The sequence below is a fragment of the Prosopis cineraria genome, unplaced genomic scaffold, assembly GCF_029017545.1.
Source record: "Prosopis cineraria cultivar Desert tree isolate PC_DT_omini unplaced genomic scaffold, ASM2901754v1 PC4, whole genome shotgun sequence".
Taxonomy (NCBI): Eukaryota; Viridiplantae; Streptophyta; class Magnoliopsida; order Fabales; family Fabaceae; genus Prosopis; species Prosopis cineraria.
The window spans coordinates 43,323,692-43,467,870 of NW_026555335.1; the positions used below are offsets into that span (position 1 = coordinate 43,323,692).

Genomic DNA, 144,179 nt, shown 5'->3' on the forward strand with positions numbered 1-144,179 from the left:
GTCCAAGTTTTTGGACTTCTTATCATGGTCTCCTATAAAAATAATGTAATGTCAACAAATGTAACAGTCACACCCCCCGAGCCCACTGCTGCGAGTGGTGGACTGGGCCGTAACTACCTCACGGCAACCCAGCCGGCTTTTCTCCTGATAGTTCAGGAGTTATTCCCCGCACCCACTGTGCTAAGGGAGCCTTCCCAGGTTCGATCCTCCAACCTCTCCTGCATAGCGAAGTTGAGGCTGAACCTGGTACCAAGTTTCAAAATATAAAACACTCCTATTATTTTCACATAGTTACTTGTCAATGTAGTAAAGAGACTTGTCAGAAGATTTATCATTATATATGACCCATCAGTTGTCAATAATCAAAGGTTTCTTGTTAATTCACTAATTGAACTTGTCAAAATACTAAAGGGACTTGTTAGAACATTTATCCTTATGTACTACCCTGCTTTTGTCAATAATATAAGGGATCTTGTTAATTCATGAATTGAAGTTGTTACTCAGTGATACACTTGTCAAAACATTAAAGATTATTCTTATTTTCCCATGGCTACTTGTCCATATACTAAAGGGACTTGTTACTTAACAATTGTAATTTTTTATAAAATTATATGCTTGTTAATATACTAAAGGGACTTGTTAATCATCTCAAGGCTCATATTATTTTAACATGGTTGCTTGTGAATGTTCTAAAAAGACTTGTTCGAGTCTAAGTTTTCATTTTTATACCCTCATCTTGTCAATACAATAAGGAAGCTTGTTAATTCACCAATGGAAGTTGTTATCATGCATACAAAGTAACGGTCAGCAAACACATAAATGACAACTCAGCACGCGGACTAAAATAATGCCAACAAATCACTCAACTACATTGTTTTAACTAAGATGGAGATAAATGACAATGAATGCCTCCACAAGAATGAAATATGTCTTACAATTTACCAAGCACCTTTATTCACCTCCAATAATACTGAGAACAACCACCTTAATAGTTCAAAATGATCCACTGCCAAACCTTTGATGACCAATAATGCTGTCAAAGGATCACCCTTATAATGTCATGCAAAGAGAAGAACAACAATTTCGTCCTTGGAAGTTGGAGAAGAAAATGCTTCTAACAGTTACCGTGGTAAGGGTATCATGGGTGCAATGGTAGGGGTGATGGTGGGGGTGACTCTTTCAATATATAGGGCAGTGTGACCTTCATCAGGGTTCCACGTAAGTTTTTTCTTGTTATTTTAAATTAAGGGGCATTTTAGTTTTTTTCCTTATGCAATTGATGTGTAAGAAGGGCCAGAGGACTTAGTGAGAATATGAAATTATTTGATCCTTATATGATATAAATATTGTATGGTAGTCCTTGGATGCTACTTTCCCTTGATATATTTGAATTTGGATTTTATATTTAAAATTCATGTATTTAAAATATTGAATAAAGTATATATTTAGTCCTTTAACTTTACACAATATTTTATTTTAGTCCGTTAATTTTATAAAGTATATTTTTAGTCCTTTAAACCTAACTCTATTTGTTTTATCTCAACAAATTTTTACATTGAACTATCAAATATTGACAAAATATTCTTAGATGTTGACATATTAAATTTAATTTTTTTAAAATAATAATAATTGATACAAAAAGTAATCATTTAAAAATAACGATGTGAGGTTAAAGGATAAAAAATATACTTTACAAAATTAAAAGACTACATTAAAACCTTACATAAAGTTAGAGGAGTAAAAGTATAGTTTAGCCTAAAATATTTTACTTGGATAATTTAAAAAAATTTCAAATGAAAAAAACATGTGAATTGAGATTTAAAATAAAAATAAAAAATAAAAAATATGAATTTGTTTTTATTTTTTAATCGATGAGAGTTGAGAAAAGATGCAAGAATCGTAGAGGTATTAATAATAAAAATATGAAGAGAAAAAGATGCTTGAAGTAATTAGAATTTTAAATAATTAATGTGTAGAGGGAATTTGAAAGGATAAAGGAATTATAATTTGAAATGAATTTAGATTTAAACCAGATTTAAATTCATAAATTTTTGTGTATCAAAATAAAAGATTTAGTTTAAATTTAAATTCAAATTTAAATCATTGTTAATCTAAACACACTATTAATGTAATCCATGTTTTTAGGCTATAATTTATGCAATTCAACGTCTAATGAGCGTTGAAAAGAATAATAATAAATAAATAAGCAAGAAATATGTGTACGTATTAAAATTATAAATTATGAAATAATTATATTTATTTTTAAATTAATTCTACAAAGTATTGATGAATGTTATTTTTGTACTACATTCTACATATTACCTTACTTTGAATTTAAATATTCATTTTCATAATTAAGTTTCAAAAGCTTGTAAGTAAAATTCAAGGGAGAATTATACAAAAGTCCCATACAAGAAAATTAATTATTACAAAATTTATTGACAATTGAACTAAAGTTATTGTTGTAGTAATTAATTTTTTAACATAAAAGTAAATAAGATTTAAGTAATGATTACTTTTCTTCTATCAATAACCAAAATGGAACAAGCAATTTACCTCAAACTAATGATATGAGATGTGAATACGCGATTTATTATTTAAATAGGTGTTTAACTTTCACAGAGGTCCAATTCTCACCTATCGAGATATCATGTTTGGCTTTATATTACATGTACTAAGTTGAGGGATTACATAATAAATGTAGCTGTGTATGCAATTTTGCATTTTAATTTAATTAAATATATGCTAAATCAATCAATTATGATGGGCCATATAGGAAAATGAAGCTTGGCCATGGCAAACTTTTCAATAATATTTTTATCTTAAAAATTAGTGAAGGGCCAAGCATTAACATACTTCTTGGCTAACCATCCTTTAGCCGAAATCATGGAAGATGATAAAGAACTACCAAAATCATAAAAAGGAAGCTAAATGAAATGACATGCCCAATATTCGAGTGGAAACAAAGCCTAATTTTTTTTTAGAAGAAGAGTCATGCCACACACATACTCAATATGACCCTTAAGACTGGGAATGATTGAACGTTAAGGATCGTTGAGTAGACATGATATCATTATCTAACATGCCACGAATCTCATAGGGCCATGCTGAATGGTCATTGATATTTTGTGCACTGGATCTAGATCTTGCAAGCATAATGATCTCAGATAAGCGCTTATAAAAGACTTCAAACTAACGATCAGAGGCATCATCATCAACATCAACAACATCTTTATCAATATTCACCAAAACCATTTTTTTACTTTCCAAGTTATTTATTTTATAGTCCCAATTTAGGCTTAGAATTATTTTTAATTTTCAAGTTGTAATTAATGTAATTTTGTACTTTGCATTCCCATTATCCAAAACACCTTCTATTCTAATCTTTTTACATCTTTAGATTTGGTAAATTAAGTTAAGAAAACTCAAGAACTCTATTATTATTTTTGAGACTTGACGTTTCTAATATGTTTGGTATTTATTGTCTTGTGAATAACACTGAAACCAATTTCTTGTTTCAACAAGCAATAAGTACGCACTAGACATGGAAGACTACATATCCTCAAGTAGAACCCCTAAGCGTCCCTTCCCTATGCAGCCCTGTGCAACCCTAAGCAGCCTTTTTTTATCTTCATCCTGTCCCCAACCCTATATTAGATAAAAAATGCCCAAAATAATCCAAACTTTTGCTTTGTGAAATCGTTATTATTAGCAACAATCTCACAAATATCCTAAGAATCACTTTGCTATATTTATTTAACTTAAGTGCATATTTTAAAACTCAAATTTAAAATTATAAAAATAAATTGATTTAACTCAACTGAATGAATCAAGCAGCCCCTAGTAAAATAAACAAATAATTTTAAATTGTCAAAATTCAACTTACATAATGTATAACTGCAATAAAATAAATAAAAAATTAACAATTATGAACCGTGTGCAAGTCAAACCTTAAGTCTTTAACAGATTAAATTTATTTATTTATTTTCTGATAATTATTTTATAAAACAATTAAATTTTTTGGGTAAAAAATAATTAAATTTAAACCATTTATTTAATTATTTAAAAGTGTAAATGAGATGACGAAAAGAAAAGAAAAGAAAAAAGAGAACGGAGAGGACCTGGACCCTCGCGCATCTTCCCAAACTGCCAGGGAAGGCAACAAAATATTTCAGTCTGCAAATTAAACTTCACAGTGCATAGAAAATTATCATTCATTAATCAAAAGAAGAATAACAACCCAGAATTTAATTAGACACTTGAATGTCAAATAAGAACCTAGTCACTTCCTAAGCCTTAAATTTTTACAGCTCAAACTTGGAATTTTTATAACTTTTCACAATTAATATATTCTTATTTGACATAAACTTTTTAATAAGGCCTTCAATTGTCATTCTCCCTTAAAATCATTTCAGTCATGGCCTTCTTTATATCAACGAGTATTCTCTTCCATATTCACGTACAATAGCGGGGACACTTGTAGGAGGAACCTGCAGCAGGAAGAATAAATATAAAAAGAAGAGATATTAGCCTCCAACAAGAGGAAAATAAGACTTCTTTCAAAGGAAAACAAACTTTAGAATCAGATCTAATATGATAAGGGGCACTCCTAATCCCTATTACAAGTCACATTCTATAAGAATTTCTTGGTCCTTGACACGCGTTATTTTGCACTTTTTTTTTTTAATGAGAATATGATTCATTCATAGCAAAAGATTACAAACCCAAGGTACATCAAATAGACCATTTCTCTCCCCTACCTCCTCTTCCTGGATAAGGAGGATCGTTAAAGAAATATTCCTCCAAGGTTAAAGCCTGAGTAAACTTAGCAAGAGCATCAACATGTTTGACAAGATCCCTAGGCTTAAAGCTAACAATCCAATCTCTACCTAGAATCATTCTAGCTTCCTGAATAATATCTCAATAGAGATCATTCTGCAGGGGATCCCTCAAAATCATACCTAAAGCATTGACACAGTTTGAGATAACATTAACTTTCCTGATTCCGAGTTTCCAACTATAATGTAACCCAATGGTAATAGCTTTTATCTGTTATATTGCAAATTTTACAAAGCATTAAATATTTTTCTAATAATGACATTCATCAGGAATTGAAATATTCTATAATTAATGATTGCATCCATTGTATTGGAAACATATTATAATGGCTCTCATGCAGAGAAAGAATTTACTTGGGTAATATTTGGATCAATAAATTTAAAATTTAAAATCTCACATTTAAAATCCATATTTTTAAAATACTTTGTTTGCATAGCACAAAAACTTTTAAGGGTGAAAGAGAGATAAACTGGAATTCAAAGCAGAAACAGAAAATTGAAAATGACAAGCATACCTCTATTTTTCAGTCGATGAGAAATGAAAATGAGAAATAAAAGAATTGGCAAGACTAACAAAGGTATCAATAATAAATATGTGAAGAAAGTGAGAGTGTTGATGTAGGTAAAATTTCAAATAACTCTAGTCTAAATAAAATTTGAAATTACAAAGAAATTATAATAAAATATAGATTTCCAAAAACTTTAATGTATCCAAATAGAAAATTTGATTCAAATCCAAATTCAAATTCTCATATATCCAAATGCACCATTATTGTAATTTTGGAAAACTACTAAAATTTTTGATAAAATTAATCCTATAGTACATAGGCCTTGTAAACAGAGTGCTCGCCCAAAATATACCATTGTCGAAGTTTAAGCACAAACCAACTTACCATGCCATAATCCGTAACAATCAAAGAGACATAATCTGAAGGGGTAGCATCATACCTGTCAATAAAAATCAAAGTCAACACCAGCCTTTTTACGGACAGAGAAGGGTGTTTTCATAAATAGAATACCGAAGACCTTACATTAAATTCAGAATCTGCATATCGTCTTTACTTGTCCAATTGTCCAAATAACTTAAATCCATTCTCCCAGGAACCCTGGCAACAGCTTCCTTGTTACCTGCAAGCAATTTAAAACTAGCTCAAATCCAGTTTCTAATTCTTTTTCAAGCATTGATCGTGGATTGCAGAGCAGAAAGTAAATGAACAAGAAAATGTCCAACTTTTACAACTTCATACTCCCTCTGCACAAAATCATAAAGCATTTTTAACTAACTTTCACCCTCAAGAAAATAGTTAACATCATTAAAAACTAGCTACTCTTTCTATGTCCACCTTTATTTAATAAAGTCACTTAATCAGAAATAAAATAAAAACCTCATTAATTTCAAATATTCATTAAAGAGCATTTTTGAAAAAGCCTCATTAGTTGCTACTTGGAAACACCAAAATACCTTATATTTTTAAACATGATATCTTTCAAAAAGTGCCTCATAATTTTGAATAGAGGGAGTATTAGTTTCGATTGTTCTGAACTACCTAGTTCGTTGGAACATATTGAGTCAAGTAGCACTCTTTCATGAAACTTGTATGCTTCGCAACATATCAAAACAGGAACACGAAATGCATGAGCCATCATTGCAACACAAGCAGTTCCAACCCTTGAATATACAGTTCCATTAGAAAGAACTCCTGAGGCTCCCACAAAAACACGAGTAACTTCATGCATGATATAAGAAATAGCATTTATATGAGTATATGTGCAAGTGAGCCCCTTAGCCACCAATCTATGAAGTAAGGACTGGCCTTCAAGCTTTGGTTGTGAGTCTACCAACACAACACGGAATTGTTTTCCAAGCTCATAGGCATGTAAAAGAGTCATCTCAACAACACATGATGATCCATACGTAAGAACAACATCTCCATCTCGAATCTTCATAGCAGCATGCCCAACAATCACCTTATCAGCAAGAACAATCTTTTCATTGATAAACCGATCAATATCAGAACAAAGAGTTGCTTTTGCCTCAGATTCAGGAAAACTTGAAGGCAACTTGGCAATTCGGCTCTTTACAACCCTAATCGCATTTCCCATGCTAATGGAAAGAGGTCTACACTGAGGAAAAAGGAAACATAACTGCTGATTTTTGCAGTTAAATCCCTATCAAGGGTCTTATCACATGGTGTTCTGTAGTCCTTAATGGCTCCCTGAAATGCTCTTAGCATTGCAATACAACGAGCATTACCCCCAAATATATCTCCCGCCAAATAATGTGATCCAACCTGAAGATAAAACTAGCAGATCAGCACTATTTGTCATATGATTATTGGCATACGTCTAACGTACATTTGAGATTAAAGAACTCCCTCAGCAGTTCAAAGTTCTAAAAAACTTTCATGTCAAAACCACAAATATTGATGCTGGAGCTCATAACAGTATCCAAACAAACAAAAACAACTTGAGAAAAAAGGGTACACTTAGATAGTCAGAAAGAGATTCCAGAGCACCAGATGTCATACCAGAACATGTACCCTACTTTTTTCCCTTTATGCATGGTCGGTAATATATGTACTAATTCATGATAAACAAGCATGAATTCTCATTAAAAATCCCTTCTAGGCATAAAAAATCATAATAATGTGAAACAACAATAATAAGCATAAAATAAAATAAATAATCAACATGAAATAGCTATAATTAATTTAAGCACAACAATGCAAAGTAAAAATAGCACAAACTGTGGACTATTAAACAAGCAAAATAAATTTTAACCCTCACCTTTCACGTTTGTATTCATCATCAAATAAATGACCCAGTTTACTAACAGATCTAGGTAAAATAATTTTTGAACCAACCTTGAGAATTTCCCAAAATCATACCTTGAACACAGCTGGATGCACTGAATCAAGTTGGAAAAGCTTTAATTGAAGATTATGAAGTTGATTCTCATATTCATATTGCGGCAAGTGCCGAAATAACTCAACTCTGTTTCTAGCCTCAGTTTGATAGACTACTGCATGTCTTTTAGCCTTCTCCACTCGGTTTTTGTCATCAAATTGCATTCGTGGAGGAGGCAAATCTTTCTTCTTTTCTTTCTCAATGGGATGATTACTTGCTTTCCTGTTAGTAGACATAGGCGATGCAGCTGGAGGTCCATCTTTCTTTTGTAAAGACTCCTTTGAATATTTGGCAGGGGCTGCTCTGTTGGATTTAGCAACCACTTTACCTCCCTCAGCTGAAAACATATCACCAATCAAAAGCATAAATCATGAGCACAGGCTATTGGAAACATATGAAGGGCAGTCAAGTACAAAGACTTTCTGCGTCAAAAAAAAAAAAAAAAAAAAAAGACAACCGATGATAAAAACAAAGCAATGAAATTACCCATGTACTATATCAGAATATCTGTGCTTAAAAACAAATGTTAGATATCCAAGACCTTAAAAACCATCTACTAGCAGACTCAAACTGATATTTGTTATTTCATGGCCAAAATGATAGGACTATAATGAATTCATAACATCTTCACTCGATTTCATCATGTTTCAGTATTTAAGAAAGAAAGATACAGACTGCTAGCATATATCCAATTCCAAAAAGCCAATAGGTGCCCAGGACAGCATAGAAGTAGGCAGAGTAAGTTGTATCATCTTGATACCAATTACAAATTGCATATCAGAACATTCATCCAAAGGTAGAAAGTTTCACATTTGAACCTTTGGAAGCAGCTTTGGCGGCTCGCTGTGCCTCCTGTAAGGCCCGTCTCTCAGCCTTTGTAGTTTTAGTTTTCAACGGCTCTAAAAGTGATGACGGATCATGCAGTACTTCTTTGGCAACCTCTTCCCCCTTTTCTGCAGAAGTTTTTTCCGTTACAATGCAAATGGAAAAGACAGAATGACACAGGAAGTACTTTTCAGGGTAAAATCAGTTATCAATCAGAAATAAAGCATATATACAGGAAATAGCAACCAGCACTGCAATTATACGAAGAAAATCGTGCAAATCATTACTAGTGTCGGCCTTCAAAGCCAACATCTTCATAGTCCCAATAATGAACTTGAAAATCAGGTTACAATATACTATATTTTGACAATTCATATTTACTCTGTAAACTCTATAGAGGTTAACCTCGCCCTCTACTACTGAGTAGAAGAAGTGGATCATACGAAGTCAGATAATGATTATAAAATACAATATTTAACACTACCAACTTGTACTCAGCTTCAGTCTAGCCACGCTTCAGCAGTCACCAGCAACGAGATGCAGTTATGCCCCATCGCAACGTTGTCAACAAGCATGTAAACTCGTAAATTATGCGTATGTGTAATAAATCGTTACCAGGGCCACCGGCGGATTTTTCCAGTTTCCCTCCCATAGTGAAGTTATCCCCCACTAAATTTTCCCGGTGCTTAAAGGAGGACATATCAAACCCTCCTCTCGGGAAACTCGAAGCAAACTTTCCTGAACTGCTGCGACGAAACCAACCTACGTTAGAGGAGTCCTCAGAGAATTCTCCATCGCCAAATACGACCCGACTTGAAGGTGAGCCTGCCGGCAAAGTTCCAAGCAGGGACAAAGAGGGATTATAGCTTCCAATCTGTATAAAGTCTCCGGATGCCTGCCGGCGAAACCCTGCTCAGGAACTGGCACGGCCGCAGTTCTATCGGAAAGATGACGCGGAGGCAGTATCATCACCGGAGAGAGCGAGTTACTGACCGGAGAGTCTAAGAGTGGCGGTGAATCCGAATCAACCGGGTCGGGCTCGACGCGCGATGGTTGTGGGGCGGTGGGAGCAAAAAAAACCCACCTGCCTGACTTTTGGGCCGATCACCGTCCGGGGGACACGTCGTCCTTCCATGGGATCAATGTGTCGATCACCATCCTTTAGACAACGCAGAATTTTGGATGCGGCAGCATGAACAGGATTCCGATGCCATTTTCGATTCCAATGTTAGGGTTTCTTCATTGCATCCCCAATAACATATCCATTACCCTATTATTCGCTCAGTCCCGGTGCTTGCTGTGGGCGCAAGTAATCGAGATTGAACCGAGGGTAGTCTTCTTGCCATAATATCATATAATCAGCCATGATTAACAATACTGTTTCACGTACCGTACGGTATCTTATTTGATACATGATGTTCACCAATATTTTATATATATATATATCCTTGAAATATTAAAATATTATTTTTTATAATTTTAAAAAATATTTTCAAGGTGTATTCGGTATTCTTAAATTGCAAAAATTATATTTTCCTTTTAAAAAATAAATTTTAAATGTAATAAAAGAATAAAAATTATATTTTTAATTATAAAAATGTAAGAATGTAATCTTATGATGTGTAAAGTCATAAATCTCTTCACAAAAAAAAAAAGTTATAAATCTTAAGAAAGTTATAAGTAGGGTTTGAAGAGCAAAATGAACTCGATACAAAAGCTTTTTTTTTTTTAAGATGATGGTTGTAATATCAAAATTTAATTCAAGAGTTAAATTAATTAATTGAATAGTTTAATTAATTAATTAAGTTAACTAGGGGTTGATGAGGGAGTTAGAATGACCAATTGAATTCATTGAGCCGTCTATGGGATTTAGAAAAGAGCTTAGTTAAAGTTGGAGAATGAGTGAGAGAAATAAGGAGGCTCTACCAAATTTTGGTGTAAATATGCATTCAAGATGTCCAAAAACTTTCAAATCACCAAGTAAACTTCTTCTATGTTCTCCTTTCTCTTTTTATGTGTTTTCTCATGAGTTTTTGGGGGTGTGGTGTTGCTATCCAATTATTGCAGCCTTGTTTCATCACTCTAATGTTTTCAATGAATTCTGATAAAGATTTTCTATACTTCTAGCCATTAGGTTTTGTTAATAGCAATAGTTAAACTTGCTAATGATGGGTTTAAACTTTAAAGTTAACCCCAATACTAATTAAATAAGTTTAAGCTAATAAAATTAGCTAATAATATTTATTAAGCTTAATATGAGTTAAATAAATAGAAGTGAGTTTTGGGATTGGTTTTAGTTAAGTATGTTTAATGAGTCTTTAAGGCCTGAACTATGATTAAAATTAATTAATGATAATTAATTATTAATGCTATTTGTTAATCTTAATATGTAGATTAAATGCTTCAAAGCTTATTAGGCTAATTGGGAAGCTCCTTTGGAATGTAAAATATATCTTAGGGTAATAACCCAGTGGCAGAGGTAATTAGAGTTAAATTCTTATAGATAATTGCTATTGCAATTATATGAATTATATAATATTGATTGTCATGAATCTGATGATATGAATATGTAAGCATGTTAGTATTAATTATTAAGAATTATGTGATATTTAGTTTGTAACAACTTAAATTTTCAAACTTATTTTTTGCAAATTAATAATTTAATAAAAAAATTTATTAACTTAAAACTTTTATCATGATAGAAAAAAGAATTGTTACTCAAATTGTACTTAATAAACATTTCATTTTTTAAAGAATTAATCATAGGGATCCCCTTTCCAAATCCAATATTTGAAAATTATTGAGATTTCTGAAATCACAAACAAGTAAGAAACATGGCACTTAGGATGACAAATTTCAAAACAACAAATTATCATTTTATAAAGAAAATACTTACTAAATACTATAAGTATACACTTTTGTTACAATTTCAATACCATAGTTGGGTATCCAATACTTTACAAACATATATTTTTATTATCAATACCTCACTTGAGTCTAAATACCATTTTTCCAAATACTAGTTACCACCCAAACAAAACTACTACATAGGGGTACACTTGATCATAATATTACTTTACAAATAGCAAAACCATGAGGGACAAATAAAATACTCATGGCATAAAGATGTAATAATATATATATATATATATATATCCATCACAGGTTGCCAAAATATACATCATCAAATTAAAATAAAGATGCTAAGTTAAAAAATAGTGTCTTATATACTGATTCACGCATCATCAAATTAAAATAAAGATGCTAAATTAAAAAATAGTGTCTCATATACTAAATCACACCTCATGTACTTCTCCGACCAAACTTGTTCTTATAAAATTTAATAACCATAAAGAATAAGACTTAAAAATCCTAGTAACTAAAATTAATATGCAACAATGCACATGAGGCGGTTAATCATGCAATTACTAAGTGAGCAAATAAAACACTTATCTAAACAATTATTTTCAAATAAACGAAACAAATATTTAATTTTCATGATTACACCTTATATCCCTTCTTATGACATGCCAAATCACTCAGTTAAGAGTGAGTTGGATCAAGTTACAAGCTACTTATTGAATTCAATAAGGACTTACCATGTTATAATTCAATAAAACAAAATCCCTACCAAATAATTTTCAATACATTCTAACAAGTTATCCACTTACAACAACAGAACAAAAATCATTTGACATATTCTTTATATCAATCATACAATTTATCTCATGTTTTTAGCAATGTTAATATTCACAAAAAATTTATAAATATAAATCTTACCCGACAATTATTTTTGAATAAAAATATACATATGTATATTATTTCTCAACAAAAAAAAAATAAAGGTTTTCCAAACAACAAAATAAACATACAATTAACCTCATACACATACACCACCATATATTAATAATGGTTACCTTATATCTTAGACAACGTGTTTTCCTTTACAACACCATGTCCTCCACTCATTTGGTCAACACAATCTATACATCAATTTAATAATACATTTATAATATTAATTTCATAATTATTAACAACAATTAACTCTAAAGAAGAATGATATAGAGGTCGTAAAGGGATCAATTAATTCAAATTAAGTCCTAAGTATGAAATTTCAGGAATTTGCAAGTTTGGCTCTCAATTTTACAACTTTATTGTAATGAATTTACAACTTGTATTTCAAATTAAGAAAAATAAATTTATTTATTCTTCAACCATGTTAAAATTTAAAAAATAAATTATAAATTTATCATAATAAAGTTATAAAATTAAGAGACAACATTGTAAATTCTTAAAATTTAGCACTTGTAACCTAATTTAAATTAATAGATCCTCTTGAAACCTCTCTGTCATTCTCCTTTAACTCTACTTATAGAGTCAGAAAGTTTAGACATAACCCACACTAAATGACAAATCAAGGTTAGTACCTACTTTAACTTTTTCCAAAAAAAAAAATTCTCATATCCTTATAAACTCTATTTAAGCCTCAAATTACTCATAAGATCAAAATTTTCATCAATCTATTTTTAAAAAATTCATCTAAAAATAAATTAAAAATTTACAAATTATCCTCAAGCCTTTAATCATCATTCCATAGCCTTAAAAATATTTATTTATATTCAAATAAATATTTAATACTTAAAGAAATATTCTATAGCATTTATTACAACTCCAACAATCTTAACATTTATTTTTAAATTATCATAACTTCATATTAACTATCCTTTAAAAAATTCTTAATCCTTAGATTTTCTCTACTCCATAAAACATTTCTATCATTAAAAAGCTATTGTTATTTAAGAAATATTTAGGAAGAAAATTTTGGGAATATGAGTGATTATAAGTATCAAAATGAGCTCAAATGTTAAAACCTTACCTAGACGACGCTGGGGAAGAAGAGAATGCTGTGCTGCACGAAAATGAAATAGGAGGAAGGGAGGAGGGTTTATTTATAGAGAGAATTTTAAATAAGAATTAGGGATGTGGCATAATTACTATTTTAAAAAAGTTTAAAATTTTAATTCAGTTCAAGGAGATAAAAATGAAAAAAGTTGTAAATGTGAAAAGATAAAAGCATCCTTCATTTATTATGTAGAATCATTAGTTGTTAATTTTTTTACTTCACTCGTTAATTCATCAATATCACTTATAAATTACATCTGTTTGTTAAACAAGTAGTGGCATTAGTTGTTAATTTGCTAATTTCACTTGTTAATTTATTAACATCAGCTGTAAATTACAAGACCTATCAATAATTTATAACTAATGTTAGTAAATTAACAAGTGAAATTAGCAACTTAACAACTGATGTGGTTGCTTATGATTAAACAACTGATGTCAAGTGTTATATACTTATTAACATGCTAACTCATGTAATTTGTAACTCATATTAATAAATTAATAAGTGAAATAAAAAAATTAATAATTAGTGATTCTGCAAAATAAATAAAGAGTATTTTAATCTTTTTATAGTTGAAATTATTTTTACAAAGATTTAACAGAAGCAATACCTTCTATGCTTTTGCAGTAGGTTGAATAATAGTGCGTCATATCTTTGGCAATTCTTCAGCTAAATGGGACTATCTCTTGGAACCATAAGGTGTTCACATAGCGAGAAGTGTCAACGTTGTCAACTTAATAATGATCTAAAGTTTAAACGATGTTGCTAAGATGAGGATGCAATAATCTGTTTTATCAAAAATTCTAATCTATTATCTCCGCCACTCCGTGAATGACCTCGACTTCTCATGATCTGTTGGTGACCATGTACTGTTTATCAAAAATTTTGTTGTTGATTTCTTTTCACTGCACAAAAGAAAAAGTCATCTCGAGGACAGAACTGAGCAGGAACAAATAAGCTCCCTTCCTATGCTATTCATTTTGGTAAGGTTTTGAATTCCTGATAAAAGGATGATCCGATTTTTGTTTGCAGTGTGATTTTAATTATGGGGCAGAATTCCAAATAGTGCTCAAACCATTTTGGCTTTGTTGTGATTTATTCTTTGCCTGATTGAATTGAGCTTTAAAATGGAGTTCTGGAAGCTCCTAAGCCAAGATGCAAAAATCTAGACAGGCATATACTGTTAAAGGGCTTGTTTTTGTTCTGGTGTTTACTTCTCAAATTGGGTTGTTTTCTGTAGTTGAACAAGCTACACAATCAGGCCCTTGTTAAAGTTATCACTGTGCATAGATTATCTCACAAAAAACTGATTTGTTAGGAACCTGAAGTCTGTGAGTTTATGGGAAGACTCAGGTATTCCATGCCATCCAATGTGAGACAACAACATAAATGGCACGATGTCGTTTTGCTCTGCTATCAACCAACTCTTCAAATAATAAATCCCCTTTATTCTATGGCATGGGGCCTTCCATTTCTAAATTTATGTTACTGTCGTCAAAACCAACCTGTATTCTGTGTGCTATATTTCTAACTGCTTTTATGCTTTGATAAAATCACTTTGATTTAGTTTCTTTGTTAGTTGTTTAGGCAATCTTGCAGAACTTGGGATTCAGGGAACCAGATCCTATCTAACGGCAGGCTATTCCTGTTCTTCTGTATGTATAGATTTCTGTCAGTTCTTGTGCTTTCAGGGAACTTGTATTCCCAACTTCTTGTTCTCCTGATATAAAATATGTAAATATGATTTTCTGTGCACTTGATGTGATACCGAAGTTACTTGTATACATGAGATAGAGATATATTCCATTCCTTGATGTTCTTTTGGATCCAGCTTGATTGAAGAGCATTATCAATGAGCATCCGTAGCACTATTGTCCAATACTCATCCTCATATTCAGGTTAAGTGCCTGTTAATTCATGTCCCTGAAATTGAATCTTGAAGGAAATTTCCTGTTAGTCTAAGCCTTTCTCATTACGTGCGCATGCGCGCATTTTTAATAGTCCTATCGGTTGGTTTTTTTTGAGCTCGGCAAATAAGTCATGCTCGAATTCATTTTATTAAAACAACTGGAAAAGTTATCCATTGCTTGAGTTTGAGGATGTTTAGATTAGTTTTTTAGGAGAAATTTGTAGCTTAAAAAATATATGACGTTCGTGTGTTCAAGAATCAGACACGTATCATTTTGTTAATAATTTATCAATATTTACATTATAAAAGAAAATGTTTTTTATTTTAATTTACGTGTCTAAAATTAATTTTTCTTAAAATTATCTAAATATCTTTAATTTTATTAAAATTAATTTTAAAAAATAACATTCAAACATACACAATCTATTATAATCAAAATTAACTATATCAATTACTTTTACCATAATCAATTTTATTTAGTTGAAATCCAAAAACACCATAATATAAGATGGAGCCAATAATTCAAGCTTGCTTGAATAAATTTTAAAAAAAAATTAAAGCAGGATTCTGTAAAATAATCATTTTAATATTGGGGAATATTTGGGCTACTTTAAATGGACTTAACAAAATTCAGAGCACAAATACTTGAATGAAAAATTATTTTTTAAAAAAATATATAACATATTAAATATTACATTAGATATGATATATACTAATATAAAGGTATTATAATCATTATGATATTTATTCATTTATTTTCTTTTTTATTTTCTCTTTTTCATTCAAAGACAATGAGTAATAATATTTTCTTTTCAGTTTTCTCTTTTCTCCATTTTATTTTTTCATTTTTTTTTCAACTTTTCTTTCTATCCAAACGGAGGGTTATTCTCATTTGAAATTCTCCCACATTTATAAAATGACATGGGTTCCACAGTCATGATTATTATTATTTTATTATGTTATTATTTATTTATTATTGTATTATTTTTGTAAAAAAAAAGGCACAGTTTTGGTGGTTGGTCCACAACCAAAATTTGTCCCATTTTTTATTTAAATTATATATATATATATATATATATACTATTTTTGAAATATATACAATTATTTTTTATCCTTAAATTATATCATAATAAACATATCTTATATGACTTTAAACCTAATTTGATCCACAACTAAATTCTTAAACATGTAATTAACCTCAAATAATCTTGAATACAAACTCATTTCTTAGTTTAAAACCTCAAAACAATATAAAATCTTAATTCTAAATCCTCAATAAAAACCCAAATTTAACAATTTATTTGTTATCTAAAGATCAAGATATTGCATAATCATGAGCTTGTTCAATGATGAAATGGAATGGTTGATTTGATTTGGGTTATGTGATTGTACCATGCTAAAATGTGATGAGAGCATGAGTTGTATTGTATGATTGAATGCATTTTAATGTGGTTATTAAACATGATGTGATGATAGATTTGTGTGAGCATGTAGGTATGTGAATAAATGAATGCTTGATATTAAAGTAAATGTGAATATATGATTTTTGGCATGAGATAATTATTGATTATATATTCTTTACTTAATAACATACACTTGATTATGAGATAAGTTAGTTAAGTTTGTATTTATTACATGCCATTGAGTAACATGAACATGATACATAATCATGGATGGGTAAGAGTTCACTCAAGTGAGTAAGGGTGATATAGAAATTCCACATGGTGTAGCTTCTGTTGATATATGCACATGGTGGTTAGCATATTTAATTGCAGTACATTTATGTTCATTATCCCTTAGAAATGACAAGTGAGCAAGCTACCTTTGATCACCGATTTCTTATAGGGGATGGTGTGAGTTAGGCAATTATGACATCTTGGTAGTTCAAGAAGGGAGAATTCATGGTCTGAGAGCAAGGAGTAGGTTCCTTGCCTAGGTAACCCTCACAATTAAAAAGTGGGTCTAATCTAGTCATATAGATTAGTATTATACGATCTAATAACCCATGGATTCAAATCAAAAGATACAAGTAGAAGACTAAGGATGGAATATATTTGATCATGCATAATGGTCATCATTGAATTATATGTCATGTGATTAGTGATTAATAATGTTATGTTTTATGTTAAGTGTTAATAGAATGTTAAATGATAGAGCACAATAACATCTTGCAATCCATATAATCGATCACACCTAGTGGGATAAAGGCTTGTTGTTATTGTTGTTGTTAATGGAATGTTAAATATGAATCTTTGCCTTATGTACTTGTATTTGCCACACTTTTATATACCTAAATTTATGTGCTTTGGTTATTGAAGTTGTATGATCTCACTCTCATTTGTTAACATTTTTCTAGTTGACGCTAAGTGTATGGCTAAGGAAGAAGTACCAGAGACTAGAGATGTGTAACTTTTAAAGTGAAGTCTCTAGTTATTTTATTTGTGTATTTGAATACTTATTATTGCTAGTATTAAAGATTGTACTATTAGACTACATTTATTACTAGCATGCAACCCTATTTGTAAACTTGGCAGTTTAGGTGTTGACCTTTTATACTTTTAAAGGATGTCATATCACATCCCAAAAATGTAACCCCTAATTAATTAAGCTAAATGAGGATAATTAAGTAAATTATTAATGATTTAAATTTAATTAATGATTATAGAGGGCTAATGGGCCTATTAGATTATGGTTACAGCTTGAGGATTGGGTTTAGAGCGAAGTTATAATATCCTAGATTTCAAACTTTAAAACTTCAAGTATCTAGGAGGGCAAATTAGTCAAAATGAGTGATTTGTAAATTAATAGTTTTTGAGACACTAATAAGGTTTTTAAACCTTTAGACAGTCTTGAAAATGAGCTAAAATAGTGTACGGATCCACTGGGTTTGAGTGAGAGGTCAAAATGGCAGATAGCACTTGTTGTGCCATATGCCATGGTGCACAGCCAAATTTTGGCTTAAACTAGATGTGGAACGCATCTGATTTGAGAGAGGAAAAAGAAAAAAATCGAGAGGAGCGACAAAGGAAGAACTTGTGGGTGCTAGGGCATGACCTTGAGAGCATTTCAAGGGTATTTTGAGCAAGAATCATCATTTGATAACCTTCCTATTCCTCCCCTTCCTCTTTTATAATTTTTGATGAATTTAGGTACGGGATGGGGCTTGGTTTTGTCTCTTTTTAGGTTGTAACCTAACCCATTGCCTTAGTTAAAGTTTTGAAGAATTAAATCAAGCTTTTAAACTTAGGATATTGGATTGTATAGTGATTTGGAGTTTTTGGTTAGGATTTGAATGAACCCTAAGTAGAATTTGAGAGTTTAAGAGCAATGTGGATAGAAGATTGGTGTTATTAGAGTGTTTGGGTGCTAATTGAGATTAATGGAATGTGTTGGGAGAGTTGGTGATGTTAAATTAAGGGGTTAATTAGTGTGTGAATTGATGATTAAATGTTTAATCTTGTAAATTGAATATTAATCAGGCGTTATTACACTAGTGGACATATGTGGGGTCATTGATTGACTACGATAACCCTTTTAATGACAAAAGGGTTGAGGTAACTAGATTTTTTAAACTTTTTATTTGTATGTTTGGATGGTTGTTTGATAATTATTAAAGTTAATACTCTTGTTTGTACTAGCATAGTATTAATATGAAATAATTATAATTTAGAAACTTCATGTGAAGTGAAATGGAAAATCATGTTTTCAACATTATGGTTTTGAAGACTAAATCCTATATTCAAGTATAAGTATTTATAAAATTCTATGGTTTATGGTGGAATGATTATTATAGTGAAAATTCTAGGTTATGGTTATGTGTGGAATTATTAAGCACGTGTTTGGCATAATTATTGTAAGAGGGTGGGAGTTCACCTTAGTGTGGTGTTGGGGACATTGTTTGAAAATTCATATAGTATACTAGTACCATGGAAGCCTCAGTGCACAATTATATATTTGTTTAGAAGTCCTAGTACTATGTGAGATAAATTAGGCATTGACACCCTGAGTATTCGTGGATAGGGAGAATTTGTGGTCCATAATGGGTGAAGGTGCTCTTGACCGAGGCTGCCTCTCATGATTGGTAAGTTTGAACCAATCAAATCATATGGATTTAATTCTATTGAGTAGTCAGTCCACAGATTTAGTATGAAGATATAAGGAAGGTATAAGACGGTGTGTTGATAAAACATATCATTTTATAGCTATATATATATATATGTGTGTGTGTGTGTGTGTGTGTGTGTAATTTGTTATATGTGTTTTAAATGTCACCTCACATACCCATTAACTATTCTCAACATGAGTAGTTTGTTTAGACTATTTGGTTACTGAGTCGTCAACTCACCTTGTGGTTATATTTTACAGGTGAAAGCTTCGATAGAAGTATAAGGAAGGAAGGTACTATTGAACATTGAGGGGACTTGTAATTATATAATCCTTCCTCTATCTTTTGGTTTGTGATAATTTATTTATACATATGCCAACTCAGGACCACGGGTCATTTTTAGATCACTTGCATGAAATTCTGTTGTAAACTGTGGGTATCTCGATCTAGAATATTATAGTTGTGATGTAATGGTTGTGAGGGATCGAGATATTAGAGCAAGTGTTGTTTTAGTGTTAATTATGTATTTGAATAATCTTAGTGATGATTATTGTGAATTGTTGTTACTCCTTGGAATTATGTTAAATTTAGAGTTTTGATGGCTAAATCTTGTGTGGAATGTTATTGTTGTGATTTAACTGTATAATCAAGTTGTTCATGATCCATTTGAGTTAGTTCAAGTAGTTCACGGGTATTGGCACTTGGTATGTGAGTTTGGACATTTTGGTTGTTGTTTTAGAAGGAAAATGGACCATGTTATATTTAGGCATCTAACTTTCAATTGGTTTAATGTTTGATTATAAGATCAGTGCCAATAGTTAGGTGGCTCTAAAAGCTATATGTGGATACTTGAGTCGCTTAAATCGAATGTTAGGTAGCGAAACAACATGTTCTGAAAGTTAGTCTTGGAGTGCTAGGATGACAGTTGTTGGCAGGCATACCGTGGCGCAATGCACAAAGAAGGATGTAATCCCTCTATGCCATTTGCTATGGCGGGTGATGCTTGCGCCATGGCAAACGAAACAAAATCTAAAATTTGCCAAACTATTCCATTGGCATTTTTTAAGGTTGTTATGAGTTTCTATGCTTTCATTATCTTATGTAATTTGTTTTAAACTATAATTTGAGCTCAAACAGCTTTTTAAAAGGGTTTTTTTTAGGATCCCAATTTCTTAAAGTTCTTCTTAACCCTTGTGATATGGTAAGTATATATAAGGGATTTAATTAATCTCGGTTATTATTCATGTTTTGTGTCTTGTTTCTTGTATGTTTGGTAATGGTTAGTATTATTATGGCCTTGCATATTATGATATCTTATTGTCACACGGTTGCTATTATTGTGGCATGTTGCATTTTTATTATTTTCGGTCACATGATTGTTAGTATTGTGGTTGTAAAAAATGGATGATTATTATAATTATATGATGTTATGTTATAAGTTCATGCCTAGATATAATTAATTGACATGCATTTACATAAGCTAGATTAACGTTGATTATTGAGTGATTGTACTTATTCTTTTCTCTTCAATATTTTTAAGAGCTACCTGAAGTTAGGATTGAGGAAAAGCATCAGAGGCTTAGAAATGTTACTTGCTAACTACTGGCCTCTGTTATTTTGATTAATGATATGTATATGAGATTGATAATTGCAAAATAGGGAATCATAATTTAAGAATTATTTACATTATTGTTGTTGATATTAATTTGTGTATTTTGGGCCATGTGTTTGTTCTTGATAATATCAAAACCTCAATATTTCCCTAAGTTTGTCATTCCTTGCATTTTTTTTAAGGAATTTATTATAGAGCAGAGCTCTATAAGATACATGATCAGATTATTAGGTGTTAATGTGTTAAAGTGTCGGTTCTTCGATAAAGATGAAAAACAGATCAACTATACTCAGATTATTATTACAATATTTTTCTCTTATTAAAATTTCCACTCTACATTGATCTTCATTTAATTTGACAGAGAAAATTATTGAAGAAATAAAACCTAGTCATGATAGCCTGATACTCCCTCCTCTGCTCTTTATTATAAGGAAATCTAAAATACACTTTTTCCTAAAAGAAAAAAATAACTGAATGTTAGATATATTTAAGACATATTTTAAAATTCGTCCCTTTTGAAATGAATATAATTAAGTTAGAAATAAGATTAAGCATTTATAACAAGGATATATTTATAGGGAAAAACTTATATACTTAACTTTATATATTTATAGTACTTATTTTTAATTAAATTAAGATATGTATATCTTTTATAAATTATTTATTCTATACTAAATTATTGTTATTCATATTATTAACACATTAAAATTCACATGTTTTAATTTAAATGAATAAAAACATATTAAATATATAATAATAAGTATATATAAGTTTTGGTCTTGTTTATATTTAAACACCAAGTGAGAACATAGAATGAGATGAATTCCAATGAGACTACTTGATTGAATCTATCATATGATTTATTTTGACCACGAATCCATCGTGACATGAAATTATGCTTATGAAAAAACAAGATAAGGGATGGAGGGCATCTTTGTTATGGTTAAAGTACAATGTTTTTCCTTGTATACTTTTTTTTGATGAGTGCTGAGTATTTTATATTAATAAGTGGAATTTTTTTTTTCTAAACAATTTTTTAAAGGAGCAACCATTTTCCTCCATTATGATTTGTTAATGGAGGAAAATTTTTATTCTTCTAAAAAATGATTTAGGAAAAAAATGACATACTTATTAATATATGGGCCCAACGTTCCTTGAAAGAAATAAGGGGAGAAATGCACTTTAACCCTAACAACAACAACAACAGCAACAGCATAAAAGTAACTATTTTAAGGGATATTATAATCTTTTTACAATTTATATTTAATTGTAAAATAAAATAAAAATAAATATTTCTTATAAATATTACTCCATCTCAAATATAATTTTAAAAAATCATTCTTACTCCTATACTTACTATCAATCCCAATTCTTTTGAAGTGAAGTTTGCTGTTGCTCACCGCAAGTGTACGGATTGTAGCAAGTAATATAATGAAAGTAAAGTATTGTTTCCTCGAGGATTTGTTCAAAAACAATGATCAAGCAAGAGACTAAGTAAATTTGATCAAGTTGAGCTACACAAAGTTAAGTGAAATGGTTTTGCAAATGAAACTAACACGAGAAAATTAAGAAAGTGAGTGATTCACAAACTTTCAACACAAATTGAGACCTAGGATTAATTGTCCCTCTTGCATTTCATAATACCAAAATTACCTCTTCTCATAAATGCTTTTAATGAAAATAAGTGCTAACCTAGGGTTCTAAAAATACTTGGACAAGCTCTCTCAAGTCATAAACAAGTGTTTAGTTAAATTAATTGCCCAATCTCTTGTTACAATTAATAAAACTCAATTTTAAATACCAACCCTAATGTGGCTATGCAAGGCTAGCAAGTATATCTCTATCATACTAACAAAACCATCCATTCAACATGCAAATATCAAGTTCTTACACAATTTTACCCAAGTTCTACACTCAACCTAACCCTCTCAAGCATCAATTAAGTGAACCCAACATCTAAATGGTGGCCAATCAAGTAGAAGCATTAAGGAAAGAGTAAAATAAACACATATATATCATTAATCATAAAAAGAGAGGAGAAATATGGTGTTAATCCATACAAGGGTTCCAAATAATCCTAGAACAAAGGGTTTAGCTATTCATAATCATCCACAAGCTATAAATATACAAAATAAGTGGACCCATTTCAGATTACAAGAGAGGAAATGGAAGAGGAATAGAAAAACCAAAGAAAATGAGCTCCAAATGTCTTCAAAGCTTCAATCTCTTGATCCTAACTCTTCCAATGCCCAAACCCTAGCACAACCAAGCTCTAAAAGTGTCAAAAAGTCTGAAGAATGCGTTCTGGGTCGAGCTCTCAGCTTATATGTATTCTAGCCAACTAATTTCTGATAAATGAAACGCAGCGTTTTTCTGACAGCGGTGAAAGTCGTGAACGAAAGTCACGACTTTGGGACGACTTTGACAGTTTTGCACTGTTTTTATAGCTAACGAAAATCATTCAATTAGCTCTTGATTTCTTCATCCAAACGCCTTCCAAAAATATCCACAAAGCTCCAGAAACGCTTCTAATCAAAATAACATGAAATTAGGCTAAAAATATCAAATTAAAGCCAAGAACACAAACCCAAAACAAAATGCACATTTTCCTAACTTGGGCAATAAAAATATATACAATTGAACTAAAATGGATTAGAATCTAAGAAAAATGTGATGAAATAACATGAACTTCTAGAGGTTAACATTTGCCTATCAAACAAGGCCTTAGTTATTGAGCCTAAAGTTGTGTAAATGGGTTGCAGGCCAGCTCGCATAGGTTAGCGCATTAGCGGGTTAGGTTGGGCTAGCCCGCTAAGATAAACGAGTTAAAAAAATTCAATCCAACCTGCACATTGACGGGCTAGCGAGCTCGCGGGCCAACCCACAAAATGTGATTTTATTTTTTACAATTATTTAAAAATTATAATCAACATATCATATATATAGATAATGATTTTTCTCATATTATTTTTAAAAATAAAATTTGAATATAAATCTAAATTATTTTTATCAATGAATTTATATTTATAATTTCAATCAATATATCTTATGAGATTAATAAATAATATATATTCAAAATATTTCTATAAAAATTAATAAATAATTAATTTACAAATTATAATAAAAATTTTATTTATAAATTGTAAAAAATATTTACATTATCTTTTAAATGTAAAGAACATGATTGAGATTCATAAATTATAAATTTGAGAAATATAATCATTATTATAGATTTATAAAGAGATATATTATGATTAAAAAAATAAATTATTTTTTTTAAAATAGGCTAACCTGCGAGTCAGCTTATTTTAACTCATCATTTTATTTTAAAAAATGATCTAATTTTTTCAACTCAATTTATCAAAATTTATGAGTTAAACAGGTTAGTTTGCATATTCAACCCGTTTCTTCAGCTGTAATTGAGCCTATGTTTCGTACCTAGAAACTCTGAACTCTCCAAAACCAAAGTTCCAAAATCAAGCGTAGGAAGCTTTCACATGAACAGTACCTATGGCTGGATCAAATTGCTGGGCTACCATCCTTGACTACGCCACAGCACAGCTGATCCCCGCACCAATCCCTCCTTGATGAAAGAACGAGTCTCGGTGTCAAACCTAGGAATTCCCTCCTCCACGTGTACCCTTGCGTGTCCCCAATACAGGGCCCTTCCTTCCCCATCCGTTTCTCTTAACACATTCTCTCTCTCTCTCTCTGTTTTTTTTTTTGACTTTAACCACTCTCTTTTTCCTTTCTCCATAGACCTTCAGCTCTCCCCATCATGGCTGACACTTCTGCAAGTTCAGTCCACAATCAGAGAGCCACAGTTCCTTCCCATAACTCATCCACATTTCTTCAAAGACTTCATGAGCATGCCCCGAACTCCATCCAGCTGATAGGACTCTTGACGCTTTTAATCACCGGAACCGTCTTGCTCCTCCTTACGGGCCTAACCGTCGCCGGTGCCGTTCTGGGTTTGATGTTCTTTGCGCCTTTGATCATCGTATCGAGTCCAATATGGGTCCCGGTCGGAACCGTTCTGTTCATCGTCGCCGCGGGTTTCTTGTCCATGTGTGGATTTGGGGTGGTCGTTGTCGCTGTACTCTCATGGATGTACCGATACTTCCGGGGGCTTAACCCCCCCGGTTCGGGCCGGATCGACTATGCTAGGACCCGGATTTTTGACACGGCGAGCCATGTGAAGGACTGCGCTAGGGAATACGGCGGGTATTTGCAAGGCAAGGTGAAGGACGCGGCTCCGGGCGCTTGATTCAGGAAAGACCGGACCGCAGTTTATCGGTTCGGTTTTGTCAATTGCATTTCATTTCATGGGCCAAACCAGATATTTTAGCTCGCTTTTGTTTTTATATTTTGGGGCCAACCACCACAGGGATCATGCCATTGTGGTTTGTGTGTTTTTTTGGGCCAAGACGTCGCGTTTTGTGTTTAATCCTTCATTTTCTTGGACTGACACTCTGTTTAAGTGGGAAAAAAAGGAAAGTTTATCTATGGGTTTTTCGCTTGATGCGTTAAGTGTGTTCCTTCTCCATGAGAAAGATTCTTTTCTTTTTATTTGAAATATTAGATAGAATTGATTATTAATAAAATTTATTTATATTCAATTATAAACTCAAAATTATTTTTTAAAAATATTTAAATATTTTTACACATTTTAAAATTAATTATAAACTCAAAATTATGTCACTAAAAATAGGGAAAATATCACATAAGAACTCCTATAGTTTTTTAATAGAAAAGAAAGACCTTATAATTTTAAAATATCATTACATCTTAACACTTGACTAAAAATAAAATTTAGGAGGGAAAGATCTAATTATCCCTATTAAGTTAATCAAAAACATAGCTAAACGGGAAATACAACTAAATGAATATTCATCTCACTTGTTACTAACATGTGATTACTTGTTAATGTTTAAATAGTTGCTTATTTATTTGTGACTAATACTTATACAATTATTATTAATAAAATTACTATTAAGTCCCTACAACCATCCTAAATTTCAAAAAGTCTCACCAACACTTGTCATGACAAATGCCAAACACGTGCCATAACACGTGACATTACGTGCAATGGATGTGCATAGTATTGATGTTTTGACTTCATTCGACCTTATTTTAATTTGTTTTTAAGCTCAATTGATTCCCATACTTTTATGCTTTTATGGACTCATTGGCCGTGGCAAACCTTCTTTATGTCACATGTCATAACATGTGACATTAGGTGTAATAGATGTGCATAGTATTGATGTTTTGACTTCATTCGACCTCATTTTAATTTGTTTTTTAGCTCAATTGATTCCCATGCTTTTCAAACATGTTTATGTTTTTATACTCTATTTTTAGGGGTTGAATGACCCTTCAAACTTGGTTCTGACTTTAAATAAATTTGAGATCCTAATTTTTAACAGAATAATTTGCACTTCACCATGTTTCTTAGATTCTTTGTCTAATGTCAACTCTTTCTATCATGGTAAATATTTTTAAATGATTAGTTTGATTTTAGTTACCAGTATTTATTTATGGTTAAGTACATGATTAGTTATGAAGTTAAAGTTGAGGGATTATATTTTAGTATCAAATTCTCGAATTTTGAGATTTGTGTTTGGTTAGGAGGCACAATGAAAGATTAAAAATTTTAAATCCTAATTACGATCACAGACCAATCGAATTTGTTTAAGTCAAAATGAATAGAAAAGTTACTTTTTATTTTGAACTTTTCACATGTTATTTTCAAGTAGTTGGATCTCAAGAGTTGACAATATAGATCTGCTCTCTTTATTGGTATTCACACAAACAGCTTTCTAACACGAATAGCGTGTTAGCGCTCTCTGTATCTAATGTCTGTCTGTTCATTAATCAAACATCTTTTTGTTTTTTAGGGAATTTTCATGGCTCTCAGAGTTTTGCCGCCAACAGACTCTCTCTATTTTTTTTTCACTTCCATAAAGCACGTCCCCTTCTCTATATTATATATAGATTAAGGTTTTTGTCTTCTTTTTTAAATTTTTTAAAAATAATCATAATTATTTCAAAAATCATATCTTGAGCTAGTAAAAATAAAATTAAATTTATCTCATGAATTTAATTTATGATATGATATCTAATTTAAATTTATCTCATAAATTCAAATTATAGAACTGATATAATATCTTCTAATATCATGTTAGTTATTAAATTTAAAATTTTATCATATAAAACTAAATTTAAAACTAACATGATAATATAATATAATATAATATATATATACATAAGATATACATATATATATACACATGGATATACATATACATATATATATATTTCAAATATATATTATATTATATTTTGAATTTTATATATTACATACATACATATATACATATATACACACATCATACACACACACACGAATACATACATATACATATATATATATATATATATATTTTAAATATATATATATATATATTTATATATAATTATATTTTAAATTTTATATTATATATATATTTATCAAATAAATATTCAAATACATACATACATACATATATATAGATACATACATACATACATATATATATATATATATATAATTCATTCATTCTAGATAAAGTATTCATTGAATTTAGATATATTTCAAATTTAATGAATTTGGACATTACAACTTGAGTTGGTATTCTTGTGTGTAACTTTATAGGCCCATATGAAGTTGGTAGTAGGTTAATTATGCTACTAGCCTATAAGTCACAAGTGGCCTCTAGCAAAACATTACAACTACCTAATTTATATAAGGATCAATAATTCAATGTAACCTATTACATAACCGTATTACATCCCTTTTGTCATGTGATATTTCGGTTAAGTGTGAGACATAGAATTGTCATTCTTCTTTACCTAACCATTACTTTTTTGATCTTTGAGTGAACTAACTATAACAATAAAAAAACCCTTTTCATTGTAGTATAGCTATAAATTTTTTCAATCTTACTCATCGAGGGGCCTAGTAATATCTCTTAATTAATGCAAAAGAAAAATTTTATCTTGACTGCTCATATTCCTCTACATGAATATCACTAAATTTAATCATAACCTTTATGATCACTCGATTAAAGGTGACTTTTAATTAGGTTAAAATTTAGTAGTCATCATGTAGGAATCCATGATGATCTCAGGTCAAAGGACTTAGTGGCATGGTTACATATGAGATAATCTTATGACTTGTACCATGCAGCTTCTTTTATAGCAGGTTGGTCTAATACCTCAAATCTTTTCAAGTGCCTATGACTTTGATTTATATCTCTCTAATTAATTAAAGTCATACTAGTCTTGTTTCATCTATAATCCCTCATAGATGATCGATTAAAAATATTTAGAATAATCATTATGGCTTATCTAAGTATACAGTTATTATAGTGAACGTGAAATTAATATGATAATAACAAAAAAATTCATTAAATAATAATGTTTATAGTACAATAATTAGCTATAAAGTACAATTTTCAACAATTTGATGATTGTGTCTGTGCATTTAGTATGTAGTTGTTAGCAATATATATTCATTACACAATTAATTCTCTTTCATATAGATGTTTGTCTAACTTATGTACCTATTTCTTCTAAGGTGGGTCGCATTCTTGGGAAGAAAAAATGTAAAACTTAGCGTGATTTTTTTAATGGAATTGTGCCTTAAAATAATGTAATTATGTTGCAAATAAGAGAGATAAAGTTAAATGTTAACGAAGAGTACGGAATAGGAGGAGGAAATAGTTAGTTGAAGGTAAAAAAATGTGTTTTTCTTATGAAGTTTGATTTTTTTTTTCCCTGATGAGTAATGAACAAACCCATCTATTTAGTTGGTACGCCTTGTGTCCCCAACCGACTATGTCAATATGAAAGTGAGTTGAATAATTTGCCCAATTTTTTTCTCTCCTGAAGAAGGAGGTCTAGAGTTGAAGCTTGGCAAACAAAAGAAAGCCAGGAAATGAAGAAAGAGAATTATAATATAACTATTGAATTGTGTTATCGACTGGTTTAAAGGTATAGATGCGATCATAAATATGAAGACAATAGGTAGTAGACTAAACCTTGTTGGATTGTCACTAGAAAATAAGCATGTCCTCTATGTAAGGGTAAATTTATTGAATTGTGTCGCCATTGTTGAAAAGTAGGGGAGAGATGGGAGATAGTATTAAGAGGATAATCGAGCACTAGAATGAATAGGAACAACTAGGGGATTATAATGTGGAAATGAATGACGATATGCATTGAATTCAAGTATGTTGTACTATATGGACCATGGCAAATCACATGAGAAATATGATTTGTTAGAATTAGAGTGTACCAAGAATTAATGTATGAATAATGAATGAAGTGTGTTGTAATTATTGTGTGATTGTGTCAAAAAAAAAAAGTCTTACATTGCCTACACGAAAGCTCCAAGTGTATATATGCTAAAAAGTGAAAGCAAGCTATTAAATGGGTTTAGAGTAAAAATAAAATTGTGTGCGCGAGACTTGCCAATGCAATGCAATAGTAGTTCAAAATAGCTGATTTGCCTGCCTATGCACGAGCAAAAGATGCACTAAGTTCTTTATACTGGATTAATTTTTGCAATTTTATTAAATTAATTTTGCACAATGGACTTCCCGAAAATATTCAATTTTATTGCGGTTGAGTTTCAAGTCCTTGGAGTTACAATATTAATTAAGAGTTTCAAATACCATTTAGCAAGTTTAATGAGGAGTTTCGATTGTCATTTAACAAGTTTTAATAACATTAAATGATTTTTTTTATTGTCATAACTCCTCGACTTTTAGAAACATTAGCATAAAATGCCTTCATGTGATTATATTAATTTTAAAACTGGTCATTGAATGGCATTTAGGGCTGTCCATTTGGATGTCTACATATAGTACAGGAAGTGCATTTTATCCTAAATATAAATTGATTTTAATATTAATGATAGTAAAAAGGAAAATGATAATAAATCAAATATATATTCTATTATAAAAATAAAATCAATTAAAAAAATATCACACAAAATTTTATTTAAATAACTTAAAATATTTTAATTGAACAATCTATAAATAATGTGGTGAACTTGATTTACCAACATATTTTTTCTAGTGACACTATGAAAAGCATGGATTGTGGGATAATGAGGCAGGTGATTTCAAACATTCAGGTATGGTAATAATGGCTCAAAATCGAGTTCAGATATCTGTAGTTCCTAAACGACAAATTTCAAGGCAAAAATAACATTTAATCTTTTAAAAATTGGCCTGACTGCTAATTCGGTCGTGGTGCTAATTTAATGATCAATAATTGGATTACGGTTGAATTGTGATCGTAATTAAATTAATATATTTTAAATCCCATATATGTAAACTTTAAAAGTATAAAATAATAATTATTAAAAATATATATTCATAATTATAAAAATTATTCTATTTAAGATTCATTTAAGTATATCAATAGGGTTGAGTTTAATAGAAAGGACTAATTTCTTACAATCTAACAAACTAATGTTTGAATCTTCATTAGAAGAGATGTTCATATTTAATATCTGACTGTGCCTTAAACATGATTGCCTTAAATAAGAGGATATTTGTGAGCAACAAAAAATACATTTAAGTATGTACTTCCTTTCATCCTATTTATAAGTTATTTTCAGCATGCTTCACCAGAACTTAAAAAACCCCTTAAATCTCATTAACTTTGCTTTAAAATTTAACAAGTTTTCACCTTTACTTTTAATAAATATTCTTAAATCTCATTAATAGTAAATATTGAAAATTGACAAGTACTTTATAAATAGGATTAATTTTTTCTTCTCTCTATCCTATTAATAGGATCAAAGGAGTATACCAATTATTTATTTATAATTTTATATCAATATTTTAGATAAAAATAAGAATAAGAATGTAATTGGAATAAATCATAGCTTTGAAAATTATATTAGACGGGTTGGTTGACTAATTGAACTGAAAAGCAATATAATATTCAATCCAGGGATGACAAAAAAGCTAGATGTCTAGAGAAACAATGAAGAATCACCCGAGTCAAAACCAACTAAATTGATCATGCATTTTTGGGGGTATACAATGTGGCGTATAGATTAAAATTCTAAGGGTGTGTTTGGATTTGAATTAGAAAAAATTAATTATAAAAAAATTGATTATTAGAATATGATAATGTTTTGATAAATTTTTAAAAATTGATTTTGATAAATTGAATATGTTTAGATGATTTCTTAAGAATGAATTTTGAATGTGCAAATAAATGATACAAAGAAAAGGAGCCAAATGGAGTTTTGCAAATGGAGGAAATTTTAACTTTTCTAAAATGGAGTTTCTCAAGCCAGATGGAGTTTTGTAAAATGAGGGTATTTGGATAAATGTTTGTAAAACCATGATTTTGGTCCCAGAATTAATTCCTAACGAGTATCCAAACAAGCCCTAAAAGATAGACCAAACGTGATTCTTAACACGAGAAATGCGAGAAGCCCCTCCAAGTCTCCATCCGTAGCAAACTCTTCAATAACCCAAGGATGAATCACATTCCAGAGGCAAAAATACTCACAAAGTGATAAGCCAGGGGCACCTAATATCTTAAAGTAAGAAAAAGGATAAAAATACACATAACATTACATGAGTGGGTACAAAAATAACAAAACTGTTTATTTTGACCATTAAATGTTGACTGTGTATGCCACATGTCAGTTTTTGCTGACGTAGACTAATAAAGGGGCACAAATACAAATATCCACAAAATTGTTGGCTAGGAGCGAAAATACTCATAAAGTTACTAAAGTTGGTGCAAAAGTGATTAATCTATCAAATTTCTTAAATGTTGACTGTTTAGCTGACACCTAAGTAGAAGTTGATCATTTTTTCACTGATATGGACAAAAAATATTTTTAGATGAAATTTTCTAGAGGTTAATCAATCATTATATGAATATCATCATATGAGAAAATGCCATTTTCACTGAATATCAAATTAAATTGCTTGTTTCTTTATAGCAGTAACACAAATGATTTGAAAATTTTGAAACTATCACGAATAAAATTGCTTAAAATTATGACAATGTTCTTAATGTAGGGCGCGTAAGAGGTGTACTTAGTCTTGATATTCGATTGTGTACAATTTATCTCACTATGTTGAATATCAGGTTTTGCAGACAAGAAAAATGAGTGGAGAGGGAGGAATGAAGAGGGTGAGATACATGATGATAGAAAGAAATCATGTGGCATGGATCTTGATGGATTGGTCACTATTATATCTACTAAAGTAACATTATAGGTACTCATATGGTGATCGATCAACATCTGTAAAAATTTATTTGAGAATATTTTTTGTCTACATCAGCGAAAAAATAGTCAACTTCTACTTAGATGTCATCTAAATGATTAACATTTAAGAGATTTGATAGATTGCTCACTTTTGCACCAACTCTGGTAACGCTATGGGTATTTTTGCTCATGGTCGATGATTTTGTGGGTATTTTTGCCCCTTTATTAGTCCACGTTAGCAAAGGCTGACACGTGACATGCACAGTCAACATTTAAGGGTCAAAGCTAATGGTGTTAGGTCAAAGTTAATAATTTAGTTACTTTGACACCAACTTATGCAACATTATGAATATTTTTATCTTTTTTCTTACTTTAGGATACTGAGTGCTCCTAACTGACTACTTTGTAGGTATTTTTTCCCCTTTACCCTTATATTTAATACCATCCAAATGTCATATTTTTATTGAATAAACCATAAATGATATAGTGCATCCGCTCTACCTATAAATTTCTCATGTCACTAGTTGGTCTCACCATTTATATAGCTGACACGTCCTTCTCCCTTTCCCCTATCTTGCCTCTATTCTACTCACATTGACTCTTTGACTCATCATGACTCTTTCTCTCTCTATCTCATCGCTCTTTGTCATCACTGCCACCCCTTTGATGCTCACATTATCTCCGTTATCTAACTCTCTCTCCCTCCCTCCTCCTCACTCTCTCTCTGTCTCCCTCTCTCCTCTCTCTACTCGTTAACAGGGCTTGGTGCAGAAGGAGCAATGACAAAAGCCATAGTAGTGCCCATCGACAAATCCCTCAGTATAGAAAATGTTGGCACAATTAGATTTGCTCACATAGGTCTCCTTGAAGTGGTGGCTGTAAGACTCACACGTCTTTGCTTCTACTACTAGTGGCTACGACAAGAAGGAGGAGGACGAGAATGGTGGAAACTAGAGGCATAAGTCTTACCATATTTGAGAACGTGAAGTTGCAAATCGATGAAGCAGTGTTATACCTGTGGCATTACATTGTCAGGTCGTGATGGTGTAATGAAACAATAGGATCCTGTGAAGCTAGAATTACCTATTCTTAAAGCATTTGGAGTTCAAGAGATATGGTGTCAAGGATGAAAATGTGTGAGAATTGTTTGGACTTGTGCCTTTTCAGGATATCACTAATAAGGGGGCAATAATGGTGAGGAAGACGGGGCATGAGAGAGAGAGAGAGAGAGAGACTTATAAGTTAGAGAGTCAACATGGAGTAGAATAGAGGGGAGAGGGGAGAGGGGAGAGGAAAAAGGATATGTCAACCAGCTGTGCAAATGGTAAGACCCATTAATAACATTGTTAAGCGAGTAGACAGTATGAGGAACAAAGCAAACTATTTCAAACATTTAGAAATAATAACTCCTTAAAGTTAAATGGGAAAATTGGTGATAAGGGCCTTGTTGGAAGGAAAATTAGTCCCAAGGACCAAATAAAATTGAAGGACCAAGGCTAATATTTTATTCATTAAATAATTTAAGCAAATGACCAGAATGCCCCTATGTGAAAAGGTATATAATCTTATCGCCAAAGCTCTAGTAGGTGAAGTATCGCTGAAAAAAGTTAACACCCCTTGATTACATGTAATCATCAAGGATTACATTTAAACTCAACAACTAGAGGGTGCAAGGATTTTGACTTAAGATGCAAGGGTTCTAGCTTGGGTGTAAGACTTCTGGCTTGAGGTGCAAGGGTTATGACTTGGGTGCAAGGCTTCTGGCTTGGGTATAAGGGGTCTAGCTTGGGGTGCAAGGCTTCTTACTTAGGTACAAGGGTCTGGCTTGGTGTAAGGCTTCTACCTTAGGGTGCAAGGCTTCTAGCTTAGGGTGTAAAGCTTTTGGCTTCAGGTGTAATATTCTTCTCCTTCTAATCCCATAATTAAATCCAAGTCCTAAGTAATTAGAAAATAAGATTATAATAATTATCAAAATACAAAATTTTTATTGGTTAATAAAATGGGGATCCCAAGTTTATAAAATAAAAATCATTTTCAAGTCTTGTAATCAGACAAATCAAAGTTCATAATTACGCGAAAGCAAAGGATTATTGCATAAGTGAGACCATTTATTTAAGAATTTAAAACAAAAGAAATTTTGAAAAATTTTGAGGCATGCACCGCGGATCGTTGAACATGCGCCGTGGCATGTTCCCCTCTATGACACGCACCGTAGCTCGTGACACCATGCATCGCGGCGCAATTGCATGAATTTTGACAGTGAATTCTGTTGTCAATTTTGACAGCAATAAGGCTAACTTCTGACGTGCCCCAAATCTCCGTCCGATGTTCGAATGATGCGAACTAGGTGTCAATAGAAAGTTTTTTTTTGGACTCTAACTATTGGCATTGGTCTTAAATTCAAATTCTTCTTAAAACAATAGACACCCTTTTCAAAACTTATACTTTTACAACAAATTTCATAATTTCAAGTGTCCAAACTAAATAACAAGGACCAATAGCCACCAACACCAATATGACCACATACAAATCATCAAAACTAACTCGTGCTATGCACCATAATACAAGGAATATTTTCATATCAAATTTTCACTACTTAACCCCTTAAACTCCAAAACATAGAGAGGGAAAATTTATCACAATTTTCATCAAGTTTTCTTAGATTATTGCATAATATTCTCTACCCTTACTTGCATTAGTATTTTGGCTCTATCACCATAACACATAATCATCAACTACTTCTTTAGGGCCCAAAATATCATTACAATTTACATTTCACATAACATAAGTAAGTAACAAAAGAGAAATCCTAGTTGGCAATTGAAATTGTCATACACATAAGTTTACTCAAAATAAGATGGCATACTACAAAGGATTGCGATCCTAAACCTCTAGTTATTTTTCTCTATCCACACCTCTTGAGCTATTCCCTGTAATATTGAAGATGATGGGATAAGTACAACTACTCAGTAACTAAGATCCGACTAACCCATACTAATGCATGTTAATTAGTTTAAATGCAAGTGGCAGTTAATATTAATACTTTAACCCATATGAAATAATTGAAATTAGGTAGTCGTAATTCTGCTCACATAATAGCATTTACTTGGGAAATAATGCTTTTTAGCATTTTTAAAATAAAGAAGGTGGTCACAAAAATTATTGACAAACATATTGGCAGAAATTAAGTCTCAACTCAAAATGTCATCATCATGGACTCAATATAAACAACAACTGCCTTTACTTACTATATGTATGATCACACCTCCCTTATATCCTCCTTATTCCTCTAACACAAAACCGTGGGCTAAAGCTCAATAGGATAGTCTATATTCCTTGACTTCCCTAGTCTAAACACTTGTGAGGGGACTACCCGACCAAGAGGCACCCAACTCACTTATGGATCACAGTTTTTCCCATTTCTCAGACCATAGAGTATCATACACCCTAGACTAACCTCCTTATTGAACTGGCAAATAGCTAGCTAGGTTTGAGTCCCTTGTTGAACAAGTGGGACAATATGGATAGAATTAATCCAGGAAAATCATTACACGGATGGGCCTTACCACGTGGATTTCAGTATCTACTCCATTTCCTAGGCGAACTCTCGCCTTTTAAGATCATGCCATGCACATTCATGCCATAACTCGCACATATATAGTTCATAGAACTTCATATATCAATTTTCATTGAACTTCATCATTATATAATCATTGAACTTCTTAATCACATTTCATGAAACTTCAAAACAAATAAGTTGTTGAACTCTAACTTTACAATCATTGTACTTTACACTTTCAAAATCATTGAACTCTACTATTTTAAAACATCGTTGAACTTCTCTTAAACAAAGATTCATATTACTTCTCAATTTGTAAAATCATTGAACTCCTAATAAACATTAATATGAAAATTTACCATTATTGTTCTCAAGGAAATTTTACATCACAAGGCATAAAACTCACAGATTTGATCTAGTGAATTTCCTAACAAATTAAGCCACACTTGCATTTCTTTTTATTTTACACATTTTAATGATAAATCATAAATCAATAAACTAATAACACACACAAGCATAAGATAGAATTTCCTCGGTTACCTCAAATCTTTGAGAGGTTAAAGATTTCACCCATTAACTACTCACTTTCGAAGCTTTCAAGAAGCTTGAATGGTGCCAATGGTAATTACACTGCAAGCATTTACCATTGCAAAATATCAATATCCATTTTTGAGCTATTTTTCACTAACATTTCATCATTTCTTAACACTCAAGATTTATTCTTGACTCATATAAAATTATTCATAAGGCTTCTTAGCTTCCTTTAACTCTCATTAGTAACATTGAGCTCTTAAATGGGTATTAATGCAACTATATTATTCCCAACTACTTAATTTATGAGAATTTCAGACACTTAATGTCCTCCAACTATCAATTATCATAAAACCATAATTACTAAGTTTACTTAGCTCAATCTACTCCCATTAACTCTATTTAAGTCAATGGGTTCGGACTCATAACTTCTATAAACTGAAAATCACTATTAACAATCAAACCTTAACCTCTACCATCAAGAAAATGGAAGAAGAGAGGGAGATTTAAGCAAGAAAGCTTACCTTTGGTGTTTATGAACTCCAATTTACTCCCAATAATTAGTTTTTTGAAGCTTTAGCTTAGCTCTTTCATCTCTCTCTCGGTTCCCTTTACTTCCTCTTCTCTTCTACTTCAGGTTCGAGACTTAATACTATAAAATTTTGACCATGCACTGTGGGGAACATATAATGTGCCGCAGCACATGGCACAGAGAGCCTCTTCCAAGCGTGTTGTCATGCATGCACCATAGTGGACCAACCACAGGCTGCAACGCATGGCACAGAATCGGTTCCTTTAGAAATTCTCCTTCTTCCATTCTTGGGTGACCTGATTCTCCTTCAAACTCCCATTTAAAAATGAAATGGAGACCAAACATGCCCGTTAGGCCTTTCTAGCCACACACCTCACAAATCCATTTAATTAGTCTATCTAAACTTAATTAATCTTGATTTAAAGTTAAGGATGTTACATAAGGTGCAAGGATTATGGCTTGGGTACAACAAATTTGAATTAGGTGTAAGGTTTCTGGTGTGGGTGTAAGAGATCTGGCTTATGGTGCAAGAGATCTGGCTTAAGGTACAAGACTTCTAGCTTGAACAATTACACGTAATATCTTGTGGATTACATGTAAATCAAATACATAAAAAGCACACTCCTTTCTATCTTCTAGAATTACATGAAAATGACTATGGATTATATGTAAATCAATATGGGAAAAAAATTTGGGAGCATGCTTGAGGAATAATTTAATGTAATCTCTTGCAAATTACATGTAAATCAAATACATAAAGAGTACGCCCCTGTTTGTGCCTTGAATTTACATGTAAACTACCATTGATTACATTTAAATCAATGTTGGGAAAAATTCACAAGCATGCCTAAGGAATAGTTTACACATAATCTCTAGCAAATTACATGTATATCAATCACATAGAGAAGATGCCCCTGTTAATGCCTTGGATTCACATGTAAACTATCATTGATTACATGTAAATCAACGTAGGAAAAAATTTGCAACCATATCTGAGGAATAATTTACATGTAATCTCTACAAGATTACATGTAAATCAAACACATAGAGAGCACACCCTTGTTAATCACCTAAAATTACATAAAAACAACTATGGATTACATGTAAATTAATATGTGAAAAAACTCACGAGTATGACTAAGGAATGATTTACATGTAATATCTAGCAAATTTCATATAAATCGAACATAGAGAGAGCATACCACTATCAGTGCCTTTGAATTACATGAAAATGACTAAGCCCAAAGCTTTGCACCCTAAACTAAATCCCTTGCACCTAAGCCAAAACCTTTATATCCTAAGTCAAAATCCTTGCATCCTCTAGTTTTGGTACCCCAAATCAAAAAATATATTATAGGGAGTAAAAACAATATCATGCCTATGTTAAATTATATCATACTCTATACAAAAAATAAATAAGGGAACACTCATAATAAGTTCTCTCTTTTTTAAGTATTATACATCATATAGCAAGCTATGTTAACCAGAAAAAGATGCAGATTCAATAACGTAACATTGAGAACAAATGAATTATTCCGAAAAAACAAGTGAATGTAAAGAGTGAGAATGAACAACAATAACTTCAATGAAAGAATATTAATTCCATTAGGTTTGATTTATCTTTCTATCAAATACAATGAAAATGATAAATAAAGACCATAGGATACTCTATATTAAAAAATATACTATAGGGGTTAAGAATAACATTATGCCCATGTTAAACTACATCCTAACCTATGCAAAAAAAAAAAAAACAAATAAGGGAGATGGTTATAAGTACACTTCAAAGTACAATCACAATTTCATGCAATCTTTTAAGGCAATCCCTTAATTAGCATTTCCTTATAGCTTACTTGATTTATGATATGCATGAGTTGAATTTGCAAGAGTTTCTTGACTTAAACTTATTTTTTCTCATCTTCAAACAAAACCTTATGCCTCAGTGCATCTAAAATATTATGCTTGAAATAAAAATTAGTAGCCATCAGAAATAAGCCATTCATGCCATGCTATATTTAGGTATATAATGTTTATCCAAAATAAAATGAATAACCAAAAGCCAAGCTTGCTATCTAAGTCAATACATAGTGCATGCTCATGATAGTGACTCTAGATTTCATGATGATTATAAACAATTATATGAAAACTTTATTAACACAACAATTACCATACATTGTGTCTACCATCATATATAATGCTACATCTGTTAAATCTATCACATACAATGTTGCAACCATTTTTGTTGAATCTTTTAGGAGATTATTTGGAAATTGAGAAATTAATAAAGGAAAATATCTATAGTTGATAAAATTCCAGCAATCATCCCTACCTTCCTTGCTCTATCTACATAAATAATCATTGAATAACTAAACTCAGTCTTTAACAGATTACATAATGGCCAAACTCCTATAAACTTTGAATTATACTTATATCACTTCCATTTTTGGCACCAAAATGACAAATTGTATAACAGCTATTATATAATAAGTACCATCTTTAATTCATTAGTTAGCAAATTTTAGAATATGCCATGACCATTTGTATGTTGTCTTATTATTGGTTCTCATAATGTACTCAACCAAAAATTCTGCATTACCATAATTTTATTTAGCCACTGAACCTTATTCAAAAGGCTTTTATGTCAATTACAAACATGAGCATATGATGATTGAATACCAACAAAAATGATTATGACACAAAACAATAAGATAATGATCTCAAAATGAAAGAGGATGAACTAATATGCTAGAAAAAAATTAAAAATATAACCATCAAGAAGGTACACAAGAACCTAATAAAAAGGAAAATGAAATGAAAAATTCACACCGCATGATATTATACTCACCTTCATTGCTATACTTCGATTGGGATCACAAGTATTAGGCATTCCTTATACGTACCCTCAAAAATGGCTAATATTGCATACCTACAAACAGAGAGATAATGCATTATGAAGTATAGAGTTACAGACACATAGTTAAGTATATACCAAGGATTTGGCATAGCAAAGTGGCTTCTTCTAGTGGATTTTTGATCATTTAAAGAATGCAACCCATTTGTCCTAAGGACCAAACAAGATATAGCTAAAATGTAGTCAGAAATATGATTGGGTAAACTGAAACAAAAACATAAATGAGAAGAGAAATACATTAAAATTTTGTTATGAAATTATAAAGGGCATAAATTTCTTCATCGAACTTATGGATGCTAACCACATTTAGTGTTTAACATTCAGGATTTACAAATCAATTTCCCATTATTTTTTACTTACTGTTTGATGATTCAAATTCAAAAAGTTCAGTTCAACATTGCATTTGGGCATTTAAAGGAGCCCCCAGTCAGAAAATATAGTTTTGGGTTAGAGAAATTTGAACCTTTGAATCATACTTGCAAATTTGTAACTCTAGGTTCATATAGTAACTTTTATCATTTCTCAACTTAATTAATACATTCAAGAGGTAACCATTAACCAATAAATGAGAAAGGAAAGCACTTAAGTGAAAGTCAATGCCCATCAAAAGAGAAGAATTGTTTATGTCAAGACAAAATGAAACACATGAGCCTGTAACAATAAGAAATTCTAAGAAGAATACCTGCAAGCTCTATTTCATATGAAAGGGAAACCTATCGGGAATTAAAAGGTGGCAAATGAGTAAGTGCATAGTTATTCATTATACATTTATTTCATATCCCTTTTCCTCTCAATTAGTCCCTAGCAGATAAATCCTACAACTTCTCCTATAATAACCAATAGCAAAAGAATTTACAGAAAACCAAGTGTACCGCCAAATTTGGCATCAAAGCTTTCAATGTTGAAGCAAAGAGTTTGGGAATTGACTAAATAGAAATTATTTACAAGAATTTATAGGAAACCAAGTATATCGCCAAATTTGGCATCAAACTTATCGCCAAATTAGCAACAATTAAATACTCTAATTTGAATCGACTAAAAAGTTCAAGCTAGGAAATATATGCCTAGTTTCTGGACAAACAGGAGATAATGGGAGAAGTAAATCTTGCAGAAGAAGAGAGGAAATCTTTGTCAGAAATTGCCTCTCACATTGCTTGAAGTTACTTCTCTCTCGTCACAAATTACCCTCCATAGACATGAACGCACAATTGCACAACTTAGTAATCGATGAGCATGCAAACAGAGGAGTCAAAGTCCTCTAAGAAAAGAGTTATACAATGATGATTATGCATAGTCGCACACAAGGAGATAAAGAGTCCAAGTCACAACTCACTTCTTACACCAAAAATCATTTCGTCAAAAATCATCTCACTTGAAATCATCTCATAGAGGAGGGCATTTCAATCATTTGGTTAAATTATTTTATGAATATTTTATTTAAAATGATCCTTCAAATGCAGTTGATCCTTGAAAATAATTTATATTTTAACTAACTCTTTTTCACCACTTCTCTCAAATTAAGTTCATGACACTTATGGAAGTGGGTGACAAGCTCGAGAACAAAAATAACTTTTGACCCATTTTTAAAACCCTAGTCCGCACAATACATATTGCATCTTACATCGCGTCTTGTATATGACGTGGGATACATTTATTTTTCAAAGTATCATTGCATTATAATTTACTTTGTCCACCTATATCTTTTGATCATCATTCAACAGTTTCTATATTTTTACAATTTAATCTTAAAGCATAAATGCAAATATGTTCTTTTCATGACAAGAACCATTTTTTTTTTTTCATTGAATGCGATTAAAAAAGAAGCCTCCTTCATTATAAATGGGAAAAGCTATTTCTCATTTGAATCTATAGATACTCAAATCTAGATTAAAATTATATACAAGTAAGAATCCGCAATTGGACACCAGATTGTTCGTTGTTGTATAACAAAATAAACTAACCAAACTATTCATCCGACCACAAAAAGCTACAACTCCATCGTCACCAATCGCATTAGTACAGCAATTTATATATACAAGTTAAAGACGGGGTAAAATAAAATTCCAAAGCATCATCTGTATGGTGATTTCTCCTTGCGTCTCTTAATTGTTAACTTAGAGAAACACTTGCCGAAACCATACCACATACTCATTCCGTCAAACTCCTTAATACTTTCTTTAGGGCCCTTTCTTCCACCGTCTTGAACAAAAAGTTAGCCAAGTTAAGACCTAAACATCATATACAGGTAATAACTCCTCAATCGAGACCCGGCAAACTGGGCACCTCTTACACTTCTCAGAGCAAGCGCTGCAGGTCATCACGATCAAGCATAAGAACAAAGTTTAATGCAAGCCCATTTGGTACAACCTTTGAAATGATATTCCTTTTCTTTTTCTTTCTTTCTTTTTTTTAAATCTACTATGCTTTTATATTCATTTTTAACAGATTCTATCCTTTTTAATTACTTCCAAGGGAGAACTACTCTTTTTATCACTGAACTTTACACTGGTTTGTAATTTGGTCCTAAACTTTCTCTTTTTAAATCTCTCCAGAGTTTCTGCCGTTCCCACGTTGATCCCAGATGCTTTGGACCCTTAGCGAACCCGTCCCTAAGAATGACACCGGGCAAGACAAGTTTATCTGATCCCTTTATCCGTTCCCGAAAAAAGATCACCTATGCAAGCTCTTATACAGAGTGATAAGCGCGCAGAGTATAGCATTAAAGAGGATCTATCAATATGCTACCATCTCTCTCAATATGCACTCATGACTGCCCGGTATAGGAAGCACCTAACTGTCTTTGGCTTTCCAGACAGTTGTGCTAAGCAAGTCAGTCAGTTCAATGGGGTTGATTGGGGAGCTCGCTAGCTAAGGAAGTGGGTCAACGCCAAATTAAGCTGGAGAAAGTGAACGTTATGATCCTGATTACCTTTCCAGGAGTACTTAAAAAAAGATGTAAAAATTTAGGGACTGAATTACAAACTGGTGAAAAGTTTAGGGATAAAAAGATCAATTTTCGCTTGCTTCAGGGGAAGGACAAAACATTTTTTTTTATCCTCAAATAACTTTTTCCATCATATTTCTTTCTATTTTGTACACTAAACGAACCCTTAGGAATCATAAAAGGCACAGTAATGTATTTAAAAGTACCTGCAGAGGATTCGGTGCCTGCAAGGTAGCAATACGATGTTAATCTCCCCCTCGAAACAAATTCTGCACAAAACTTTCTCCTGATCCACACAACAAATATAGGAACAGAAAGGTTAGAGTCATTTACATAACTTGATAAAGAATATTAAAAAGAAGACTCGAGCAAAGAAACCACCAAGAGCAGTGAGAATCATGTGACCAGACGATATTTGCAAACATGAATACCACCCATTTAAAGCATTTAATACAATTTGAAGGATGCAATACAATCTTCATTTCCATCTTTCAATCTTGATGCTTCCAAAGGATTCTGGATTCTCTATTCTCTCCATGTTCTTTTCATCCCACCATTATCTCCATCGCCCTTCCTATATCCTACATGACTTTATTCTCACAGTTGTTTCTACACACACACATGTGCAAGCTCATTCACTGTCCTCACTAATTATACAAGCATCACACAGACTAAATGAATGCGCTAACTTAACTATCGTACATTCAGAAGGCATAACTATTAGGATTATATATCATTACACAAGGCACATTGGAAGGTTTATTTTATCGCCAACATAACTATCATTTCTGCTTACTATAAATGATAAGGAAACTTTAACCCACATCAAAACAAAGTTGTATCCTGATACCAACAATTATATAAGAGTTTCAGCAAATGAATAAAAAATTTGCTTGCAGAGGCTTAGAATTAATCAAATAAAATCCAAGGTGACAAGACCGACTTGCACCCTCGTTAGCCATGTAAACATAAATTGCACATGGTGACCCCGCAGATAGTTTCTTGAAACATCATGCAAGAAACTTTCAACATGTACACCGCACACAAGCAAATAGGAACAGAGTACTCATCAGAGATGGAAGTTATACATTCTGAAGCCTTTCAAACTCCTGTTGACTGTATTTCGTAATTTCTGTTTGCTCCCCAAGAGCTGCCTGGAGTCTCCAGACCTGAAATGAAAAAAATGAGCACTGCCATTAATAGAATTGCTTATTTCTTGTCTTCTTGTGAAGTTTCACGCCTAGAAAACATAAAGAAGTAAAACCAGCAGAAGTATTACACAAGTAGCACCCCTGTATAACAATTACGCATAGGATTAAATTTATCTTCAAAAATATTATAAACAAATATGTTACAAAAACTACTATCACCTCCTCAGCAAGATCCTTTTTAGGCATTTTCTTAACAACATCAGGAGGATAACCACTGAAAGTGTTATACCTGCACAGGGGCAAACCAAATTTATAAAGACCAACAGAAACAAATGCTGGGTAGAGCATATAGCAGACGTACATCATCATTAAGATTAAAATAGGGTAAACAAGGAGATCATAGACCCATTTAATGTGATACTTTGGCAAAAAATACGCAAGCACAAATTTAATATGTAATAGTTAAAAAAGGTATGCGCATTCAACTTTCAAAATAAAAATTTTACACGCTAGAAAGCAGAATAACACCAATACGTTGATCTCACCAGTCACAGATGAATTGGCCTAGAAACAACCTGACAGATTTCAGGTGACTGCCATTATTTTCATATACAGACCAAGCTGAGGAAGCAATTTTTTCTTCTATCTCAGTCACCACCCCCCCCCCCACACACACACACACACAAAAAAAGGGAATTACACAGCCCAAATTTGAAGTTTGATGGTGTTTATGTTTAGATCTGAAGCGCCATAAATCACTAGGTGTGGTATCAAACTAATAGAAGCCTCCCGGCTGCTGTGGATATGGAAAAACAGAACTTCCAAGAGAAATGGAACACAAGATGCACTTCAACACCAATAGTTTCAAAGTTTCTACAATCATGCAATTACTATCAATAATCATCAAAGCCATGTCATCAAGGCTCTACTAAGATTTAACTTTCTTTTCGACAACTACTAAGATTCAACTCTTTATTGCAATCACGTGCAAGCCTATTGGCAGATTTTGTTTTTCTACAATTTTAACTATTTCTAGACTGTTGGCCGAATTTTACCAACAAATGAAAATTTGCTCTAAGATATCAGATGAACGTGCACACTTAGACAGTAAAGAAATCACATTGTAGTAAATGCGCACACATGTACACATGAAGAGATGTCAATTGACACCATTGTAAGATTTAGCACTTTTACATTCTTAATATTTCATTATAGGAAGTAATTTTTATCAATCCAGCTTTGGATTAAAAATTTTCACTACATTGATTTTCCATGTCAAATTGTATAAACACTAAATAGCTATGATTATGCAATCTTGGAGTGATGAAGAGGGAGAAATACTCCTTGATAATATTATTCATCCTAATCAGGGGAATATATACAAAAGTAATACAATGTGACCATAAATGAGGAGGAAAAATAGGAAATAAGAAATCGAAACTGATCTATCCTACTTAAAACCAATAACTACAAATATATTTACATAATTGCCATATTAATTCCACACTTCCTCTCAAGTTGGATCATAAATATTGATCATGTACAATTTGCCAATAAAATACTCAAACTTGTCTTGAGCAAGACCTTTGGTGAGAATATCTCTTATTTGTTCTCCGGAAAGAACACGGGTGAGACAAATTACAGCTCTATCTTTTCTCTTCTCTTGCTTACTGGCTCATTGAGAGTAAATTACACTTCAATTTTGGAACATGAAGTACACGATGTAATGTTAGGGTGGAAGAGATTCTAATACTAACAGTACCAGCAACAACCGAGTCAGTAGCATCAACAATTTTTACAATGAGTTTCTCCGTACAAGGAGTATAAAAGGTGAAATATTTGATATCACCATTTATATGATTTGAAGCACCAGAATCAACAATCCAACAATTCCTGAAACTAATAAGGATCTCACTTCAAACTTACTTGAATCCTGTTCTATTGTAGTTGATCCTGGCCCACCATCACCAGTCCATTCTCTTATGCCAGAAATAGAGGAAAATAGGGAGAGATGCAGAAAGACCGCAACAAGAAGAGTTGTCTATTTACACTAAAAAAAAAAATATCAAAACATAGCGAGCAATTGGTACCTGAAGCACCAAGAGAATCAACAACAAAGGTAACTCCTGAAGCTGAAGTACCAGGTGCCTAAAAACCTTGAGTTGTTCCTGAACCCCCAGAGGTCACTCCATCTAATGAGCAAGAAGTTCCAAAACAAGAAAATGAATCAACTGATCTTGATCTACCTATTGCTCTCGGGAAACAGCCTCGATCTTGCCCCTTGCATTCAATACATAAGTACGTGTCCTACAAGGCTCTTTCCCCTAGATAACAGGCCTTTATCACCAAGTTGGGTAAAGTTAGCTTTCCTAACAACATCCAAGAGACACTAGAAATACCAGAATGAAGAAACACAATTATCGATGAAATGAAAGCTTTAAAGAAGAACGAAACATGAGAGATTGTTAGAAGGCCTAAAGGCAAGAAACTTGTTATCTATAAATGGGTCTTTACCCCAAGATATAAGGTTGATGGTACTCTTGACAAGTTAAAGGCATGTCTAGTAGCAAGAGGGTTCACTTGAAAATATGGAGAGGCTCCACTAAGACATATGGTCTAGACTCCCACAAAACTTTTGCACCAATGGCAAAACTGAATACCATCAGAGTTCTATTATCTATGGCAGCCAACCTAGAATGGTCACTTCATCAACTTAATATCAAGAGTGATTTTCTTAATGAAGAACTAAGAGAAGTCGTCTACATGACTCTACCTCTTAGGTCTGATAAAGAAAAAACTAACCAAGTACGAGGTTAAAGAAATCCCTATATGGCTTGAAACAGTCTCCCAAGACATAGTTTGACAGGTTCTCAAAAGTTTTAAAAGACAAAAGGCTATAAATAGGGAGTGTTAGACAATACGATGTTTGTTAAGGCCGAAGGGGATAAAAAGCGCATTCTTATCGTGCATGTTGATAGGAGATCATATTGAAGAAATATTTTTCTCTTCCAAAATTTCAAAGGTTGGGACATATGATGACAGGAAGTCAACTTCTACCTATTTTAACTAAGTATAGGGTAATCTTGTCACATGGAGAGGAGCAAGAAACAAAATGTTGTATCAAGAAGCAACACAAGCTGAGTATAAGGGAGTTGCATATGGAATCTGTGAAGGTTTATAGATCAAGTGCTAGAAGAGCTGGAAATCCAAGTGAATACTCCTATTAAGCTTTATAGTGATAGCAAGGCTGCTATAAGCATACCACATAATCTTGTACAACATGAGAGAATCAAGCATGTTGAAGTTGACAGGCATTTCATTAAGGACAAAATTGGTGGCAACATTATGTCTTATATATGTGCCAACAAAGCATCAAGTTGCTGGCATCTTTATGAAGAGTCTTCCTCATGAGCAATTTGAAGAATTTGTAAGCAAGTTAGACATGATAAATATTTATGATACAACTTCAGGGGAAGTGTGGTCAAATATGTATTTATTATTATTCTCTCTATCTATCTATCTATTGGAAAGGGGTTAGTAGGTGTAGCTGTCAATAACTAATCCTTAGTTGTTTACTTAGGTCCAATTATTCTTATTATAGGTTAGAGTCATTCCTTCTAATATAGGTATCGTGTACAACACCAGAAATCATATAGAAGACTTTTCCTATCTATTCAAATCCTCAAATAACAAACAAAATGAAATGAATCTTACCCAGATGTCCTCTCTTGGAACAATCGTGCTTGTTCTTCTCGACTCCCTTCATCAATGGACCACCAACCCAATAACCTGCTTTTACGAATTGTTAGAAGCAGCCACAGTAATGACATGCATATGAGTAATTCTGCATGATCACAGCTTCAGGAAAGCTTCCCTTTCTACACTAATGGACACTCACATTGGATTTGTCCATGTTTGATAGTAACAGTAGGAGTTCATTACCTTGAACCATGATGCAAGAACCCCAAGCAATCATGAGCTCTTGAAGAAAATATAAAATATATTCCTCCACCAGCTCCACTACGTAGCAGAAGTATAATTTTCTCCACCAACTTAGATGCAGCAAACAGTACCCCAGCACCTTGCAGTACAAAAAGGGGAGAGAAGAGAACTAGAAGTGGTATATGTCTAGCACTAGCAGGTGTTCCCTGCAATTTAAAACAAGCAACACCTCTCAATATGGTATCTTAATGACTGGCCAATAACACAAAGTAATGACTTACCTCTAAACGCATACAAAGAAGAATCTGGAATCCAATAACTGGAACTTTCATAAAGTGACCTCCTATGTCTTGTAGGCCACACATTCTCCCCTCACGTTGATTGTCCTCTGAAGAAACTATTAAGCCACTATTCCAGTCAAGATATCTAATCGTACTAGAAGATGCACTGGCTTCTCTAGAGCGAGAATTTCTATGAATGATGGGATTCGACCACTTTGTACATACAAGAAAGGAAAAGCACTGGGCAATACTGCAGTAAGATACGTCAACCAATACATCATACAAAATTTGCAAAGAATATCAACCAAAACAAAACACGGGAAACCTACCCAAAATTTATAAACAAGTCCCACCAGCCAAGAGCACCCACATCACCTGGATTAGACAAGAATGACAATTCCCCATATTAAGATGAGTATCTGAATATAAAAGAACTTACTTTTATAAGAACAAGAGAGATCAAAAAGTAATATAAGCCACTTAGATGTGTCATAGCAGGTTCTGAAATGGTCAAAATTTATGACACAAGTTCTGTATTTCTCCTAATAACTACACTTGTATCAGCTGAAAAATCTTCATGTCCTTTTCAACCGAAAAAAAAAAAAAAAAACCCTTTATATCCTTGCATCAATGGATCATCCACTGCTTGAATACAAGACAATACTTTCATTGCATAGGCTGTACTCCAGATGGTATTTTTAATGTCAAATTGACCATAGTTTTCAAGTTTTTCCATATAATAAAATATGCAAAATTGACCATGCTACTCACTGATGTCTGAAAAAATAAAAAAAATTTGCTTAGTTGTTTATGTGCAGATAAATAGATTTACTTGGTTTGGTTCATATATGGGCGTTTAATTGAAAGCAAATCCCATTTATTTATCAACAGAAGTCCACAAAACTGAAATGTAGCACTGTTATAATTGAGGAGTATAAAAAAACAGAAATATACAGAATTCATAATAAAATTCATCAGCTAGACTAAAAAAGACAAGAAATTACCACACAGTTTTAAGAGTGTGAAGACTGTAGCGGCAACAAAGAAGACCATTGAGATTGCAACCCAAAAGTGCTATAAACATAAAAATGAAAAATATTAATACTGTGTAATGAATCTCTAACAACTACTCCCTCTATTTTTATATATAAAAGAAAAAAAAACTGTATCACGCAATTAAAGAAAGTTGTTTAACCATAATAATTATGTCTGAAAATAAAAAAATTGGACTAAAATACCTTACGTTGATCAATATAAGCATGCCTTGATTATTTTTCATTACTGTATATATGAGGGGTAATTTAGAAAATATATAATAAATGCATATTGAAAAAGGTGACTTTGCTAATATAAAAAAACAAATAAAAAGTGATAGTTTCTCTAACAAAAAAAAACGGAGTATGTAATTCAAGAATAAACTCCACCCAGATCATGACATGTACAATGTAATTGACAAACATAAAAAACTTTAAAAAAGATATCCAATAAATGACAATTATAAGAACAAAATGAGAAGCATAAACATGGAAAGACTTGTAAGATAATAATCAGTCATAAGCATTGAAAAAAATTAGTCTAGACCAGGCACAAGATATGCATGCACATTCATATATGATAATATGCTGTCTATAGAGAGAAGCAAATGGAAAGGGGTATGAAAGTAAATGGAAACAACAAGCATGCAGAAAAGCGAAGATACTAGACAAGAAATACATGATCATTCAAATAAAACTGCAGATTAGAGCATTAATAAGGTATTTAAACATCTCAATTGCACCAAGTAAAAAGCACTGAACATTTCTACTGACCCAAAAGAAGTAAGGGATAAAAAGGGAAGTCAACCCACATCATTGTCCTATGGGTCACCAGTAAAGCTTAAGTTCCAAGAGTTCCCCTCCAACATTTAGAAAATATTTTTCAAAATATAAAGACGCAAGCAAGAAGTCATTTCAAGTGATTTAGGAAACAAATAAAAAGTTGATAAAATAAACATTCCTGCTAGACATCAGGTCTATCAACTAATGTTAACTGCAAAAATAAAATACAATCAAAAGTATATAATTTTAGAGGATGCTTGTCAAAGTGTCACATCTACCAACAACAGATGGGCAATTTCTATTAAAAGCATTAAACAGTCAGAAATCTTTTACAAGAAAATATCTGTATGCTACTGCTGTTGAATTGATCATCATGTTCCGAAAGAATGTTCCTTAAAGATATTAATACCATTCCCTAATTGATCAATGCATGATGCAAGCAATTATTTTATAGAAGTCGGAACAATTCTAGCACACGCACAACTTTTCCCCCAGATAAAATAAAATTATACATTATCATTGGCAACAGGTTTCCAAGCTCGAATGCAACAAAATTAACATTCTTTTTATTTCTCTGATCTGCTTCAATCTGATAAAGCTATTAGAAAATCTAAGACCATGGATGATGACATAGAAGTAAGACATCTATTAGGAAGAATAAAATGGCCCACATGTGATGCATATTTCTTTTATAATTTGTTGACACATATCCTTACAGGAAGTGTCTCCCATATTGCCTCATCACTCATGTTTTCTTCATCCCCTGGCATTAGAGCCCTACACATTCTGCACAAATAACAAACATGGGTTACAACTAACTGAATAACATGTGCAGAAAATGAGCCCACATTAATAAATTATGGTGAATCATAAAGCCATGAAGAACTGGCTTGAGGGGTTAAAAGCTTCTAAATCAGTCATTTGAAGATTCAATAACACCCCGTGTATTAAAAAAGGGCAGATTTGTATTAGTCACTTCAACCTAAAGCATGTACTAACGCACCCAAAGGTGTGGATCAATTATTGGAAACTAAACAAAGCAGAGAATGAATTCTAACAGCTGCTGAGAAGCATAGGCAGACAATTTACACAGGCATGGACACCATTATGCAATGTTACATCTTGGTCAACATGAGCATCAAGCACACCTAAGACATGGATATCAAGCCTATTCTTTGCATGCCCACACTTCCCACAACTGCAGTGCAGATACAGTTGCACAATGTCTAAAGCACGTATGTTTGGGTCTGGGACATGGACATAGATCCTCTCAAGTTTCAATAATGCGTACAACTGAATAGAACATGTCAGTTCATGTTAAAAAAATTGCTGTTCAAACAACTACAAACAGCCCCACTTCTCTCCTCTCCACAAAATTAAAAGGAAAGCTAGAAGTCACTAACTAATGATTGAGGAAATTATTAAGAATTTTACCTGAAATTGTCAATTAGAATAATGATTTCAAATGTTAACAATGGAAGGAACACAATCTTCAGATTGACAGCTGCAAAACCATGAACTGCACAAAAGAGAATGCATCAATTTAGTGTAATAAAACATCTCGCATGAGAATCATCCCAGGCATTCAACTCCTTTAGCACAACAAAATTATTTCATGTTAAGACACTGGGACATGGTATATTGCTGACTGTTCAACAGGAGGAATTCTTCAGTATCAGTCTAACTATATGAACATAGAATACCAACTTAACATTTCTTCTAAAACGCTTTGCACAGGAAACTAACTGAACACGTGAAAATTAATCAAATCCACAATCATGTAAAACAGAGGCAGGGACAGGTGGCGTACCATATAAGCTCTCAAGATATATACAAAGGAGCAATTCAAATGCAATAAGCAATGGTATTGCAACAACGGCATGGCATGGTGCCCACTGTCACAAAATAACAAATCAGAATCTCATATACTAATCTTAAATTCTTAATAATGAAAAGAAAATAATTTTCCACTATACAATTATTAGATAGATAGGGAAGAACTAATAACTCCATTCTGAAAAGTTACAAAGGTAGCCAAATTACAATATTAGACTCCATGAATTGTAAGCCACGTTGCCCAATATCCATAAATAGAAAAGGGGGGAAACCTGGTTTATAAGTTTGAACTTGTAATAAAGGTAACAATTACATACATGCCGATTACGTGGAACTGATGGCGCAGGTAATGAGAACCTTCCCCGAGCAACAACAGCATGAAACATCCATAGTGGAAAAAATATTACCCTGAAATATTAAAGTTGAATTCCGTAACTAATAATCCTGCAATATATAACGCCTTCTTTCTTTAGTATGTAAAAGTTTCTATAATTTAAACCATTAACAGAGCTTCCACACAAGATTTTACACACTTTTTTCCATTCTTCCTTTGCAAAGACTATGATTTTAACAAATTTAACACCAATAATTCCATAGTAGTGTTCTTGATCATCCCCACACAAAATTGTTTCTAGAGTTATTAACAGTGTGGTTTTATAAATAATTTTAGGAGTAGAGTTCTGATTATTTGATTGAATTCTGCAGTCAACTCAAATATTATTGACAGTTTAAGGCACAAAAAATTGACAGATGATACAATACTACCTAACATAACACCCACCATCTTAGGAATCTTTAAATTACTTAACCTAAAGGTGGGACCAACTCTAAAATGCCACTAGATCATTTTGGTAGCCTTGCAATGAGCAGACATACTTTCAATGCCAATTGAAACAAAAGCCTATACACTCTTTGGTTGTTTGGGTCTACCAATCACCTTAACTTCACAGAGTTAGAGTAACAAAGATGAAAATGATGAATGTGCGGGCATACACAAAAAGATAAGATCCAAAATGAGTATATACAAGAAAAAGTGAGTGTGACATCTTTTGAAAGGAAGATGGTAAAAAATCATTTAAGATGGTTTAGCCATGCACAGAGAAGGCCATAGGAGGCACCGGTAAGGACAGCAGAACAGATAGCCTTGAGCCCTGTAAAAAGGGGTAGAGAAAGACTAAAAAATAATATCCATGGAAGTTATTGAATGGCACCTTTTAATTAGCAATATTTCTAAAAGCTTAGTTAATGATAGAATACAATGGTATCTTTCAATTCATGTAGCCAACCCTATCTAATAGAATAAGACTTATTGTTGTTGCTGATGTTATTGTTGCATGATTTAAAAAAAAAAAAAAATCATCTGGCTCATCAAGTTCCTATTCTTCTTTTTCTTCCTCTTTTAAGTGAATTACTAACCGACTATGTGCTTTCTCAATGCAAAAGGTTCCCTACCCATCTTCATATCTTTAATGGAGACATACATCCTTTCCCCTGCCTCCCATCATACCAACAACAACAACAACAACAACAAGCCTTTATCCCACTAGGTGGGGTCAGCTACATGGATTGCAAGACGCCATTGTGCTCTATCATTTATCAAGCTTTTAAGAATATTATTAATTAAGAGATCGCGTTCAACAACTTCCAAGAGTGTTCTCTTAGGCCTTCCTCTACCTCTCTTAATCGAACTCAAAGTTATATGTTCCACTCTTCTCACTGGTGCCTCCCTTAGTCTTCTTTGTACATGCCCAAACCATCTCAACCGATTTTCTACCATTTTTTCCTCAATAGGTGCCACCCTCACTTTTTCGCGTATGTGCTCATTTCGAATTTTATCTTTACGTGTATGTTCGCACATCCATCGTAACATTCTCATCTCTCTACTCCAACTTTATGCTCTTGCTGTCCCGTTAGAGCCCAGCATTCACTACTGTATAACATTGCCGGTCTGGTAGCAGTGCGATAAAACTTTCCTTTAAGTTTATTAGGCACCTTACGGTCACAAATAACTCCTTTAGCTTTTCTCCAATTAAACCACCCACCTTGAATTCTATGTGAAATATCTCCACTGATTTCGCCATCATTTTGAATAATGGCTCCCAAATATCTAAACTTTTTCACTTGAGGTATAATTTGATCTCCCAATTTCACTTCCAAATTATTTTCGAATAGTCCTTTACCAAATTTACAATATAAATATTCCGTCTTACTTCTACTCAGACGAAAACCTTTCGACTCCAATGTCCTCCTCCATAACTCAAATTTGCAATTAACCTCTTCTCTTGTCTCTACTATAAGAACTATATCATCCGCGAAGAGCATACATTTCGGGATTTCCTCTTGAATATGTTCTGTCAAAACATTTAAAATTAAGTTGAACAAATAAGGACTCAGAGATGATCCTTGATGTAGTCCAATTTTTATAGGAAAATCCTTTGTTTGACCACTAGGCGTTCTTATACTAGTTTTTACCCCCTCATACATATCTTGTATGGCTTTAATATAAGCAATCCGTACTCCCTTTTTTTCCAACGCTTTCCAAAGCACTTCTCTTGGTATACGGTCATAAGCTTTTTCCAAATCAATAAAAACCATGTGTAGATCTTTATCTTTACAACGATACTTTTCCATTAATCCCCTTAGTAGATAAATCGCCTCTGTAGTTGATCTACCTGGCATAAAACCAAATTGATTCTCAGAAATACTTGTCTCCAATCTCAACCTGTGCTCAATTACTTTCTCCCACAATTTCATTGGGTGGCTCATGAGTTTAATCCCTCTATAGTTAGTACAATTCTGAATATCTCCTTTATTTTTATAAATAGGAATTAATCTACTTCTCCTCCACTCATCAGGCATTTTCTTGGACCGTAAAATCACATTAAATAACTTAGTTAACCATCTCACCCCTTCTTCACCTAAACATTTCCACGATTCGATAGATATACAATCAGGTCCGTTGGCTCTACCATTTGCCATTTTCTTAAGAGCTTCTTTTACCTCCTTATCACGTATTATTCGATAGAATGACAAATTTTGTTCTCCTTCACCAGTTACTAAATCCTCCAAGTTACTAGATGAATCCTCTCCATCATTGAAAAGTTTAGAAAAATAAGTCTCCCATCTATTTTTAATTTCATCATCTGTAACTAAAATTCTTCCCTCTTCATCCTTAATACACCTTACCTGTTCTAGATCTCTTGATTTTCTTTCCCTACTCTTGGCAATCTTATAAATATTTTGCTCTCCTTCCTTCGTCTCAAGGTTCTTATAAAATTCTTCAAAAGCTTTAGAACGAGCTTCACCCACAGCCCTCTTAGTTTCCTTCTTAGCTATACGGTACCTCTCCCAATTTTCCTCATTGTTACACAAATGTATGGCTTTAAAACAGTTCTTCTTATACTTGATTTTGTCCTGTACACTATTATTCCACCACCAAGACTCCTTATCTCTCGGACCAGAACCTTTCGATTCTCCCAAAACTACTTTTGCAACCTCCCGTATCTTTTTAGCCATATCCTCCCATATGATGTTAGCACTTCCCTGAGAATCTCAAATTCCTTTATCTAAAAGATTTCGCTTGAAAATATCTTGCTTCTCACCTCTTAATTGCCACCACCTAATCCTTTGTGTTACTACTTGTCGACGTTTTTGAATTTTACTCATAATACACACATCAAGGACTAGGACCCTATGTTGTGTCGTTACAGCATCTCCGGAGATCACCTTACAATTTTTACAAAGTTTTCTATCCGTGTTCCTAACCAAAAGAAAATCAATCTGTGACCTTGAAGCTCCACTTTTGTAAGTGATGAGATGCTCATCTCTCTTCTTGAAACAAGTGTTGGCAATCTTAAAATCATACGCCAATAAGAAATCAAGAAGAGTTTGTCCTTCATTGTTTAGCTCTCCAAAACCAAAACCACCATGCACCCTCGCATACTGACCAGCTTCCCTCCCGACATGCCCATTAAAGTCTCCTCCAATAAAAATCTTTTCACTCTGTGGTATGTGTCGAATCAACCCCTCCAGATCCTCCCAAAATAATTCCTTAAGACTGGCTTCTATCCCGACTTGCGGCGCATAAGCGCTAACAATATTAACAGTCTCACGTCCAATTATCATTTTTAAAGAAATAATTCTGTCTCCAATTCTGCTAACCTCTACAACGTTCTTCTTCCACTCTTTATCTATAATGATGCCTACTCCATTGCGTGCACTTACTTTTCCTGTATACCAAAGTTTGAAACCTTGAATATCCTTAGCTTCTTCTCCACGCCATTTTGTTTCTTGCAAGTAAAGGATATTGATTTTTCTTTGAATCATAACCCCTACAACCTCTACAGATTTACAATTTAATGTTCCAACATTCCAAGTACCAAATTTAATTTTGCTCTTATGGACTAACTTCTTTAGCTGCGTGCGTCCAGAATGACGCAGTAGCCCTTACTCATTTAACACTACATCCGGGTGCCGATGCAGCGGCTCTAACTCACTTATCACTGTACTCGAGCCATGCAGCGCGTTACTTACGGGCAACGACCTAGCATTAACACTATAATGTCTATTGTCCATATTCATGATAGATTTAACAAATTTTTACATTGGCTGTTGATAGCCTAACACAACCCTCTTCCTTTACCCGGGCTTGGAACCGGCTATAAACATAGGCGGAATTCCTCCCATCATACCAACAAGAAAAGAAAATCAAGCAAAGGGAGTAAAAAGGAAGAACAAAGCAGTTGTAGACAAGCTGCAAACAGGTGAGAGTTAAACGTACATATTGCAGACGTACTTTATTGATAAATAATACAGCACAGAATCAAACAAAGTGTTTTATTTAAAATCTGGAAAAAAAAAATCTTCACCTCGAATGAATTTTTGTTTCATCACAAACCACAGAAGAAACCACAATAGTTAATGCTCCATCCGCACAACTAATTTGGGGGAGAAGAAATAGAGAAATTAATACTACTAAGATTTCTCCATTCACAAAACTTATGAACGAGACTGCTATGATTACTGTAGAGCACTTGTTAATTCTTATAACCATTTGATACGGTATATTTCTCTTACAGAGATAGGCATCGAAGACCTTTATCATGAAACTATACATTTTTACGATATGTGTTTTCAGAATCAATAAACATTGCTATACATTTGCAGTTTACAACTTTGTACTATTGCAGATAAATGTCGAGGGTACTTAGGAATATGCCTTGCCAGCTTTAAGTCGAATACAGTTGTGTAGTATTCAGAAAGACGCAAATTTACCCCCACACTCAGGCAATGATTAACAAAATTCTGTTTTCTTGGATTATTCATGAATCTGGATTCTCTAAGCTACGGCGCATGATACAACGGGGGGGGGGGGGGAGGAAGAGAGAGAGAGAGGATCAGAGGATTCAAATATACGGGACCCATTTGAGCATGCTCCGCCTCGTCTATCTTCAATTTTACCCTGTAAATTTCTTTCAAAATTTTTGAATTTAGAAGGTACAAATCCACCAAATCCAGTTATAACATGCAAGAGAGGCGGAGAAGACACTAAATTCCGATTCCACCCATCAAGAATACTTCTCTCAGACACATTTTTGACATGCGAGAAACTCATTCAGGACAATCATGAACACCTCGTTATATCTGATTTTCTTTCTTTTGAGAAAGGATTAATCTCATTAAATCGACTGCTCAACAAGCAATAACGAATACAGAACTAGGAATTTTCTCCTACGGTCCTGTTGACGCCTTAATAAAATAATCAAAAGTTCAGGAGGGCACTGATAAATGAGGTCCATGCTAAGCAAAAGGAAACCTCTATATATTATAAATTACAAATAGAAAAGGGGGAAATAATCAAAATCATATCGGCTGTGTGCTAAAATCAATCACAAAGTAGAAATTCACTTGATAAGATTAGAGCAAGAACTGACCACCAAGAGCAGGAGACAACGTGATCGAGCTTGAAGACGAGAAGAAGAGTGAAACACAAGAGAAGGGTATGGGCAGCGAGAGCTTGCACAGACTTCAATACTCTCCGCCAGCTCATATTCTCTCTCATTCCTTTATTTCAACAACCAAGCGCAGACAAGTCCCAGAAAAATATAAAAATTGATTTTCAAAAAGAGAAAGAAGAACGGAATCACCGAAATCGTGCCTGCAGCTAAGGGAGATTTTACGTCATGAGAGGAAAAACGAAAGCCACAAGGAAAGATATCGCAATAACCTCTTTCATGAATATAAAGAAAGCCAAAGGGCAATATCTCCCCCTTTCTCTCTCTTACAGTTAACTCTTCTGTTTTTTCAGCTTCTCGAAGTTAGCTTTCACGGCAAAACAACGCAGAAGCAGGGACGTATCTAGAAACAAAGGCGTGGAGGGGCCAAAATGTAAAATTACATAATAGTGAGACCACAAAATTAATTTTAGCATTCCTATAAATAAAAACTAAGTAAATTTTGCAAAAATTTTGTCATATATCCAGAAGCCCAGGCAATCGTTTGGTTCTGTTTTCATCTTATCATGTGCAATAGTTTTTTGTAACAAATTTTAAAAATCAAAAAGCAAGAAATTATTTAAATTATTATTTTAAAAATATATAAATTATTTTGAGCAAAATTAAAAAATATATAAATTGATAAAATAAAAGGTGAAAGACTAATTTATTTTATTAATATGATTGTCATTAATAAAAGCATAATATTTTCTATCTTTTTTTAAATTTTGGAAGATAAAAGTAATAAAATATTTAAAAGATATATGATTTTTTTTGTTCTTCAAAACAATTTTTTTTGCTTTTTAAAATAAATAACTGAAAATGCATTTTCAAACAAATTTTTTCATTTTGTTTGTTCTTTATAACAAAACATTATCTTGTTTAATAATTTGTGCACTCACCAAATTTTCTTAATCAACTTTTAAGGGGAAGATTTTGTTGGATTTGGATTGAGGAGTATAGGAGCCACTCACTCAATTACTATTTCATTACACAATTTAATCAAATAAAAATTAAATAGTTGTGAGAGATTTTATTATATAATGTTATGAAACAATAAATTTCAAAAAAAAATTAGGGACACATGCGAATATTGTTGTGATGGTTGTTTTGAATTTTTAAAAATAAATATATGAATTTAGATTTGGTGACTGTACTCAGTATCTGTAGCATTTGAATCATTAAAATCAAGATTAATGGTTATAAATTTATACTCCATTTGAAATTAATGAATGAATGAATTTATCTGAATCATTAATTTAAATTTGGACAATTCAGATAATACAAGCACTCAATGCCTGTATTAAATAGTCATTGAATCCAAATTCGTACATATATATTGATATTTTTTAAATATTGATGAAGCTCAATAGTTATAATTGAAATATTTATTAAGTAAATAAATTTAAGCCGCTCACCAAATTCATGAGGAAAATGATAATTAGGGACCTGTAAAAATATTAATAATAATTATAAATATTAAATTATTAAAATTTTAATAAAAAAACTATGGTCATTACTTATAAATAAAAAATGTAAATGCTCGCTTGAGAAATTTATTAACTACATTTCAAGCTATTTATAATATTAATTAAAAATTTATAAAAGTTAGTAGAGAATTTTGATTTTTTTCTTGTTAATGTACAAATAAACAACATGAAAAATTAAGTAAATATAATTTGGATTATTTATAATGTTAGTTGAAATTTTATCAGAGTTGGTAAGCCAATTATTTAGGATTTTTTACTTTCAATATGTAGACAAATCATTTAAAAAATCTACTAAATACACTTAAAATTATTTATAACGTCAATTAAAAATTTACAAAAGTCAATTGTGAATTGCAAATCAATCACTTGTGACTTTTTTAAAAGATAGTTAGAAATCTTTGTAGTATTAATTAAGAATTTATTAAAATTTGTTGTGAATTTCAAGCTAATTAATAAAATATAATTTATTTCAAGTAAAGATCATGGTTTATTATTGAAATTTTAATAATTCAAGATATGTAATTATCATTAATATTCTTAAAAAATCTTTAATTGTCATTTTTTCAATTTCAAATCCTCTTTTTTCATCGAATATCTTCATCATACATATTAGATTTGGTGAAAACATGTTTTGACCAAAATGTTTTTAAAATATGACCAAATATTTTTAATAAAAAACTTTGATATATTTTTGAACTTTTTAGTAAAATATCTTTAATAAATATATAAAGACACACAACTATTGAAATTATAAATAAATATTAAGATAAATAAAAATCATCAAGATTTTTGCACATAACCCATTTAACATGACTAAACAAAAATAATAGCTTAACATTTTAAATATTTTATAATATGGCCGAATTAATATTTAAGTTAAATTGAAATGACAAAAACACCCATTCTCCTCAAATTTGAAATATTATTCTTATTCTCAAATATGAAATAAATTATGCCCACTAAATTGATGGTGAAGTATTCTCAAATATTGAAGTGACATATGATTATAAATGGGCTACGATTATCATCATTCCGTTATGAGAATTTTGCTATTTTGTTAAAAAAAAAATTATTTGTTTTGAGAATAAAAAGAAAAAATTGCACCCTAAACAGATTGTGAATGGGTCACAATCTTGAATTTTCAAAAATTTCTTCTATAATTTCTAGTTAATATATTTTTTATGGCCATTAGGCCAATTTACTCAAAATTATTTTATTTATAATTTTTAACATTAAAATAAATTAAGTTATATGTATATATTAAAATAATAATAGTAATAAAATATGTTAATCATTTAAACCAAAATAGACACGCAACAAAACCTAAAACTTTTGTGGAAAAAAGAGTTAGGTAACTTGGATCCCTAATTTAAGAGTAACTATTCTAATTCTTATAAGTTCTAATGATTTTACTAGTAGAAATTTATGTATATATAAAATTTATAACAAATGCCACTATAAAAAAATATATTCCCCCATTCAAAAATATAAAACACTTTTAACCGAATCCCATCCCTCATAAAGTAGTTATTTATCTTTAAACTAATTATATATTTTTATATTTACCTTTATTTAATAGAGTGTTTATCCTAAAATAAATATAAAGTGATTTATTTAATAGGGACACTTTTGAAAAAAAAAGAAAAAGCAATCATTATATTTTAAAAGATTAAAAATACTTTATATTTTTAAATATCCAATACTTTAAAGATGTCTTACATTTTTTAATGAAAGAATTATAGTTTTTCCACTAATAGGGAGGGCAGCCATTGATCTATCCCAATTCATTGTTTAGCACAAAAGTTTTTGGTGAATTTGAGACTATGTCAATGTGTGTGTGTATAGTAAAATGTCACTTATTTTAAAAATGTCATGTAAAACATACACAATTTAGCTTAGAATTATATTTGACAATTTTAGTTGTTAATTTTGTTCTATGCACAAAAAAGTCAATTTTTCCTTTCAACAGCAACATGCTAAGTAGTTTTTTATTTTTAAAATATGAACAAGTATAAAAAATGCGGCATTTTTAAATTAAAATTGTTATCTTAAATATTTTTTATTTATCTTAATAAGTATTTACAATTAAAATAGTTTTATATAATTTTTATCAAAGATATATTATTAAAAAATTTGAAATAAAATATATTAACATGTGTGGGTATTACAAAGTTAAAAAATATGTATATTAATCATTTAAAACAATAGCCACATAATAAAATCAAAGACAAACTAAACTAAGTAAGGATTTTTCGAGTTGAAATTTATGTATCTATAAAATATGTAATAAATGGCAGGCCACTTATTTTAGAACCCAATGTGATAGCTAAGTAGCTAGGCGAGGCTATCCAATTTAGTTTAATAGTATATCTTAATTTAAAATGGGCAAGGGATTATAGATTTTCTTACGAGAAAAAAAAAGGATCATAAATTTTTGTTTATTACAAAATATAGCTAACATGAAGAGTATAGAAAAACAAGATAAGACAAGACAAGAAATGAGAGAGAAAACAATAAAGAAAAATTATTATTTACTTATATTTATATGCTTTGGATATAATCTCTATTTATAAGGTTTTAACCATTTAAATCCTATCCTAACGTTACTAACATATAAAAAGACATATAATGGTATATTATATAACCTTTGAAAGTATAGGCTATTAACTACCAAAAACTTTTTCTAAGTCATTCATTAGGACATTAAGAATAAAAGAACCTTGAGAGTTATGAGTTAAGACATTCATAACATAGTATTTATAATACTCCTACTTAGATATTCATAACAAATATTTTGTCCCATTAAAACCTTATTAGGAAAAACTTAATGGGATAAAATCCTAATCAAGAAAAAAGGATATATAATATATTTTAACACTTATTAAAGTTGCCTCATTAAAAAAATTTTCAAGAAAACCCAGTAGGACTAAGGGTATGTGCATTTTATCTGCAGACCTACAAATCCACCTAACTTGTTGCAAAACAAGTCAACCTGTACACATTTATGAAGGAAGAAAAATGGATATGGGTGGCTATATAATCATATGTCAGGAAAAAAAAATAGGTAAAGGTAATGAGTGATGCCCCAAGTGGACCATACCCACCTGTATATACTTATTTTATTTTATTTTCTTACATTTCAGTTACAGATTATTTGGAAATTAGAACTATTGATCTTTGTTTGCTTATTGTTCAATTTATTGATCTTTGTTTGTATTATTCACAAATTTAAATTTTTAGAATAATGTTACTTATATTAAATTAGAATGGGATAAAAATATATGTTCCTACTAATATATTTTTTTAAAAGGGGATATTATAAGCTAAATGAGTGGCCCAGACCGGCATGTACCCATTTGCACTTGTTTTGAAATGGGTACAAATGGTTATATGCGGGTATGTGTGAGTAATTGGTGAGGCCATGGGTGCCCCATACCCTCTTGTGTATTGTGTGTATTGCCCCAAGCACAAAACCTTTGAAAGAGAAACAACATAATATATAGATCCTGTTTGTTTACTATTCTTAAAAACTGTTTTTTATTTTAATATTTTCAAAACAAAAGAACTTGTCTGGTTAATGATTTTTTAATTTTTGTTTTGAAAATAATTTTTAATTTTTTTTGTTTTTAAACACAAGAAAACCAAAACAATTTATAGCCTTTTCCATTCCTATTTTTTTTTTTAGTTTTATAGAGAAATAGCGAGAAACAAGAAATGAGAATTGTTCTCATTAACGATAAACATTGTCTTTTTGTCCCAATAAAAAAGAATCACTTATGTCATAAATTTATAAAACTGTTTTTAGATTATTATTACCAAACAATTTTTTTTATTTGTTCTCAAAAACAGTTTTATAAAACAACTTTTGAAAACAAAAAATAAAAACAACAACCAAACAAGCACTAACTCTCTATAGTCTCTTCTTGATAACAATATCACTTCACTGCTTTTAGTGATGCCATCAATTTATTTATTTGAATCTATACATTTCAATATCATATATTAACTTCTCAAATGTTAAAGCTAGCAACATCTTAGTAACAAATCTGCAAGATTGTTACATAAAAAAATTTGTTGAACATATATATCACTTCTTTTCAAAAGGTCATGAGTGATTTTTTTTTTTGAAAAAATATGTTTTGTTCTATTTCCTTTGATGCATCATCTTTTAATTGAGTTATGCACACTATACATATAATATTGTTGGAATCTTTTTTTTCCTAACAATAAACTACACATCTTTTGAATATGATAGTTCATTGATATTACACCCAATATTAAAGATATGACCCACATGAAATATGAGGTGAACTCATATTTCATAAGCCTTGATTAGCTAAAAATTAAGTTAAAATATCGATATATAAGTTATATAAAATAATAAAATTCTTAAATTCTCAAATACTTTGTAGAAATTTTGGTAAAGTCTTCTCCATAATTTGGAACTCCCAAAATTTCTATAATAGCAAACCTATTAGCCAATCCAATAAAGAAGACTAGCTCTATGTCAGCATATTTCATACTAGCAAATAATAATAGGATCTAATTACGATATACATGGAGTACTAACTTATAATTATATAATACCATACATAATTTCACCTAAAAGAAATATTCATAATGTGCTTCCTCTTTCTAAAAATAATAGTGTCCCTTAATGATCCATAAAAGGCACAAGGTTAGCTATAATATTTGAGACCAAAAAAATTTCTGGTGAATAGCATTCCAATCAAAATTATAAGTAAATAAAAAGAATTTATGAAGATAGTAATAGATTTTCTTAATTTGAAAATAGATCAATGAAATAATTAAATATATACTTAATTAACAATAAATAATGAATTTTCTCAATAACATAACCACGAAATTTAACAATGCTTGTAGAATCACATAAATGTATTAAAAGTTATACTGCTCATAAAATATAAATTTTTTCAATAATAGAGCAATTCGATAAAATGGTTTTGGAGAACCAATCTAAAAATGATAAAATTTAATTTAAATTTAGGAGACCTTATCAAAATGAATAACAAACGTGGACATACAATCCACAAGGGTTAGTAACCAATCAAGCATGAACACACCGTTCACAAGAATAAATAACTAACAAGCATTATTGAAAGCCACAAAATAATCAAGTGCGGCTAAAAGTCATGAAACAAGCACAGGCATAAAGCCCACAGAACGAGCATGAGTATGATATTCACAAATATTCATCCCTCCATTCCACGTGCGTTAGCCTGCACATGGGACTAACACCTCTTATCAACACCCTGTTAGCTAGGTGTATCATGGTACGCCAAGGGCTAATGAAACTGCTGTTAACAACCAGCATTTTAAACTCAATCCCCATAATAAAAATCAAGTATGCATAAAGCAAGAAAATAATTTCAAAGTTTTCATCTTCAACCATATTACTTTACTATTAATTCCCACTACTTCGATTCATTTTTCAAATTAGACATGTAATTAAATAATTAAGCTGTAATAACATAAATTATTGGTAAAATCAAGACATAATCATTAATAAAATAGTTATTATAAAAATTGAATTGAAAAGGATATTGATACAATTTACAAGGGAATAATATTTAAATTCAAATAAAGACATTTTTATAAAAACATTATTAGAAATTTATTTAGAACGTTATTCACTTATTTAAAAGTTTTTTAAGGATTCTAAAACTTCCTTATCTTAACTTTTTACTTTTATTCTAATGATGCCCTTAATTTCCTAAAAAATAAAGCATAATTCTAAAATAATTTATCAAGTAATTTTTCAAGCACTTAATAGGCATTTAAATTTAATTCTAACAATATTAAAGATAATACTCTAATCAATTGTGTTTCAAGTACACTTGAGTCGATTAATCTATTTGACAAATTTCAATCCATCTTCATAACTCCTTATAGCTCATCTTTAATCAACTACCAACTATCATTTAAAAGTCTAAGACTAAAATTTATGCTTTAGAATTAGTCCAAAGTAGGAACATTTGTATAACTAATTCTCTCCATAATATTCTAACCATGCCAACCTACTTACTTAAGATAAAATTTTCTCTTAAGCTTTACATTAAACACTTTACGTGCATTATCTCCAACATACAATTAAAATTTTTCAATCTTTCAATTTATCAATAACCATACAATTTTCAAGAATTCAAATAGTTACATATAATTTCATGGTCAATTTGCAATCTATAAGTTAAATTCATGGATCAATAATATTAAAATTAAATACACTTCTTACAAGAATTAATCTTATTTTAGAAAGACATGAAATCAAGCAAAACTCTCGTAAAGACATTTTATCCAACACCTTATGAGCATTAACGATTAAGCTAACACCAAACTTTTTTCCTATCTACTTCCATTTTTAAAAATTTTCTAACACCAGTATTTAAATAAATCAACTTTCCAAATTCCATTTCATCGACAGGTAAATCAACCTTAACCCAAGAAAATTACATTTTCTATGTCCCACATTCCCACGACAGCAAGGAAAGGAAAAAAAAAACATAACAGATCATCACAATCTCCATTATTTAAGCACACCCACGCGAAACAAGTAAGGAGTAGGGAGAAGAGTTGACGCACTTGAAGCCATGACAGAAACGGAGGAAGAGTAACAATACAGGGAAGAGAAAGGATCAACAGCTCAGACTTCCTACCGCAACCAGTCTCCACCATGCTTCAACACTCACGGCCAAGCGAAATGAGAGAGGAGGAAGGAAGTTTGGCAGCGTCGACTTTGCAGGGGGTTGAAGAAGTTGACAGAAGCAGAAATAGGGAGGAACAAATTAGCCTTGACTGGACTCCTTATGGCGGCGAACTCACGGTGACGTCGACAACAAACTCAAAAGGAAAGGCGAGCATGAGATGAAGATTGATTAGAGCTTCTCTCTCGTTGAATCTGGAGTATTCGACGGTGGAGGAGGAAGAGATATGTCGGTGAAAAACAAAGATAAATGCAATTGCTCTGTTTTTCGCACGAATGAGAGAATAAAATATGAACATAAGAATAACTGAGAAAATTATAAGAAAGGGAACAGGAAAAATTACAAAAGGAACACAATATTTTTTTATAATTTAAAATAAAATAAAATTAAACTTTTATTTAATAGAATTCGAATCATGAACTTTAAAAAATTATTAGTATAGGTTCCAACAAACTATACTCTTCACTTGCTATAGAATTAAAATAATTAAATAAAATATCAATTGGGAGATAAATTTATTTAACTTCAAACTTAGGGTAATTACAATTGACCTCAGCCAAACATATTTTCTACTTATCTCATGAATTACAATTATTTCTACATAATTTGATAAGAAAATATCTAAAGTTTGTTTTGTTGAATGCCAAGATATTGTTGTACCCTCACAAGCAAACAAATATCTAGTTTGTGACCTACCTTTATGTGGATTTGATCAAAATCTTGCATTTGCATAACCAATAAATTGTGATCAAAATTTATTAGAATAAAATAATCTTATATCAATTATCCCTAGGAGATATCGAAATAAATTTTTAACTCCATTCCAATACTTTTTTTTTATAGAAGAACTATATCTTACTAATAAATTTATAGCAAATGCAATATCAAGCCTTATTGAATTAGCAAGGTATATTAGTACACTTATAGCACTAAGATATGGTATTTCAAAACTAAAAAGTCCTTACAACTAGGTGAAAACCATCAGAGCAGTTAATAGACGTGCTTTGTCCATGTAAAATTATTTTAATATTTTTTTAATTTAAGTTGATTGATCAAGAAAAATTTCATTTGCCAAATACTCCATTTGCAAACCAAGGCAAAATTTTGCTTTTTCAAAATTTTTCATTTTAAATTCTTTCTTTAAGCAATCACTTGCCTTTTGAAGCTTTTCAGGAGTTTTAATTATATTTAAAGCATCCACATAGATAGCAATTATAACAAATTTTGACCCATTTCTCTTTATAAAATCACATGGTGTAATATCTTAAATTTTAATGCTTAATTAATTAACAAGATAATTAGGTTTAATTTGTTAAATGAAGTTAGCGAGTGGTTAAAGAAGGCTAAAGATTAATGGGGTATGTGATTACAGAGAGCTAAAAGATATTTTGGGATGTGATTTCAGCCTTAAAATTGAGTCCAGAGTGAGGTCAGGCTACTTGGACATTAAAAAATGAGAAAAACAAAGAGAAATGGCTCTATGTCACATGTTGCGATGCACAAGCCACCAAAAATGAGAAAGGCTTTTCTGTAGCATATGCCACAGTATGTGATACATGAACTGTGACACAGGGTATGCTTTCGACAGAATTAGGTAGCAAATCAAACTTGAAAAATAGAGGCAAAGAAATAGAAATGAATAGGGGATGCTTGGGCTCTACTAGGGCTTTCATTGTGAGAAGATTGGAGACACTTTGAAGCTTCTAAACCCTATGAGTAAGTCTCCTAACTTCTTCTCCTTCCTTCCCAATCTATTTTCCTAAGTTTTGAGAGTGAGTGTTTGTGATAGAAGTAATTTTTTATTCATATAGGCTATAGGTCTGAATTCATTAACTCAAGTAGAGTTAATGGAAGTTATTTTAAGCATTTAGACATAGGAATTATAGGTCTAGAGGTTAATGGTGGTTGGGAGTCATTAATGTCCGAAGAATGGGTAATAAATGTGGATTATAAGGTTGTTAGGAGACATTAATGATCGTATAAATGTTTAATGAAGCTAATGGGAGCTAAAGAGATTTAATATACTTAATGGGCAAGTCTAAATTTAAGAAATAAGAGCATTGAGTATTTTAAAAATGAAAAATGAGAGTTGGAAGTGAGACTTGATTAATTGAAGAGCAATCATCCAGATGCCATATTAAGCTTGGAAGCAAGTTATTAAGGAATAAATCGTGGACTTTTCAAAGGTTTAAGGTAATTGAGAAAAATCTATTATTATATAGTTGTATGTTAATTGAAATTGAAATTTGAAAATGGCTGCATTACACGGATGATTGAAATGTGGTAGTAAATACATGCCATAATTGTGTAAGATTTTCATTAACCTTAATCTTGCTATATTTGTAGAATGGAAACACAAATTGGGAGTATATTGCAGTTATGTGTTGAAATGAGTAGTTGACAAGTTATTTGATAAATGTGCTAATGTGATAATTCAACAAAGTGGGGAATATGTGTATATGTGTGAGTTTGAAAAATAGCGTAATTATGAAAGAGTTTATATTGCTCACATATATTAATTAATGTTGTAATTGAAAATGATAAGCTTGATATTGTGAACCACAAGCATGTGTAAATGCATGAGTGAGCATGAGATATTACGTGATTATTTGGCGGGAGTTCTCCTAGAGAGAGGAGTAAAAAATCTATATAGTATTTATGGCCATCTTTCAATGTATGAAGGTTAACTTTGTCTCACTGTTTGTTAAAGGATTATCCTATAGTTTGTTGAGAGACTAAAACCTAATTATCTCCTCTTGTTTATCAAGGAGATTAGCTTAGGGTATATGACACTCTAGAGATTCGAGAATGGGAGAAGCTATGGTCCAAGAGTGAGTATTGTGATCTTTATATGAGTCATACCTCATAATTGGTAAGCTTGAATAGTCCAATTACATGGATTGAGTCCTAATTGACATTATAGCCTGCAGGTTCAGTCAAAAGAAATAAGGAGGATATAAGGAATGATTGATCATGCATATGTGTATTCAATGTATCATATGGTTGTTAAATTTATGGCAAGTCATGATAGATGATTGTGCCATTGTCACATAATTATTTGTATTGTGACAATGTGCATTATTACTGTTGACCGGGTCATTGTCACATATGTGTTTGTATTGTGCCAATATGTCTTGTGATGTGAATAAGTGAAAAGAATTAAATAAAGAGTTAATGGTAGATTGTAATATTTGTACATGCTATGTGTGATTTTATGAAATTAAGTATTTTACTCTCATTCATGCGTTTTTAAATCTATTGAAAAGCAACTGCATGTGATAGATGTGCCTTGATTATTGAGTAATTGTACTCACCCCTCTCTTTTAATATTTTACAGGCTTTAGGTCTAATGTGGAAAGGGATAAAGCTCCAAAGGCTTATGAATCTAAGATTTCTATTGTAAAGCCTCTTAACTTTGTCTAATTTTGTGTAATAGTAAGAATATTGTCAATTAGGATGTATTTATATTTACACTTACACTATGTTATTACTTATAATTGTGAGTTATATTTTGGGCCCTAGTATGTTGTACATAAGTTGTTATAGCGTTACTAGGGTCAAAATACTAATGCAAGTGTAGGAATGTTGATTTGACTACAATTATGAATATTGATTGAAAAAAATGCAATGCTAAAACCTTCCTTTTTTGTTTTTAGTGATAAGCGGTTGAGGAGTGAAAATGTAATATTGTTGAGTATATTTACATATAGTGTGTTGTGCAGGTAGTCTTAAGTCTTTTGAGTGTTGGGAATCGCTTTTGGCACATGTATGGGGTTTTAGACACTCTTGAGTTGTGAAAAAATGTGAAAAGTTTTGAAAATGTGTTTGGGTATTCATCTTTCTTGTGTGACATAATTTAAAACTAAAACTTAGTTTTCTGTAGACATCCAAATCACCTCATTCAAATGTCAAACGAAGAAATGAAGTGTGTTGGAAATTGCCTCAAATTACTGTTAAATGATAGCAAAATTGCTGTCTAATATATGCAACATGATATGGTGCATGGTACTTGTGCCATGGCATGAGGCACAAATAGGGACAATAGCAACACATGTGCACATGCCATGATGTATTGCCCTGTTTTTCATTCCTTGATATCTTTTAATTGATTTTTGAGTTTACTCCCATAAAGTATTTGATGCTTCAAAAACATTATTTACCTTTGATTAGAAGTTTGTCAAATGATTTTGAAAAATTTTAAAATATAAAAACTTGAGATCCTATTTCTACAAATTACAAACTGGATAATCTCTTTGAATTAGTCCAAGGGTTACCTCAATTTTATAGTTAATGATAACTAACTAAGGGAGATATTACATTGGATCATTTTTATAATTTTCATTTAGCAAATATTCACTAAGACAATTATACCATATTCTTCCATATTGTTTCAGTCCATACAAAGACTTATGCAGATGAATTGCTTATTTTTCTCAAGAATCTTTATATTGTTTTGGCAATTTGAATCCTTTAAGGATTTTCATATAAATTTTTATTTTTAAAGAGCCATATAAATGGGTCGTAACAACATCGATTAAGTACATACAAAGTTTTCTGTGTACTAACGACTACTTAGATATCTTAAAGTGATTGCATCCACTATAAGAGAATATGTCTCTTCAAAATCAATACTAGGTTTTTGCAAAAATCCTTATACTACTATTCATGCTTTATATCTAATGACTTCATTTTTCTCATTTTGTTTTCACATAAATAAACACCTATATTCAACTGACTCTACACCATTAGGTATTTGGACTACAAGTCCAAAAATTTCATATTTTAAAAGCAAATTTAACTCTATTTGAATTACATCTTTCCATTTTGGCTAATCATTTACATGTCTCCATTTTGGCCAATCATTTACATGTCTCCATTCTTCAACCAATTTTGATTCTAAATCCTCATTGTGATTCATTATTTCCACAACATTATATGAAAATGTGTCATTGACAACTATATTTTTTTTGTTCCATCTTTTTCCATAGTGTCATAACTTATCAAGGTCTTTTCATTATTTTTAAATATCTTGACCTCTTTTTGGGGTCCTTTTATTAGTTAAGTCTCTGTACTCTTTTAAAGCACCGACCACCTCAACTATGCCAACTTTATTGATGTCATCTTTATTTTGCGCTCCTTTCCTCTTTTTAGGATTTCTATTTTTGAAATCAATTGGTTTACTATGCTTCAAATATAACTTAGAGTTATTTGGACTTTTTAATTATCTTATTAAGACATCAATTCTAATAGAAACATTCAGCTGGAATATGAGACTTAGTAATTCTTTTAAGGTTAGTAAATACATTTGATAATTGATTTGCAATATTTTGTAGATAAATTATTTTTCAAACTTCAAGTTCACATTGCTTTGCATGAAGATCTAGTTGAGACAATGATAATACATTTTATGTAATTTCTTTATCCAACCACTTATTTTCTCCTTCTAATGTTAGGAAAATTGTTTCATCAAAATGATAATCCCAAAGGTACCTATAGGATTAATTATCTTCTTTTAACTCCCATTAACTTTATTGAACTCCCAATTAGTCATTAATGGATTCATATTACGCCAACCACCTCATTTGTGGTGGATTTTTAGGTATTTATTACCCCACACCCACCAAAACTTACAGCACCATAAATTTTAAGTTTAAATAATTTAAACAACTCCCTTTAACTCAATTAAATTAATGGGTTTAGTCCCATAACCTCTATGGACCACAAATCATCTTCCTTAACCAAACTCTAACTCCCAACATCAAGAAAATGGAAGAGAAAGAGAGATTCAAGCTTGGAAAACTTACCTTTAGTGTTTATAAGCTTCAAAACACTTTCAATACTTCAATCTTTCTAGCCCTAGCAAAGCTCCTCACATCTCCTTCTTGTATCTTTTGTTTTCTATCTATTTTCTGTTAGTTTTTATGATTTATTTCTGCAGAATTTATACTATGAGCTGCAGCGCATGTCCCTACATGCCACGAAATGTGGTAAAGGAAGGTCTTCTTGTTTAGATGGCATTGTGCCCTATGACATCTTGTACACACTTCGCAGCATGTGGCATAGAGCCAATTCTCCTTGTTTTTCTGACTTTTTCATGCTCGGATAACTCGACCTCACTTTAGGCTCAATCTCAAAGCTGAAACCATAATCCAAAACACCTGTTAGCTCTCTATAACTACACACCACATTAATTTACATAATTAACCTCATTTATCCAGCTAATTAAGGGTTAGATTTTCCTAGATGTTATAGGTCCTAAGTACCAAACTTCATAAATTTGCAACTTGATCTCTTAATTTTGCAAATGCGTTGTGATAAATTTGCAACTTGATTTTCAAATTTTAACATGGTTGAAAAACAAAAAAATTATTTTTTCTGTTAAAATTTATAATACAAGTTGCAAATTCATCACAATAAAGTTGTAAAATTAAAAGATTGAGTTGCAAATTCCTGAAATTTGACATTTAAGACTTAAATTAATTGGTCCTTTTGGGATCTCTCTATCATTTTTCCTTTTGGATTTGCATTTGTGTGAATTGTGTTGATTGAGATATTTTAGCTTGGAATGCATGCTTAGAAAGACATGGACGGTATAAGGCTAAAATACTGATATAAGTGCATGATTAATATAATCATTATAGCCAATTTGCCTAAAGTATGATACATGAGTCATTTGGCCCCATTTTGAATGAATTCAGGGGCATTAGCTAGCCAAATTTTCTCTAAGTTGTATGTTTGATAATATAATTGTTTACTCAGGTGTTCCATTGGCACAAGTTCGATGATTTAGGTGCTTGGATGCATGAAAATGACAAAAAAGTGTTCATTTAATATTTGGGTGTCTAATTTTCAAATATGATATCAGATTGAAATGAAATTTATGTCTTTACCTAAATTATCAAACAAGCTTCGTGTTGACACTAAAATCACTCTGATCAGACATTAGGTGAGGAAATGACACACACCGAAAATTGATCTCTAGGTATTATCATGACAGATGTTGTGTGCCTCATTGTAGGATGTATGTGTTGCGACACATGATATAGAAAGGAGGCATGGCTTTATGGGACAAAGTGACTATTTGTTTCTTCTCTCCTATTTGTTATGGTTATATGTTGTGCTATTTCCATGCTTCCTATGATTTGAAAAGTCAATAGTTTAAACTCAAACATCATTTATAAGAGTTTGTGAGATTCTCAATGTTTTCAAAGTTTTTTATAAACTATTTTAAACTCTTCTTTAATCAAGAGAAATTTAAATATTATATATCTCCTACTTTCCTTTGCATAATGTAAATATGATTGTGTGATGATAATGTATAGATGAACATTACACAACAAATGCACCTCACAAGAGAGAAATAGAGGGAGAGAAGAATAAATTGAAAAAAAATGAACACTCAACTTTGGCGTGTCTCTACCCTTCACCCAACTAGCTTTATAACGTGAGTGACTAGGTTGTATCAGGGAATCGTATTGTGATAAATTAAATATCTCAACAAGATAGAATACAATGAGATAAATTCAAATATAAAATAACATTTTAATCCATAAGAGATATATTGGATTTATTCAAGAGTTAATACTTTATTTGATTCTAAATATGACTAAAACTAATTTAATCACATATTAAATTAACCACTTGTTTAATTTAACAATATCCGGATCCCAAACTACGGCGGATATTATAGTAATCCAACAGCTTGCAAACACAAAGTGCCATGATTTCATTGAGGAACATGATAACAAATACCAAAGAACAGTAAAGAAAATTCCAAACGTCATCCTTCACTGGAATGCATCAGGCTCACGAACAGATCATGTCCTGCAACAGGCTCTACAAAATTCACATCATAAATAGGCCTGCCAGAAAACTCCATTGTTCAAACTTAACGCAAGAATTGCTGCAGCCAGCAACATTTTTGTGCATCGTTCTCTAAATCATCCTTTAACTTCCTTATTTCTTGCAAAGCTTGCATTTTATCCATAGTTCCCAATGGCAAAGCAGCGAAAGCTTCAAGAAATTGCCTAGCCCTTGCTGCTCCTTTAGAAACTTCATCAAGTTCAAACTCTCTCTTCCGTTTAGAACCCACCTGCAAATTATATCTACAAAATTAAAACCATGCATTCTTTAAAATAACATAAATTGTAATCATTACATTTTTGCAGAGAAAATTGCATAGTTTGGCAAATGTTGAATAAATCAAATAATAGAGATATAACTAACCGAAAGGCCCCTGAAGAGACTAGTCGGACAATTTCCAAAAGCTTAACCAGATGATATTGAACATTGAAATGGTCAAAAGAACTTGAAAAGAAAAATAGCTCAGCAAGGAGCCCGAGACAGTTATATCCTTCAAAATTTGAAAACAAGGAGCTGTGTCGAACATCTCCCATACAATATATAAAGTATGGATTCAATCATCCAGGGAACAAATTTCTTCCAGTCACGAATAAATTAGGAATGCTTTAAGCATTTTCATACATTAGCAAGCTAGTATCTTGAATAAGTTTACTCAAATCCTGTCACCACTATCACCAGAATCCAAAGAAACAATTAAAACTCCTGATAACCAAGAAACTTGGAAGCATGTGATGGAAACTTAGGTAGTATGGGATGCCTGAATCCCATATTAAGTTATATAGAATGTTTAATGAGAATATTTAAACAGGTTTGTTCTCTCACTTCAATAACTAGCATGTGAAGAAATGTTCCCCATCCTACTTGAGCACCCATAATTTGGCATTAAAGCTCATGGTTGACGGTTTAGAAAGGACTACATGCAAAATTTTCTGAATGTTCAAGAGTACAGCTCACCAGGACATCCTCTCTCTAAGAAGGGCCCATTGATGGAAATTTAGGTAGTATGAGATGCTTATGCCCCAAATTAAGTAATATATGATGCTCAATTTAAGCAGGTTGATTCTTCCATCTTAATAGTTAGCTTTTGGGAGAGGGTCCCTTATCCCACTTGAGTACCCATCAGCATGTTACTTGATTTAGAAAAGGAAAAAATTTGCAAAACATGGATAGGATTAGAATGACACTAAGCCATTAACACATTGCTTGCAAGTCTACAATGTTGATACCTCACCATATGAACCACATAAAAACAACACAAACTATACCTCCTGCGTAGCATCAACCATGTTTATAGCAGATGGAGAAAAATCTTCCAATTCTGCTGCTTTTTCTCGAGCCATAGCAATGACACTTTCTGGGAAATTTGCAAACTCAGCAACATGAATACCAAAACTCTGATCACAAGCTCCTGGTTCAACCTGGAAAAGGGAATCACATGACATAGCATGAGCTGGCTTCATGCAAATGCAAATTGTTTTTATAACAAGGGCACTACGATTATAAACAGTGGGAGTTCAAATTTCTTAAGATGGTATAAGATATTGTCAAATGATGACCAGCTAGTGTCAAATGCTTTGCATGGATGCAGTACATAATCAATGAATGTCTTTTAAGTATCATTCAACTTGTGAAGCTCTTTTAGATTCATGTGATTGGGTTGTCACATTGGGACAGACTTCTAATAATGAAAAATTAGAGTAAAATAATATTTCTGTTGCTCTACACAAATTAAATAGGAAAGGATAGAGAATCACTTAGTCTGCTAATGATTTTGATGGAACCTGTTGGAGACCAACAGGCTGCTATTTGGGCCCATACTTAGGTCCATAAGTCCAGTTATGCTTTGTGAGTGGAGAGTTGAAAAATATATTTTTACATTGATCAACGAGATTACAATTTACACAGAATGATCAATCAATCAAATCGCCTAAACCTTGCCTACAAATCTGGTAAAGAAATGAAATCTGATCCTAATGGTCAGAGGAGGAAATTAAGGGATTCAAATCAAGTAAATAAAATCAATTCTATTAATGCCCATTTACCATCAGGATTTCCACATGCTTATCTACATGTCAATTTCGGAACGATAATCCAGTTCAAGGAAGAACACTACACAAAAAAATGCAATAAAGGTACATGGGATATGTATAGAATTTTAGGAATGCATTTACCTTGTAGAGCATAGTCATTTTGCGAGTTGATGAGTCAATATGTGCATTAACATGATAGTTTGCCACACCAACAATTTTCCTCTGTGGATCATCATTTCCTTTTTCATAGGCTAAATCAGTCAGTTCATGAAAGTGGGTTGCAAACAAAGTAGGTGCCTTGATCAGTTCAACAATGTGCTCACAAATGGCCCATGCCAAACCTACATACCACCAAAAACTTTGATATAATGCAATGACCAATGGTATGCTTATTTTGGCGTGAGCAGCAACATAGGAGTCATTCCTTGGGGAAAAAAAAAATGTAAGAATTGATGTTTCATAGGAGTCTGCCTATTATTCACACTTCTACTAGTAGACGCAAGCATACCATACTAGTAAATAGAAATGAGAAGGCTAAAGGATAAGTTTTTGGGTTGTTTTTAGAATTTTTTTTGGCAGTTTACAAGTGTGATGCAGTTATTTATTTATATTTATTCATTTCATTTATATCTGTCAGTAGTTTTATAAATTGTAGTTCCTACTCTACAAGGGATATGTCAGATTTGAACCTTGTTATATTTAGAGATCCTCCTACTGTTTATTTGAGGATTGTATATAGATTCTAGCACTTTTTTTCTGATAAACTCTTCCTACCCTTAAACTCTTCCGAACACAGATCTTAACAAATTTGTTCTTTCCATCATATTCTAGTAATAACAACTAAGATTTAAGAAATGGTAATAATACATTAAGAGTGTTCCAAGAAAGAAACAAACCAAATCCATCATAAGTTGATGTTCCACGTCCCAACTCATCAATGATTATCAAGGACTTGTCTGTGGCACCTTTTAATATTGATGAAGTTTCAAGCATCTCTTGCATAAATGTGGAGACTCCTCGAAGCTGGGCAGATAGTAACAAGCAATCTTAGAACATCACAGTAAGGGTATAATTCTATTTTCATAAAAAAAAAGTGGATTTTAAGGATGTAGACACTAGACAATAAACTTAAGTTTGCAATTTCATATGGCTAAACCTCCAAAAGGATATAGAATGATACTATAAGCAAAAATGACAATTTGGCAGTTAGCATTACCACTATAGTCACTAAAATTTGACCAGTTCCAGGAATGCTACCTTTTTCCGTTAATTGACATTAAATTTGAAGAGATTAATATGAAGGCAACTCAATTTTATGCGTTTCAAACACAATCCAATCCTGATAAATAAAATTAGAGCTATTCAATTAGTTGCTTAAGTCAAGTATAATTCTCAGATCGAGCTATTCCAGAGGAAATTATGCTACCATTTTATTATCCAGAAGTTTAGGATAATATGGTATAAGACTCACTTGGCAGTCACCAGCACCAACACGAGCAAAAATGCAATCACGGATAGATATGCTGGCCTTGTCACAAGGAACAAAAGAACCAACTTGTGCCATCAAAATATTCACACCCACCTACATATAAATAAATTTAATGTTAACTAATGCTTTGGGCCTCAGGCAGCATAGATGTAAGCATCTGAACTCTGAACTGTATCTGAGGACTGAGGAACCAAATATACAGACATGCTAGACACCACAGTTGATAGACAAATCAACATCAGTCCAGGTGATCAATAGGATAGCCATTAACTTCTCAGCTAAAGTGGTAAGAGTTAAGCACCTGTCGGATAAATGTTGATTTCCCACCCATGTTAGGCCCTGTTATTATTTGAAACCAACTTTTTCCTCTGATCTGATATGTAACCAAAAACAAAATCAATGAACCACTTCAATATAAAATGAAGAACTTGTTCTTATTCCAAAGATCCCGTGACCACTTACAAGCTTGCAATCATTTGGTATAAAATTCAACCAGTCTTGAGCCTCAACACAAGGGTGTCTGCTGCCCTCTAAGATAATATCTCCTTCGTCCTATTCCAAACAAGATGACAAATGTGGAGAAAACAAAAAATAAAGCAGTAAAAGAATACTGCAAATATTGTGAAAGTTGTAGATAACCATAAAATAAGTACCGATGAAGTGATGTCAGGCCTTGTGTAAGGAGTAGGACAACTAGAAGCCAAGTCAGCAAAGCTTAGTAGGACATCCAATTCAGAAAGTAATCCAGCTAAAGACTCGAACACCTGCAGAAAGAAAATTCTTCAATCAAGTGCACAACAAAACAGAAATGAATGTAACATAAATAAATACCTCAGAGAAAGTTGCTACAGTTCGAACTACTCTATTGACAAACTCTTTTTGACAGTTCTTGTACTCCTCAACTATCTTCTGATATTGATCCCCAAGCCTTTTAAGCTTTGAGTTAACAAACTTCACTCCATCTTTCCTGGTCTCCAATACAATAAACTCAGTGCTGAGCTTCTTCCTTATTTTTGGCTCTTCCTTCTTTGTGATTCTGAAGACGTGTCCAAATTGTGTGCTTTTGTCTAACTTTAATGCCTTATCTATTGGTAGATCAAGATCTTTTGCAGTTTGTTGGTGCAAGTTGTGTATTGAGCTCTCTAGCGATTCTTGTTCTTTCTTCAGATTAGTTAATGTAGAATCATAACTTGAAGCAATCATGTATTCCCCATTCTCCAATTGCTCAAGGTCAATCGCAGCTTCTACAAGACCAATGAATTTGTTTAGCTGATCATCACCAGTCCATAACTCAAGAGGTTTGAAAAACTTCTCCTTCATCGTTGAGGAAAACTGTCCATCGCATATTTCCAGTGCACTTTTGATGTAAGGTAGCCTTATGCAAGACTGCACAGTAGGAATTACAAAGTTGCCATATAAATAACCTAATATGGACAAAGAACAATAATCAACAATATCAATTATTGAGAAGGAATTTAGCAAGCTGAGCTCCTAGGCTATATAGAGCATACCACTGCAAATACACATATGAAGTAAACAAACTTCTTAATGATATTTAAGCTGTACTGGAATTATAGTAATACCAAATGACTTCTCCGTTCTCACCTTTAAAAGATGAAAAAGACCCCAAAATGGTAGATTGATGGTTTATTTCAGATTGCAACATTTGCGATCAGATAAAAACCTCGACAGTTAAATATAGAAGCTGGGGCTCATGATTATCAGAAAATTTGGAAGTAGACCACAAAGAAATCAAACTTCACAATTATAGTAGCTATAGATATATATATATATAAATTTTGGGCAACCAGAAAAGGCAAAAAATTTACCTGATAAAGTTTTACAACATGTTGCAGACCAGCTCTTTGCTTTTTAAGATTTCGCACCAGTCGCTCAATGTCTGATATTCTTTTCAGATGTTGCCTCAGATCTTGACGAAGCACAGCATCCTCTACAAATGCTTGCACTACATCCAGCCTTGAGTTAATTTCTTTTACATCTAATAGGGGCTGCTTAAGCCACATGTGCAACAACCGTTTCCCCATTCCAGCAGTGCAGGTTCTATTCATGAGACCAAACAAACTGAAATTTTTGTTTGCATCAGTTTTGCTTTCCATGACATTAAGAGCCTTCATGGCAGCAGAATCTAACCTCATGTAGCGGTCAAGTTTGTATTTTTCAAGAGTATAATTTCCATAATTGCTTTCATCTGCAAGTAAATCTGTATAAGACAGTAATGCACCCAAAGAACCAGGAGCAAATTCAAACCCAGACACTAAATCACGAATTGGTTCAATTGAACCTTTAACAAGCCTGCTGAGGTCTTGTACCAGATCCCTGGTTTTATACTCAGATTTCTTTTTGTCCGTTAACATCACACCACACTTAGTCACTGCATCATACAACATCCTAGTTTCATTAGATTTGCCACTCTCCATCGGCAGAAGACATTCCTTGCAACCAAGAGCAATCAAAGCTGATTCCACATTAGTAAAGTGACTATCATCAAGAAATTCAGCCATCCCAAGTACTCTCTTAGTCAGATCAACATATCCCAATCCAATGGTGCATCCATTTTCTTGAAAGTTGGGTAATAGGGCAACAACAACGGGGGAATCTTGCATTTCACTGTTAGCAAACAGAATTTCTTCAAAACTGCTTATATTACCAGGTGTTCCGCTTTTGATTAGTCTCCAGTTAGAGCCACTTCCTTCATAGAGCTCAAGAGCATGGTCTGTTCTCTCCAGAAGTAGATCTCGGGCAATTGTTTCGAACATATTCCTACTGACACTGACACTGGATAGTGCATCAAATCTGCTACCCAGTTGCCTTAATGCAGTGGTAGTACGGTAATAGGTCTTAGCAATAAAAGTTGCATCCTCACCATGAGCAGTATAGTAGTCCTGAAAATTTTGAAACAGATATCTAATGCACTGATGATCATCATAAAGGATGCAGATGACCAAGGAAAACAAAACTGAAGTATCCCATTAATATAGCATAAGCATAACTATAGTCACCATGAAGCTTGATAATTACATATTTTATATATTTTTCTACACTTATTATGGATTTTTTGTTTGTGTGCATGAATTGATAATAATCGGATTTAATTGAATAATATTTGGTCCATTTGGATTTGGAATTGAAACTGTGGATTTTAGAATTTTATTGCATAAACTGGGCAATTGAATGATTTTCTTTCCTCGGTGACAATTTGATTTCATGGGCCATTGATTTTATTTGATTTTGATTTAGAAAATTTTAAAAAAAGGAAGCAAGAGATGTGGCATAATATGCAAGGGAGACCAATTGATAAATCAAGAGTGAAGATTAAATGAAGATTTAAGGGAGCAAAATAATTCTTACAATAGGAAGAGGAGGTGGCACCATTTTTAGTGAACAAAGGGCCAATATTAAAACATGCCCCATGCAAAGGATTCAATGGTGGGGGTTAAAGAATAGGAAATTGATAGTTCCAAAGTGCATGGTGATGTCTCCAAAGTCAGGACAAGTGACAATTCCTTTTGAGCCCTCCTTCCACTTTTAACCTTAGCATTTTTAATGAGGACAAAGATGTCAATTGTATTAGTTTAGATTTCAACTTTTTGATTTTCAATTCTAAGAAATCAATCATATTAACACTCAATTGCATTAGGCAAACTCACTCACCCTCCTTCCTATCCATCATCATCTTCAAGCTCCTTCTTCTCCAGCTCTGTTATCTTCTTCCATTCTCCACCACCATGACCATAGCTCTCGCAATCATTCCTTTATCAATGGAGTCTGAGTAGCTAAACTCTCTTGCTGGCTGATGTTGGATGGCAACTCCTTGATCAAGATTTGAACTCTCTACTTCAACCAAGACTAACCTAATTCTCTCATCTCCTATTCTTTCTTTGATGTTGCCACATTCTAGGTTCAATTGATTAGTTTAGTCGGTTGGAATTTGATTGAAGAGGCTGTTTTGGATAAGTTTAATCTCCAGGACTTTCTGATGTAGTTTTTCAAGAATTGAAGATGAAGTTTTTAAGCTTAAGTGTTTGAGAAATTTCTCTTTAATTGCTTCACTATTTCACCTTTTTCAATGCAATTTTTAGCTTGATTGTGAAATGGTTATTACGTGATTGTGGCTGGTATTTGTTCTTGATCATTATAATTGAGAATTCTTGAGGTTTAATTAGGGAATTAGCATAGTAGGTGGATTGTCCAGCAACCTAAAAGAACATTTAAGCTCAATTTAAGGTGCGTTCTAACTTTTAAATACAAGATCTAAGAACTCGGAAGCATTGTGGTCACAAGCTTCTAGATGGCTAGGCACTTGTATCATTTGAGAAGTAATTTAATGAATGCCCCAGGGAAGGGGAAATTAGGTCTAAGTCTTAGGTATATCTAACTAGAACAATGATAATTGAAGTTAGAGGTGTGTCCAAGGTTTAGCAACTTCACATTTTTAGTTGGTTGTCATCACTTTAGTTCTAGTTTTAGTTCATAAAAATTCCAGCAATTAAAACCCCCCGCTTCTAACCTCCCTTAGTGGTATTTAGGTCTAATTCAACCCTACACATCATTCATTGCGTTTGCACTACCTCATCAGTCATCACCCTAGCCAGTTTGTATATTTCTTATATTTATAGTGGTTTAGAAGTCCTACTGTCTGTATTTAGTTAGGCACTTGCTCCTATAGATTACACCCCTATTTTAGGTCCCATTCAGTGTTAATTAGAAGTCCTAGTTCACTTGTCTAATCACTAGCTCTGTGGTAATAACCTAGGTTGCACTACGTTGCAAATTTATAAACCAAATTTATTTTGCTAACTACTAGACACTAGGGTCAAAGCCTTATTGGTGATTTACAAAAAAGAATTTCATGAAATCTTTACAACATTAAAGATTGATGTAGCAGTTAAAAGCTTGTTCATCAGATCAATTCAATAATTCTGTTTTGATTACATGGGCTTTTTTCAGATGAATAACAATCATACATTGCATCTAAAAGTGCAAACTCAGTTTCTCAAAATCCTCACATTTTGAATATTAGTGAATAAAGATTAAAATAATGTTGGGTCTACCATTCCCAAATAACTTCTGGACTCAAAAATTAGAAAGCAAGGTAATTAAGAGGGGAAGGGGGATGGAAGGTGTCTCAATAAATATAAAAGTCAGACAATAGGTAGCCCAAAATAGAAAGGCACTGAAGCTTCAGCAACCACAACCTGCCTCACAACAATTTACAGATATGCATGACATTTGCCAAACAAATCATTGTTGAGCTACATAAACTCACCCGGCGATCAAATAATCGAATTGCCCTCGGGTCCTGTAATAGATATAAAAATAAACATAACAAATGGCAAATGATTATTACCAATGCAATTTGTGCCAAAATCAAGTGATTAACGTAAGAAGAGAATTAAAAAAAATCGTTTACCAACATGTAGTTCACATGACTTACATTTTGGGTGATATTTGTTGAAGATCGTCTATTTTGGGCCTTACCATGTTGGGCCCATGATTGCTGTCAATTAAGGTTATCATTGTTTCTGCTTACTTTAATTCTCTATTTTACTTAGTTTTTATATTATTCTTTGTTAGACTTTTCATTATTCAGTAATATCTAGAGTAATTATAGAGATTTACCCTAGACCTCCTTGGTGTAGAATAGAGCTTCAGAGGCTCCTATATGTACTATATACTTCTCTGAATAAAACAAGACAGCTGAGAACAAAATACCTCAGCCATTACTGAATGATATTAGAGCAGATGAGATCCAGCGACAGCAGCAAGTTGCACAACAAAGACACGTTATCCAAGGCATCACACAACAAGAGCACTATGGGTGAAGATCATCCTATCCACTATGGGTGACACATGCAACTCCAGCAACTCTAGCACTAACTTCCGCCAATCACACGACATCAATATTACTACACCATTGCAAAATTCACATGATCACTCTCTGGCTGTGCTAATCACTAGGTACAAGCTTTATAATGAGAACTCTCTCCAGCGGTCACAATCTTTCCTTATGTTTATTTGAGGCATAGAGAAAGAATATATTGATGGTAGAACCCATGCTACTTCTACTGACACCAAATATGCTATATAGAGGGTTGAGAATAATCAAGTTATGTTTTGGCTTGTGAATTCTAGATTGCTTATTATCAGGAGGAATTTCATGCTGAGTGAAAGCCAAGGATATATTGGAGGCAGCCTGAGAATCATAATCCGCTACATCCAACACTATTATGCTTTTTGAGATTATGGGACAGCTTCATGAAATCAAACAAGAGAGAATAATTGTTACTATTTATTTCAACACGTTGATTATTCTATGGCAGTAGCTGGACTCATATGAAACTCATGCATGGTTATGAGCTACAAATGCTAAGAACTACATAAAGCTTGTAGAAACCGAATGGGTTTACAAAGTTTTACTGGTTTTAAATCCAGAATTTGAAGAAACTAGAAGTAAAATTGTAAGTTATAACACCCCTTCCTTCTCTTTGAGAAGTCTTTGCTACTGTTAAAATGGAAGAAAGCAGAAAGCAAGTTAGTGGAGGTCAGCAACTTCCTACACCACTGACATGTCTGCCATGGTTGCTTAAAACACCTCAGAAACGAAGCCTAAGAATGGCCCACATCCTATTTGTGAGCATTGCAACAAGATAGGGCATTCAAAAGATGTTTGTTGGAAGCTACATAGACATCCCAATCAGCCTAGACAGAGAGGAGAGGTAAACCTAAAAACCGTGGGTATATAGCTAGCTGTGATGATGAATCAAAATTGAACCTCGGTCAGCTTAAAGAACAGCCTGACCAATCGCAAAAATTCCTAGGCAACCACGAGAAGCCTCCAATTGTGAGTGAAGCCACTGGATTGATAGCAAAGTCAGGTAAAATCTCCCTTGCTTTTCCTCATGTTAGACAGCATCCTGATGGGTAGTTGATATGGGAGCCACATACCATATAGCAGGTGACATTTCTCTTCTTGCAGTAGTTAGGCCATGTATTGAAGGATGGGTAGTGAGAATTGCTGATTCACCATGTGTAGATGTCAAGAGTATTGGGAAACTTACCCTATCACCTTATGTGACTTTGTATAATGTGATCTATGTCCCAAAGCTAGATAACAACTTACTCTCTGTATCTAAGTTTGCTGATCACAACAATTATAATACTAATTTCAAGTCAACTTGCTGTATTTTTCAGGATTTGAGGTTGGGGAAGATGATTGGCAAATGTGATGGAGAGGGAGATTTATATTACTTTCGAAAGATAAGATTCTGCATTGAAGAAAGCATGTGTTACCAGATCTGTTCCTAGCCATATGTCTTTTAGGTTGTGTCTAATTAGGTTCGTAATGAAATAAAGTTGTTGCATTTACATTCTGGTCATCCTAGTCATGAACACTTCAAAAAATGTTATCTTCTTTCATGAATAAAGATCTTTTCTTCTATAATTGTGACAATTGCTCTTTAGCCAAACAAATTCGTTTTTCCTATCCTTCCTGGTATTACACTCCATCACAACCATTCACTTTAATCCATAGCGATGTTTGAGGTCCTTCAAAGAAAAGAAATAAATAGAGCATGATGGTCTGTTACCTTTATAGATGACCATGCATGCCTAACTTGTATATATCTACTAAAGGAAAAATCTGAAGTGCCTATTATTTTTGAAATATAAGATGCTTTGATTAAAACTCAATTCCAAACAAAAATCCAGATTCTTAGAACTGACAATGCAAAAGAATACTTCAGCACTAGCCTTGAAAATTACCAAAGTTCCTATGGGATACACCACCAAAGTTCTCGTCCTATTGCTCCACCCCAGAATAGAGTTTCTAAAAGTAAAAAACTGCCATATTTTAGATATGACCAGATCTCTTTTACTTGCCTCAAATGTTCTGAATTATTTTTGGGGGAAGTTGTTGTACTTACAACTTATCTTATTAATTGGTCACCCTCCAAAATTCTCAATTTCAAAACACCACTCCAAGTTGTACTTGAAACCTATTCTACCTATTGATTAACAGGCACACTACCTTTCAAAATCTTTGGGCGCAAAACATATGCTCACATACCTCACTCACCTAAACTTTAATCCTCATGCTTTAAAGTGCATCTTTGTTGGGTACTCACATACCCAAAAGAGGTACAAATGCTACCACCCTCCTAAAAAATATTACACTTCCAACGATATCACCTTTGCTAAACATCATCCCTGCTTTCCTATAAAGCCCACTTGGAGGGGAGAGAGAAACAATATGACATACAACAGGAATAGCCTTTATATGAGCGACAACAATTGCCTCTATGTAGACCATCCTATTTCCAGCCACTTCTTGACCTTGAACCATCTGAAAACAGCCAAGAAGCGTCTGAATTGCTACCTGAAACAGCCTCTGAAACTCTTGAAACAGAATCTGAACCTTCCACTGAACAACCTGATCCCAAGGCTGTCTAGAATGAGGAATCAGACCAAGTTGAGTCCAACTAGAGGCCTCAGGCACAAGAATGAGTCCAGAAAGAGTGAGCAATTGATCAATCTCAAAGCACATCACACCAATTATCTAACTCTACTTCATATCCTTAGTTCAGCGACTATTGCTTTGAGAAAAGGGCCAAGGTTTTGCACTACTAAACATCCTATTGGTAACTTTGTATCCTATGAACAATTATCTCCTGTGATTAAAAATCAGACTTGGGAATTGACTGAGCTTCCTCAAGGTAAAACTACTGTGGGCTATAGATGGGTGTTTACTAAAAAATACAGTCCTGATGGGAGTGTAAATAAGCATAAAGCATGGCTTGCAACAAAAGGATTCACTCAAACCCATGGCATTGGTTTTAGGGGGGGAAAAACATTGCACCGGTTGCAAAGTTCAACACCATTAAGGTATTACTCTCCCTTGCCACCAATATTGATTGGCCCATGTTTCGATTGGATGTCAAAAATGCCTTCCTAAATGGGAATTTAGAAGAAGAGGTGTACATGGACATGCCTCCTGGTTTTAAAACAAGTGAGAACTAGGGTAAAGCATGTAAATTGTGTAAATCATTATGGCCTACAACAGTCTTCTCATGCTTGGTTTGAGAGATTTACTGAAGTTGTAAGGAAGCATGGATATACTCAATGTCAGATAGATCACACTCTACTTGTGACACAGTGATGGAAAAATAATTATATCAATTGATCTATATTGATGACATAATTATGTAATTATTACTGGTTGTGGATGTTAGGGTATAGTCAAACAGATTCGCCCATGGAGATCAATCTCCAGTTTCGTCAAAAGAAAGACAAAGTTGGGAGGATAATACTGAGCCCCCCAGTTGATAGAGAAAGATATCAGCAATTAGTAGGAAATCTAATTCATCTCTCACACACCAGACCTGATATATCTCATTAGATTAGTCTAGTAAGTCAATTTTCTTGCAAGCCTACTAATAAACACCCAGAAGCAGTCTCCAGGATCTTGCACTATTTAAAATTTACCCAGTGAAGGCTTGTACTTTAGAAAGGGGTCACACAAAGGAATTGAAATATTCACCTACGCTGATTGGGGATGTTCTTGAATAGAGAGAAAACAATCTGAAATTTGTGCAATAGCGCTGAATAAGAACTAAGAGCTTTGGCTCATGGGATCTGCGAAGAAATTTGGTTTAGCCAATTACTTAAGGAGATAGCAGTTAAGTTAGAGGGGCCAATGAAACTTTTTTGTGACAACATCCCACAATTCAGATTGTTGAGAACCCGGTTCATCATGATAAAACCAAGCATGCAGAAATTGATTGCCACTTTATCAAAGAGAAAATAGATAACCGAGTTGTTGCAGTTGTGTACCCACCCTCTAGTCAACAATCTTATGTGATGACAAAAGGCTTAGCTAGACAGAAGTTCGGGGAATTAATTCACAAGCTAGGGATGATGGATATTTATTCCACAATTTGAGAGGGAGTGTTGAAGAACATGTATTGCGCCTTACCTTCTGAGGATTGCTATCAATTAAGGTTAAAGAAGATCTGTTGAAGAACATCCCTATAATTATTGTTTCTGCCTACTTTAATTCTCTAGTTTATTTAGTTTTTATATTACTTTTTGTTAGACTCTTTATTATTTAGTATTATCTAGAGTAATTATAAAGATTTACCCTAGATCTCCTCAAGGCAGAATAGAGTTTTGGAGACTCTATGTCCTCCATCCTTCTTCAAATAAAACAAGATAACTGAGAACAAAATACCTCAGCTGTTGCTGTGGCATTGTTTGAGGAAATGAAGAAATAATTAAACTCAACAATGCCCCTGCACTCCGTAACATATGGAAGAAGTTTGCAAAAGAAGTAGAATAGGTTTTCAAAATGTTTAATCATCGTTAATTTTTTTCCTTGTAAATAGCTTCATCCTTATCCCTACAACAAAGCACAAAAAGTCTAATCATAGTAATGTTTCCTCCTTAAGAGAAAAAGCACAATAGCACAACACCGACGATATAGCTTTTATGCCGAAGTTTTCAAAGAAACGACTTGAAAAGAGAGCTACAAAAATTCTGACAAACTAAGCTGTTTTGGGTCCGTATTCAGATCCCAAAGTGAATATAGAATTTCCCATAAATGCTAAAGCCACCTACAGCAACCATCTGATAAAGCCATACCCATTTAGAGAGAGATTACCAGAAAAAAGAAGGCAGTGAAGGTACTTACATGAGGTAGGGTTTTGAAAAAATGTAGAAAGCCCTGGGCTTGCTTAGCATCTAGAAACAATTATAAACCAGGAGAAAAAAATCAATAAGAAACTTCATTCAATAGCGACAACAGTATATAAGATAAATAACAGATCAGCAACTGAGCAGAATTTTCTTTCCACTGCTTTCATATTACCTAATTTGAGCTCAGGGAGCTTGTTCTGTTCCTCAAGATTTTCATCCATAGCAGAGATTAGGGTTTCAACAAGGAAGCATGACGAGTATTAACCTTCGTGTTCAAGAACTGCTCATGAGCAATGTAACGATGATTTGATGCGCATGCTTATGCAGGGTTTGTGGCGGGAAATACTGGCGGGACTTTGAGGAGTCGCGTGTCGCCAACCTTTTTATTTGATGATAAAAATTAAAAGTTCCTTTATGATTCAATGAAAAGAAATGGCATTTAATATAATGAAATAAGGTAGGGTGGAGTAAAACATAATAGAATAAAATTATAACATTTGTCTCAAAAGATAATAATAATAATTAAAATTAATGATCAAACAAAATACTCAAAAATTAAAAATAAAAAAAGAAAGCAAGTAATAAAACTACTCAAGCAAACATACTTATTGTTCTAGAAGAAAACACAACAGAGTTATAATATTGAGAGACAAAAGAAAGATATATGACAAGAGTGGGAGAGATGTGACATGAGATAGAGTTGTGCACTATACTCGAATGTCCGACCTTACCCAAAATATTTAGGCACATCAAGCCAGGCTTCGAGGAGGGGTCAAACCCTACCCTACTAAAACATGTGTTAAATGTTAAATTTTTTTTAAAATTTTTTTAATAATATTTATCTTATGATATTATTTTTTGTTGAAAGTTATCATGAATCATATTATTTTTATGATTTTTAGATTTTTTTATTATTACAATTTTGTGAATCTCTTTCAAAATTTAAAATTTATTTTTAACTTATTATTATATAAAAATAATTGGCAATTGTTGTTTATTTAAACTTTTAAAAAATTATTTTTGATTATAATATTAGTTTTAGGAAGAATATATTTTAAATAATAATAATATTTTTTAAGGAAAACTTTTATTTATTTTTTCAAAAAATACTTGAGAAATATTTTCGACTCCAACCTAGTGCTCGACTACACATCGAGCTGGGCACTGGGCAGAAGTGATACTTTGCCTAACCTTGCCCATATGCAGCCATAACAGGAGGCAAAAAAGATAGATGAAGAATATAAATAATATATTAATTTTTTTTATTAGGATATGATGTTGATGATAATTTTGTAAATGAAACAATTATATTATATCATTACATCTTTGACCCCCTAATTTGGGAGGACAAAAATGAGGTGTGGATGGCAAAAGAGAGCTTCAAAGGCCCTTTCTTGCCATTCCATCCCTTGTTAAAAAAAAAACTCATAAATAATGATTTAGATCTTTTAATTATCTCACTCTATTCCATTTCTTCTCAAAAAGATCTCTTAAATACAGTGTAAAAAGATTAAGAAATCTCAATTTTTTTGATGATTTGAGGTTACAAGTGAATTCATTAAAATGTCTTTATCCCACCCTCACACACACGCGCGTGTTGCTAAACATACCGAAGTTTGGGAGTCGAATCTTTCCCCTCTTACAAGAGGTGTTGCATAGGGATAAGAACAGTAAAGCATTAATATTTCAATAAAAAACATTAAAACAAAACTAATATTTTTTAATTACTTATTAATATTGTTGTGAATGATTATATTAGTTCATATGAACTGTTTAAATCACTAATTTTACAGTTCAATACTTCTAATGTGAATCGTTTAAACAAGTGATTTTACCAATTTTAACATATTTAATCAATTTATTGCCAATTCACACATCTAACAATTTTTTCCTCTATTTGATTTTAGATTGCACCAGTGTAACATATTGATTTTTAACTTAGAAATTATTTGAGGATTTATGTTTGATTGAGATTAATTAAGGATAATTAAATGATTAAGCTTATGATTATAATTTAGATTGGCCCTAGATTCAAGAATAAGGGTTGTAAAGGGGCCCAAGAGGAGTATTGAGTCACACTTAGGCTAGAATACATTGGTGGGAGGCAAATGGTTGCCTCTGTACCAAGCACAATGATGAATATGTTGAAAATTTTAAAACAAGTCAAACACACAAAACAGAAGGAAAGGAGGAAAACTATCAAGGTTGGTGCAAAATTTGTGGTCTTCTATTAGGGCATTGATTACTCTAAGGGTTTGTTATGATTTTGGGGTGTTTAAAGCTTAAGGTAACCCATTTAACTCTTATCCTACCCTCTAATCTTTATTTCTAGATAGCTTTTGTTGGGTAGATAGCTAGGGTTATGGGTAACTCTTGCTTTGGGTCCAAATTTTTATAATCTATTAGTGTTAATTAAGTGTTAATAATGTTGTTTTGAGTAGAATATATTGTGGTACCCCTAAATCTAGAACCCTAAGTTTTTTTTGGGGAATTTTGAGTAAGATTTTGATTATGGATGACCAAATATAAGCGTTATAAGTTAAATGATGATAAAAAAAATATTAAGTTTGCAGGTTGTGATAAGTAGGAGAGTGTTCAGGTATGAGGTTAACTAACATAATCCTAAGAAATCACTTGATATTAAGCTTGATATTAATTATATTTGGTATTGTGTAATGTGTAGACTCTGGCATAGACAATGTTGGTGGTAAGAAATTGCTTACAAAGGGAAGTCTTTTGCTAAAGAGGAAAGGTAAACTTTATTAATTTGTTATTGTATGTGATTTTGTGATTATTATGTGTGTGTTGATGAGTATAATCATTGTTTGGAAAAGTTAAGTTGGGAAATGTTATAACTATTAAATTTATCACCAAGCAAGAAGAAAATATATGTATATGTTAGTGAATAGTTTTGGATAGTTCTTTAGGAATTCAAAAATGAGTTATAAGTTTTCCTAAAATTTTGACTTTAATGAGATTAATGAGAGTTTATTTAAGTGTCTAACCTTTGAGTTATAATGCTATTGATGTTTTAGAATTTCAAAGTGGAGTTTAGAATAAACCCTAAAGCTAATTAGTTGAGCTAGGGAGGGTATGAGTTATTAATGGTGTTGATTAGACTAAAAAGAGTCTAAGTGAACTAATGGAACCTAAAAATGAATTTGGTTGTGGGTAGATGACCATAATAGGATTTTTGGGTTTAAGATTTAATTAGAGTTAATTAAAGATAATTAGTTATTAATTACTATCGATGTGTTTGATTGTAAATTGACCATTGTTGATGCTACTGAGCTTATTAGAAGCTCCGTTTGATATTCACGGATTCTCTTAGTTGGTAAACTAAGAGTTGAGGTAACTGAAAATTTAAGTATAATATATCATTGTGTTTGCATTTACACTTTAAGCATTATCATGGATGGTTTGAAATGAGCTTATGGATAAATATGTTGATTTTGAACTATTAGCCAAATATGGAACATGACTCATTGTGATGAAGTGTTTGGTGATTATATTTATATTGATGTTAAGTCTAGATTACTTATGAGATAAATGTGTTAACATAATGAGTGGTTATAACCGGTGATGTTGGAAGAGATGTGGCAAGCATGCATATTTGTGATGAAATACTTGATAATAATATTTATATAAATGTTATTTGGTATTTGAAATTTGAATTGTGGGCTTGGATTAGATTTGAGTTGATTATATAACAAGCTATTGTAAACTATAATGTGGTGTAAACTGTGATAAGCATACAAGTTCTAGAACTTATAAGGATGATGAATTGCTATAATATGCATGAGCTTATATTTGCATTTATTGATTGAACTTGCATGATCATAATGGTGAGAGTTCACCCTAGCACAATAGATGGATTATGATAGAAAATCTATGTGGTGTAGCCTTTACTGAGTTTGTGCACAGTGGTTGGCATACTTCATTACTATATGTGCTTAGTATTGCCAACAACCTATAGGTGCAGCATGAGTCGGGCACGATGCTCAATATCACCGATCCTGAATTGGACGGTGTGGATCAGGCACTTATGACATCCTAAAATTCAAGTAGGGAGAATTCATGGTCCAAAAGTAAGTATGGGATACTTTAATCGGGGTGACCCTTCACAATTGGAGAGCAGGGCCAGTCTAGTCATATGGGCTAGACCTATATGAGATAATAGCCCATAGATTTAGTCAGATGATATAGGAAGTAGTATAAGGCAGTTGCATTTGATCATACGAAACACATTATAAAGATGTATTGTAAATAATGTTGGTTTGCCTTATGTGATATTAAATGCTTAATTGTTGTGATTACCATACTTTAATATACTTGATTAAATTACTTGATTACTGAGATGTTTATTGTCACACCTCAAAAATTAGGTATGACCGACACGGGATATGGGCACAAAACTCATATCCCTTAAGTCGTGATCGAAGAAACTCTAAAATTAATATGTTAAACATACTAATAGTGTAGTTAGAAATTATTACAATATTAAATCAGATATTTAATCTTAAAAGAAATATAAGGATCCTACCTGTAGTCTACGTGGAGCATCTAAGGCCAGACACCAACGTGGGTATAAAGTTCAAATTTTTCATCAATTTAGGATTTGACAAAAATAATTCTTCAGCTTCAATTCAGCAATAACACTCCTCAGTTGATATCTTAAGTCACGAGTTCAACCATACCATCTGAGACCAAAATATCTTTTCCAGTGAATAACGTCCTAACAATGAATAATAGAACATAAATAAAATGAAAAGTTTAAAATAATTATATAAGTTAAATGGACAAAATTTTCGTAAAAATTTTATAAACTTCATAATAAAATAGCTTTATAAATTTTCAATAAAATCTCAAATCATTGAACTATCATAGAAAATGATAATATTACTTGATTTCAAGAAAGCACATAAATAAGATAAATATTTATAAACAAATTACTAAATAAAAACTAATAGAATATGAAATCTTTAAACGATTGGATTCACAAATATAAGAACTTATCAGAATAATTAACAAACGGGAATACACAATCCACGAGGGTAACTAACCAAAAGCGGCTCATGCCATGAAAATAAATGTGGACACACAGTCCATGAGGGTAAGTAATCAAACGTGGCCGAAGCCACGAAACAAACGTGAACACAAAGTCCACGAGGGTCATGCTAACCAAACGCGGCTTGAAGCCACGAAACAAACGTGAGTACGATGCTCACGAATAACCATCCTTTCATTCCACATGCGTTGGCCATCACACGGGGCTAGCACCTCCTATAAACACTCTGCTAGCTAGGTGTACCATGGCGCGCCAAGGGCTAACGAAACTGTCGTTAGCAATCAGTGTTCCATATAAAGTCCCCTTTTAAAATCATTTTCAAACATGCGAGAAAATCATCACTTTCAAGATAGAGTTCTCGTTCTCAAAATCAAACTCGCATAAATACTTTTAAGTATTAAAACTTGTCAGAATAAGATTTCATATCCAATGCTCATGCTTGCATTTATCAAATAATCAAAAATTTCAAAGTCAAACTTGCAAAAAATCATTCTCTGTATCAATCCAATATTTGATAAAATAAAAATCTCATAATCAAAGTCCAAACTTGATTTAATTAATCAAATAACATTTTAAATTTGGTAAAGCTAATTTCTCAAAATAAAGTAATGTTAATCAATAAATATTCAATAACCGCATTAATGCTATAAAAAATGATTTCCAAAAAAATAAAATCCCACAATTAGAATTCAAACTTCTATTTACTGATTAATCAAAATGATCAATTCTAGTAAAATAATTTTTCAAAATAAAGTAATTTAATCAACAAAATGTCTCATAATCACATTGTTGTCGTAAAAATAATTTGCATAAGAATGTAATATTCGAATAAAAAAAGATTTCAATGAAATATCAATTGAGACGTTATCCACTTACCTGTAGAATCTTCAAAACTCAAAATTCATTTCTTACAACTCCAATCAAGCTACCTTCCTTACAATTACCTTATAAAGTATAATAAGATTTTAATGAACTTTACTTTTGAATTAACAAATCTCTTTAAAGGGAATTCATTCAACAAAACAAAATAAAAATAACTTTAAAATTTTAGCAATAAAATTTATACGTAAAAGTTTTTCCTTAGACTTTTTACCAAGCATATAATGTACGACGTTCTAAACTATTGAATAAACATATAACCTTTAATTCTCTCGACTAACCATTTCCGAACACCCTAAGTATGTCTTCCAAATTGATAATATACCTTGTGCACTCTTCGACCTTATAATTCTCAATAATTCCAGAGTTTAGTTAAGATCTCAATAATGCTTTAGCCATATCAACCTATTTACTTGAGATAACATCTTCTATTCGGTACATTGTTTCCAACCATACAATTAAAATTTTCTAACCTATTATATTTTATCCAAAACACTTTATTAATAACCATTCTATCCCCAAGAATTTAAAGTCACATACAAATTCATAATAATTAAATTCCTTTAATTTGTAACCTACAAGCTAAATTCATGGATCAATAACAATCAAACTAAATATATTTATCACAATAACTAATCAAATTTCATAGATCTAAGATATTGAATCAAAACTCTTCTAGAGGCATTTTATCGAACACTTATCATTAATTAATTCTTAGATTAACACCAACCTTTTCCCCTTAAATCTCATCTCCTACAAATCCTAAAATTGATATTGAACTCAATCAACCAACCCAATTTCAATTTTTTTTAATAAAAAAAATTCAATTGGACCTTAAAGAAAATTAAATCTAATTCCTCTTCTTCAACATAAACACAAGTGCATTTATCCACCAAAAATCACACCCCTAGAACTATATTTCTAGCTTGTTTGAATCCCATTACTCCTCCTATTTATGCATATCAATAACAAAAATAAGTCACAGCTCAGCCACATACCACACTCACATATTCAGTAAGAAAGATAAGACCCCAAACACCTATCTCAATCAGCAAAATTAATAGCAAGATGAAGAAGTTAACTAAGCAAAATAGAGGATGAAACTAACGTACTTATGGCTACCTACACTTAAATACAGTGACGGCATGAACCAAGAAGAAAAAAGGGAAGCCATCACATGGTCAACAAAGAGCAGAGGAGGAAGAAGATCTCAAACCCACACCAGTACCTGTAATAGCAGCGGACCACCAGAGGGGAAGAAAGACGAGCTCCATCCACTATCACCTAGATGATGCCGAAGGAGGGAGAAGAAGGAATCAACAATGAAGCCTGAGTAAGGAGCGAGTAGGTTGACTTGAATAGCCTTCTTGCAACAGCAACTGCGGTGATCTGAACACAGCAGCTAAGGAGGAAGAAGAGGCAAAGACTAAGCACACTTCATTAATGGTAAGCGAAAATTGATGGTAACCAGAGGCAGGGGAAACGAGAAGCAGTGCCGTTTCATGGTAGATCCTCAACGGAGAAGAAACAAGCAAGCTCAGTGGCGGTGGGGGAAGAAATGAAGAACAATGGCGAGGAAGAGATGAGCAGAGAATGAACGGAATGGCTCTCGATGGTTCTAGATTTTTTGAAAATGCCAAAAGAGAAGGGAAAATGAATGAGGCGGTGCGTGCTTGCTGACTGGGAGAGAATATAAATCTCACTTTTATGAAATTGCAAAAATTACAAAAGAGGGCCCAAAATTTCTTCTAATAACATAAAAGACATGGACATTTTGGTAATTTTCTTTTTTTTTCTTTCTTTTTTTTTTAACTTAAGGTTAATACATTTATCTCACTCTCGTAGTTTAATGTTTACAGGTGAGAATTAAGTTAAAGGTAAAAGGGAGGCCTACAAAGCTAGAGACTGAGTAATCAATTGTCATGTCTCTATTTTTATCTTTTATGTATAATTTGAATACAATACTTACCAACTAGGGGTCTTTCATATTAACTTATGTTTGTTTGAAGTCTACTTGCATTTGTAGTTTTAAATATTGAATTTAGTCATTTTTGAATTTTCTTAACCATAGAAGGGTCCAAACCCTAAATTTGACCATAGTAGTCTACCAAGATAGTTTGAATAAGTATATCTTGACAAGTTATATGAGTTTAACATGTTTTAAGTGATTATTTAGCTTGAATGCAAATAATTACATTTTCATCCCCTTATTATGTGCTTTATAGTGGTTGGGTGATCCACTCTTGTATTAAAAGTTGTTTGATGAGTATAACCATTCGAACAAGTGTATTAGGACTTATTGAGTATGGTTCAAGCCTTTGTGTGGACTAACGACTTATGGTTTGAGATTTGAATATTTGGTTGATAGTTTAGAGGTAAAAATGTAAAATTGTAGTTCTGGGTGTTCAAATTTTTCATCTGATATCAGATTGACATGAAACCAAAACCATTAGCTAGATTATAAAATTGTTGACGTGTGGATGCTTGAATTACCATAATCGAAGGTCCGAGTCAAAAGTTATGTGCATCAAAAATTCATGATTGGGGAGCTATCATGACAGTTGCTGTTAGATCTTTAGCTGCAACCAATAGATGATTGGCTGCAACTAAAGGGCTTCCTGAGGTCATTTGGCCGTAGCCAATTATTTTCATTGGAAGTATTGGCCGTGGCTTAATGATCTTTGGTCATAGCCAAGTACCTCTGTTAAGAAAAAATGATCATTTTTATCTCATTTTAACTTGTTTTCAACTCTAATTATTTTTCATGCTTCATAAACACTTTTTACTCTAAATTATAATGGCTAAATGACATTTTAAACTCAATTTTAATATTTAATAATTTATAGGATCCTATCTCTATAGGGTTTTCTTACTTAGTCTTGTTGAGTTTTTATATAGCCAAAGTTAATTTTTTTCTTTTCATAACATCTTTTATTATTAAATTAGTTATAAATATCATGGTAGCTCAACCTTGAAGTTAAGTATGTGCTAGTCGTGTGTTTAAGAATTGGAGATTTGACAATATACATGCAATAACTCATAATTAACATATTTCATAGAACTTCACATAACCATTTTTATTGAACTCTATAAATTTCAAAATTATTGAACTCCTATCAATTCAAACTATTGAACTCCTATCAACTTGATCATTAAATTAATATTTTCATAATCATGGCATCTCACACTTTGATAATCATTAAACTTCACAATTTCAAAATTATTGAACTACATTACATCACCACTTTATGGTGGACTTTTCAAACAAAGCAAACCACATTTGCATTTTAATCAATTTCACACAATTTAATTATCAAATATCATTCAACAAACTAATCAACACACAAAAGTACAAAATAAAATTCCTCCAGTTATTTCAAACCTTTGAGAGGTCAAAAGTTTCACCCCTTAAATACTCACTCCCAAAACTTCCAAGAAGCTTGAATGATGCCAAGGATATTCACTCTACAAGCACTTACAATGCAACTCATCAATATTCACATTTGGGCTAATTTTCACTTATAGTTCAACACTTCTTAATGCTTAAAATTCATTCTTCACTCATATAAAAGTACCAATAGGATTTCTTAACTTCCTTTAATCCTCATAACATCATTGAGCTCTTTAATGGTTATTAATAGGACCACATTGTCCCAACTAATACATTAATGAGAATTTTTGAACATTTAATGCCCTTCAACTATCAATCATCATATCTCCATAAATTTCAAAATCATTAGCTCAATCTAGTCCCATTAACTCTATTTAAGTCAATGGGTTTGGACCCATAGCTCATATAGACCGAAAATCACCATTATCAATCAAATCCTAACTTCTACCATTAAGAAAATGGAAGAAAAGAGAAGGATTTAGGTGTAGGAAGCTTACCCTTAATATTTTTGAGCTCCAAAATACTCCCATTACTTAGATTTTTCAAGCCTTAGCACTGCTCTCCTATTGCTCCCTCGTATTTCTTTGTTCTTTCTCTGATTTCTACTTCATTTTGCAAACTTATGACAGTAGAAATGTGACTAAACGCTGCGGTGGCTTATCTACAAGTCACGGCGCGTGGCACAAAAGCTCTCCTTTCAGAATTTCTTCCTCTTTCATTCTCGGGTGACCTGATTCTCCTTTAGACCTGCATTTAGGGCTAAATATGAAACTAAACACTCCCGTTAGGTCTCTCTGGCCACACACCTTATTAATACACTTAATTGATTTAATTAGGCTTAATTAATCTAATTTGAAAATCGAGGATCTTACACCCCAAAACATCATTAATAAAAAAATTTACTTGAAAATTACCATTCTGCCTTTATAATCACTTAAAATCCCTAGATTGAAGACTTAGCATGTTACATATAGTATGAAGAAACTACTTAATGATGTTGTGTATGGAGCTCACGGTGAGTTCATAGTGTTTCTCAAATACATACCTTTCTCACCTTCTTCATATTCTCTTTCTTCTACTACTCTCTTTATCAAGTTCATCAATCAAGACAACATCCTTGTCAATGTCCTACTATAGGACACCATCACTTTCTCTCTTATTTCAGAGAGGGGGAGAGAGAAAAGAAGAAGAAGAAGAAGAAGAAGAAGAAATGGCGATCAAGTTATAGAGAGAGGGAGAGGACAGAGAGGATAACAAATATAAAAAAAGTAATATGGGGTCCATAAGGAATATTTTATAATTAAAAATATTAAAAAATTCATATGTGGCATTCACATAACAAAGCCATTAGGCGCATTAGTACTAGGGTGCTCAAAGAGGAAACCTTTTAAGTTAAGGGCAGAAATGACCTTATGTCAAGTTTAGGGTTTTCATCGATTTTTTGCATATTGTAACATCCCAATTTAAATTTTAATAGTTAATTTGGGTTAATAAAAATTTTGAAAAGTATTATTAAATTATTATTATAAAAAAAAGGTATGCAAAAAAAAAATAAAAAAAATAATAAAAAAATAAATAAAATAATAATAATAATAATAATAAATAAAAAAATAAAATATTATTAAATTATTATTATTATAATAATAAAAAGAAAGAAAGGAAAAGAAAGGAAGAAGAAGAAGAAAACGAATTTGCTTCGTCCGCCGCCTCAACAGTAACAATAATAAAATAATAATAAAAAGAAAAGAAGAAGAAGAGAGAAAATAATTAAAAAAAAATGTGGGACCCACTGAATTTTTATAAAAACTCACCTGTTCCTTCATTTCTTCATTCCTTCTTTCGTGCGTGAGCTTCGGCAGAGAGAGCATCTGTGAGCCAAATTCACCGGTGCTGGGTTTTAAGGTAAGAGTTTTTAATAGGATATTTAGGGTGTGATTTTAAGCTTTTCAAGACTAAGTAAGTGTTCTAAAAATTTTTCTTAGTCATCCTTCTTCTTTAGTTTCTGAGTTTGTAGTGGTAGAAAATTTAAGATCTGAAAGAGGGATGAATTTATGTTGAATAAATATGGTTTTTGATGTTGTCAGTAGTATAATAAATGTTATAGAGTATAAATTTGTTAATGATCTTTGAATTTATGGCTTATGGATCAAATTCTAAACTAGATCTGAAAATATATGTTGATTTATTGAGGTTTAGATGATTATTTGGGATGAGAAATGAATTATTATGGTTATAGGATTATGATTCTAAGTTAGAGACTTAATTTTTAATTTTTGGGTATTTTAGGTACGAATTTATAAAATAAAAAGAAAATTTTGATAATAGAAATTAGTTTAAAATTTGATTTTTAGATTATCAATGTTTATTGATAATTAAAAGAGGAGTTAAAAATTATACTTAATAGTATTAACTATAGATTTGTATTAAGATTGAGATTAAGAATTATGTTATATTTTTAATTCTATTATTAGAATTATTTTATTAGTTTCAAAAATTGAAACTAATATTTATAAATAATATGTTATTTGTAGATTGTATTACTGGTGAAGATTGTGGTGAGAGAGAAATTTTAAGAAATAATTTATTGAAAAAGCCACAAGGTAACCATGCTTTTAATTTGTGATTAGTGTTACTTCTTGTTAATTGGGTGATTATTGAGAAAATTATGAATTTTGTAATATTGTATAATTGTGCAATATTATTATGAATTTGTTTAATTATTGTGGGAGGTGTTGGGAGACTTGCTATTGTTGTTGTATTTATGTGCCACGTGGTACGCCCCTATTGGAGCTCAATAGGTGGTTTGTAAGGGCTCGGGCTAATCTACCTTTGGCCGGGTAATTTAGTACCGAGTGAGGGCTACGGCTCGAGATTAATGGAGGGATATAAGGATGGTTGTTTGTGTTTATTATAATATTTCTTATATTTGTTGGAATTATATTATTTTTAATTCTCACTTAGTAAGCACACACTTAACTGTTTGTATACACTATCATAAATTGGCTTTGGTTACTGGGACTTTTGAGTCTCATTATGTGGTTAACAATTTTCAGGAGAAGAGCCAAGAGTGACACGTGGAGGAGTCCCAGAGGCTTAGTGGTATAGATCCACTGTCTCTTTTAGGTATTTAATTTATGATTTATAATGTGTTATATTGCCAATATTAGGACTTTTTTATGTTTATTGTCAATTATATGAATATATAAATGTAATCATGCCTTTCAAACTATTTCTATTTTTGGTACAATTTGGATGACTGTAATTTTAATATTTGGTTTACTTTGGATTGGTTAAAATGGCATGATTATAAGGCCAAATAACTGGCTTGTGTTGAAAATTGACTAAATTGCTTATTTTACTTGTTGGGAGTATAAGGATGGACAAATGTGATTTAGTTTACTTGTTGGGAGTATAAGGATGGACAAATGTGATTTAGCCTAATGGCATGTGGGAGGTAAAAATTTATCTGAAATGTTATAGTGTGTAAGTTGAAGCCAATTATAAAATATTTTATATCGAAATTATTGATATAAAAATGTGTTGGGTGGCTGTAACCCAACTATGGTTGAGTTAAATTATTTAAAAAAAAAATTTTTGGTGTGTTACACATATAGTTAAGGAGTAAAAATGACTTTCAACCCATTTTATAAAATAGGCTAACCTTCCTCAATCCGTTAAGTTTTATTTTAAAAACTTCATGATCAAGATCAAGTTATTTTAATGAATTAGGAAAGGATAGAATAGGTAATTTGGGTCAAACTTGACGTACCAGTTTGAATAAGTCTAAAAAATCTTAGTATCGAACTTAGGAATTTAGAAATTTTTCTTTACTTTAAGCTTATTCAAGCCGCTTAAATAAGTCAAAAAAAATTTGAGCCAAATCTAAACCCCAATGAGCTTAATTTGAATATCCAGATTCTCTTTTATTGTTAAGAAAATAAAATTTAAATTAGATAAAAATTGAAAAACTTCATTTTGAAGATAAAAATTAAAGGAAAAATGACAATAAAATCCCTTCAAATTATGTAAATGATAATTTAGTCTCTCAAAATGCCATAATACCAATGAAGTCTCTAGGGACTTTTTCATCATTAAGGAATTAATATAAATGACCAAATTGCCCTTAGTCCATGATTTCAAATACGAACTTGTGAATTGCTGTTACATTTTTGCAATTTTAAGAAGAAAAGTTGTGAATCTTAAAACAAAACTTATGAATGGTAATTGATATTTGCAACATTTGAGGAATATTAGAATTTCAAATGCAAACTTGTGAATTAATATTGAATTCTTGTAATTTTAAGAAAAAAAATTGTGAATATTAGAACAAAACTTGTGAATGGTAATTGATATTTGAACTAAGGGTAATTTAATCATTTATATTAATTCCTAAATGACAAAATTTTTTTTAAGAATTTCATTGATATTATGGCATTTTGAGGGATTAAATTGTTATTTATATAATCCGAAGGGATATTATTGTCATTTTTCCAAAATTAAAATTGACTAAAAAAGAAATAAAATAATAATTTAGAATCTAGGTATTTAGGCCATCTTGAATAAGTTTCAAAGCTCAAGTTGTTAGGGTCAAGCTTGGCCATATGACATTTTTTATAAAACCAATGTATACCCATATATCATTATTGACTTAATGATATCAAAAGCTTATATACAAAATTTTTGGGTATTTTTACACCTTATATTTACTTCTTTGATCAACGTTAAGGGAGGTTAGTCAAATTTAATAGTTTAGACATTTTTGTACCTACTTTATCAATGTTATGGACACTCTTGTACTGCCCTTCATTTAAGGTTATTGGGTACCCTAGCGAAAAAAAATCATTGATATTTTTACCCTTTAATCCTTTTAAAATTAATGACTTCCACAATGAAAACATAGAATCTAGTCAACCTACTAGTTAGTTTTTTTTTTTAATTTAAGGCATCATCTATTTAATAATTTAAGACTTTTGATATTATGTTTAGCTTAAATTTTGATGATGACAAATATAGATGAGTTAACTATACTTATACCTAATTGTTTTCATATATATAGTAATTAACTATGATTATGAAATAAGTGCTTTAAAGCATTTTTACTTATATTGTTTTATATTACATGAGATTTGAAAAAATCATTTGTGTACATCAAAGTTAGGTTATACTATCATATTTTTTCTTATCTTAACTTCATTTTATATCCAAGAGTATTCATAGTATTATCTTTTATAATTTGGATATATGCATGTTGATACTTGGACTAACTATTTTATTCATAATATATTATTTAATGTCGTCTAAAGTGAAGATGAAAGTAAGCACGAAGAGGAAGAAAGTTAAAGTCATCATTTGCATGCTACACTCATGATTGAAGAACATAAAGATAAAGAGAAAGATGATCTTAGAAGAGCTTAAGAAGAATGATGGTATTTATCCAAACTTGAATACACCTTGAAAGCCTTAAACTTGATAAGTATAATATCATTAGACTAAAAGTCTTTATGTCAAACTCATTGATTTAAATATACAATATTGGTTCAAGATATTTTAAAAAAAAACATGCATTTTAGCTATTAAAAACAAGATTGAGATATATTTTTCTACAATCATATTTTTAATCCTTGATCATATATATCTCACAAGGTTTGAAATGTTTTGATTACTAACTTCATAACATTTTCAAAATTATTCTATTTATTCAAAAAGGAGTTAAGTTGAAAAAGTTACGAACACTTAAAGTTTAAGCTTTAAAATGGGAATTGTGTAGAAAATTAGATTTAACCTTTGGTCATGTTTCTTATCATATCTCTCACTACATAGATTATTTTAATGTAAAACATATCTTATTTGAAAATAGACTCCAACAGATTTTCAATGATAGTTTATTTATTTAAAATGAAGTTCTATTGAGAAAGATATGAATTTTAGAAGTTGAGTGTTGTGATATTGATTCTACACAATATTTAGAGTTGACCTTTGTTCACTCTTTTGATCATATCTCAAAAGATACATTGAATTTAAGTGTAAATTTTTTTTATTGAAAACTAGACTTCAAGAGCTTTTCAAAGATACATAATTTGTTAAATTTAGAATTGTATTGAGTGAGTTATAGCCTTATGAAGTTTTATGTAGTGGAGCCCTCCAAAACACGCATGAATGAAACTGGTGCACACACGTAAATTGTCCTTAAAATGCTTGAGTGTGCAGCTCAAGTGTGAATGACTTCCTATTCATGCGTGAAACGTTACCTAGAGGCTTTATTTTCACTCAATAACTTCTGTGATCCAATTCAAGTTTGAATCACTTTTTATCTATGTGTGAAATAACCTCCAGAGCTTTGTTTTTCACTGAATAGCTTATATGAACTAATTCAAGCATGATTTGTAATATGCTCATGTGTGATTTATCACCTGTGCAATATCACATGAGGTTTCAAGTGTGATTTGTCACCTATCCACATGTGATTTGTCACCTGTGCATGTGAAATGTCCATTTCACGCATGAATGAGTTTTGTTCCACACTTAAAATGTCACCAATGACTATAATCACTGTGCAACGATTATGAACATTCATATTATGTCTCAAACATATATTTCACTCCATAAGCTATAAATTTAACACTATAAACTTATTTTAGCAAGACGATTAAGCTTAAAAATCATCAAGTTATGAAGTTCATGTTCATATTACTCTTATTTTATGAAAATCATTGTTCTTAAGCCAATATTATTTATATCTTCATCATTTGAATGTTAGAGTTTCATTGAACTAAACATTGCTCTTAGAAAGAGTTTCAATTGAGTGATTTATGTACTCAAAATCTTTATAAAAGTGAGGGAGAGATTTTCTTTGTAATTAAAAGATGTTATTCTCTTGAAAAAAGAAGCTTATTAATAAAATGAGTTGTTATAATGGTTCACAAGTGTCTGAACTAAATTTGTGAATGTACTATAGTGGCAAACACCCACTTAAGCTTGTGCCATAGTGAATAAATTTCAAGTTATTGCTTGGGGATTAGACGTATGGTTAAATGGTGGAGTTGAACTAGGATAAATCATAGTTTGCATTCTCTCTTTCCGTAACTCTTTATATTTTCAACAACCTTAATTTGTGCTATGTTTAATGCACAAAATTAAATTTGATATATTTACTTGCTCTTACTTAAACTTTTACTTAGAAATTAATTTTACATTTATTGAGCTTGTGAAAATTACTTTAACATTTTTACAATCATAGCTTAAAACTTGAATTTACTTAAACTTTCTCTTGCATATGATTTTACTGAAAAATCTTTTAAAAGAATCAAAAATTCTATAAATACTCAGTTCACCCCCTTTGGCTGTGTTGTCATTTCTAACAGACTGTACTTTTGTGTTACAAATATGTCAAGCATTACATCATATTTAAAAAAAAATGACCACATCATATATATAGAAAAATGAAATGACAAAAAAAAATGAAAAAAACATGTTTGAAAAGGAAAAATACAAGAGAGAAATGAAGTCTAGGGAAAATGAACCATCAAAAGAGAGAAAAAAAAAACAAAAAGACAATAGAATTTGGTGTTGAGAGTGATTGAAGCAATTTGGGGTTTGCGATCGTGAAAAGAGAAGCCAGTGGCCATTGTGAAATAATCACTAACATCATGGACAAAATCATTAAACAAATGAAATCTCAAAGACTGAGTCTTGATGAATCAAACTTAAAACTTGAAGAGTCAAATAAATAATTTTCCCAATCTTTTCTCTAACATAAATTTTAAATATTTTTTTGTTATTATTTTTTAATCTTTTTTATTTAAATAATTAACACTCACATACAAACACATGTAGAAGTTTTAAAACATTAATTTAAGTATAACCATTTTTTTTTATTTAAATAGTTCAGAGCCACATGCAAAACACATTAAAAAAATTTTAAAACATTAATTTAAAGGTTAAAAATCTTAACTTGTATACAAAAGATCACAAATATCTCTAAACTCAACTTTGAGTCAATTCTGTCTCTCAACTTTAAAGATTTCCTCTATCATTATCCTAAATTGACTTATAGTTGAATTTAAAAGTATTTGTAACCTTTCGTGCACAATTTAAAGATAAAAATAACTCTTAACTCTTAATTTAATTAGAACTAGTTTTTTGAACTTACTAATACCGGCATGACAAGCAAGGGAGGGCAACATGCTTTATGAACCTCAAGAAACTTGGCCCAAAAATAACAAAGGAGAGAACCCTAAAGAAGCAGATAGAAAAACTTGTAAGTAGTCTAATCTTTTAATCAAGAGTTCAATTAATATTCAGAAAACATCTGCAGAACATGGTAAATTTGTAATAAATCTAGTAGCGTTGGACCCAAAGTGAAAGGAGAAGTATTTGTCACCTAGGAATTTAATAACCACTTTGATATTATATCCAAGCCATTCGAGAGAACAATACACATTAACATTATACATAATAACTAACTCAATCGTGAACATGTCCTAACTATACAGAAACAGGATAAAGGTACACTGGAAAAACAAGATCCTATCCATTGATTGAAGTTTGAATACTATGATGATGTTTTGCAATCATATTATATCTACATAATACAACTAGGTGAAAGGACAATCAACAAGTAAAGCTCATAGAATCAACAATTAGTACCTGTATCCGTGTTGTCTCTTCACCTACCACGCCGGATGTGACAATAATTATAACCCAAAAAATATAAGGGAACTTTTGACTTTCATTCTAATATTTCCTATTGAATACATAGGCAATTTGAATTTTCTACGACTTACTAAGAACTCGATTTTTAATTTTGATTCGAAATTTTGGTGCAGCAGAAGTACCTTCTGATGCTTCCGGCTTTGTATCAACCCTTCTGACTTCTGCTTTAGATACACTAGGTTCAATCGCTTTCAGTTCTTGTGTAGCAAATTCAGTCTCAGGTGGTTCTTTCTTACTAGAAAATTCAACCAAAGATTTGTTCGCTTCATGACCCAGCAGTTTTGCCATCTCTTTTTCCTTGCGCTTTTTCTCTTTCTTCAATCGTTTTCTTTCCAAATATTCTGGATCATCATTGTGCCCTTTATGTTCTTCTCGCTTCCGTCTTTTTTCTTTGCCTTTCTTCTTTTCTTTCCCATGCAAAGAAACATTTCCAGCCAATGAGTCTGCATGAAAATCAGGTCTCCCAACTGAGAGAGTTCGGAGGCTGACAAATCGCCGAGCATCAGCATCAATATTGTTGTCCTGGATAATGCTAGATGATGAGGGATCCAAATGCCGAGGTGAAAAAACAACACTTGAGTCAGCAGTACATTGGAGTTCTTTGACCAGTTCATCACCATCACTCAAGAATTTGGCACTACCAATGCTGGCAGTCAAGCGTGAACCATGATCGTGCCAAGAATTAACTTCCTCAACATTGTGATTACTCGGAGTCTCTCCAAAATTCCTTGGGGGTGCATCTACAGAAACTGAACTGCTAACTGCACGATCAATTTCATTTCGGCCACCTAATGATCGTTCAACCATTTGATTATCTGTATCAGCCCTACTGGCGGCAGAAGATTGTTTGACCCTGATTTTAACAACTGGCTTTTTCCGCTCTTGGCCAATTGAGGCAACATCAACTTCCTTAGGAACTTCATTGGGAGCTTCAGTTGGCGCTTCCTGCAGCAGTTCTGGATGCTCTTCTTTCGGAGCCTCAATGGGTGATTCCTTTGGAGTTTTGACATGCACATCTTTTGGAGGTTCAGGGGCTGTATTCCCAGGAGCCTCTTCAAGTATGTCCTTGAAAGCGTCTCCCATGCCCCAATCTTCTGTTAGGTTTTGGGTAGAGCAAGGCAGTTCAGGAGGTTTACTTTCTGGCTCAAGAACAATTATGTTTCTCTCATCGCTGCAATTTTCCACAAGACTCATTTGCAACGTTTTATTTTCTCTGGGTACTCCATGTAGAGTTGGTGGTCTAAAGTTACAAGCACAGATTACATTGATAATTAGTTCGCTTTCTTTTTTCCCCAAAATATACGAACAAAAGAAACTACATATTCTTGACCAGGAAAAAAAGGAACTATAGATACAAGATCAGAAATCATCAACAAAATGCAGACATTAACCAAATCATATTAACACAGGACGCTCCATTCAAGTTCACTTCATCAATTACACTGAAATGAAATATAAAAACAGGATTACATATTAGGTTTGATTTCCTATAAAAAATATAACTTTCAAATACCCAAAAAAGGAAAGTGCAAACTACCAAACTATATGCGTAATTGAATTTTAGGAAGGTAAAATGGTCTAATTAGTCTAGGCTAAAAGCAAAATCAAATATATATCATTTAACAAGATGAGGAGGAAGACAGGCAAAGGCTCCACAAGCACTGCACCAAAAGAGCCTACGAGGAACTAAGGATCAGCTAAAGTCCATATACCAGAGCATTTGAAACATGTTGAACAAAAACGGCATTCCACTTATATAAAATAATCAATAAGAATTACTTACAGGCAACAGCTCACACAAATTTCTATGACATTCAAATTATATTAATTTAATTAATTACAAAAATCACAAAAATAGATAGCCATAGAAGCTTGAAAAATATTGGGGGGCCTATATTAAAAGACAGAAAATATGAAGAAACCAAAAAAAAAAAAAAAAAAGTTCCCCTCCGAATGGGCAAGAAATCACTCAAAATCTCTAGACCATCAATCTTGTCATAAGCAGATACATGCAACATCCATACAAAAGATTAACCAGATAACCAAGTCAATTTCATTTATCTATGTATTTTATTAACTTTTTCTTCAAGGACTACGCATTAAACATATGCCTACCTTCCCGCAAGTATTTGTAATATGCAGAACAAATGGTGACGGAGAAGCACATTATTGAATGATACACGACCTTCAAGCAAACAAAGCAAAGCCACAAATGTTTGGCTTGAAATTTCTTCATTGGAATCAATTCTCATCTGACATAACCGCATAACATGAATGGCCAGTTTTACCTGCCCTGAAATCAAGGAATGTAAATTTGTAGATATATGATCAAGGGGAGAAAATGAAAATGAAGGAAAAACCATCAAGGAACATAGGAAGAATAATTCTTTTAGAAGAATAGAATCTTGGTCACAAAGGATGCACAACCTCTTAGGGAAAGCTCCTCTTCCACATATTTGATAAATAATAGTAATACTGCATCAGTTCCCTTGGAATGGAATTCAAGATCAAGGAGTGCTCTGCTTGCTTCAATACGAACTTGCCAAATTGCTTTTAAGTCCCGAAAAGGTTTTATAAGTTCATAGACACGATCCTGTGGTAAATCTCGAGGATTATTTATGACCATGCACAGCTTCAATGAGCAGTTTAATGAAAAATAAGGATAAACTTACAAGGGGAATGAATCCTGAAAGCTTCAATGCAATTTGTGTCAAGGTTCTGATACAACTGATAGTCAAGACTCCATTGTAGCTTGGCATGAGTCTAGTACAAGTCATTTCTATTGAAGTAAGTAACCATTACAAATAAATTTGATGAAATACACAACTTTGTAGGTAATGTGTTTGTTGACCTGTCAAATTGTAAGAGCCGGTCAATGTGCTTCAGGAGTGATGATAAAAGGAGAATACTCTGTCATTAGTTTTAGAGTCAGAAATATGGCCAATAAGGTTGGCAGTTAATGGCTATATGATACATTGTGAATCATAAGATTTGAAAGTAAATGACACAACTTTGACAATTATGCTTTAAACTAACTAGACAAGAGACAAAAGGCGAAATCATAACAGTATATTATCTAGTAGAAGGTTGCAACAGCAGTCTAGCGATTATAATCAATAAAAAAATCAAATCCATCCACCTGCTGCCCGAACTCAAGTTCACCAACTGACTGGACCAATTGAGCAAGCCAGAAGACATCTGAGTAGGGGTTTCCATTGTTGTCATTGTACTGCCACAAATAAGATAAAAATAAAATACAAGGAAAGTTGGCAACACCCTATAGTAAATAAGTCAAGGGGCAATTTCTCAAATAATAGAAACCTCACTGCAATACCAGCAAATCAACGAAACAAAATAAACAAGGAAGGAAATTTCTCAGTCGAAATGCAGTCCAAAAAATTTAAGAAAAAATCCAGAGAAGAAAAGTGGCCTCATAATAAAGTATAACTACAGTGGTTTGTCATATATATGGCAATAAGAAGCAGCCATAAATGACGCATGGTGTCAAAACTCCGTTCATTCCCATTGAATTTCAAATCTATGCTGCAGTCATGAACATATCAAAAATTAAAATTAAGGTATTTTAACATATATTCATCATAGATAAAATATCCAACTCAGATAAATGCCAAGGGAAAAAAAAAAACTTAAAGCCCATTACCATTCATTAGTTTGAGGAGCAATAAAAAGTTATTTCAGTTCAATATATTTAAAACAAGATATACTCTAATCTAGGCCCTCATACTAATGTTATAAACTAACACATATAATGCATCATAAATTGATTATTTTCTATTGTTTCATGGCTGTTATTGCAGATATCGTCATAGGGGAAAATTAAATAAACAATAACCTTCAATAGTTGTAAAACGAAGTCCACAGCCTCTCTTGGGCTTTTCCTGTCAGCAGTTCTGACCATAGCTACGGCATGTGGGATAGCCTAAAAGATTCAAATCAACAAAATAGAAGGGTCAGATATTTAATCAAAACATATAGAAGAGTTTAGGATCAAACAGTGAGTATCCATGCCATTCAGATATATCAAATTTATCAAGGGCACATCAAAGGTCGAGGATGTCAGCTCTAAGCCAATTGTAAACAGAGGGGCATTCAATATCCAATTGCAAATTTCAAATCATTAAATTAGAAGCAGAGGAAAACAACTTAGATTTTTCCCCCAGCAGTTCCAAAAAACACTTTTCCACCCCATGATGACCTTTCGATCATAAACTTGGGTTAATTGTATATATTCTAAAGATTAAGCCCATCATTGATGATCCAACAATTAGATTATCTCATGTGCATCTAAGCATTTTATGATTAGCAGCATCTGTGCATTCTATCCTTGACATATACAAAACCATGCCTTCTTGACTTTAATCAGGTCAGCTTTACCTCTCTCCCTCATAGCTACCCAATAATTCATGAAGTTACATGTTTGGACTTCACAAGCTCCCATCGAAGCATGAGCTATGCCTATGTGGAAATGGAGTATTCGCATTAAGAGAAGCCAATGGCTTCAATGGCCTATAGAGTGGATAACTCTACTACTAGTGGAACAATTCTACTTTCAGCCGAATGAAAGCACAATATTATGTTAAAATTAATAGACTTGGGACATATGGGAATATTATGTCATTATTGTTTATTCATTAAACTCCGCTTAGGGTTGTGTTAGGCCATCAACAGCCAATGTTAAAATTTGCTGAATCTATCATGAACATGGACAATAGACGTTATAATGTTAATGCTAGGTCGTTGCCCATAAGTAACGCGCTGCATAGCTCGAGTACAGTGATAAGTGAGTTAGAGCCGCTGCATCAGCGCCCGGATGTAGTGTTAAATGAGCAAGGGCTACCGCATCATTCTGGATGCACGCGGCTAAAGAAGTTAGCCCATAAGAGCAAAATTAGATTTGGTACTTGGAATGTTGGGACATTAAATTGTAAATCTGTAGAGGTTGTAGGGGTTATGATTCAAAGGAAAATCAATATCCTTTGCTTGCAAGAAACAAAATGGCGTGGAGAAGAAGCTAAGGATATTCAAGGTTTCAACCTTTGGTATACAGGAAAAGTAAGTGCACGCAATGGAGTAGGCATCATTATAGATAAGGAGTGGAAGAAGAACGTTGTAGAAGTTAGCAAAATTGGAGACAAAATTATTTCTTTAAAAATGATAATTGGACGTGAGACTGTTAATATTGTTAGCGCTTATGCGCCGCAAGTCGGGACAGAAGCCAGTCTTAAGGAATTATTTTGGGAGGATCTGGAGGGGTTGATTCGACACATACCACAGAGTGAAAAGATTTTTATTGGAGGAGACTTTGATGGGCATGTCGGGAGGGAAGCTGGTAAGTATGCGAGGGTGCATGGTGGTTTTGGTTTTGGAGAGCTAAACAATGAAGGACAAACTCTTCTTGATTTCTCATTGGCGTATGATTTTAAGATTGCCAACACTTGTTTCAAGAAGAGAGATGAGCATCTCATCACTTACAAAAGTGGAGCCTCAAGGTCACAGATTGATTTTCTTTTGGTTAGGAACACAGATAGAAAACTTTGTAAAAATTGTAAGGTGATCCCCGGAGATGCTGTAACGACACAACATAGGGTCCTAGTCCTTGATGTGTGTATTATGAGTAAATCCAAAAACGTCGACAAGTAGTAACACCAAGGATTAGGTGGTGGCAATTAAAAGGTGAGAAGCAAGATATTTTCAAGCGAAATCTTTTGGATAAAGGAATTTGGGAATCTCAGGGAAGTGCTAACATCATATGGGAGGATATGGCTAAAAAGATACGGGAGGTTGCAAAAGTAGTTTTGGGAGAATCGAAAGGTTCTGGTCCGAGAGATAAGGAGTCTTGGTGGTGGAATAATAGTGTACAGGACAAAATCAAGTATAAGAAGAATTGTTTTAAAGCCATACATTTGTGTAACAATGAGAAAAATTGGGAGAGGTACCGTATGGCTAAGAAGGAAACTAAGAGAGCTGTGGGTGAAACTCGTTCTAAAGCTTTTGAAGAATTTTATAAGAACCTTGAGACGAAGGAAGGAGAGCAAAATATTTATAAGACTGCCAAGAGTAGGGAAAGAAAATCAAGAGATCTAGAACAGGTAAGGTGTATTAAGGATGAAGAGGGAAGAATTTTAGTTACAGATGATGAAATTAAAAATAGATGGGAGACTTATTTTTCTAAACTTTTCAATGATGGAGAGGATTCATCTAGTAACTTGGAGGATTTAGTAACTGGTGAAGGAGAACAAAATTTGTCATTTTATCGAATAATACGTGATAAGGAGGTAAAGGAAGCTCTTAAGAAAATGGCAAATGGTAGAGCCAACGGACCTGATTGTATATCTATCGAAGCGTGGAAATGTTTAGGTGAAGAAGGGGTGAGATGGTTAACTAAGTTATTTAATGTGATTTTACGGTCCAAGAAAATGCCTGATGAGTGGAGGAGAAGTACATTAATTCCTATTTATAAAAATAAAGGAGATATTTAGAATTGTACTAACTATAGAGGGATTAAACTCATGAGCCACACAATGAAATTGTGGGAGAAAGTAATTGAGCACAGGTTGAGATTGGAGACAAGTATTTCTGAGAATCAATTTGGTTTTATGCCAGGTAGATCAACTACAGAGGCGATTTATCTACTAAGGGGATTAATGGAAAAGTATCGTTGTAAAGATAAAGATCTACACATGGTTTTTATTGATTTGGAAAAAGCTTATGACCGTATACCAAGAGAAGTGCTTTGGAAAGCGTTGGAAAAAAAGGGAGTACGGATTGCTTATATTAAAGCCATACAAGATATGTATGAGGGGGTAAAAAACTAGTATAAGAACGCCTAGTGGTCAAACAAAGGATTTTCCTATAAAAATTGGACTACATCAAGGATCATCTCTGAGTCCTTATTTGTTCAACTTGATTTTAAATGTTTTAACGGAACATATTCAAGAAGAAATCCTGAAATGTATGCTCTTCGCGGATGATATAGTTCTTATAGCAGAGACAAGAGAAGAGGCTAATTGCAAACTTGAGTTATGGAGGAGGATATTGGAGTTGAAAGGTTTTCGTCTAAGTAGAAGTAAGACGGAATATTTATATTATAAATTTGGTAAAGGACTATTCGAAAATAATTTGGAAGTGAAATTGGGAGATCAAATTATACCTCAAGTGGAAAAGTTTAGATATTTGGGAGCCATTATTCAAAATGATGGCGAAATCAGTGGAGATATTTCACATAGAATTCAAGCTAGGTGGTTTAATTGGAGAAAAGCTAAAGGAGTTATTTGTGACCGTAAGGTGCCTAATAAACTTAAAGGAAAGTTTTATCGCACTGCTACCAGACCGGCAATGTTATACAGTAGTGAATGCTGGGCTCTAACGGGACAGCAAGAGCATAAAGTTGGAGTAGCAGAGATGAGAATGTTACGATGGATGTGCGGACATACACGTAAAGATAAAATTCGAAATGAGCACATACGCGAAAAAGTGAGGGTGGCACCTATTGAGGAAAAAATGGTAGAAAATCGGTTGAGATGGTTTGGGCATGTACAAAGAAGACCAAGGGAGGCACCAGTGAGAAGAGTGGAACATATAACTTTGAGTCCGATTAAGAGAGGTAGAGGAAGGCCTAAGAGAACACTCTTGGAAGTTGTTGAACGTGATCTCTTAATTAATAATATTCCTAAAAGCTTGATAAATGATAGAGCACAATGGCGTTTTGCAATCCATGTAGCCGACCCCACCTAGTGGGATAAAGGCTTGTTGTTGTTGTTGTTGTATTGTTTATTCATTAGGCTTTATTAGTATTTATTAGGTTTTATCTCTCTTGATGTGTGTGTGTGTGTGTGTAGAACTAGTTTGCACATGAAAATACACATAAATGAGAGATACATTTTTCCTTTATCAGAGGACCACGTGGTTTCAAAGCATCAGGCTCAAAATTAAAATTAGGTTCTTTTGGGAATGGCTCCCATGAGACTTCATAGTCAATATGTGAGGGCATTTGTGTGGATAATGGTGAAGCAAATTTGGACTCTTGCTGCCATCCTAGACATGCTCAAGAGGCTCCAAATGGCGAAACATAGGACGGTGATGGTGAACTGCAATGCATGTAGCCCACACACGCCACCCCAGCAAACTATGTCAGAAAGCTTCTAGCAGCATGTGGTAACTTTGTTCAGGCCACGACCTTGTCGAACGGCGACGACGCACTCTCTCTAGCCAGACCCATGCAACTTTGGTGTATGGTTACATTGTTTTTGAACCATTCAATCTGTATGGTGTCGTTAGTGCCCCATTTTGTGGTGTTTGGAGTTATATTAGATTGTGGCTTCTAGTTTCAGTCTATTATGGAGTCTTTCCCACATTTGAAGTGCTAGGAGTGGTCCTATGGATACTCCTATGCAATGTCATGACTACTTTTTCCAGGTCTACACCTATGGCATTAGTTGCAAAAAGGGGTCTTTTCTTTAGGCTTTAAAGATGATTTGAAGGGCAGTGGTGTGAATTGTGGATTCTGCGGCATTCAACCATATGACTAGTAGTCATCAATTGTTCACCACTTACACCCCACGTGCTGGGAATGTTAAAAGTGAAAATTGTAGACGGTTCTTTAGCACCCGTGGTGGAAAAAGGGATTATCTATATATTAGATTCTATTGTTTTAGGATCTGTCCTCTATGTGCCAAAACTTAATTGCAATTTACTTTCAATCAGTCAATTGACTAGGCACTCAAATTGTTTTGCTATATTTCTCACGTCACATTGTGTGTTTCAGGATCTATCATCTGGTGCGACAATTGGCAATGCCAAGTAGTACAAGGGGCCCTATTACTTAGAAGTCATCACTTGACTGAGCAACTCACCTATTGTTAGTAATTTTGTATCTACCTCTAAAGTTAATGATTTTATGTTATGGCATAAGAGGATGGATCATCCTAATTTTTATTACCTTCAACATTTGTTTCTAACCTTATGCTTGAACTTGAATCATAGTGAATTCTAGTGTGTGAGAGGTGTGAATTTGCCAAACACCATCGAACTTTCTTTCCTAGAACCAAATACACAACCACTAAACCTTTCGCAACCATTCACAGTGACTTATGGGGACTATCTCATACTTCAAACTGTACTCAAACAAAATGATTTATTTCCTTCATTGATGGCCATACTCGTGTTTGTTGAGTTTATCTTTTCAAAAACAAGTCTTACACACCTAAGTCCTACACACCGATAATGGCATCGAGTACTTTAACCAGTCTTTGAGTAATTTCCTCCAAATGCATGGTATTGTCCATACAAGTACTTTTGCCCACACACCCCACAAAATGGGGTTGTAGAAAGGAAAAATAGACATATCCTTGAAGTTGCAAGGGCATTCATGTTCACTTGCAATGTGCCAAAGTTTTATTTGAGGGATGCCATTTTAATCATGACTTATCTTATCAACCAAATGTCTAGTCAAATCTCATCCTCAATCCTCTCAAAAAAATTGCAAAGTGTTTTTCCCATATCCCATATTGAAACCAAACTTCCACTTCATATGTTTGGTTGCACAGCCTTTATTTATATCCACCAAAGCAATAAACTTGAACCTCAAGCTATCAAGTACATCTTTCTTGGTTGTTCTCCAACTTAAAAAGGATACAAATGTTTTGATCCAGTTTCTAAATTCACCCTTGTAAGCCTTGATGTTACATTGCATGAAGAAACACCTTTTTATTCCAATTCTTCAATTCAGGGGGTGAGTATAGGTGAATTTCAGACTTGGAAACCAGAATCTAATACAAAATATGTACTTCTTGAGCCATTACTTCCTATACCAAAACCATCACCCTTGCCAATTTTTTCCGTCAATCACCCTACCTACACCAACCTCTTCTCTCATGCTAAGGTTTGAGAAAAACAAGAAAATAGAGGGGGATGTAGAAAGAACACAAAAGGGAGAGTTGTTGGTTTACACTTGAAAGAAGAAATCAAAAGATAGTGAGCAACGTGTATTTGAGGTAGCAAGAGAGTCAAAACCAGAGGTAATTCTTGAAGCTGAAGTACTAAAGACTGATCTATCCAATGAGCTAGATGATTCAAAACAAGGAAGTGAATTTGCTAATCTTGATCTACCTACTGCTTTCCAAAAACAACCTTAGTCTTGTGCTTTGCATCTGATTCAGAAGCATGTACCCCACAAGGTGCTCTTTCTTAGTTATTAGGCCTTCATCACTAATTTCGATAAAGTTGTTATTCCTAGCAACATCCAAGAGGCACTGGGAATCCCAGGATGGAGAAATGCAGTTACGAAGAAAATGAGAGTTTTGGAGAAAAATGGAACATGGGAGATTGTTGAAAGACCTAGAGGTAAGAAATTGGTTAATTGCAAGTGAGTTTTTACCCAAAAGTGCAAGGTTGATAGCATACTTGACAAGTTAAAGGCACGGTTACTAGCAAGGGGTTTCACCCAGACATATGGTATAGACTACAAAGAGACATTTGCGCCAGTGACAAAGCTAAACACTATCAGATTCTATTGTTAGTAGCAGCCAACCTTGAATGGCCAATTCATCAGCTAGATATCAAGAATGCCTTTCTAAATGGAGGATTGAAGGAAGAAGTTTATATGACTCTACCTTTGGAGTTTGATAGAGGCAACAGTGACAAAGTATGCCAACTGAAGAAATCCTTGTATAACTTGAAACAATCATCTAGAGCATGGTTTGACAAATTCTCAAAGGTTCTAAAGTTAGAAAGCTACAAACAAGGATTATTAGATCACACAATGTTTGTTAAGGCTGAGGGAGCTAAGAAGTACATCCTTATTGTGTATATAGATGATATAATTCTTATAGGAGGTCATGTTGAGGAAATCGCAATGATAAAGATTGTCCTTCGAAAGGAATTTGAAGTCAAGGATCTCAGGAACTTTAAATATTTTCTCGGGATGGAAGTTGCAAGGTCAAAACGAAGCATATATATATATATATATATCTTAGAGGAAGTATATACTTGATCTTCTCAAGGAAACTGGTATGTTAGGTTGAAAACTTGAGGAAACTTCTATTGTGGTCTCGAGAAAGAAGAAGAATAAGTCTGAGAAAAACAGTGAGGAGGAGTCAGAAGAAGAAGACAACTCTAATGATAAGGTTGAAGAAGAAGAAGACAAGAAAAAAAAAAGAAACAATTGATAAAGACAAATATTAGAGATTGGTTGGGAACCTCATTTATATATCCCATATAAGGCCAAATATTTCTTTTGCTATTAGTGTAGTGAGTCAATAAATGTATGATCCAATGAAGAAACACCTAGAAATTGTATACAGGATTCTTAGATACCTTAAAGGCACACTTGGTAAGGGATTGCTATTTAAGAGGCATGATCAAAAGACAATTGAGATCTATATAGATGCAGACTAGGGGAGAACTTATGGAAATAGGAGATCCACCTTCAGCTATTGCTCATTTGTGTGGGGAAACTTGATGACTTGGAGAAGTCAAAAGTAAAGAGTTGTATCTAGAAGCAGTGTTGAATTAGAATTGAGAGCATTAGCTCAAGGAATTACAAAAGAACTATGGATAAGAAAGGTCATGGACGAAATACAGGTAAGAATTGATCCACCAATGAAGTTGTATTGTGATAACAAAGCTGCCGTAAGCATGGCATTAAATCCTGTACAACATGAAAGATCTAAACATGTTGAAGTGATAGACATTTTCTTAGAGAGAAAGTTGAAGGCATTGTATATTTGACATACCTACCTACAAAGTTACAAGTTGTGGGTGTGCTGATCAAGGGACTAAGCCTGCCTTTGAAAGTTATATAAACAAGTTGGACATCATTAACATCTATGATCTACCTTGAGGGGAGTGTGGGAATATTACATCATTATTGTAAATAATTAGCATTTATTACCATTATTCATTAGGCCTTGTTAGTATTTATTAGGTTTTATCTCTCTTGATGAATATATATAGCACCAATTTGTACATTAGAATATACATGAATCAAAAATACAGTTTTCCTCTCTCATAATACCACAGGACAGCATATTATGGTCCATCAAAACATGCTAAATAATGTTCAAACAAGCGTAAGCACTCAATCACATCACCTAAATACACATCCTACCTCCTTGCATTACCTCAAGAACAAAGTACTCGGCAAAATCATGAAAGTCATTTGGCCTGGCAAGAGTAGTACAAAACCAACCCTTGTCACTTCATATTGTTCAAGTTAACGGAGAGAAAGTAAGAACAGAATTTCAAAAGCCTTACTTTGGGAGTCCAATATCAGGATCAAACCTCCGACTCTTATAAAATTTCACCAAATGGAGTAGACCAGCCCAATCAGTTTCCTGCTACATAAGAAACAAAGAATTTTCTGTCATGTCATGTTTGAAAGAAAAAAAATTATCAACATTTTCTTGTCTTTAATCTGGTAGAAGGAAGCAGAGTCAAATAGTTTACAGATTCTGATTTTAGTTAATAATCCATGAACCTTACGGTCACTAATCTCTCAGTTACTCTAGACTTGCCAAAACTAGAGTTCAATTCATCATATCTCAAGTGCATATCTAACAGTAAGCGGACTCCTAATATGATAAAGCAAATAAGACATCAGAACTTCCACTTAAAGACGGTTAAAACAAGAATGGACTATTTAATGCATAACCTGCTTGCAACTACACAATTGTTTGATATTTCAGAACATTTGCTGCAAGTAATTTAATTAATTAGACATTAATTATAATCTCTTGGGGCAGAAAGTAAAAGCAAGATGCATTAAAAATAAAAATAGTTGTATGAGTATAATAAGGATGTGAAGTTCATAAAATTGTAAAATGGAGGAATTATAACGAAATTTAAAATATATGCACAAGATAGATAAAGGCATTACATTTAAAATAAAAAATTGTAAAATATAACAGCATAAATAGATGGTTAACAATTTCAATTTCCTTACATGAAATGTGACAAAACAAACAAATATTGCAATTAAACAGATTATCTATAAGAGTTAATCACCATATTTGATCAACATTTTTGTGTAATATTCTCATGCATCGCATTGGGAAGTAAAAGCAAGATATGTGGCATTGTCAAGGATAAGAAGCATGGATGAACTACAGATTTTGATGCATGATCATGAAAATACTGGTAGAACTGTAGAAGAACAACAATAAATGTTGTTTACAAAGAGTTCTTTAGGAATCTGGGTTCATGAGATATTAAATATCCATTCTAATTGTCATCCCTTTTATGCTTGATATCATGAAGTTGTAGTAATGGATTAACATTTTCTTTATTGGTAATGGAGGTTGTGAATAGATGAGATGAATTTTTATGTATTAGGAATCATTCTGTTATGTCATAAAGTAATGATATCTCAACTAATATAGTATCAATAAAAATAAAAATAAAGTTGCGATGTACAATTTATTATAGTTTTTGGCTCTCGTGCATTGCATAGGATAGTAAAAGCTAGTTTCTAATGGTAAGCAGACTCCTAATATGATAAAGCAAATAAGACATCAGAACTTCCACTTAAAGGCGGATAAAACAAGAATGGACTGTTTAATGCATAACCTGCTTACAACTACACATACTGCAACTGTTTGATATTTCAGAACATTTGCTGCAAAAGGTAATCAATCATTTAAATACCTCAGATGCTGCACTAGCCAATGCAAATGCAGCTTCAATCCGAACTCTCCAAAAAGCCTTGAGTTATGGAGGAAAAAAACAAAATACTAGATTAGGATAAAAAATAATCATTGAAAAAAAGTAACAAAGCAGAAAGCAGCCAAACCTTGGAGTCAGTGAGAAAATTGTTTAAGGCAGTTACAACAGCAAAAGATATCTGGGGTAATGCCTCAATGGTTGCAATTGCTTGAGCCTGAGCAATAACATCTTTGTCCTTCTCTAATTGATTAATCTGAATAATGATATCAACTTGCCTAGAATCAATAATCAATAAATTGATAATGCTAAAAAAGATAAATATAAAAAATGAAACAGAGAAACCAATACAACCAGAAACATGAAAGAATAAGTGTGATTAAATTATAAAAAGGCTGACAATGCTTATTTTATGTATTTAGGCCCTACTGTATTCTTCATTGATAAGGACAGAGTTCTAGCGACAGCAGCCCAATTTAGGTCTAGATGAGATGATTAAAAGGGCATATAAACAGATAAAGAAAATGGTTCAGGTAGGAATGGAATCCCATGACCTTGGAAGGAAGACTTTGCGTTCAGTTGTTTCATTACTTGAAAAGTTCAAGCTTGCTTGACTCTTTCTTCTACCAGCCAGACGACCACTGTGGTAAGTGAATTCACAGGTTTCCATTAAATATATTTTCCAATAGGATAGCACAGCTAGCTTAACGTATTGATTTGATCCAAGGACCAAGGACCAATGAGAGGGGCCAGAAACTAATATGATCTTATATATGATAAAACCTCAGCATCATATACATATGTGTGTGGTGAGATTTGATGGACTTTAGCAGCAGCAAAAATAATAAGCCCTATTCCACAAAGTGAGGTTGGTTACAAGACTTGCACAACTCTGTTGTGCAATATTAGCAACTACCTCTTCAAATATATCATTCACCGAAAGATCTTATTCAATAACTTCCTTGAATGCCCGTTTTGATCTCCCTCTAGATATCTTCACAAGGGTAAAGACAATTCAATTCTTTTTCTTAGTTCCTCTTGCAGCTTTCTTTTCTTATGTTCAAACCACCTTAATCATTTTTTCACTATTTTCTCCTTCATAGATGCCATGCCAACTTTTTGTTGTATACAATAATTATAGATCTTTTGCTTTCTTGGATGACCACAAATTCATCTCAACATCATCATATCTTACATTTTTATTGCAATCAATATGTCATCATATCTTGGGCCAACTATTTGACTGACCTATTTGGCATGGCAAGACCTCTTGGTAGTCTATTTCAAAGACTAACCTATATGGACATTGAAACTATTTGCTGCCTCAAGGCGTCTGTGTAATCTAGGTTACATTTGAAAGATTCTATCAACAGATAAAACCTTATCCAATAAACAAATAAATAAAAAATTTAATAAAACCAAAAATAACAGAGAGGAAAAATGTAACATGGTGTTTGGCTATATGGACTTGTTCTCCAACAAAATGCAACTCAGTTTCACATGCTATCATGTGCTTCTGCACAGTCCTTGAAGAACTCCCATGTTCTAAGTGTGTGAGAGCAGGTGAGCATCAGACTCTAGTTGCCTTCCTCCTAGAAAGACTCATTGGCCATTTTCCCTTTGAGCCCCGCCTTTACTCTTCAAGCTCCAACCATGAAGATGACTCATCAACATCATTTGAGGCTACTAGTAGGGTGTGCTGCCAATGGGGTGGCTGCACCATGGTGGGTATGGGAATAAATATTTATTGTATAATCATTTTAATTAGACTTTATTGGTAATTATTTCCCCCTCCTCTATATAATCCACATTATCTTAGTACTAAGACAAATAAGAAATATTCTTCTCTCTGAAATTCACATGGCATCAAAGCATTTAGGTTATGAAAGAGTGTGTTAAGGTTTCTGGGTTATGAATCGCATGATATCTCCTTTCTACTACTTAGGGGCATTCATATGCATAATGATGGAGGCAGTACTGACTCTCACCGCTAGCCCCATGAGCAAGAGGAGACTCCATTTGAGGCCCAACCCAAAAAAACCACCACGAATGGTGGCGCGTGTGGTTCTCAAAGCATTCTGCTCTAGCGAGCTCTCATTGACACGTGGGAGAGCATGAGATGCTTGATAAAGCTTTGACGACTTCTTTCGACATCAACTTGAAGTTTTCGTCTAGATTTCTAAGTCCTCAAGTATTGGAGCCTTCAGGCCATATGATTAGTTGTTATGAGTTGTTTACCACTTACATCCCGTGTCGAGAATGTTAAAGTAAAGATTGTAGATGGCTCTTTGGCACTTGTAGCAATTAAAGAGGGTATTCATATTTCCGACTCTACAATGTTGGAATTTGTCCTCCATGTGCCTAAACTTAATTGTAATTTACTTTCCGTCAATTAGTTGACCAAGTAATCACATTGTTATGCTAAATTCTTCCCTTCCCAGTGTGTTTCAGGACATATTATAGGGAGCAACATTCGAAAGTGTCAAGGAATATGAGGGGCTATACTATTTCGACATCACCACTCAAGTGAGCAACTCACCGATTGTTGGTAACCCTCCATCTACCTCTAAAGTCAATCATTTTATGTTATGGTATAAGAGGATAGGTCACCCTAATTTTTTTTACCTTCAGCATTGGTTCCCAACCTTGTGATCAAACATAGATGTTAATAATATTCATTGTAAAGTGTGTGAGCTTGCCAAACACCATAGAACTTCCTTTCCTAGAGCCGCCATGCACACCTACCAAACCATTCACAACCATTCATATTTCCTTCATTGATCATCATACTCATGTCTATTGAGTTCATCTTTTAATAAACAAGTTTGAGGCGGCATCCACATTCATGACTTTCTTCAACATGATCAAAACTCAATTCAACATTACCATCCAAGTTTTACATACTGACAATGGAACTAAGTACTTTAACCAATCCTTGAGTGCTTTCTTCCAAATGCATAGTATTGTCCATGCCAGTTCTTGTGCCCATACATCCTAACAAAATGAGGTTGCCGAAAGGAAAAATCATCATATCCTTGATGTTGTCAGAGCACTCGTGTTTACTTACAATGTGCCCGCAATTTATTAAGGGGATGCAATTTTGACTGCAACCTACCTAATCAATCATATGCCCAGTCGAATTTTATCCTTTAAAACCCTCTTTATAAATTACAAAGTGTTTTCTCCACATCTTACATTCAAACCAATCTTCCACTTTGTGTGTTTGGTTGCACAGCCTTTGTCCATAACCACCAAAGTACTAAACTTGACCCTCAAGCTGCCAAATGCATCTTTCTTGGCTATTTTGCTACTTAGAGAGGATTCCGATGCTTTGATCTTATCTTAAAACACACATTTGTTAGCCTTGATGTCTCCTTTCATGAAGATGCTCCTTTCTAAACCAATCCTTCAATTCAAAGGGAGAACATAGGTGAATCTCAAACTTGGAGACAAGAATCTAATAGAGAATTGGTGCTTCCTGAGCCATGGTTTACACCAAATGAGCCATTATTGCCACCACTAACTCTTAAACCATTGCTTGCACCTACCTTACCAACACCACCATCTTCTATGCCACAACCTGAAGAATGCATGCAAGCAGGAGATGCAAAAAAAATCACAAAAAGGAGAGTTGTATGTTTACACTGAAAAAAAGAGTCAAGAGACAGTGAACAACTTGTACCTAAAGCACCAAGAGAGTATGAACAAACAGAAACTCATGGTAACATAGAAGTTGGGGAAATTCCTAAAAACTCAAAGCTATATGGTATAGAAGAAATAGATCTACTAATCTTGATCTTCCCATTGCTTTGAGGAAGCAAACTCGCTCATATACTTTCCATCTGCTAAAGAAGTTTGTTTCTTACCATACACTTTCTTCTTAATATTGGCCTTTTGTTAATAATCTTGATAAGGTGAAGGTACGTGAGGCTATACAAGAAGCTCTAAGTATCCTTGAATGGCGAAGCGCTATCACAGAAGAGATGAGGGCTCTATAAAATAATGAGACATGGGGACTTGTTTGATTACCCAAAGTAAAGAGAACAAAAAGTTGTAAGCAGGTATTCACCCTAAAATACAAGGTTGATGGTGCCCTTGACAAGTTGAAAACACACTCGGTTGCAAAAAGGTTTACCCAGACATATGGTCAAGACTATGAAGAAACCTTTGCTTCAGTGGCAAAGTTGAACACTATCAATCTCATTGTCTATAACAGCTAATCTAGAGTGACCTCTTCATCAACTTGATAGAGAATGCCTTTTTAAAGGGAGAGTTGAAAGAATAAGTCCATATGACTATACTCTCTCCTTATTAAAGTCAAGAAAACCAAAAAAGAAGAAAAACTCAGAGGAGGAAGGTAAAGAGGAGGAGGAAGCTAAAGAAAAGGAAGAAGCAACCGACAAAGAGAGATATCAAAAACTCATAGGAAAATTGATATATGTTTCTCATACAAGACTAGATATGGCTTTCGTTGTCAGTGTAGCTAGTCAACAAATGAGTTGTCTAATGAAGAGCCATATGGAGACAGTTTACAAGATTTTCAGATATTTGAAAGGTACTCTTGGTAGAGGCTTGTTCTTTAGAAAATATAAACAAATATCCATAGAAGTTTACATTGATGCAAGTTGGGGTAGAACCTATAAAGATCAAAGGTCAACCTCTGGTTATTGCTCTTTTAGATAGGGAAATTTAGTGACATGGAGAAGCCAAAAGCAAAGAGTTGTTTCAAGAAGCAATGCTGAATTTGAATTGAGAGCTTTAGCTCAAGGAATAGCAGAGGAGTTATGGCTGAAACGTGTGTTGAATGAAATATAAGTTAGATCAAGCTTACTAGTAAAGCTCTACTACAATGAAAAGGTTGTCATAAGCATGGCCTTAAATCCAAAATAGCATGACAGATCAAAACATGTAAAGATTGACCAACACTTTATTAGAGAAAAAGTGGAAGAAGGAATTTGATGTTTGACATATTTGCCTACAAAGTTGCAAGCAGCTGATGTTTTGACTAAGGGGTTACTTAGACTTGCATTTGAGAATTGTATAAGCAAGGTGCACATAATTAGTATCTATAAATTAACTTGAGGGGACTGTGGGAATATTTAATATTTAGTGTATAATCTTTATTATTTTTATTAGACTTTATTAGATTTTACCAGTAATTATTTCCCCCTCCTCTATATAATCAACATGTATCTCAGTACTAAGATGAATAAAATATATTCTTCTCTCTAAAATTCACAGTGGGAATGAGGCACAACCACTAGAGAAGGTTGGGCTTTTCAGGAAAGAAGGAAAAACAGGGAGAAAGAAAAGGAAAGAGAGACACTAATGATTGGAGTGATGCACAATCACTAGAGGATTTCAAAACATATAGAAATTGTGAAGGAGGAGTATGAGAAAGAAAGCTAGAGACAACTGAGAAATCTAGTAAGTTCAAACTTGAATGAACTTATTTTTAGCGAGAGCTTGATACAATGTAATAATGGCTAATAATTGAAAAAACCAATACAAAATAAAACCCAGAACTATGTGCAATCAACCCTAATTAAAGTTTACTATGAAACCAAAAGAATAGGAGAGAAAAATTAAATGACCACTATTGCCAACATGTCATCCTTACCACACATCTGAACTGGCTGATTAAAGTTAATCTCAGCGAGGTACTCCATTTCAGGATCTGCTCTAATCCATAATAAAGGTGATTCAGAACTGCATATCACAAAAAGAACAATGTAAGAAAGTATTACATGGATCAAAACAGCTAAATGGAAACCAATCTACCTGGAGCGCACATCCATGGCAGGTGCATCACCATTATCATCCGATCCATCAGGTTTTGAACCTTTCTTAGGCTTTTGGAATCGCCTAGCAGCAAGTTTTGAGTGGCATTGAATTTCCAATAGCTGCCATGCTTCTCCAGCCATTGGTAGAATTGGATGGTCATACATGCCATCAAGTTCATAGACCCTAATACTCATCATCCCGGGCCATCCAACATCTCCATCTCGATTTTCAGTTTCTGGATTAACATCAAGAATTGATGCCCTTGAATTTTGTAATGCTGTGCAACCCCGCAAGACTGCTAATTCAACCATATTCTTCCTTTTGTTATAGGAAAGCCCAAACCTTAACAACAACAATGAGAAACACGTGAGCACATGGAAAGAATAGACATTAAATGAATAGTAGCAAGTAGCATCCTTATATTACACCTTAGGACAGGGCATCCACATGAACCAACCCATCGAGGGAAGAACTCTTTAAGAAAAGGACGTTCCAGATTTCCCACCTTATTGGCAAAATGTCGAAACTGCATATGAAATATATTAACACAGACAAAATGTCACATCTACATTACAGCTATATTTAAAGAACTAAACCCCATGGGTCAGGCAAACCATATTTAAAAGAATAATTTTTTTTTTTAAATCTCAGCTCATATTTCTTTTGTCCAAGTCCAAAAGCTCTCTACTCAAACAGCTTATGTTGTAACACCAATAACAGTTAAATATTAATTAATACGGCCCCCCCTCCCCAAGCCAAGTTGACAATTAATTACCCCATCAAACGGTAATGTTTAATCTCTTAAAACAGGAAACATGTACTAATCATCAATCTTTCTAAAATTGATTCCAAAGCCAGCTTTAAATAATAAACTTGCAAATGAATAGGAATGCTGTAGAGAGTTGAACAACTCAGAAAGTTCACAGCAAATGCTGGTAGTAGAATCCAACATATCATTAAAAATGTGTATTAGACGGAGACCTTTTTTAACAAAAGCTAAAATCAGAAAATACCAAAACAAAAAACAGAACAAAATAGCAAAAAGCCTACGAAGCTAGTTAGAAAGTGCAACCACATTTACAACAAGTACATGACAAAAAATTTTTTTGTTAGTATTCCATAGGCAAGCAAAAATATTTTTTTCCTTTCCACTTCAAAAATTTTGATATCCACAACTGCAAACTCAAGATATCCCAGCTTGTAAATATAAGTTCCCTACTCCATTACCTTGGAGTATATAAAAAACACCAGACAAAAATCAGCATACCATCTAGGGTGTTCTCATACAATTCCCAGGGGCATTCTACATTGTGTTAAGTGCCATTTACCCATCTCCTAACATATAGATATAGTATAACCATATACATGACAATAGACATACCAGCCTGGTCTGCTATAATAAATCATCTTAATGCCGCATAAAAATTCAGAAATTCCACAATTAAGATAGATCCATACTTTTGATAGCACACATAGATCAATCCAACAGTAACAACTTCGATGATAATAGTCATAAAACATAAGTAATTCCCAGCAACTACCATGATTAAATAAATATTGAAGCCTCATCCAACATCTGCGTTTGACTATATGCAAAACAACAGTGAAGGGAGCTTGAACTAATTAGGTGAAAATGGATTAACCAATTTTCTAACTGAAAGCGTTTTATATATCTCTATTTCCTCTATAAAATTTATCAAGATTATGTGCAGGTAAATAGTTTACAGAGCATATAAAAATACAAGCAAATTACCTCCTTAGTACTAAGAGTTTTCACAGAACGGGTTTTATCTTGAGCCCGAGAAACTATTGTCTGCAAAATCTGCAGGTAAAAAACAAATATAAATAATGATAAACATCAGATCTCTCATTTGGGCACCTAACCGACATAACAAAGTAAAACTTTCGTTAAAAAAGAAAGAAAGAAAGAAAGAAAGAGTTATGGAAAAGGATGATGGTAGATCAACTATCTAACAATACTGAAGAAGCTTATACTAACTGAATAAACTAAAAAAATTCAGGGTACAAAAATATTCAAGGATTTTATAGCTGAAGAAGCTTATAGCTAATACATCCCATAAGGAAAGAGCAGAACAACTAAGCAGACTTCCTGGAGGCAGCAGGCCATGCTCTAAGTAAGGAAAGAAAATAAAATCATCTCAGCATAAAATACCAACAGCTAAATCCTAAAGAAAATAAAGCTGGTAAATAAAAAGGAAAGAGACGTTGCTAAGAATCAGGCCTTCAAGAGGTGGGTCAACTATTGAATACGCTAGATTCTAGAAATATTCTCCAGATCTGTTATATTTCAATTGATTAAACAAATCAACCTTAATTGCCTATATTTTTGGACCACATAATTCAATACTCCCTCTCAAGTTGGGGAGTATATTTTGGGGTGAACACCCACTGTTCATTCTTTTCTGTGACCCTCATATTTTCCATCACACCACTTCGCCACTTAGGGATGCTTAGAGCTTCTTGTATAGTCTTAAGTACCTTCACCTTATCAAGATTAGTAACAAAAGCCTGATATTGAGGAGAGAGTTCGTTATATGAAACAAACCTCTCTCTGTCAGATAGAAAGTACATAAGCAAGATTGCTTCCTCAAAGCAATAGGAAGATCAAGATCAGGAGATTCACTCATTTCTTCTGTACCATCGAGCTTTGCGGTTTTAGGAGTTGCCTCAAATTCTAAGTCTCCATGAGTTTTTGCTTCAGGATATACCTCTAGTTTCGATTCTCTTGATATTTCAGATATAAGTTGTTCACTATCTTTTGATTTTTTTTTTTTCTGAGTGTAAGCTGACAGTTTTCCCTTTTGTGGTCTTTCTGCAACTCCTCCTGTTTGCCCATGTTCCTCAAGTTGTGCATAAGAGAAAATGGTTATGCTGGTAGGGTAGGTAAAGGTAATAGCTCAGGGGTTGGTGGTAGTAATTGTTGGAAATTGTGCCCTAAGACTAATCATTGTACAATATACATTGTTATTTAATGAATTTCTCTTTTGTTATCATATTAATTGCATGTTCATTGATAAGAATATTTCTCATTGCCCTAAATTAGGTTAACTTGGCTCTACTATCATGTAGAATTTTAGAGAAAAGAATATTTCTCATTGATAATAATGCAAAGGTACATGTTGGCTCTATACACAGGAGGGGAAATAATTACTAATAAACTCTAATAAAACCTAATAAATACTAATAAAGGCTGTACACGAAAGATAATATTTACAATAAATATCAAATATTCCCACACATTTTAACAAAAGTTCTCACCAGAGACAGATTTGAAGAATTGAGTTCTAAGCTAGGAATGATCAACATCTATTCTCTAGCTTGAGGGGGAGGAGGGTTGAAGTGGTGCCGTTTACACTATGGTAAATTAGCGTTTATTTAGCATTTAACTGTTTCTATTTAACGGGCCTTGTATTTCGGCCATAACAGAATAAAATCAGCAGTTACTACTTTCTCATTTATCTCCACGATTTTAGTAAGATTCTAGGGTGCAGTTGAATTGTGGCTAAACCTAGCTTCTACGTATATGTACCCTAGTAACAATCAAAAATAGCTAGCTGTTTCTGCCTCCAAAATCATCACTCATCTTCTATCTTTCTGCATCCTCCTAGTTTCTTAATTAATCTACTTCTAATTGAACAAAATATAAGGGAAGAACATGAAAAAAGAAAATACCAGAAATGGGAAGGAAACTCACTTTACGAAAAGATTCAGGACCCATTTGCTTTTCCAGCATCTGAAGAATAGCAACCTGAAGATAGTTAAACAAAAAAATTTTTAATGATGTATTTCCAAACCAAACAAGGAAACAAATGAGCATACTGACATGTAGCTATCTTTGTAAAAAGAAACTTACAGACTTCCATGATCTTATTTTTCCATAAAAACCTATGCATTGGGTTCCATATAAATCCATGCAAGACGCTGAACAGCTCAAAGCTGTCACTCCACTGTTATCTGCTTTACAAACAGCACAATTTGCCTGCAGACGATTTGTGAACAGCACAAATTGATGATAATACACAAATCCAAATAGCATAATAAATCACAATTTTAACCAAGAGGATAAAGTTCACCAATTATCATATGTTTACATTTTGTCCACTTTGTTTTTTCTCTTCATTTATGACGTATTTTATCAGATTCTTGAGAAACTTGTTTGTGAGTAATTTGAGAGAAAATGTATATTCTCATTCTTTCATCTCAACATTGTAATACAACTAGGAATTTATAGATCAAGGTGACACAGAAAATAATGAAGACTATTAAATACTACTAATGACTAATAAAGCCTAATAAATCAAATATATTCACAAAAGTTACATTATCTCCACACTCTACCTCAAGCTAGATTATAGATGCTAATCATGTCCAACTTGTTTAGGCAACTCTCAAATGTAAGCATAAGTAACCCTTAGTAAATACATTGGCAGCTTGAAGGTTAGTGGGCAAATACATCAAACATATAATTCCTTCTTCCACTTTTTCTCTAATAAAATGCCTATCCACCTCCACATGTTTAGATCTCTCATGTTGAACAGGATTCAAAGCCATGCTTATAACTGCTCGATTGTCACAATAGAGTTTTAGTGGTAAGTCCACCTTGACACGTGTCTCTTCCGGGACATTTTTCAACCGTAATTCTTCCATTATTCCTTGAGCCAACAATTAACTCAAACTCAGCATTGATCTTAAGAACCAAATTTCCCCATGCAAAAGAGCAATAACGATAGGATGATCTTCTATCGAAATGAGTTCCTCCCTAATCTACATCTGTGTAATACCTCTATGATTCTTCATTCCTATTTTTGGTAGAATAATCCTCTATCAAGAGTGCCTTTTAGATACCTCAAGATCCTATGGGCTCCTTCCATATGCTTCTTCTTTGGCTCAGACACGTATTGGCTAACTGGATTTATTGCAAAATCTATATTTGGTCTTGTATGAGAGAAATAAATCGGTTTCCCAACAAGTCTCTGATATCCCTCTTTGTCTACAACCTCTTCTTTCTCACATCTTCTTCATCATCAAAATCTTTTTCTTTTGACTTTTTCTTGTTATTCTTTTTAGACTTCTTTTTCTTTAAAACTACAATTGGAGTTTCAGTACACCTATAACCCAACACACCTGTTTCCTTTAGAAGGTCAAGCACATACTTCTTCTGAGATACATAAATGCCTCTCTTTGACCTTGTAACTTCCATTCCTAGAACATATTTAAAGCTCCCAAGGTCTTTGAGTTCAAATTTTTTTTCCAAGAGCAGTCTTAATTCTTCCTATTTCCTTAACATGATCTCTTATGAGAATTATGTCATCAACATGCACAATAAGAATGCATCTCTCACCTCCCTCAGCTTTAAACCATATAGGGATTTGTTCAACTTGCACACTGACTACTTTTGCCTTTATCAAGCCCTGGAGGTGGGGTCATATATAATTATTCTTTTAGTTCTCCATTTAGGAAGGCATTCTTAATATCTAGTTGATAGAGTGGCCATTCTAAGTTGGTTGACATAGATAAAAGGACTCTGATGGTGTTCAGCTACACCACTGATGTAAAAGTTTCCTTGCAGTCAAGACCATATGCCCAAGTAAACGCTCTTGCGACTAATCATGCTTTTAACTTGTCAAGACAGGATATCGTTTTTTTTTTTGGGCCAAAACAAGATATCATGCTAGAACAATGAGATTTTAAGGTAGAGTTCTTTTTTTCACTTGGAATTACAAGACTATAACTAAAAGAAACGTGTTGAACTTAGGATCTATGAAATGTGCTTAGTGGGAAAGCCAATTAGCACATGAAAAAAGGTGATAGACCAATCCCCATTGACAAATTCCTTGATCTTCTCGATGACATAGATCTATGTGTTGTTCATAGGAGATTTTCTTTGCACTAAGTATAGTGCCTCCCTATAATCACTATAAAATCCAACTTCCTTGTAACTTAATTCCCAACAAAGCTTTATGCCGTCTAATATTCCAATAAGTTCCACAACTATATAGGAAGGTGTCCCAATTTTCTGGTGACATCCTTAATTTAGCTGCCATTCTCATCTCAAACTAGATTTTCACAAGGAGCTTCTCCTTTTAGATCCATAGATCCATCTACATCAACTCCAATCCATCTTACTTGTGGTGGAATCCACCTAGTTAGCAAATATCAACTCTTTTCTTTGAAGATTCTAGCTATATTTTACATCTTAAGATCCTCATAATCTTTTGTGTGTTGACGAAATCAATTTCACTATTGTCACTAGAATACATCTTCACACAATGCTAGCATTCTTAGATTACTCAAAATTTGGCCAAAAATATGGCCACCATTTGAGAACAAAAAGCCTCTCATGAAGTAACTACACAAAAGAAAAACTTATTTTTATGTTTAGAAGCTAGACCTCTTATTTTGGTGCAACTCAAAAGGCCAAAATCATTAAAAATCCCAAATACAACAACCACCGAAGTCTCCACAAATCTCCATGTTCTGCTATAGTTCGTCCTACACATCAACATATGAGGTAGCATGGTTGTCATCATCTGCCATGATTCACCAAGAAATGGTAGAGTTTTCTGGCTCTATTGATTTGTGTTTGAAAGATATGCTATCTCTACCATGATATTGTCTTTCATTCATTATTTAAGTAGTTAGGTAGTTGTTATTTTTGGATCTCTGCCTATTCATGCAATTGTCTTGTATCAGATTAATGAAATAAAAATCAGATTTACTTCAAGATCTCTATCTTATATTTTTACCCAATTTATCTCTCCCATTAAGACCAGATCTGTAGCAACAATCTAATTCCAGAAATCTCAATTATCCTGTCCTTGTTTTGCCTTGTAGCCATTAAAAGTAAATAGATTTTCTTTTCAGTAATCTTCTTTCCTTCGCAGGTGTGTTGGAAGTGCACACACCTGGAACCATCTTTGAGGTAATCCTAAAAGATTAAGTAACGTTATCCAAAAAATAATGTCAAAACTATAAGCCTTAATTAAAGCAAAGCAAATAAATAAAAATAAGTGGATTGACATAGATGCATAATAATATTAAATCTTCAACAGTATAACCCCATCTAAATTAACTTATTCCTATGCTAGCCCAAATAGAATACCAACCTTGTATCTTCGATACCGAGCCTCATTATTTCCCAGGTGTTTCTTCACATAAAAGTCTGTCAAAAAACCAGCAAGCCCTTCCAAGAGCCACTCTATAGCATGCATATATAAATTGTGTTAATGGAAATATAATTTCTGTAAAACTTAAACATAAGTGTTGAGAATCAGAATGAATATTATATTTATTGTATGAGATTAGGGCTGAATGGATTGCAATTAGAAGAATCAGAATATATTTATTGTAATTATTACTCATCAATTCTGTCTCACAGGAAGTGGATCGGAATACGCAGACTACTTCTCCAAACTCCTCTTATTTTCTGTGTCATTTTTATAAGAAGAAAAGGAAGATACTGCACTAAATTACCATCAGTTTCTGCCTCAGGGGTTATATACACACCAAACCACTGCCTTGCAAGGGCATATGCAAGTTTTATCCTTGTATCAATAGTCTGTCACAACAAAAGCTACTGATCAACATAAAGCCAAAGAAGCAAGTAAATTATCTGCTAAAAATTTCTCACGTGAAAGAAACATAGTTAAATGAACCAATTAAACATGAAGACAGTTCAAACTTCACTTCAAACTGAAAGCATGAAAAATATCATCATGCAGCTAAACACATAACTGGTGGCAGAGAAAACACAGTAATTAAATGTTGAGAAAGAAAGTGTTAATAAGTAATAACCATCAATTAACACATTGATCCCAACAAACCACTTCAAAACTCAACTTACGGACCAAGCATATTAAAAGAATTGGCATTAGAGAAGCCATGGGTAACGCATAAGCCTGCACCCAAAATCTCAGATGAATTCAAATTAAAAAAGGAAAAAAAAAAAAAAAGATCCCATTTAATTCGAAACAAGAGGTCAGATTATATCTATTTAACCACCTTTTACACACAAGCTTCGCAAACTAAGTACAGCATGGTCAATCAATGAAATCAATTTAAAAACATGATATTACTAGATATTTTGAATTTCCCACATGGGTATTTAAGTGATGCGATTCTCGCATCCTCTACTACTCAATATTTTAACCACACAACTTAAATACCTCATGCATCTCATATGACTCAATTTGGAACTTAGGCATCTTATATTAAGTCTTCCGAATAATCATTGTATAAGTCATAGGTACATCAAAAAGAAGTCCAGACATGATATTCTTTCCATTGACTGGCATGATTATTTTCACAACAATGGCTTCCCCATCCTTCAACATACATGTCATACTGATGACTCAAAAAATAGTAAAAAAAATCTGATTGAAACAAATTTCAAACACAATCGAATAATGAGCTGACCTGATCAATAACTTTTTCATCAAACAAAACTTGAGAACTAAATATACTAGTAGAAGCTCCTAAACTCAATGAAGAAACTGCCATCTCTGGCTCTATGAAAACTTGCTTGTACGAGTCAAATGGGAAGTCTCCAGAAAGGTAATCCTTATAACAACTGCATTCCAACAAAATAAAATCAATTACATACAGTTTTTAGTTAAGCAAACGGTTGCAAGCACAAAAAATACCAATTAAAATATGTCAAACCTGAATATGCTATGGAAAAAATCCACAGTATACTGAAGCTTTGAAAGATTAGGTAACAAACATATATGAGATACTTGACCAACTTGGTTGTCTGGAAGAATTTGAAATGGGGCAACAACCAGAGATATCCACCTAGCAGCAACAGGAACATCCAATTTATAGACATATGTCTTCCGAGGAGGATTATCCTTGCTTAAAACCTAAAAAAAAAAATTAATTATTAATGGTAACTAAAACATCTCTTGGACTACAACCAGAAGAACTGTAAATAATAACATTAAAAATCTAGATAAGAAAATTATGAAGTACAACACTATTCACTTTAACAGTCTCTTAGCTTGGCTAATCCCTTTTATAGAACCCATGATCTAAAATTTGTTTCCATCCCTGATTTCAATGTGCATCCCTGCCTAAAGACAAGTAAACACATCATGCTTTAAATATAGAGAGAAAAATGGATTCTTGTGCCAAATTGTTACAACAAGACACTAGAATTAAAGTAATTAAACACATACTTAAGTCATGCCATGTGCTGAAATGATCAAAACTTCTAGGACAAAAACTTGCCCACAAAATCCCAAATAAAAACCTATATGGCATATTCTAATAATAAGTCTCAAAAGATCCACCAAACTATAAGAACTACATAATCATAAAGCTTATTGGAGAATTCATGATTTCTTTCACTCTAGTAATAGTCAAAAGAAAAGATTAACCACAAACTTGAGTTATGGAGGAGGACATTGGAGTTGAAGGATTTCTGCTTGAGTGGGAGTAAAACAGAATATTTACATTGCAATTTGATAAAAGATCAATTAATAGTAATTTGGAAGTGAGATTGAGAAATCAAACCATACCACAAGTGAAAAAAATTTAGACATTTAGGAGCAACTATTCAACATGATGAGGAAATTAATGGCAATGTTGCACATAAGATACAAGCTAAGTGGTGTAAATGGAGAAAAGCTAAAAGTGTTATTTGTGATCAAAAGTTGCCCAATAAACTTAAAGGGAAATTTTATTAAACTGCTATAAGACTAGCCATGTTATATGTTAGTAAGTGTTGGGCATTAAAGGGACAGTAAAAGTATAAAGTTGGAGTAGCAGAGATGAGAATGTTATGATGAACATGCAAGCGTATATAAAAATATAAAATATGAAATGAGCATATACAAGAAAAATTAGACGAAGTATCTATTGTGGGAAAAATGGTAGAAAATCATTCGAGATGTTTAAATACGTACAAAGAAGGTCATGGATAGCATTGATAAGGACAATGGAACAGATAGCCTTAAGCCCTATAGAGAGGGAGGGGTAGAGGAAAGCTAAAGAGAACACTTATAGAAGTTGTTAAATGAGACCTCTTAATTTAATAATGTTTCTAAAAGCACATTGGCATCGTGCAATCCATACAACTGACCTCACTTAATAGGATAAGGCTTGTTGTGGTTATTGATGTTTCCAATATATAAAAACCAAATCTAGCAAATTTTCACCTATATTGTTATCAACTCACATGCATCAAATTCCTAGTTCCAAGCCCCCAACTTATAGTCCAATGCACTAAAATTGTAAACAAAACTAGACCAAACTCATTGATTCAATTGGAAGACTAGCAAACCAACCCCTTGTTTGGTTAGGAAGAAGTGGTAAACTAGTGAAAAGGAAAACCAGTCAAGAATTTCTCAAATGCAGAAGCAAAACAATATTAAACAACAATAACAAGCCTTATCCCACTAAGTGAGGTCAGCTACATGGATTATATGATGCTATTGTGCTCTATCATTTATCAAGCTTTTAGAAATATTGTTAATTAAAAGCTCTCGATCAACAACTTTTAAATGTGCTCTCTTTGGCCTTCCTCTACCCTTCTTTACAAGCCTTCCTAAACAATATTAAAAAAAGGGGAAAAAGAAAAATAAGATTGAGAGCTTGAGTGATGGAGTTTTGGATGAACACAATAAAGATTTGGACTAACTCAAGCTACTTAACCATTATCATTGCTTGTTGTGATATTCTTTGATGAGCAAAACATCTTGACATCAAAGGTGATCTCAAGAAGAGGATGGGTCATGATGACAACCTCCTAAATATGACAAGAGGTTATTTGATCTCAACAATGTAAAAACCACTTGAATCTCTTCAACCATTATTTCATTATATCATCAAATTTATCAAAAAAAGACAAATCTAAAATATCCAAATAGTCAAAGGAAATTAGATAAGAGCACTAGGAAGTTTCACTCACCCTCTATCATTTCTTCTTCTTCTTTACTCATTAGCATTTTTGAATTGTTCAACTCTTTCTCTTCTTAGAGTCTTAGAATTATGTTTTTGGTATCAGTTGCCACTGATGTTCCTTGTATCAACAAAAAAGAATGATGCCAATTCCTTTTCAAAGTTTAAGCATAAAAAACCTTGCACTTTACATTTTTTAAGCCTTATGTGAGTGAGAGGAAGATGGAGGTGTAGTAGAGTAGGATTGTTACTATAGTATAGACAAGTGAGATACCTCAGTGAAGACATGATTCAATATTCATGAAGGTTTTAGTTGGCATGTATTGAAGCAAGCTCATTGGAGTATGACTCTTGTACCATATTAAAAATAAAAGAGAATATGTCAAAATAAATAGGATTGTTAAGATGGATAGGCGATCATACAAGAAAAAAAAACAAGATACAAAATAGTTGTAAATGAAGAAAAGTTGTTCGGGCAACTATCAAGGAAAAATAGTTAAATATCAATTAAGATGATTTGGACTTTAGACACATGCAAAGGCCACAAAAGATGTCAATGAGGGGAGTTAGGAAAATAATCTCTAACCCTATAATCCTTATCAATGGGCATTTTGTGATGACAGGATTTGTTATAAGAGAATTATGGAGAGAAAGGGTGTCCAAATTCTTACAAGGATTGAATCCTATTTTTGAAGAAGAAAGGCAAGATACTGTTCTCATGTCCCCTTTCAATTGTCTATGAGGCCTTTAATTTAATCAAATTTTGAAGGGGGGGAAGCTAAAAATTGTTAGTCCTCGGCACTCAAAATGCACTTTGTCTATAGAACCTTATGCTTTGATTGCGAAAGAAAATTTTGGACAAGGATCTAAAAAAAATGGAGTGGTAGAGGAACATATAACTTTGAGTCCGATTAAGAGAGGTAGAGGAAGGCCTAAGAGAACACTCTTGGAAGTTGTTGAACGTGATCTCTTAATTAATAATATTTCTAAAAGCTTAATAAATGATAGAGCACAATGGCGTCTTGCAATCCATGTAGCCGACCCCACCTAGTGGGATAAAGGCTTGTTGTTGTTGTCGTTGTTGATCTAAAAAAAAGCTTAGGAAGCCTTAGCGTGATCATTCCTAAAAGAATGGTCACATAAAGGAGACATGCTAGAAACTCAATGGAAAAATACCTAATTTCAAATAAAATTCCAAATCATATATACAACCAAGGGTTGTGTTGCAGTTGGTAATGAGTGGCCTAAGGGAGAAGGCTCATAAATAAGCATGGAAGGGTTGGAATTGCTAAGAATTAAAATTCTCGACAAAGGAAAGAAAAGGCTACTAGTGCAAGCAATTTGGCCTAATCATATAATACACATAATGCACTTAGGACTATATTCTTCAAAAAAAAAAACTTGGATTGTGTAGTCAAGGATAATAAACAAGAAGATTGGTAATGTTACTCTAATCAATAATAATCAGTAGAGTTTTGATGATAGAAATGTCAAAGCAACAAAAAGACAAGTTGCAAAAATCCATGGAATTGGTATTCTAATAGTTGCAAAAATTTTAGTTTCTAGTGGCGTTTTTATTTGTCTTTGGGTTGGGTAGTAATCTCTTGTCAATAAATTCACAAACGAACATAAATGTGTTACTGATTTTTATGATTGTATTTTTCAAGATTTAGAGTTAGGGAAGAAGTATGGCAACGGCTGGGAATTTGATGGATTATACTACATCAAAAGATCTTAAACAAAGAATGCTATTACCACTTTCTTTTTCTTTCAAATTATGAGGATATATTGTGGCACTATAGGTTAGGCCACCCTAATATATCATATATGAAGAATTTGCACACAACTCTTTGCAATAAAAGTAATATTGCTTTTTTAGTGTGAATGCTGCCAATCAAGAGTAAAAAACCCATGAATCAATAAGCACCCAAAAGTTCTCATTTACCATGACCACATGAATCAGCCAAACCACACCATCGGGTATATTTAGGGCCCATCAAGAGTAAAAACCCCAAAACAATGCTATATGGTTTTAACATTCATCGTTAATCATACAAGGTTCATATAGGTATACATGAAAGAAAAATTAGTTTTTTCAAGTTTCAAAAGCAGCCATTTGCTCATATAGAATCAATTTCATGCCCAAGTCCAAATTCTAAGGAGTAACAATGCTAAGGAATGCCAAAGTCAAACCTTTGATCATTGCCCAAACCAAGGCATTATTCATTAAACCTCACATGTTAATAGACCTGAACAGAATGATGTTGAAAAAGAAAAAAAGAGACACTTCGTTGAGGTTGCTAGATCCATTTTACTCACAAATAATGACCCTAACCCTTAGCATATTTGATAAATTGAATGACGTCTAAAACCATGGGATTCCATACTTACCTCAAAGTTTTTCCTTATGTTTGCTCATAATGACCATGGGAGGATGTTTGAACCCCAAGCCCATAAGTGCATTTTTTCTAAGTTCTTCAATTAGAGACACTTCATTTGACTCTGTATAGCTTTTGATAATATTGGGTAAGTTTTTAATGATAAAGTATGAAATTTAGAGTTACCAAGTTATGAGTATCTTAAGGGCCCGCTTGTATGATGGAACTAGGAGGGTGGAAATGGATATGGAATTGGAATTGAAAATTTTTCATGTTTAGTTGGTTAAAATGAGATTGAATTGGACTTCACATGGAAGCCATTTCCATCAAAATTGATGGAATTGGGTTCTATCCAAAAAGTTCAGCTTTCAAATTCCATCTTACCAGTTTCATTTTTTACCCTTCCTCTCTCGTCTAGCAACTTAAATGACGGCAACCTCCTGTCAACGACCTCTAGCGACCTAAATCACGACGAAATCTTTTCCACTTCCAGTGACTTTCTCAGCAATGATGTGTTGTTGCTTCCTCTTTCTTGGCAACAACAATCTCCTTCTCCCTTGTAGACAACAACAATCTTCTTCTAGATCTGGGCTCTTCAATGGGAAATGATCGATTTCCAATAACTTCCAACAATTTATGAGCTTCACCTTTGACAATGATACAAAATCTCTTCTACCTTCTAATTCGTTGTTTTCATGATTTCTTCTTCTTCACTGCATCTACTGAAGCTTAGTGACACATTCTTGATTTATGCTTCTCCTTCGCGATTTTTGTATATTGCATTTGATTTCTAGTTTGAAGATTGTCGATGCTATGGCTAATTTCTCATTTGCTTGGATCTTCTTCTTTGGTTTCATGATTGTAGTGGTTCCTAATAGTCTCTCCTTCGAGCTGGGTTGGGCAAATTTTTTCTTTCTTTTTTTTGTATAAGGGTACTCTAGTCTTTTCATATTTTAAACATTAATATTGAATAAAAACAATATTTCAATTCCATCAACATATCAAACTATTTTTAAATCCCACTTCCATATCCATTTCTATCAAAATCATTTCCTATGTACCAAATGGGGCATAAGTTGTATATAGCTAAGAACTATATTATTAATATTTTGAACAACCTAGATTATGAAAATATCTAATTGGATTATGAAAATTCCTATTTGTGGTTGTAATTGTGATAAACATATGGCTAAATTGGTGTTTGGTTTGTAAGGGATTTGTTGTGATGTATGTTGGGCACTTTTACAATGGTTGAAAGCTTAGCATGTTGTGATTGACAAAGCAAGATTTAGATCACACTTAATTATGTGTATGGCTTGTCATACGATATGTTTCATGTAGTATGAGTTGAATAATGTCATGCTAGTTACCAATAAACCTTTCTTGCAATGTGGGCCTTGCTTGTATGTTCAAGCAAGACTGCTATTTTTTGCTCACAATGTGGGCCCCAAGCATGGGTTTTGGCAACAATACAAAAAAATAGAGGTAATAAAGAAAAGAATGTTGAAATGGATGAGCACATATAAAAAAATGGCAAACTCAAATGATTGTATGCAAAGAAAAATTGGTATGGTACGTATAAGAGAAAAAATGGTAGAAAATCAATTAAAATATTTCAAACATATGCATAGAAGGTTGCTAGACTTGTCAATAAGGTTTGAGGAAAGTTGAGAAGGTGGTCTTTACTAGGTCTTTAGCCCTAGTAAGGGGGTAAGACCTTTTGTTGTTATTGATGTTACTGTTAGTTTATGTAAATGCTATAATTATCACAAGAAACCATGAGGTAGAAAAATATCATCTTAAAGGTGTCTTAAGCAAGGAGTTTAAAAGTTACAGATTCAGAGGCTTTTAAATCTTCAAGGGAATGGTCCATAGACACTCTCAGATTACTAACCCTTCATTTGGATGGAGAAAAAAATAAGAGGAAAAAAAATGGAAGGAGAGAAAATAGAAAGAAGAGAAAACTGTAAAGAAAATGTTATCACTTCTTGTATTTGGATGGAAAGGAGAAAACAGGAGGAAAGAAAATGAACAAGTCTCATGACTATAATATCCTTATGTCAAAATATATCATGTTTCGTGTAATTATCTCTGTAAAAATAAATTGAAAGCAAAAATTATATCAAAATAAACATAATCAAATTAATTTAGAATCAAATTAGTTGTTAAAAATGTATTTTAATATTATTATATTTTAAAACCAGATAATTTAATAAAAATATGTTATTTTTACATTTAAAAATTCAAAAGTTGATACTTTGTTTGACATAAAAATATATATTATACATAATCTTAAATAGCTTATTTTTTATATTTTGACACTTGTTTTCTTCTTAATAGTGCAATTTTCTCTGGTATTATAATTAGGGAGAATTACATATAGGTTCCAGATAAGAAAATTAATTACTATAAGGTTCATTGACAACTGAACTACGGCCAAGCCTTAGTTTGGGACCTCAACATGATTCTCGCTTATAATTATGCCATCACATTTCTTATTTTGCTCCCAGGTTTGTCTTATATTGTGTTTTTTTTTTTTTAAGTTCTTTTTTGCACCTAACCCATTCAAGTTTTTACCATATGTTCAAAGAGGACAATAGTTAATCATTTAAACAAAATCCATAAAGAAAAATATATAGAAGCGAAATCGAAACCACTGGAAGAAATGAAGAACATGCCAAAGAAGAAGCTGCTACCTAAGTCAAAATGCAAAAATGAAAAATATAGAAAACATATAAGAGGGAAGAGGGAGTGATGAGGGCAAATGGTGGGAAAAAATTTTTCCTTCCAAAGTCTCTCCACTCGTGGGAAGAAAAGTTGGAAAGAAAATGTGGTGGGTCCCTCACCCCATTTTCTCCCTTACTTTCCTTTCCTCACACTTTTTGCTCCTCATCCAAACAAGGTAAAATTCATTTTCTCTTCTATTTTCCTCCCATGTTTTCTTTCCTCTCATATTTTCTCTCCATCCAAATAGAGCATAAAGAAAATGGGGAGCTGGGGATGTAATGTAAGTTGGCAAACATGCCCATGGACTTCTCCAATACAGTTGGCTCATGCAGGAGTATTGATGCCGAAGATGAAAGATCTCAACTAATCTCTTCTTGATTTTGGTCATTTACATATACATGGGTACCCACTTAATGAAAATTATCAAGGAGTACGCATACAAAATTTTTAATACATTCTTCCCTTTTTCAATTGATAAGCAATTTTACATATATTAGCATTTGCCCATTATAAAGATTAGTTCTTTCTACAATTCTAGATATCAGCAAATAAGTCAAAAGCCTAGTCCTACAATTGAAAAGTGACAAATCCTATAAAATCCTCCCCATCATTTCCCACCTCGGGCTAAAGCCACAAGCATATTTCTTACTAAACGTTTTCCAATGACACTGTAGTTGGAAATACAATTTTGACATATTTAGCAGGAAGGTAGTACATATACAAGCAATTCAAGAATTTAATGTGCAAACAATATTTGGTTGCTCAAAATAGTATTGCACATGCTTTCAGCATCAGCAATAATTAACACACACACACACACACACACACACACACACACACATATCATTATTACCTGGTATAGCAAGCTTCCTGCACTGACAGCCACAAGATTGTGAGCAACTGTGAACTCCAGATCATAACTGAACATTGAAATAAAAATAATAAGGATTGTAAGATCATGAAGTAATTATAAATGGTAAATAATATTATTATATTCAAAATGCAGACAGGTAATAACACAAACAAACATAGGAGTGCTGAACAGTTCATACCAACATTGCTGTGAATTGTTATCTATGCAAGGAAACCAACATCTTGCTCTCCTTATCTGGTTATCAGTAAGAAGAACACTATCTTTGAAGTGGATCCCTGTTTCCGCCTTGTCTATCCAATAATCAATTCTAACAAACCTTAAATTCTGCACCCAAGATCCAACATCAACCTACATGAGAAAACAGAAATAATAAACCTCATCACAGCAACTCATTTTGCCCATTCTGCCCATAATACATCAAGATTGATGCTAATTAAACACTAATGACAGACACAATAATTTTCCAGTATTTGATAAATATAATCTCCGTGCATTTTTTTTTTACATGCAAAATTAAGTAAATATGCATAATTAACTAGCACTTGTAACATTATCCTCTTATCTGCTATCCTATGAGCCCAATTTACACAGAACTTAACCATATGCGAACTTTCTTCTTTTTAACAGAAATTTGATGCATGTTAGAACGCTGAGTAAAATCCGAAGAATCAATGCTCTGTGATTCTCTAAAAGCAAACAAATGCAACATCTTCATGAGACAGACCTAAGCAGGAGATTGTATAAAAAAAATTGTGAAGCATCCAAAATATAGATAGATAACATAAGTCGAGAAAGGAAAAAAAAAACCTGCTTGTCCTCTCCAGAAGAATGAAACCCGTTTTCGGAAACGGGCTGCTCCTGCTGTTCACTATCAGTCTTAAAAGGTTTACAGCAATTGATTAGCAAATTTGGCACCAGCTCCTTTTCTAGCGCAGACAAATAACCGACCCTGCAACATCTGCAGCCGAGCTAGGAGAAAACGCAGAGCTCCATCTCTTATCATTCTCCACTTGTTGCTGATGATGCGGATAATACTCAAACTCCGCCGGCTCGCCATCAACCAAGACATTTTCGATGCCTATATTCTCCGCGTGCAGGCCAACAATCCCAATCTCGGGCACGGCATTTCCAATTCAGTGTACCTGTAAAATCCCCGGGTCAAAACCTCCCCTCACAATACGGATTTAGATAATACTCCATCGCAGGCTTTAAACCAATGACACCTAATTTACAAACTTCCCGCAAGGCAGATACCAATTGCGCGCCACTGTACCTAGAAAGGTAAACTTAATGAAACAAGGAGAGCAATAAAACACGAAATGTGAAACACGAACCCGTAGACAAGACGCTTGTCCATGTCGATGGAGAGGCAGAGCTTTTGGTGGTGAACTACAGCACCAGAATTCTCGGGCTTGGGATCTTCGTTCTTCGGCTTGCGAGGCTTAGCCATTAGAATACAGAGCTCGAAAACAAGCACAATCGGGCCCAACACTCACTCCTTTTGAGCGGGCAAGGTGATGCCTTATTTGTAGATGGCCTCCCCAGCAGGTGACTTTGGATCGTCTGGTGGAGTGACGACGTG

General features: G+C 32.8%; 4 protein-coding genes and 1 pseudogene across 8 annotated transcripts; 1 reads left to right on the forward strand and 4 right to left on the reverse strand.

Moving 5' to 3' along the window:
* Window positions 1–4,189: 4,189 nt before the first annotated feature.
* On the reverse strand, window positions 4,190–9,929 carry LOC129309211 (uncharacterized; annotated as a pseudogene).
* Window positions 9,930–23,092: 13,163 nt separating this feature from the next.
* Window positions 23,093–58,208, reverse strand: LOC129307779 (uncharacterized). 4 transcript variants are annotated; one of them, XM_054948684.1, is made up of 15 exons: window positions 57,824–58,208; window positions 52,208–52,298; window positions 51,865–51,949; window positions 51,489–51,573; window positions 50,771–50,840; window positions 49,242–49,311; window positions 48,567–48,612; window positions 48,238–48,487; window positions 47,957–48,162; window positions 47,729–47,803; window positions 44,234–44,303; window positions 43,952–44,032; window positions 43,070–43,149; window positions 39,854–39,934; window positions 23,093–23,621 (listed from the first exon to the last, which is right to left on the reverse strand). In XM_054948684.1, exons 1-14 carry the CDS (start codon window positions 57,949–57,951, stop codon window positions 39,862–39,864), a joined length of 1,410 nt encoding a protein of 469 aa, XP_054804659.1. In that variant the 5' UTR covers window positions 57,952–58,208; the 3' UTR covers window positions 23,093–23,621; window positions 39,854–39,861. The 4 variants fall into 4 exon arrangements, with proteins under 4 accessions (XP_054804659.1, XP_054804660.1, XP_054804658.1 ...); XM_054948685.1 differs by having other exon boundaries at window positions 23,093–23,624; XM_054948683.1 differs by lacking the exon at window positions 23,093–23,621 and adding an exon at window positions 35,086–35,316.
* LOC129307780 (oleosin G) lies at window positions 24,801–25,609 on the forward strand. Its single transcript, XM_054948686.1, has one exon. The coding sequence runs from the start codon at window positions 24,875–24,877 to the stop codon at window positions 25,361–25,363; it is 489 nt and encodes a 162-aa protein (XP_054804661.1). The 5' UTR covers window positions 24,801–24,874; the 3' UTR covers window positions 25,364–25,609.
* Window positions 58,209–73,661: 15,453 nt separating the features above from the next.
* On the reverse strand, window positions 73,662–88,565 carry LOC129308550 (DNA mismatch repair protein MSH2). 2 transcript variants are annotated; one of them, XM_054949721.1, is made up of 13 exons: window positions 88,360–88,565; window positions 88,183–88,232; window positions 82,765–82,797; window positions 79,307–80,380; window positions 78,309–78,863; window positions 78,131–78,241; window positions 77,940–78,029; window positions 77,779–77,850; window positions 77,460–77,570; window positions 76,885–77,011; window positions 76,130–76,329; window positions 75,224–75,376; window positions 73,662–74,187 (listed from the first exon to the last, which is right to left on the reverse strand). In XM_054949721.1, exons 1-13 carry the CDS (start codon window positions 88,406–88,408, stop codon window positions 73,984–73,986), a joined length of 2,829 nt encoding a protein of 942 aa, XP_054805696.1. In that variant the 5' UTR covers window positions 88,409–88,565; the 3' UTR covers window positions 73,662–73,983. The 2 variants fall into 2 exon arrangements, with proteins under 2 accessions (XP_054805696.1, XP_054805697.1); XM_054949722.1 differs by lacking the exon at window positions 82,765–82,797.
* Window positions 88,566–106,031: 17,466 nt separating this feature from the next.
* On the reverse strand, window positions 106,032–144,141 carry LOC129309530 (transcription initiation factor TFIID subunit 2). The gene is given in 27 exon segments (XM_054951135.1): window positions 106,032–107,477; window positions 108,353–108,530; window positions 108,665–108,830; window positions 108,910–109,000; window positions 109,089–109,147; window positions 109,377–109,466; window positions 110,091–110,177; window positions 118,378–118,420; window positions 118,511–118,590; window positions 119,900–119,956; window positions 120,045–120,171; window positions 125,537–125,623; window positions 125,696–126,040; window positions 126,127–126,224; window positions 127,452–127,520; window positions 129,414–129,467; window positions 129,573–129,698; window positions 132,826–132,917; window positions 133,193–133,277; window positions 134,135–134,288; window positions 134,381–134,580; window positions 142,577–142,643; window positions 142,776–142,921; window positions 143,405–143,547; window positions 143,550–143,723; window positions 143,726–143,739; window positions 143,932–144,141. Coding segments are annotated over 27 exon segments (4,128 nt in total). The 5' UTR covers window positions 144,048–144,141; the 3' UTR covers window positions 106,032–106,297.
* Window positions 144,142–144,179: the final 38 nt, after the last annotated feature.

Excerpts from the sequence above, each read along its gene's own strand:
- LOC129307780 (XM_054948686.1), top strand. The coding sequence starts at position 24,875 with ATGGCTGACACTTCTGCAAGTTCAGTCCACAATCAGAGAGCCACAGTT.
- LOC129307779 (XM_054948682.1), bottom strand. The coding sequence starts at position 57,951 with ATGAGAGAGAATATGAGCTGGCGGAGAGTATTGAAGTCTGTGCAAGCT. Across the intron at positions 48,488-48,566 it reads GACTTGTTTATAAATTTTGG|TATTGCCCAGTGCTTTTCCT; the intron begins GTAGGTTTCCCG and ends ATCTTACTGCAG. Across the intron at positions 48,163-48,237 it reads TTCTTTGTATGCGTTTAGAG|GGAACACCTGCTAGTGCTAG; the intron begins GTAAGTCATTAC and ends TTTAAATTGCAG.
- LOC129308550 (XM_054949721.1), bottom strand. The coding sequence starts at position 88,408 with ATGGATGAAAATCTTGAGGAACAGAACAAGCTCCCTGAGCTCAAATTA. Across the intron at positions 80,381-82,764 it reads TTCGATTATTTGATCGCCGG|GACTACTATACTGCTCATGG; the intron begins GTGAGTTTATGT and ends CAAAATTTTCAG. Across the intron at positions 78,242-78,308 it reads CTGTAGCAACTTTCTCTGAG|GTGTTCGAGTCTTTAGCTGG; the intron begins GTATTTATTTAT and ends TTCTTTCTGCAG.